At 44.3% G+C, this 131,206-nt stretch overlaps 3 protein-coding genes, 1 long non-coding RNA gene and 1 pseudogene across 8 annotated transcripts; 4 read left to right on the forward strand and 1 right to left on the reverse strand.

The window, feature by feature from the left end:
* The first annotated feature begins 22,593 nt into the window (after window positions 1–22,593).
* On the forward strand, window positions 22,594–31,422 carry LOC123740261 (glycoprotein-N-acetylgalactosamine 3-beta-galactosyltransferase 1-like). 3 transcript variants are annotated; one of them, XM_045714103.1, is made up of 4 exons: window positions 22,594–22,936; window positions 23,235–23,427; window positions 26,561–27,225; window positions 29,320–31,422. In XM_045714103.1, exons 2-4 carry the CDS (start codon window positions 23,259–23,261, stop codon window positions 29,494–29,496), a joined length of 1,011 nt encoding a protein of 336 aa, XP_045570059.1. In that variant the 5' UTR covers window positions 22,594–22,936; window positions 23,235–23,258; the 3' UTR covers window positions 29,497–31,422. The 3 variants fall into 3 exon arrangements, 2 of the variants coding, with proteins under 2 accessions (XP_045570059.1, XP_045570060.1); XM_045714104.1 differs by lacking the exon at window positions 22,594–22,936 and having other exon boundaries at window positions 23,083–23,427; XR_006768261.1 differs by lacking the exons at window positions 22,594–22,936; window positions 23,235–23,427; window positions 26,561–27,225 and adding an exon at window positions 27,758–28,159.
* An 11,274-nt stretch (window positions 31,423–42,696) lies between these two features.
* LOC123740263 (glycoprotein-N-acetylgalactosamine 3-beta-galactosyltransferase 1-like) lies at window positions 42,697–51,144 on the forward strand. 3 transcript variants are annotated; one of them, XM_045714105.1, is made up of 4 exons: window positions 42,697–43,039; window positions 43,338–43,530; window positions 46,284–46,948; window positions 49,043–51,144. In XM_045714105.1, the coding sequence occupies exons 2-4, from the start codon at window positions 43,362–43,364 to the stop codon at window positions 49,217–49,219; spliced, it is 1,011 nt and encodes a 336-aa protein (XP_045570061.1). In that variant the 5' UTR covers window positions 42,697–43,039; window positions 43,338–43,361; the 3' UTR covers window positions 49,220–51,144. The 3 variants fall into 3 exon arrangements, 2 of the variants coding, with proteins under 2 accessions (XP_045570061.1, XP_045570062.1); XM_045714106.1 differs by lacking the exon at window positions 42,697–43,039 and having other exon boundaries at window positions 43,186–43,530; XR_006768262.1 differs by lacking the exons at window positions 42,697–43,039; window positions 43,338–43,530; window positions 46,284–46,948 and adding an exon at window positions 46,980–47,881 and having other exon boundaries at window positions 49,043–49,326.
* A 13,020-nt stretch (window positions 51,145–64,164) lies between these two features.
* On the forward strand, window positions 64,165–69,029 carry LOC123740267 (glycoprotein-N-acetylgalactosamine 3-beta-galactosyltransferase 1-like). Its single transcript, XM_045714112.1, is given in 3 exon segments — window positions 64,165–64,734; window positions 64,737–64,864; window positions 68,404–69,029. Coding segments are annotated over 3 exon segments (780 nt in total). The 5' UTR covers window positions 64,165–64,259; the 3' UTR covers window positions 68,581–69,029.
* A 381-nt stretch (window positions 69,030–69,410) lies between these two features.
* On the reverse strand, window positions 69,411–85,895 carry LOC106570293 (uncharacterized). The gene is made up of 7 exons (XR_006768265.1): window positions 85,503–85,895; window positions 85,350–85,427; window positions 84,201–84,269; window positions 83,369–83,437; window positions 82,975–83,267; window positions 75,274–75,328; window positions 69,411–69,957 (listed from the first exon to the last, which is right to left on the reverse strand). It is a non-coding gene; the product is annotated as an uncharacterized lncRNA (long non-coding RNA).
* Window positions 85,896–114,868: 28,973 nt separating this feature from the next.
* On the forward strand, window positions 114,869–122,679 carry LOC123740264 (glycoprotein-N-acetylgalactosamine 3-beta-galactosyltransferase 1-like; annotated as a pseudogene).
* The last annotated feature ends 8,527 nt before the right edge of the window (window positions 122,680–131,206 follow it).

A 131,206-nucleotide genomic window follows, 5' to 3' on the forward strand; every position in this document is an offset into this window, starting at 1 on the left:
GCCTTGAATATTATTGAAGCTCTGATTGAAAAAGGCCCTAAAGATTTATGTTATACAACGTTTGACATGTTTGAACGAACGTAAATCTATTTTTTTTGCACATTCGTGACGACAAGTCCCGCGCGCTTCAGTACATTATGAGTAGCCTTCGGAACGCGCTAACAAGAAAGAGCTATTGGGACATAAATTATTAACTTTTTCGAACAAAACTACATTTGTTGTGGACCTGGGTTTCCTGAAAGTGCCTTCTGATGAAGATAATCAAAGGTAAGGGAATATTTACAATAGTATATTTGATTTTAGATGGTTCCAAGATGGCGCTAACCTGTATCGCCTAGCCTATTTTTCTGAGCATAGCACCTCGTTTATTGCAAAGTGTGATTTCCCAGTAAAGTTATTTTTAAATCTGGCAATGCGGTTGCATTCACGAGATGTTAATCTATAATTCTTTGAATGACAATATTACATTTTAACAATGTTTTCGAATAGTAATTTTGTAAATTGTAGCGCTGATTCACCGGAAGCATTTGAGGGAAAATATTTTCTGAACGTCACGCGCCAATGTAAAATGCTGTTTTTTTTTAACGATGCATGTATTGTGTAACATGATGTCCTAGGAGTGTCATCTGATGAAGATTGTCAAAGGTTAGTGCTGCAATTAGCTGTGTTTTGGGTATTTGTGAAGCATGCTAGTTGCTTTGAAAATGGCAGTGTGATTATTTTGGGCTGGGTACACTCCTAACATAATCTAATGTTTTTCTTTTGCTGTAAAGCCTTTTTGAAATCGGACAACCTGGTTCGATTCAGGAGAAGTGTATCTATAAAATGGTATAAAATAGTCATATGTTTGAGAAATTGAAGTTATAGCATTTATGAGGTATTTGTATTTCGCGACGCGATTCCACTGGCTGTTGACTAGGATCCCAGGTTCCCAGACAGGTTAAAAAAAAACTACAAAAGAGGCAAGACAAACACCTCGGTCAATGCATGAATATAAATCCTCTGCAGTGGGCTATAATCACAGGGCCTTGAGGTTTTCACAAATACTGTATATTCCCAAATAAGAAAACCAATCAGTCAGGGCCTCCCAAGTGGCGCAGCGGTCTAAGGTACTGCATCGCAATGCTATAGGCATCACTACAGACCCGGGTTCGACCCCATTGAACTGTCATTGAACCCTCTAAGATTATTTCTCTTGGAAATGCGTGTGGTTTAGTCATGCATGCTACAGTACCTCGATACCCTCCATCCCAGGCCTTCCATTGATGCCAGGTTCCCCTACAGTGACACCAGAGACCAGACGGTTAATGCATCCGTACATCCATCAACCTATGTAAAACATTCCAACAAACATCAACGTATGTAAAAACACTGCTTCTGTCACTACAGATTCATTTAGGACAAAACAAAGAATTTACACGAAATCCTTTAGGACTTGGAGTACCGTCAGATCCAGACCGGCCTGTTTTCCCCTGCAAATTACACAGGAATGGAGAAATCATTCCATCAGAGGACAGATCATTGGACAGAATATATTTTTTGGGGCCCTTTTTCATCCCTGGTTGTTCCCATAACATCCCCATGGTGTTTGTAAATGCGTGTGTAGGTGACTATGATCGTTCGGTGTGTAAATCCTCTGTCTATGCTCTTTCTGTGACCTCTGTTTATTATCAGCCTCAAACGCTGAGTAGTAGCCTATACAGTCTCAGTCAACTCAATAGTGTCAGAGGATTCTGTGCCGTAAAACCTCAGTCAACTCAATAGTGTCAGAGGATTCTGTGCCGTAAAACCTCAGTCAACTCAATAGTGTCAGAGGATTCTGTGCCGTATAACCTCAGTCAACTCAATAGTGTCAGAGGGTTCTGTGCCGTATAACCTCAGTCAACTCAATAGTGTCAGAGGCCTCTGTGCCGTATAACCTCAGTCAACTCAATAGTGTCAGAGGGCTCTGTGCCGTATAACCTCAGTCAACTCAATAGTGTCAGAGGGTTCTGTGCCGTATAACCTCAGTCAACTCAATAGTGTCAAATCAAATCTAATTTTATTGGTCACAAACACACTGTTAGCAGATGTTAAAGTGAGTGTTGTGAAATGCTTGTGCTTCTAGTTCTGACAGTGGAGTAAAATCTAACAAGTAATCTAACAATTCCCCAACAACTACCTAATACACACAAATCTAAAGGGGTGAATGAGAATATGTACATATAAATATATGGATGGCCGAGCGGCATAGGCAAGATGCAATAGATGGTATAAAATACAGTACATACCTTTGAAGTCGGAAGTTTACATAAACATAGGTTAGAGTAATTAAAACTCGTTTTTCAACCACTCCACAAAATTCTTGTTAACAAACTATAGTTTTGGCTAGTCGGTTAGGACTTTGTGCATGACACAAGTAATTTTTCCAACAATTGTTTACAGACAGATTATTTCACTTATAATTCAATGTATCACAATTCCAGTGGGTCAGAAGTTTACATACACTAAGTTGCCTGTGCCTTTAAACAGCTTGGAAAATTCCAGAAAATGTCATGTCATGGCTTCAGAACCTACTGCGAGGCTAATTGACATCATTTGAGTCAATTGGAGATGTACCTGTGGATGTATTTCAAGGCCTACCTTCAAACTCAGTGCCTCTTTGCTTGACATCATGGGAAATCAAAAGTAAACAGCCAAGACTACAGAAGAAGAATTGTAGACCTCCACAAGTCTGGTTCATCCTTGGGAGCAATTTCCAAATGCCTGAAGGTACCACGTTCATCTCTACAAACAATAGTACGCAAGTATAAACACCATGGGACCAGCCATCATACCACTCAGGAAGGAGACGCGTCCTGTCTCCTAGAGATGAACGTACTTTGGTCCAAATCAATCCCAGAACAACAGCAAAGGACCTTGTGAAGATGCTGGAGGAAACAGGTACAAAAGTATCTATATCCACAGTAAAACGAGTCCTATATCAACATAACCTGAAAGGTCACTCATGAAGGAAGAAGCCACTGCTCCAAAAGGCTTGCAAGCCAAAGAACACCATCCCAACCGTGAAGCACGGGGGTGACAGCATCATGTGGTGGGGGTGCTTTGCTGCAGGAGGGACTGGTGCACTTCACAAAATAGATGGCATCACGAGGAAGGAAAATTATGTGGATATATTGAAGCAACATCTCAAGACATCAGTCAGGAAGTTAAAGCTTGGTCGCAAATGGGTCTTCCAAATGGACAATGACCCCAAGCATACTTCCAAAGTTGTGGCAAAATGGCTTAAGGACAACAAAGTCAAGGTATTGGAGTGGCTATCACAAAGCCCTGACCTCAATCCTATAGAACATTTGTGGGCAGAACTGAAAATGCGTCTGCGAGCAAGGAGGGCTACGAACCTGACTCAGTTACACCAGCTCTGTCAGGAGGAATGGGCCAGAATTCACCCAACTTATTATGGGAAGCTTGTGGAAGGCTACCTGAAACATTTGACCCAAGTTAAACAATTTAAAGACAATGCTACCAAATAATAATTGAGTATATGTAAACTTCTGACCCACTGGAAATGTGATGAAAGAAATAAAAGCTGAAATAAATCATTCTCGCTACTATTATTCTGGCATTTCACATTCTTAAAATAAAGTGGTGATCCTAACTGACCTAAAACAGGGAATATTTACTAGGATTAAATGTTGAAATGTTTTTGGCTTCAACTGTACACATGACTTCAACTGTACACATGATATGAGTAATGTAAGATATGTAAACATTATTGAAGTGGCATTACTTAAAGTGGGATTGTTTAAAGTGACTAGTGATTCATTTATTAAAGTGGCCAGTAATTGGGTCTCAATGTAGGCAGCAGCCTCTCTGAGTTAGTGATTGCTGTTTAGCATTCTGATGGCCTTAAGATAGAAGCTGTTTTTCAGTCTCTCGCTTTGATGCACCTGTACTGACCTGGCCTTCTGGATGGTAGCGGTGTGAACAGGCAGTGGCTCGGGTGGTTGTTGTCCTTCGTGATCTTTTGGCCTTCCTGTGACATTGGGTGCTGTTGGTGTCATGGAGGGCAGGTCGTTTGCCTCCGGTGATGCGTTGTGCAGACCGCACCACCCTCTGGAGAGCTTTGCGGTTGAGGGCGGAGCAGTTGCCGTACCAGAATGTGAAACAGCCTGACAGGATGCTCTCGATTGTGCATCTGTAAAAGTTCGTCAGGGTTTTGTGTGACAAGCCAAATTTATACAGCCTCCTGAGGTTGAAGAGGCGCTGTTGTGCCTTCTTCACCACGCTGTCTTGATGATGAGCTTGGAGGGTACTATGGTGTTGAATGCTGAGCTGTAGTCAATGAACAGCATTCTTACATAGGTATTCCTTTTGTCCAGATGGAATAGGGCAGTGTGCAGTGTGATGGCGATTGCATCGTCTGTGGACCTGTTGGGCGGTCAAACTGAAGGGGTGGCCGGTAAGGTGGAGGTGATATGTTCCTTGACTCTCTCAAAGCACTACATGATGACAGATGTGAGTGCTATGGAGCGGTAGTCATTTAGTTAAGTTATCTTTGCCTTCTTGGGTAGAGGAACAATGGTGGCCATCTTGAAGCATGTGGGGATAGCAGACTGGGATAGGGAGCGACTGAACATGTCCGTCAACACACCAGCCAGCTGGTCTGCACATGCTCTGAGGACGCAGCTAGGGATGCCGTCTGGGCCAGCAGCCTTGCAAGGGTTAACTCGGAGGAGGAGAGGGGGCACAGTCCTTGTTAGCAGGCTCCGACAGTGGCACGGTATTATCCTCAAAGCTGGCAAAGAAGGTGTTTAATTTGTCTGGAAGCGTGACGTCGGTGTCTGTGACGTGGCTGGTTTTCTTTTTGTAGTCTGTGGTTTCCTGTAGACCCTGCTACAAACGTCTCGTGGCTGAGCCGATGAATTGCGACTCCACTTTTTGTCCTTGTACTGGCATTCCGCTTGTTTGATTGCCTTGCGGAGGGAATAACTACACTGTTTATATTCAGCCATATTCTCAGACCTATTTCCATGGTTAAATGCGGTGGTTCGCGCTTTCAGTTTTGAGCGAATGCCGCCATCCATCCACGGATTCTGGTTAGGGTAAGTTGTAAGTCACAGTCGGTACATCTCAAATGCACTTCCTTATAAACTCACTCACCGAGTCAACGTATTGATCAATGTTGTTCTCTGAGGCTGACCGGAACATATCCCAGTCCGCGTGATCAAAGCAATCTTGAAGCATTGATTCCGATTGGTCAGACCAGCGTTGAATGGTTCTTGTCACTGGTACATCCTGTTTGAGTTTCTGCCTATAAGACGGTAGGAGCAAGATGGCGTCGTGGTTGAATTTGCCGAAGGGAGGGCAGGGGAGGGCTTGTATGCATCGCGGAAGTTAGAGTAGCAGTGATCGAGTGTATTACCCCTGCAGGTACTGCAATCAATATGCTGATAGAATTTAGGTAGCCTTGTTCTCAAATTTGCTTTGTTCAAATTCCCAGCTACAATAAATGCAGCCTCAGGATATACAGTGGCTTGCGAAAGTATTCACCCCCTTGGCATTTTTCCTATTTTATTGCCTTACAAGCTGGAATTAAAATAGATTTTTTTGGGGGTTTGTATCATTTGATTTACAGAACATGCCTACCACTTTGAAGATGCAAAATCTTTTTATTGTGAAACAAACAAGAAATAAGACAAAAAAACGGAAAACTTGAGCGTGCGTAACTATTCACCCCCAAAATCAATACTTTGTAGAGACACTTTTTCAGCAATTACAGTTGCAAGACTCCTGTTTACATAGAGTCCAGTGAAGTTCCTTGAGGGCCGTCGTGGTGTCTGCTTGAGGGGGAATGTACACAGCTGTGACGATAACTGATGAGAATTCTCTTGGGAGGTAATATAACCGGCATTTGATTGTAAGGAATTCTAAGTCGGGTGAGCAGAAGGACTTGAGTTCCTGTATGTTGTTATGATTACATCATGAGTCGTTAATCATGAAGCATACACCCCCGCCCTTCCTCTTCCCAGAGAGGTTTTTATCTCTGTCGGCGCGATGCATGGAGTAGCCCGGTGGCTGAACCGATTCCGACAACATATCCCGAGAGAGCCATGTTTCCGTGATACAGAGAATGTTACAATCTCTGATGTCTCTCTGGAAGTCAACCTTTGCTCGAATTTCAGTCTACCTTGTTGTAAAGAGACTGGACATTGGCGAGTAGTATACTCGGGAGCGGTGGGCGATGTGCACGTCTATGGAGCCTGACCAGGTGGCCCTTCTGCCGCACTGTTGTTTTGGGTCAGCTTCTGGGAGTAGATCCATTGTCCTGAGTGGTGGTCCAAAAAGAAGATCCGCTTCTGGAAAGTCGCATTCCTGGTCGTAATGTTGGTAAGTTGACGTCACTCTTATATCCAATAGTTCTTCCCGGCTGTATGTAAAAAGACTAAAGATTTCCTGGGGTAACAATGTAAGGAATAATACATAAAAAAAACTAAATACTGCATAGTTTCCTAGGGACTCGAAGCGAGGCGACCATCTCTGTCGGCGCCATTTTGGGGCTTCTGTGCTGTATAGCCTCAGTAAACTCAATAGAGTCAGGGGCCTCTGTGCCATATAACCTCTTTCATCTCCCTAATGCCCCAACTCCCTAACGCCCCAACTCCCTAAAAGTCTCTTTAAGCCTCTCTTCAAAAGGCCTGCTAGTCAAAACACACAAATGCCCTCTACGCTATAATTTTATTTTACGTCATGGCACTTTGCCTCTCGCACAGTACAGGCCTGCTACACTTGCAGTGTGTGTGTGTGTGTGTGTGTGTGTGTGTGTGTGTGTGTGTGTGTGTGTGTGTGGGGAGACCTAACACAACAACACAGAATGGTAGCAACACAACATGACAACAACACGGTAGCAACACAACATAGCAGCAGCACAAACATGGTACAAATATTGTTGGGCACAGACAACAGCACAAAGGGCAAAAAGGTAGAGACAACAATACATCATGTGATGTAAGAGAAGCAACATTTAAATATACACCTCAGAGATAATTATCTTTGCATTCCAAATGGATGATTACAAAAAAGGCACTTACCCCTATGTTGACAAGTGCTTTCTAAAAATAATAGCTCACACTCAGTGCTCAGTAATGTATGTTTCAATTTAGCCATTTTAATCCTGTTCAGTCATCTCACTGCATGAGCTCTACTGAATTGGGATTTAGGGTTTGAGGGAAAATATAAACATCTAGAATTGTATAGGAATGTTGGTATCCTTGAGGACAGATCCCTCCCACCACTCACCAGTTCTTTAAAGAGTTTATCCTCCAGCAGGTTGTCTGGTAGGCTGAGGACGTGCTGCTGTGGTGGGGTGCTGGCGATGGAACGTAGCCTGGCATTGGTGGGCCAGTCCCTGCCTGGGTAGTCCCTACAGCCTGATGGTGAACAGACAAATGTTGTGGTTCTTGGCCTCGGCCGCATCACTGGGGCTGCGGGGATGGTCCACGCTGCCGGTCATCAGCAACTTTACCCTCAGGCAACTTCCCATGACAGACGGGACAAACATCTGGTTGGTGGTGGGCTGGCAATCAGTGTGTTGCTGGTATTAGTATCCCACTGTAGATGTAATCTTCTGCCCTTCTGCCCACAAGCAAGGCACTTAACCCTAACTGCTCTCCATCTAACGGCTCTCCATCTGCATCCTTTGACTCTCTATGAGTACTATGACGTATATACACACTAGAGGGCGCCAACACCATAATACACAACACTAAATAATGCCAGATCAATTTGGGCCAGTGTGATATCATCATTTGTTTGCAAGCAAAGGGAACAGGTTGCACATGAAGCCTCCAGTGAGGGAATAGCTGCCGGTGTAACTTAATGACTACCCAGGGAACCAAAACCACTGCTCTCTGTCAGATCCTCTGTTTCATTCACCATATAGAATAGATTCTGATGCCAAGTTATTCCCAGTTACCTTTTGCCTCTATAGCAGTAATTTGCAGGATATGGTCAAACACCATTTTTTCTTCTGAAATGTTCCCCATTTAGTTCCAAAAAAGTTTTACATTTCTTGAATTCCATTTCAATTGATTTATTTCATATCAAATATTTAAATTGTAAATATGTTATCATAAATGTATAAATCCTGAGAATTATTCTGAGAACTAGTTAATGCTCCCAAATCAATGGATTGATTAATTTAAAAGCACAAATAACCTGAACGCATCATCAAAATGACAGGGTTACCCATTATCATTTTTTTAAAATGGCATTTCAATCTGCAACACAACACGCAACACATGTGATTGTCATTGGATAGCCTACAACAAATTTCTCTCTGGAAATGACTTGATGTTCAATAGCCTACAGTCCACTTGACACAAATGTTACATAACATAGTTTCAAATCAATTAAACCGTACCTTGATTCTTATTTAAATACAATGAATCGCAGTAATAGCCAGCTAATTTGGTCTGAATTACATAGTCCGTGGGCAACCTTTTTATCCCCGGTTTAGTCCTAAAGGAGGAGAGAGCAACCGTGATCAACCTGCTCGAATCGATTCAAACCTGCACGAGGGGCTGCACTGGGAACACTGAATTTTTTATGAAGCGCACGACAATCACACTGTTGTCAAACGGATTGATGGAAAGAAATGAATGTTGGTTATTACACATTTTTGATGTTAATAACAACAATAGTTCATCCGTTTTTTTCACTCTACAATGTTGAGGTCAGACCACCTTGTTTTCTCAGTCATCATTCATACCAACTAAACCATGTTGCGGCCTATCAATGTGCAACATCCCTCCCACCCAACCTCTGTTATTAATGTGCTACAATTAAATAAATAACATTAGTTGGACTACTGATATGTTTATATTCATATCTGTACACTACGGAGTCTCATTGAACCCACGAGACAGTCACAGTGAACCTCTATTGTCCCCTGTCCCCTGTAATCCATGGCTTCTGGTTGGGGTATGTACGTACAGTCACTGTGGGGACGACGTCCTCAATGCACTTATTGATAAAGCCAGTGATTGATGTGGTGTATTCCTCAATGTCATCGGAAGAATCCCGGAACATGTTCCAGTCTGTGATAGCAAAACAGTCCTGTAGCTTAGCATCTGCTTCATCTGACCATTTTTTAATTGACCGAGTCACTGGTGCTTCCTGCTTTAATTTTTGCTTGTAAGCAGGAATCAGGAGGATAGAGTTGTGGTCGGATTTACCAAATGGAGGGCGAGGGAGAGCTTTGTACGTGTCTCTGTGTGTGGAGTAGAGGTGATCTCGATTTATTTTCCTCTGGTTGTACATTTAACATGTTGATAGAGATTTGGTAGAACTGATTTAAGTTTCCCTGCATTAAAGTCTCCAGCCACTAGGAGCGCCGCCTCTGGGTGAGTGGTTTCCTGTTCGCTTATTTCCTTATACAGCTGGCTGAGTGCGGTCTTAGTGCCGGCATCTGTCTGTGGTGGTAAATAAACAGCCACGAAAAAGTATAGCTGAAAACTCTCTAGGCAAGTAGTGTGGTCTGCAATTTATCACAATATACTCTACTTCAGGCGAGCAAAATCTAGGGACTTCCTTAGATTCCGGGCACCAGCTGTTGTTACAAATATGCACAGACCGCCCCCCTCGACTTACCGGAGTGTGCCGTTCTATCCTGCCGGTGCAGCGTGTATCCCGCTAGCTGAATATCCATGTCGTCATTCAGCCACGATTCAAGTGCACTCAAGAGTTTGAGTTATAATGTTGACTTAGGTCTGGAGTACATGTATGTCACCCAACCGCAACACTTAGAAAAAAGGGTTTCTAAAGGGTTCTTCGAATGTCCCCATCGGGACAACCCTTTTGGTTCCATGTAGAACTCTCTGTGAAAGGGTTCTATCTGGAACTAAAAAGGGTTCTTTAAAGGGTTCTCCTATGGGGACAGCCGAAGAACTCTTTTAGAATCTAGATAGCACTTTTTTCTAAGAGTGTAGGGATGTTCTGTTAAAGGAAAAGGCATAGGATGAACATATTATTGATCAATGACCATTGAGCAACATCTTGAACCCACTCCAAGCAGCAACCCCACTGTTCAGGGACTAGCAAGCACCAGACCTCATCTGGATGACTTCAATGTGAAAGAGACATCATCACTGTACCTGTCTCCTTCCTATAACTCACAGCACAGAGACATGACCGAGAGGGGTTGTCATGCCAACTCCTGAGGATGTACAGTCGTGGCCAAAAGTTTTGAGAATGACACAAAAATGCCTCAGTGTCTTTAGATATTTTTGTCAGATGTTACTATGGAATACTGAAGTATAATTACAAGCATTTTATGAGTGTCAAAGGCTTTTATTGACAATTACATGAAGTTGATGCAAAGAGTCTATATTTGCAGTGTTGACCCTTCTTTTTCAAGACCTCCGCAATCCGCCCTGGCACGCTGTCAATTAACTTCTGGGCCACATCCTGACTGATGGCAGCCCATTCTTGCATAATCAATGCTTGGAGTTTGTCAGAATTTGTGGGTTTTTGTTTGTCCACCCACCTCTTGAGGATTGACCACAAGTTCTCAATGGGATTAAGGTCTGGGGAGTTTCCTGGCCATGGACCCAAAATATCGATGTTTTGTTCCCTGAGCCACTTAGTTTCACTTTTGCCTTATGGCAAGGTGCTCCATCATATTGGAAAAGGCTTTGTTCATCACCAAACTGTTCCTGGATGGTTGGGAGAAGTTGCTCTCGGAGGATGTGTTGGTACCATTCTTTATTCATGGCTGTGTTCTTAGGCAAAATTGTGAGTGAGCCCACTACCCTTAGCTGAGAAGCAACCCCACAAATAAATGTTCTCAGGGTGCTTTACTGTTGGCATGACACAGGACTGATGGTAGCACTCACCTTGTCTTCTCTGGACAAGCTTTTTCCGGATGCCCCAAACAATCGGAAAGTGGATTCATCAGAGAAAATGACTTTACCCCAGTCCTCAGCAGTCCAATCCCTGTACCTTTTGCAGAATATCAGTCTGTCCCAGATGTTTTTCCTGGAGAGAAGTGTTTTTTTTGCCGCCCTTCTTGACACCAGGCCATCCTCCAAAAGTCTTCGCCTCACTGTGCGTGCAGATGCACTCACACCTGCCTGCTGCCATTCCTGAGCAAGCTCTGTACTGGTGGTGCCCCGATCCCGCAGCTGAATCAACTTTAGGAGATGGTCCTGGCGCTTGCTGGACTATCTTTTCTTGAACCGCTCTCCTTGAAGTTCTTGATGATCCGATAAATGGTTGATTTAGGTGCAATCTTATTGGCAGCAATATCCTTGACTGTGAAGCCCTTTTGTGCAAAAGCAATGACGACGGCACGTGTTTCCTTGTAGGTAGCCATGGATGACAGAGGAAGAACAATCATTCCAAGCACCACCCTCCTTTTGAAGCTTCCAGTCTGTTATTCGAACTCAATCAGCATTACAGAGTGATCTCCAGCCTTGTCCTCGTCAACATTCACACCTGTGTTAACGAGAGAATCACTGACATGATGCCAGTTGGTCCTTTTGTGGCAGGGGCTGAAATGCAGTGGAAATGTTTTTGGGGGATTCAGTTCATTTTGCATGGCAAAGAGGGACTTCGCAATTAATTGCAATTCATCTTATCACTCTTCATAGTATTCTGGAGTATATGCAAATTGCCATCATACAAACTGAGGCAGCAGACTTTGTGAAAATTAATATTTGTGTCATTCTCAAAACTTTTGGCCACGACTGTAAATAAAAAAATGTCTGAGAAAGAAGGGTTGCTCCAACTGAAAAGGTTAACAATCTTCTCATGGATGTATCAGGTTTGGTCCTACAGACCAGATGGCCTACAGATGTTGACGCAATATGTTTTTCTGAAGATGTAATGAAGACACCTAGTGACTTCATCAAGGTCACTCACTATCACAAGATCCCAGGTTCGCAAACTTGCTCAAATGACAAATTACCAACCTATATTGACAATAGGACACAGGTGTTGGTGGCATTAGTAGCCTCATATATTTGTCTTTCGCAGTACTTAAAATGTCACCCTGAGGAATCGGCCACAAACTTCCTTAGTTGAAGGTTGCTCATTAGCTGGAGGGGGGCAGTGATCAACATCTACACTGTGACAGGGACCATGCTGCTTCTTCTTCCAGACATTATAAAGATGTCAAACCACAGAACATGCCTGCCAAAAAGTTCTACTTCTGAGAATGTTGAAGGAACGTTACTTGATAACTGCATGGCTGGAATTGAAGTACTGTGTTGCTCTATTGGTTAGAGCAGGACACTAACAAAATCCAAGGTTGTGGGTTCAATTCCCACAGGGATTACAAAGGCCTACACAAAATGTAAGAACTTTACTATGCTGTAAAGTCGATTTGGATGAAAGTGTCTGCACAGTGGCATATAGTGTCATTATTATTCAGTGTGGTTGTTGTGAAAGCCATGCTCTGGCACTGTGAGAGTGAGTACTGTGTCGGTAACTGGGCTCAGGCTGGGTGTCTGGGCCAGGCTATGTTAAACCAACAGACCCGATGCCAGCCCTGCCACCACCGGCCAGGGAGTTTGAAGGGCGGCTTCTTGCCATCTCTTGGGGTGCAGCAACTAAACATGAGACTGAGATAACAATGAAACAAAACTATAGACAGCAGGCTCTTGATGGAGAATAGAGGAATCCAACCCAGGTTGTCTTGTCTCTCCATCACTTGGAAGTTTGTGCAGTCTGTCATCCAAGAAGCGGAAGAACACCAAATAGTGTCATTAATGATAAACATGTTGTTCAACAGGTCCAATGTTCAGAGCCTTGCTGCAGATATAAATATGTAGCGTTCTAAAGGTTCCATGTTCTATCTGCAACATTCTAAAGTCACCATTACCATCAGACACATTCCTAAGCGTCTGTGTACCATCCAGACACATTCTAAAAGGTTCCATGTTCTATCTGCAACATTCTAAAGGGTCTGTGTACCATCAGACACATTCTAAAGGTTCCATGTTCTATCAGACACATTCTAAAGGTTCCATGTTCATCTGCAACATTCTAAAGGTCTGTGTACCATCAGACACATTATAAAAGGTTCCATGTTCTATCTGCAACATTCTAAAGGTTCCATGTTCTATCTGCAACATTCTAAAAGGTCTGTGTACCATCAGACACATCCTAAAGGTTTCATGTTCTATCTGCACCATTCTAAATGTTCTACTGAATAAGACCTTGGGCAGGACTAGCAGTGGCATCCATGGTATTGCACTAAATACATTCCATAGAGCTCTTCTGCCAAGGCCCGTCATTTAGAGAGACATGAAGCTGCAGAGAATCTGGTGGGTGACCTTTTTCCTTTTTTTACAGCATTTCATTGCAGCTGTACAGCACCACAGAGGCTTGATTTAAAATGTAATATTATAAAAATAAGTGTTTAAACTGTACAAAGTGTGACTTAAAAGTGTTACATACCATTACCCAGGTGGTAAGGGTAGGTAACAACACATCCACCACACTGTTCTCAACAATGGGGACCCCTCAGGGTGCGTGCTCGTCCCCCTCCTGTACTCCCTGTTCACTCATGACTGCATGGCCAGGCATGCCTCCAACACCATCATTAAGTTTGCTGATGACACAACAGTGGTAGGCCTGATCACCGACAACGATGAGACAGCCTATAGGGAGGTCAGAGACCTGACCGTGTGGTGCCAGGACAACAAGTTCCCTCCTCAACGTGATCAAGACAAAGCGAGGCGATTGTGATACAGGAAAAGGAGGACTCGGAGCCCCATTCTCACCGACGGGGCTGTAGCGGAGCAGGTTGAGAGCTTCAAGTTCCTGGTGTCACATCACCAAACAAACTAACATGGTCCAAGCACACCAAGGCAGTCGGGAAGAGGGCAAGCGACAAAACCTATTCCCCTTAGCAGACTGGGAAGATTTGGCATGAGTCTAGATCTCGTGCAAGGTTTTACAGCTGCACCATCGAGAGCATCCAGACGGGCCGTATCACCGGCCTGGCTGGCATGGCAACTGCTCAGCCTCTGATCTGGCAAAATGCAGAGGGTAGAAAGAACCCAGACACCGTGGGGCCAAGCTCTTGCCATCCAGGACCCCTATACCAGGCGGCCAGGAGGGCGTCCTAAAAATTGTCAAAGACTCCAGCCACCCTTGTCAGACTGTGCTCTCGGGCTACCGCACGCAAGCGTACCAAAGCGCAAGTTAGGGTCAAGTGGCTTCTAAATAGCCTCTACCCCAAGCCTTAAGACACCTGAACAGCTAGAGAGGAGATGAGAAGCGAGGACAGTAGAATATCATAGAAACATAAGCAGCTCCATCCCCCATGGATCCCTATTCTCAGTCAATCAGGTGCAGTTAAGGCCACCGTGGTGACAGACAAAAGGACTACATACATCTCTTCTGCTCTGGCATCCAGCTGCCATCCTATCACCACTTAACTTGACTTATTAATGCATGGACGATGGAACTCTAATTCATCATTACACTGGAAAAACACTGGGTTCCTCACAGACAGTGTAGTATGCAATATCTGGCTTAGTTTACCCTCATATCATATAAAAGTATATTGAGCACCTGCAGAAAGCACTGAAGATAATAATCCTATCAATTATGATTATTTCATGAATAAGGATAATTCATTAACGATGACCCCTGTAATTTTTAGTTTTATTCTACCTTTATTTAACCACTAGTTGAATAAGTTAATTTGCAACTGCGACCTGGCCAAGATATAAAGCTATAGCAATTTGACACATACAACAACACAGAGTTACACATGGAACAAAAAACATACAAACAATAACATAGTAGAAAAAGAAAAATGTTATATACAGGAAAGTAAAAATGAGGTAAGATAAGAGAGTTAAGGCAATAAATAGCCATGGTGGAGAAGTAACTACAATATAGCAATTAAACACTGCAATGGTAGATGTGCAGAAGATGAATGCAAGAGAGAATATGGGGTGCAAAGGAGTGTAACGACAGCCTGTGGAAGTAGGGGACCAAAGCGCAGCGCAGGAGTGTTATTAATATTTAATTAATAGGAAACACTTTAATAAACAAAACACAAATGAACGATGTAGCCTACAGTTTGCTAGGTACAAAACTAAACAGAAAATAATCACCCACAAACCCTAAAGGTAAAACAGGTTGCCCATGTATGACTCTCAATCAGCAACAACAATCTACAGCTGTTCTGGGATTGAGAGCCACACACAAATTCAAAGAAACAAACCAATATAGAAAAATAAATATAGAATGCCCACTCATGTAAACACCCTGGCCTGTCTCAAAATAGAGAACTAAAAACCCCTCCTCATGGGCCAGGCTACAAGGAGCAAGATAAATAAATACAGTATGGGATGAGAAGATAGCACTCCTGTAAAATGTTCTTATCTTAAGTGTGACAGGTGCAGTGGATCTGTGAGCTGCTCTGACAGCTGGTGCTTAAAGTTAGAAGATATATGAGTCTCCAGCTTCCAGGTGATTTTTGCAGTTCTTTCAGTCATTGGCAGCAGAGAACTGGAAGGAAAGGGGAAGCATCAAACGAGGAATTGTTTGGGGTGACCCAGTGAGATATACCTGCTGGAGCAAGCATGGGGCTATGGTGATTGTGCGAGCTGAGATAAGTTTACCAAGCAAAGATTTCAGAAGACCTTGTACCCAGTGGGTTTGGCAACCAGTATGAAGCAGGCCAACTAACGAGGCGGTGAGCAAACGGATGGCACTGTGACAGACTGCATCCAATTTGTTGAGAAAAGTTGGAGGCTATTTTATAGATGACATCAGCCGGGTTTGAGGATGTAGGATGGCTGGGTTTTAGACGAGGGTATGTTTGGCAGCATGGAGTGAAGTGATGCTTTGTTGCGACATAGAAGCCGATTCTAGATTTAACTTTGGATTGAGAGATGCTTAATGTGAGTCTGGAAGGAGAGTTTGACAGTTAACCAGACACCTAGTATTTGTAGTTGTCATGTATTCTAAGTCAGAGCCATTTCAGAGTAGTGATGCTGGAATGCATGGGCAGGTGTGGCAGTGATGATTGAATAGCATGCATTTAGTTTTAATGCATTTAAGAGCAGTTGGAGGCCACAGAAGGAGAGTAGTATGGATTGAAGCGGTCGAGTGGAGGTTAGTTAACACAGTGTTAAAGAGGGGGCCAGAAGTATACAGAATGGTGCGACTGTAGAGGTGGATAGGAGAATCACTAGCAGCAAGAGCGAAAGATTATTGATGAGATGGCCGAGAATGAATCCGAGGGCACCCCAAGAGACTGCCAGAGGTCCGGACACAACAGGCCCTCCGATTGACACACTGAACTATCAGAGAAGTAGTTGGGGAACCAAGCGAGGCAATCATTTGAGAAAAAGGGCGAAGTCTGCCAATAAGAATGTGGTGATTGAAAGAGTGAAAGCTTGGAGTGATGAAAAGAAAATGAGAGAAGGTAGAGGGAGGTGAAGAAACCAGATTCAAGAGAAAGGGGATAAAATGTAATCGTTTGTTAATTGGTTTCAAAGACCTTAGAAAGAAGAGGTAGGATAGATATAGGTCTGTAGCAGTTTGGGTTAGAGTGTACATGACCGCGCAGCGTCAATTTTGGGAATTGAGAATTAGGAAAGAGAGGTTGAACAGGTAGTAATTGGGGTTGCAACAATTTGGTAAGATAATTTTAGAAAGAGAGGGGTTTAGATTGTTCAGCAAGTGGACTGATTTGTAGGGGTCCAGATTTTGCAGATCTTTCAGAACATCAGCTATCTGGATTTGGGTGAATGAGAAATGATGGGTGTGTGGTGGTTGCTGTGGAGGGTGTAGGGCAGTTGACCGGGTAGGGGGAGCTAGGTGGAAAGATGGCAGAAGAGAAATGATTGAAATTTAATATAGGGATTATGTAAAGGTACTCAGAACAGAGGCAGCTGGGAGGAGGTGTTGATTCTCCATGGAACTTTACAGTGTCCAGAACTTTTTGAGTTTGTACTTATAGGATGTGTAATTCCTGTTAGAAAAAGCGTAGCCTTAGCTTTCCAAACTGCCCGTGCATATTTGTTCCTAACTTCCCGAAAAAGGATATCACGGGGCTGTTTGATGCTAATGCAGAACGCCACAGGATGTTTTTGTGTGGTAGAGGGCAGACAGGTCTGGAGTGAACCAAGGACTATATCTATTCTAGTTCAACATTTTTTGAATGGGGCAGTGCTTATTTAAGATGGTGAGGAAGGCACTTTAAAGAATAACGAGGCAACTCCTCTATGAGGGAGAGGTAATGTCATTCCAGGATACCCCGCCTGGTCGACAAGGAAAGGCCTGCTCGCAGAAGTGTTTTAGGGAGCGTTTGACAGTGATGAGGGGTGGTCGTTTGATCGCAGACCCATTACGGATGCAGGCAGAGGCAGTGATCGCTGAGATCTTGATTGAAAACAGCAGAGGTGTATTTGGAGGGCGAGTTAGTTAGGATGACATCTATGAGGGTGCCCGTGTTTACGGATTTGGGGTTATACCTGGTAGGTTCATTGATAATTTGTGTGAGATTGAGGGCATCGAGCTTAGATTGTAGGATGGCCGGGGTGTTAAGCATGTCCCAGTTTAGGTCACCTAATAGCACGAGCTCGAAGATAGATGGGGGGCAGTCAATTCACATATGGTGTCGAGGGCACAGCTGGGGGCAGAGGGTGGTCTATAGCAAGCGGCAACAGTGAGAGACTTGTTTCTGGAAAGGTGAATTTTTAGAAGTAGAAGCTCGAATTGTTTGGGTACAGACCTGGATAGTAAGACAGAACGCAGGCTATCTCTGCAGTAGATTGCAACACCGCCCCTTTGGCAGTTCTATCTTGGCGGAAAATGTTATAGTTAGGGATGGAGATTTCAGGGGTTTTGGTGGTTTTCCTAAGCCAGGATTCAGCACACGGCTAAGCCATCCGGGTTGGCAGAGTGTGCTAAAGCAGTGAGTAAAACAAACTAAGGGAGTAGGCTTCTATGTTAGACATGCATGAAACCAAGGCTCTACGGTTACAGAAGTCAACAAATGAGAGCACCTGGGGAGTGGAGCTAGGCACTGCAGGGCCTGGATTAACCTCTACATCACCAGAGGAACAGAGGAGAAGCAGGATAATGGTACCGCTAAAGGCTATACAAACTGGCCGCCTGGCACGTTCGGAACAGAGAGTAAAAGGAGCAGGTTTCTGGGCACGATAGCATAGATTCAAAGGCATAGTGTACAGACAAAGGTAAGGTAGGATGTGAGTACATTGGAGGTAAAACCTAGGCATTGAGTAATGATAGAGAGATATAGTCTCTAGAGACGTTTAAACCAGGTGATGTCATCACATATGTAGGAGGTGGAACAACATGGTTGGATTAAGGCATATTGAGCAGGGCTAGAGGATCCACAGTGAAATAAGACAGTAATCACTAACCAGGACAGTAATGGACGAGGCATATTGATATTAGAGAGAGGCATGCGTGAGCCAAGTGATCATATGGGTCCAGTGAGTGGTTGAGCAGGCTAGGGAAACGGCGATTCAGACAGTTAGCAGGCCGGGGCTAGCAAGCTAGCAGTTAGCAGACCGGGCTAGCAAGCTAGCAGACCGGGGCTAGCAAGCTAGCAGTTAGCAGACCGGGGCTAGCAAGCTAGCAGTTAGCAGACCGGGGCTAGCAAGCTAGCAGTTAGCAGACCGGGGCTAGAAGTTAGCCAAAGGGCCTTTGGGGGACATCGCGATGGAGTTAAGTCTGTTTTTGCATCTTCCCGTGCGGTGACGTCGACAGACCAGTCGTGGATTAGTAGGGTTCCAAGTAGCTCTAGGTAGCTAGCAGTTAGCAGAATGGGCCTTCAGCGGACGTCACGCGAGGGGCCTGTTGGAATCCTCGGGCAGATTATGTCAGTATTCTAGTCGTAGAGGATGACAAATGAGATACATAGTTATTGGTTAGATATTTCATACATAAATTAATAAATGGTTTGCTAAACAAATCCTCGGAGGCTATCAGGACACAGGCCTATGCCATTCTGCCTGTAAGGCCATTTTAATTGCAGAATCCAGAATTCTGACTCTGAGACCCATACTGAATGTCAGAATAAGTTGTCTAGTCTCACTCCAGATACAGAGAGAGCCAGTACCTGTCACAAAATACCTGTTGGATAAGTGTGTGTGTATGTATGTGTGTGTGTCTAACATCATGCTTCATGACTGTTGTTGAGACCCAACGTCTTAGAGCAGGGGTCTCCAAACACCGGGCCGCGGACCAGTACCGGGCCGCACGGAAAGGATAAATACATTTTTAGCCAAAAGAGGAACCTGTGCTATCATTTTAGCTGTAGCCTCTCCTAAGAGTTCACGACAAATGTCCTTAGCAGCAGGTAGAATCAACTCCTCGCCAATAGTGAAAGGCTTCTTGGCCTTAGCAATACGGCTAGCCACCAAGTATGACGCTCTCAGTGCAGCCACGTTTGTTGATGTGTTGGCTTTCAAGACTTGCTTCTGTCCTTCTTGTTCACGTTTTCTTTGCTCAAAGAATTCAACAGGTTTGTCTTTAAGTGTAGGGTGATTGGATTCGATGTGCCGATGCAGTTGAGGGCTTCATTGCCTCGTTAGATAGCCTATCTCCACATACTACGCACAGGGGGCTTGGAGCACGCGAGTCACCTGTCACAATAAAGCCATATTTTAGGTAGGACATCAGATTTTCTATAGAATGAGGCTTTTTTCTTTCTGCAGTCTCTGTATTATCAACATCGTCGTTGGGCCTTTTATCTCCCATACTCCTTCCGAAGAAGCTCTCCAGCGACGTTTGTTTGTTTTTATTCATGTCAGGTAACGTAGCTAGCTAGTACAACGTTGTCAGACAACACAACTCACGAAGACTGATGAACTCGCAGCGCACGCATTACTCAAGTTCAAAGTCTGTAAACTGTTGTGGGCCTGACAGAGATATTAGAGTGGTGAGAAAGGGACCAACAGACCAACAGGCACCAACAGACACCAAGTTCAATGTAATTACTGCACAAATAGCCTATAATTGTATATAATTATTATTTTACCAATAAAAAAAGATATAATAATAATAATATTGATCCTTTCCGTGCGGCCCGGTAGCGAATGTCCGCGGCCCGGTGGTTTGGGACCGCTGCTATAGACTACAATATTATGCAAAGCTAGTGTTGATGATATTGAACATTTCTTTATTGTCGTTTACATTCTGTGCTACTGCACCCTTTAAGCCAGTGGTCACCAACTGGTCGATCGCGATTTCATGTGTCTGAAGGTACAAATCAAGTGCACTATAGGCCGACCGCTGGCTAATTGGATGGCTCAGATTACCGTGTCTGCATTAACATAGCAGGCGTAAAAGAAATTCACTGCAAAGTTGATACTGTGAGATTTCAAAACATTTAAAACCACGACTAGAGAGAGACTGTCAACGAACAGAGCAAAGAGCTTCTGTTTTTAAAAGTGAGTTTATGTTTAAGTTCTTACTCAGCACTGTCAACACCTTTTATTCAACACTTTTATAAGCCATAAAATGTGCATTCTTCCTACTTCCACTCCTGCTACAACCAGCACTGCAGCTGTAATGAAGGAGTAGAAAAGTGTATCATGAATTTGTGCATGAGGCGACTCGAGTTTCGCCATCAGCTGGAAGACGGCGTCCCTTTTTGGTCAGTGTCAGTGGAGGAAAGGGAGAGCGGAGGGACGTTGAGAGGTGGACCCTGTGACTGACCATCAGTATAATGTTTTTAAATGGTCTGAACAACAATACATGTGAGCGCTAGATCTCGGCTTGCATTTTGACTCAGAAAGTGATCTTGAGTCAGAAAAGGTTGGTGACCACTGCTTTAAGCTCACCTGAGATAAATGTCAAACTGACAAAAATGGTATGTATGTATAACAATGCAAGGTTCATTTAACAGTAAAATAAGACAAAATGTATTTCAAAATGTAAGCTGTGAATGCCTGAAATCTATTATCTTGATATAGTTAACCAAAATATGTTGCTATTGTGTGACTGTGACATACAGGCTCGACACTTAGCATGAAAAATATTTTCAATTGGTTAATAAATAGTAATTAATGCCAATGAAATGTGCTATCCTGTGCATATATCTGCACATGAACATTTTAATAGTACATGAAGTATGATCAATTATCTGAGAAGATACAAAACATGTGTGAAAAATGTGTTTATCTGGGGGTCACCTCAACACCAACGTTTTTTTACAGCTTTGAAACTGGTAACTAGTGGTTACTTACACAGCTGTCAATAACCTAATAATAAAACATCTGAATGGCTTAAAATAAAAACGGTTATGGATATAACAACCAGATAAATTGGTTGAAATCAAAGATTGAAGTGGGCTTAACGGCTACGCTACATGTACTACAATACTGATGATAGATAACATATCTTCATTGTGTGCTGTGCTAAAATCTTGAATCAGAGATGCAGAGATATTGTCCAGGCTCTGGAATTATGGTAAACACCGCCATCGTGCGGCGAGGGATTAAACGGCACATGTTCTTCTATAAAAAAGTGACCAAAGATATTAGTTAAATCTCCTGTCCCCTCAAATATCCTCTATTCAATGCAAGAAATAGCATGACCATAAGTAGAAGGACGTGCTTATCAATTTCATTTATTAGCTACACATGTATATGTATTGATCGTGCACAAGCAGTTCTGTAGTGTTGCCAACTTACCCCCCATTCCCTCATGAAGACAGTGACCTCCTCGGGCGCCGCCGTTTTGTTCCTTCTGAATTCATCTTTGACATACTGGTCTCCCAGCGCTCTCAAGTCAATGGGCAGGAACCGGTGCAACAGTAGAATCCTCTTATACAAAGACAAAACTCTTGATACGTGGGAAGGATTCGCCATGAAGTTGCTGGCAAGAGAAACACGCAAAACAAATAAATGTAGTAAGATCGCAAGCCAACTATGTATGACGGTTAGCTACTTGACCTTCCTTCAAAGACAACTCGGTGGCTGATTGTATGACTAATCTGTGACTGCTGGCTCGAACTCACAACTTTCAGGTTTCAAGCTATGCGTCACGTTCACTACTATGTAAGGCAAGTCCTTTCGTGACAAATGTCGCATGACACATTCAGATAAAAAACAAATACCTCTGTAGATGTGCAGTTTTGGCAACTTAGTCACATTAAAACAAGGACAGTTATTCAAAAAAACAGCGTTCCCTTGTTTATCCCGAAAGTAGAATTTTCTTTGACCATTCATAGACTTGGATGGGAAAACCTTTTCTTATAGGGCCCCCTAACGGTGACTTTGTATTTGGACGTAAAGTTATTAACGTGAATTGGTTACATTTATTGGAAATGACTCGCACCAAATGAAATATGCATTGCAGCACTAAGCAGTAGCCTAAACGACAAACACCAAATCAGTCAGGGGAATCTCAATGTCCATCGTAGCCTTAGACACAAGTATTATAAAGAGTGGTTATGAAAATGTTATAGAACTGTTACAAAGTTGTTATTTATAAAAACAGGACATTTCTTTTTGAGCTCCCTCTCCCAAAATAAAGAGAAAAAAATAAAGGCGACACTGACTAAATCGATGTTTGTTTCCTAGAACATTCTTGTGATTGCAGGTAAATGGATGAAAGCACGATCCGTGTACCGTTCGTTCAATATCCGAATTTAAACAACAAATACGGATACCATTTGGATCTGTGGATATGATCATGCACTGACTGAAAATGTGTCAATTATAGCCTACTAGTGTACATACATAATTTCAGTCTCATCATCAGATGTATCAGACAAGGCAAACTCAATAACTGCTTGGTAACATTCCATGCATGCGTATTGGAGGAATTAACCGGCCTATAAAACTCACTCCCACCACTATGTGTTCTTATTCTTGTCACTCCATGTTTCTACTCCGGCGTTATCCACAATCAGAGGAGAATATATTTTTTTACATTTTTGTGTGAACTGGTAAGCCCATTTTTTTCATTAAAAATGACCAACGATAATATCAAAATATTTTAATATCAAAATGTTGCTAAATGTGTTATTGTAACTTTAAAAGTAACAATGACTTTGATTGAGAGTCATTAGTACAATTCTTTATTTTAAATACATCCCCCTTGTAAACTGATCTTCAACATTATAGCACAGTCAACGTCAGTTGAATACTGTATATAGCATATTGGCAAATTATTTTTGACAGGTTGGAAGTAACAAGTGTTTGTTCACCTGCCCTAACTCACTTATTTTTTTGTATCACTCACAGGGTTTGGTCTAAAAGAGGGGAATTATGATCACTCTTTCACCTGTACCCTTTGTGTCTGGGCTGTGTATAGGATTTCTGTCTATTCAATACTTTGTTTACTTGGACACCAGCACTGCAAAACCAGCTGTTTTCTCACTGGGTTACTCCAGTGGAGTTCATTATGACAAAAGGGTTCCAAGACACATACTCTCAGGTAATTGACTTCTGAATATCCATTCACTGCATTTTATTTGTGGCTTTCTTAATCCCAATATTGTAATAGAATGTTATTAATCAAAAACGAATATAAACAAATGCGTTGAGGTTTTCTCCACTTCCTATTAATGTGTAAGGTCTAAGTCTAAGTAGAAAGCTTTTTTTGTGTGTGTGTGAGAGAGAATCTTCTAACATCTGTGATTCCTGAAAGAATTCTGGTTCCAAGAGGCCAGTGGATTAGAGCACAGTGTTGGGAACACTACTGTTAGGGGTTTGATTCCTGCATAGGCCACATGCAGTTGTTTCAATGACACAACCAAATACTTTGGATAATAGCATCTGCTAAATCAGAGTTTCCCAAACTCGGTCCTGGCCCCAACAAAAAAATGTGGGTGCTCTAGCACAACACAGCTGATTCAAATACAGTGCCTCCAGAAAGTATTCACACCCCTTGACTTTTTCCACATTTTGTTGTGCTACAGCCTGATTTAAAATTGATTAAATTGAGATTTTGTGTCACTGCCCTACACACAATACCCCATAATGTCAAAGTGGAATTATGTTTTTAGACATTTTTGCAAATGTATAAAAATGTATAAAAAATGAAAAGCTTAAATGTCTTGAAAAGTTGAAATGTGTTTAAGAAGTCACATAATAAATTCATGGACTCACTCTGTGTGCAATAAGTGTTTAACATGATTTTTGGTACCTCAGTCGAGCTGTGAAGTTCAAACATAGATTCAACCACAAAGGCCAGGGAGGTTTTCCAATGCCTAGCAAAGAAGAAAAACCCAGCTATTGGTAGATGGGTAAAAACTAAAATCATTGAATATCCCTTTGAGCATCGAGAAGTTATTAATTACACTTTGGATGGTGTATCAATACACCCAGTCACTACAAAGATACAGGCGTCCTTCCTAACTCAGTTGCCAGAGAGGAAGGAAACGGCAAAATGTTGGAATATTGCTGTGAAGACTTGCTTCCATTAAGCCACAAGAGCATTAGTGAGGTAGGGCACTGATGTTGGGCGATTAGGTCTGGTTCACAGTCAGCGTTCCAATTTATCCCGTAGGTTTTAGATAGAGTTGAGGTCAGGGCTCTGTGCAGGCCAGTCAAGTTCTTCCACACCGATCTCGACAAATATTTATTTCTGTATGGAACTCGCTTTGTTCACAGGGGCAATGTCATGCTGAAACAGGAAAGGGCCTTTCCCAAACTGTTGCCACAAAGTTGAAAGCACAGAATCATCTAGATTGTCATTGTACAGAATGTACATATGTAAGGATAAAGTGACTAGTCAACAAGATAGATAATAAACAGTAACAGCTGTAACGTTTGCTTCCAACTCACACGCTCAAACATGTAGATCCCCTGAACGCAGCGCACTTTCCAGCTCACACTCTCAACACACATAGATCCCCTGAACGCAGCTCACTCTCCAGATCCCAATCACCTGTTCACACACCTGTATGTCATTATCACACACTATTTAGTTCAGTTCTTTGCACCCCATCATTGTGAGGTATTGATTGTTTTGTGTCACACTTCTACTTGGAGTGCTGGTTTTACTGTAATTTAATCCTCCCATGTATGATAGTTTTGGCCTGCCTCACTAAAAATGCGTTTTGCCTATTACCTGCCTGTACCTAAGCCTATCGAATTTCCTGTTATCAACCTATTGCCTGATCTCCCGGATGACATTACTAGCCTTTTTCCCTGTCTGTACTGTTGCCTTTTTGGACCCCCCGTGTATGACCTTCTACCTTCCCCTGGACCCAGCTACTTGCCTCCTCCTGTGGTTGTTTACAAATAAACACCTGCTGTGCCCTGCGCATGAAACCAGCTCTCTGTCTCCCATTGTGTTCATGACAACAGCAGTATATGTGATGAGTGAAAAGAGTTGCAAAAAGGGTCAATGCATATAGTTAACCAATAGCTACCCGGACTAACTATTTAGCAGTCTTACGGGGGTAGAAGCTGTTCAGGGTCCTGTTGCTTACAGACTTGGTGCATTGGTACAGCTTTCCATGCAGTAGCAGAGGGAATAGTTCAGACCTTTTAGGGTCTTCCTCTGACACCGCCTGGTACAGAGGTCCTGGATTACATTTACATTTACATTTTAGTCATTTAGCAGACGCTCTTATCCAGAGCGACTTACAAATTGGTGCATTCACCTATAATATCCAGTGGAACAACCACTTTACAATAGTGCATCTAAATCTTTTAAGGGGGGGGTTAGAAGGATTACTTTATCCTATCCCAGGTATTACTTGAAGAGGTGGGATCTCAGGTGTCTCCGGAAGGTGGTGATTGACTCCGCTGTCCTGGCGTCGTGAGGGAGCTTGTTCCACCATTGGGGTGCCAGAGCAGCGAACAGTTTTGACTGGGCTGAGCGGGAACTGTGCTTCCTCAGAGGTAGGGAGGCGAGCAGGCCAGAGGTGGATGAACGGGGAGCTCGGCCCCAGGCCAGAGGTGGATGAACAGGGAGCTCGGCCCCAGTGATGTAATGGGCTGTACACACTACCCTCTGTAGTGCCTTGGGGTCAGATGCCAAGCAGTTGCCATACCGAGCCGTGATGCAGCCTGTCAAGATGCTCTCAATGGTGCAGCTGTATACCCTTTAGAGGATCTGAGGGCCCATGCTAAATCTTTTTAGCCTCCTGAGGGGGAAGAGGTGTTGTCATGCCCTCTTCATGAATGTGTTGGTGTGTGTGTGAACCATGATTATTCCTTAGTGATGTGGACACAGAGGAACTTGAAGCTCTCAACCTGCTCCACTACAGCCCTGTCTATGTGGATGGGTGCGTGCTTGGTCCTCTGTTTCCTGTAGTCCACGATCAGCTCCTTTGTCTTGCTGATGTTGAGGGAGAGGTTGTTGTCCTGGCACCACACTGCTAGGGCTCTGACTTCTTCTCTGTAGGCTGACTCATCGTCATCGGTGAACCGGGCCTATCACCGTCGTGTCGTCGGCAAACTTAATGATGGTGTTGAAATTGTGCAAGGCCACGTGAGACGTGGGCGAACAGGGAGTGCAGGAGGTGTCTAAGCACGCACCCCAGGACCGAGTTTGGGACACCATGTGCTAATTGACCACACTTTTTATTCATTATTTTTTAAATGATCTCTTTCAGATGAGGACAGGAGTGTTGCAGCCAACCTGTCCCAAAATGTACGACTACTATGTTGGATCATGACTGGGCCTAAGAACCTGGAGTCCAGAACCAAACACATCCGGGCCACCTGGGGCAAACGATGCAAAAAAACCCTCTACATGAGCTCAGAGGAGACAGAATTCCCCACGGTGGGGCTCAACGTAACTGAGGGACGAGACCAGCTCTACTGGAAGACCATCAGAGCCTTCCAGTACATCTACCAACACCACCGCAACGACTACGACTGGGTCCTCAAAGCCGACGATGACACGTTCGTGGTCATCGAGAACCTCCGACACACATTGTCTAAACAGGACCCGGAGAAGCCTGTATACTTTGGGCGAAGGTTCCACCCGTTCGTCCAGCAGGGTTACATGAGTGGTGGAGCCGGCTATGTCCTCAGTAAAGAAGCCGTCAGAAGGTTCATCAAGGGATTCGACACAGGGAAATGTTCCCACTTCTCCATCATAGAAGACATGGCTCTAGGGAAGTGTATGGAGACTATGGGTGTGGAGCCGGGGGACTCCAGAGATGTGAAGGGAAGGCAGACGTTTCATCCCTACCCACCAGACATGTACTTGATCAAAGAGCCGCCCAGAAAACGGCCCTGGTATCTCTTATACGACCACTACAAACCAAGAGAGGTAAGCATAGCCTAACCCTAATGAAGTGGACACTTACATCAAGTATAATCATACATACCATTCTATTCAATTATATTTTCAGCTGTGTGCGGGTGTGATACTTCCTCAATCATGTGTAATGTATATTGAGAGGTGTCATAGATGCTTTGGGTTTGGCATTCAAAGTGTTTTATGATTGAGTAACTACAGTAAATATTTACTCATGGATTTACTCATGGCATTGTACTTATTATAAGTAAGTAGCAAAGCTTGTGCGAGCCGGAAAGGCTCTTAAGACAAAAGCCTATATCTTGTTACTGTAGCGTGAGGCAGCATGATGTACAGGGCCTTATATAAACACTTGTATAATGTTTTATACAGGCTTAATACAGCAGTTGGTATACTACCTAAATAAGCCTTTCTTAAAGTATGGGTCGCGACGTGTCAGTGTAAATGTATAATTATTGATTTGGCCAAGTGCATCTGCTTCTCTGCTCAGTTTGGCAGCTGCGCGAGTTTGAGAGGAGATGCCCGTGTGCTTCGCGGTTTACCGGATCTTTTTTCTGCAGTTTTCTTGAAGATCACTCCGCGACCCACCCGATGCAGCGCTGTCGTTCAGGCAGCAGATGATCCGCGGTTAGCCATTGACTCTTCATTCCCAATCACTCACCGCTGTTATCAAATGGACTTATGCTAGTCACAAGTTCTGACTGAGCTCAATTGTCATGAAATGCATATACAGCGATGAGTTTCTCTCTTTTTCATACAAACTTATAACGAGGAGCGCCCACAATGTGTTTTGTGTGAGGAAGTGCTTAGTAATGAGTCTCTCATGACGAACAAATTAATAAAACGACACGTCCTGACCAAACATCCACAGCATGATGGTAAACCCAGTGAGTTCTTTCAGAACAGGACAGAATGCTTCAGGAAACAGTGCTTCGACAGTGGAAAAGTAAGTCAACTAGCAAGGCATTGTTGTCATTTTATAACAGGTGATGAGAAGCAGAAATAAGGGAGTACTAACTCTCATAGTAGTAGATGTGAGTTTCTCTTTCATACAATCCCCTGGCCTTGTACACTGCTAATAGCTAACATTCGCCAAAGCAAGCTAGCTACCAGTGCAACCCAGTAACAGCACAGATGATGATGAAAAATGATCAGGCCTACTGTACACCTTACTGTAGAAATGATTGTTGAAAAAACTAGTCTAGGTTGGAACTGTTGCTGTTAAAATACAATAATAATTGTTATTCTTAACTGGAATAAACTGATTGAAGCAAGATGCTTTTTGAGGCAAACACACTCAATACAGTTCTGGGTTGTTCATCAACAGCAGGAAGCGGTCTCCTGCCTGACTGAGAAAGCAGTAGATGTTCTGGTCCAGTTTGGCACCACATACCTATGCGAGTCAGGGTTCTCAACTCTGGCATACTTAAAAAACAAGTACAGAAACAGTTTGAAGGCTGAGCATGACCTCAGTGTTGTACTGTCAAAAACAGAGCCCAGAATAGACATGCTCATTAGGACTGCTGTGTGTTTTCTGGCCTACATCTGTGTGATGTGATCAATCAGTTTATTCCAGTTCAGAATAAAACATATGTATTGTATTTTAACAGCAACAGTTTCAACCTAGACTTAACAATAATTTCTACAGTAAGATGTACAGTAGGCCTGATCATTTTTTTTAATCTGTACTGTTACTTAGGGTTGCACTATCAGAAAGCCTGTGTGTGTTCTGTTATTCGTCTGTGTGATGTGATCAATCCGTTTATTCCAGTTCAGAATGAAAATTATTTATTGTATTTTAACAGCAACAGTTCCAACCTAGACAGATATGTAAGAGTGTTTTTAATGGGGGAAAATTAACATTAATATATATTTATATGGATATTTAATTTCATTGTTATTTGTTTTTGTCTATATTGCATTTGTTTTAGGCGTAAGTGCAATGAGATGTACTGATATGTATGTATAGTTGCACATTTTCCTATGCTTGGGTCCCAGGAAAACACAGAATTTCTCATTTGGGTCCCAGGCTGAAAACGTTGAAGAACCCTTGACCTAAACGACTATTTATATACTTAATCAGACTGTCGTTCTTCTTTCTCCCAGGGCCCAGAATGTTGTTCAGATCACATCGTATCATTTCACTACATCTATCCTGTAGAGATGTACACGCTGGAATACTTCACCTATCATCTACGGCCCTATGGATACAAGTACAGGTACAACCCTGATGCTGCAGCAGCTGAAATTGAGAGTAACACCACCACACCTGTCTCTGCTTAACACAGAGATATCACAGACAGACTACTGCACTGAAGAAAGAACTTATTTCTGTGTCATGTTTAAATGCCGAAACAACAGCCTGACATTGCTCAGCTTACCAAAGAAAGTGGCAATGAGACTAAGGAAATGGAACCACTATCAAATTCATTGACATGGTAGTTTTAAACATATTTTGAAGCTATACATTGTATTTGTTGTCTATGTAAACAAACATGAACAATAGAGTTACAGCTTTTTTGTGACAGGGTGAGACAGTTGTACTAAGTTGAGTTCATTCTGTTGATAGAGTTTCACATTTCCTTCTTTGCTTTTGTTATACAATGTAAAAAATATCTATTTTACAGTCGAGTGTTCATTTTTTCCAACTTACAGTTAAACAAAGGTTAACATGATATTTTGTTAAAATGAAAATAGAAGTATGTACTTAATGGGTTCTACAGATTTATGGAGGTCTAGTAAAATATTAAATTCAGATTGATAGCTAAAGATGACATTTTGACAAAGTTCAGTACACAACAGATCATTTTATGTTATGAGACTCCTGACCTGTGAGAATCTGTTCAGTTCAGTGTTTTTGGTGTGGAAGTTAAGGTGTCTTTTAATGGACAATTATTTGAAGCAACACAATGAGTAAAAACAAGGGTGTGAAAATATAAAAAATATGAACTGGTTGAATATTTGTACAGTACAGGGGGTGGTTCACAGACTACATAAAGAACACAATAGAGAAATAGAGTATACAGGTCCTCTGGAGCATCAGTGTAGCAGTGCTGTCGTTCGCCTGAGCTTTGGTCAAACTGTAACTGATATAGAGACTGTGTCCCAATTCTCCACCCTTATCCCAAAGTATGCACTTACATACTCCACATCCTTGGGAGAATTGGGATGCAGCCATAGATAGATAGGAGGCCATGTCCTCAGTGCATCCCTCTGACATCAACATTGGGAAATGTGCAGGCTTTGTATCCGGCCCAACTCTTTAAACAAAGCACCACTGTCTGTTACATGCGAGAACTGGTTGTGAGAACTGGTTTTGTAACATTATGACGTAATCTGAACAAGGAAACAGATCTGAGTCTGCCATAGACAAAACATTTATAGTGGGTGTATGGAAGTGTGAAGAAATCCATGTACAGATAAGACAAAGAGCAGCATACTCTCCAGGGCTGTGCCAAGATACACAGTTTAACAAAGACTGTCATCAACATCAAGCTAATTTCAAGCTATCAAATTATTAAATAGTCATCCAGGGAGTATCAAAATATAACTTTTCCCCAAATGTAACTTTAAACAGGCCACGCAGTGAGCATAGTTGGGATGTGATGAGACATTATCTATAACGTTTAAAGAGTTTACAATACTGCAACTATGGTGACTGCTTTACATGCAATGCATTTTCACACTGTTTAAACTCAAATACTTACATTTTAAATAATCGCTGCTCTCTCACAGACGTCATAAACCAAAGGGTTATATAAAGGTTTTTAACATCATCGAGTTAATGTCAAAGCAGTTTTGGCCCTGTTCCATGCCGATCTACAGAAATCAAGACATCCCCATCACAAACCCCTTAAGGGGCTCTTCATTTGTGTTGTTAGAATAGATCCCTTGTCTGTTCTTGCCACACTCTGATTGGGTTCACCTGTCTTTGTGCTTGTCTCCACCCCCCTCTAGGTCTTGCCCATCTTCCCCATTATCCCCTGTGCATTTATACCTGTGTTCTCTGTCTGTTTCCAGTTCGTCTTGTCAGGTCTTACCAGCATGTTTTCCCGTCTTCCTGTTTTCTCAAGTTTCTGTTAACTAGTTCTGACCAGCCTGCCTGCCGTTCTGTACCTGCCTGACTCTGACCCGATTACGAACCTCTTCCTGGCCTAGACCTGTCTTTTGCCTGCCCCCTGTTTGGGTCAATAAACATCTGTAATTCTAGCTGTCTGCATCTGGGTCTTATCCTGAGTTCTGATAGATATTTTATCAATGTATTTAGATAGGCCTATGCTATTTGCATGGATTCCATTTTGAATTGACTGCTATGAGTGTCAGTGTAAATAAAACTTAACTAGAACCATATACTAGGCAGTCTAGCATCTAGTCTTAAACTTGATCTAGAGTCTTGAACTTGATCTCGAACCACATACTGGGCAGCGTCATGAAGTCGTCTATCAGGTACACGTGCTCCTCATCTGGGCCAGAGGTGATAGCAATCATCTCAGCCTGGAATTCTGCTTACAGCGGGCCTTTCTTATTTACCACTCCGATGACAAACATCTCAATGCTGGCGGCGTCCTCAGGCTGCACTGCATCACACCGGTCTGCCTGCCCATCGGTTAGTACCACGGCGACTTTATGAACACCGGGCCGCGAGGCCTGGAACAGCTGGTTGGCTCTCAAGATGGCACTACCCATAAAGGTGCCCTCGCCCAGGTATAGCATCTTCCTCACCGCAGTCAGAGAAATTACATAGATTGACAGACAGACAGATATACCAGTGGATGAATGAATGAGTGTAATTAACATCAGACAGAAAACTATAATTTGTGTGAGATTGAGGCCATCAAGCTTAGATTGTAGGATGGCCTGGGTGTTAAGCATGGCCCAGTTTAGGTCACCTAATAGCACGAGCTCTGAAGATAGATGGGGGGCAGTCAATTCACATATGGTGTCGAGGGCACAGCTGGAGGCAGAGGGTGGTCTATAGCAAGCGGCAACAGTGAGAGACTTGTTTCTGGAAAGGTGAATTTTTAGAAGTAGAAGCTCGAATTGTTTGGGTACAGACCTGGATAGTAAGACAGAACTCTGCAGGCTATCTCTGCAGTAGATTGCAACACCGCCCCCTTTGGCAGTTCTATCTTGGCGGAAAATGTTATAGTTAGGGATGGAGATTTCAGGGTTTTTGGTGGTTTTCCTAAGCCAGGATTCAGACACGGCTAAGCCATCCGGGTTGGCAGAGTGTGCTAAAGCATTGAGTAAAACAAACTAAGGGAGTAGGCTTCTAATGTTAACCTCTTACATCTAGACGTTCCGCTAGCGGAACACCTGCTCCAATATCCAATGATAGGCGTGGCGCGAATTACAAATTCCTCAAAAATACAAAAACTTCAATTTTTCAAACATATGACTATTTCACAGCATTTTAAAGATAAGACTCTCCTTTATCTAACCACACTGTCCGATTTCAAAAAGGCTTTACAACGAAAGCAAAACATTAGATTATGTCAGCAGAGTACCAAGCCAGAAATAATCAGACACCCATTTTTCAAGCTAGCATATAAATGTCACAAAAACCCAGAAGACAGCTAAATGCAGCACTAACCTTTGATGATCTTCATCAGATGACAACCCTAGGACATTATGTTATACAATACATGCATGTTTTGTTCAATGAAGTTCATATTTATATCAAAAACCAGCTTTTTACATTAGCATGTGACGTTCAGAACTAGCATACCCCCGCAAACTTCCGCCGAATTCACTAAGAATTTACTAAATTACTCACGATAAACGTTCACAAAAAGCATAACAATTATTTTAAGAATTATAGATACAGAACTCCTCTATGCACTCGATAGGTCCGATTTTAAAATAGCTTTTTGGTGAAAGCACATTTTGCAATATTCTAAGTACATAGCCCAGGCATCACGGGCTAGCTATTTAGACACCCGGCAAGTTTAGCACTCACCAATATCAGGTTTACTATTATAAAAGTTTGATTACCTTTTGTTGTCTTCGTCAGAATGCACTCCCAGGACTGCTACTTCAATAGCAAATGTTGGTTTGGTCCAAAATAATCCATCGTTATATCCGAATAGCGGCGTTTTGTTCGTGCGTCCCAGACACTATCTGAAATGGTAAATCAGGGTCGTGCGCATGGCGCAATTCGTGACAAAAAAAATCTAAATATTCCATTACCGTATTTCGAAGCATGTCAACCGCTGTTTAAAATCCATTTTTATGCAATTTTTCTCGTAAAAAAGCGATAATATTCCGACCGGGAATCTCCTTTTAGCTAAACAGAGGAAAGTAAACAAAGCTTTCGGTCGACGCGGGCACGAGCCTGAGTCTCACAGTACTGTAACCAGCCACTACCCAAACGCGCTACTTTTTTTCAGCCAGAGCCTGCAAAGCCACGATTCAGCTTTTTACCGCCTTCTGAGACCCTATGGCAGCCGTAGGAAGTGTCACGGGACAGCTAAGATCCTCACTCTTCAATAAACAGAGACAAGAAGAACGACACCTTGTCAGACAGGCCACTTCCTGCCTGAAACCTTGTCAGGTTTTTGTCTGCCAAATGAGTTATGTTATACTCACAGACACCATTCAAACAGTTTTAGAAACTGTAGGGTGTTTTCTATCCATATGTAATAAGTATATGCATATTGTAGTTACTGGGTAGGAGTGGTAACCAGATTAAATCGGGTACGTTTTTTATCCAGCCGTGAAAATACTGCCCCCTAGCCATAACAGGTTAACATGCATGAAACCAAGGCTCTACGGTTACAGAAGTCAACAAATGAGAGCACCTGGGGAGTGGAGCTAGGCACTGCAGGGCCTGGATTAACCTCTACATCACCAGAGGAACAGAGGAGAAGTAGGATAATGGTACGGCTAAAGGCTATACAAACTGGCCGTCTAGCACGTTCGGAACAGAGAGTAAAAGGAGCAGGTTTCTGGGCACGATAGCATAGATTCAAGGCATAGTGTACAGACAAAGGTAAGGTAGGATGTGAGTACATTGGAGGTAAACCTAGGCATTGAGTAATGAAGAGAGAGATATAGTCTCTAGAGACGTTTAAACCAAGTGATGTCATCGCATATGTAGGAGGTGGAACAACATGGTTGGTTAAGGCATATTGAGCAGGGCTAGAGGATCCACAGTGAAATAAGACAGTAATCACTAACCAGGACAGTAATGGACGAGGCATATTGATATTAGAGAGAGGCATGCGTAGCCAAGTGATCATATGGGTCCAGTGAGTGGTTGAGTAGGCTGGGGACACGGCGATTCAGACAGTTAGCAGGCCGGGGCTAGCAAGCTAGCAGTTAGCAGACCGGGGCTAGCAAGCTAGCAGACCGGGGCTAGCAAGCTAGCAGTTAGCAGACCGGGGCTAGCAAGCAAGCAGTTAGCAGACCGGGGCTAGCAAGCTAGCAGTTAGCAGACCGGGGCTAGCAAGTTAGCCAAAGGGCCTTTGGGGGACATCGCGATGGAGTTAAGTCTGTTTTTGCATCTTCGTGCGGTGACGTCGACAGACCAGTCATGGATTAGTAGGGTTCCAAGTAGCTCTAGGTAGCTAGCAGTTAGCAGAATGGGCCTTCAGCGGACGTCACGCCTGAGGGGCCTGTTGGAATCCTCGGGCAGATTATGTCAGTATTCTAGTCGTAGAGGATGACAAATGAGATACATATTTATTGGTTAGATATTTCATACATAAATTAATAAATGGTTTGCTAAACAAATCCTCGGAGGCTATCAGGACACAGGCCTATGCCATTCTGCCTGTAAGGCCATTTTAATTGCAGAATCCAGAATTCTGACTCTGAGACCCATACTGAATGTCAGAATAAGGTGTCTAGTCTCACTCCAGATACAGAGAGAGCCAGTACCTGTCACAAAATACCTGTTGGATAAGTGTGTGTGTATGTATGTGTGTGTGTCTAACATCATTTACATTTACATTTAAGTCATTTAGCAGACGCTCTTATCCAGAGCGACTTACAAATTGGTGCATTCACCTTATAATATCCAGTGGAACAACCACTTTACAATAGTGCATCTAAATCTTTTAAGGGGGGGGTTAGAAGGATTACTTTATCCTATCCCAGGTATTCCTTGAAGAGGTGGGGTTTCAGGTGTCTCCGGAAGGTGGTGATTGACTCCGCTGTCCTGGCGTCGTGAGGGAGCTTGTTCCACCATTGGGGTGCCAGAGCAGCGAACAGTTTTGACTGGGCTGAGCGGGAACTGTGCTTCCTCAGAGGTAGGGAGGCGAGCAGGCCAGAGGTGGATGAACGCAGTGCCCTTGTTTGGGTGTAGGGCCTGATCAGAGCCTGAAGGTACGGAGGTGCCGTTCCCCTCACAGCTCCATAGGCAAGCACCATGGTCTTGTAGCGGATGCGAGCTTCGACTGGAAGCCAGTGGAGAGAGCGGAGGAGCGGGGTGACGTGAGAGAACTTGGGAAGGTTGAACACCAGACGGGCTGCGGCGTTCTGGATGAGTTGTAGGGGGTTTAATGGCACAAGCAGGGAGCCCAGCCAACAACGAGTTGCAGTAATCCAGACGGGAGATGACAAGTGCCTGGATTAGGACCTGCGCCGCTTCCTGTGTGAGGCAGGGTCGTACTCTGCGAATGTTGTAGAGCATGAACCTACAGGATCGGGTCACCGCCTTGATGTTAGTGGAGAACGACAGGGTGTTGTCCAGGGTCACGCCGAGGCTCTTAGCACTCTGGGAGGAGGACACAAGGGAGTTGTCAACCGTGATGGCGAGATCATGGAACGGGCAGTCCTTCCCCGGGAGGAAGAGCAGCTCAGTCTTGCCGAGGTTCAGCTTGAGGTGGTGATCCGTCATCCACACTGATATGTCTGCCAGACATGCAGAGATGCGATTCGCCACCTGGTTGTCAGAAGGGGGAAAGGAGAAGATTAATTGTGTGTCATCTGCATAGCAATGATATGAGAGACCATGTGAGGATATGACAGAGCCAGGTGACTTGGTGTATAGCGAGAATAGGAGAGGGCCTAGAACAGAGCCCTGGGGGACACCAGTGGTGAGAGCACGTGGTGCGGAGACAGATTCTCGCCACGCCACCTGGTAGGAGCGACCTGTCAGGTAGGACGCAATCCAAGCGTGGGCCGCGCCGGAGATGCCCAGGTCGGAGAGGGTGGAGAGGAGGATCTGGTGGTTCACAGTATCAAAGGCAGCAGATAGGTTTAGGAGGATGAGAGCAGAGGAGAGAGAGTTAGCTTCAGCAGTGCGGAGAGCCTCCGTGACACAGAGAAGAGCAGTCTCAGTTGAATGCCCAGTCTTGAAACCTGACTGATTAGGATCAAGAAGGTCATTCTGAGAGAGATAGCAAGAGAGCTGGCCAAGGACGGCACGTTCAAGAGTTTTGGAGAGAAAGGAAAGAAGGGATACTGGTCTGTAGTTGTTGACATCGGAGGGATCGAGTAGGTTTTTTTCAGAAGGGGTGCAACTCTCGCTCTCTTGAAGACGGAAGGGACGTAGCCAGCGGTCAAGGATGAGTTGATGAGCGAGGTGAGGTAGGGGAGAAGGTCTCCGGAAATGGTCTGGAGAAGAGAGGAGGGGATAGGGTCAAGTGGGCAGGTTGTTGGGCGGCCGGCCGGCCGTCACAAGACACGAGATTTCATCTGGAGAGAGAGGGGAGAAAGAGGTCAAAGCACAGGGTAGGGCAGTGTGAGCAGGACCAGCGGTGTCGTTTGACTTAGCAAACGAGGATCGGATGTCGTCAACCTTCTTTTCAAAATGGTTGACGAAGTCATCCGCAGAGAGGGAGGAGGGGGGAGGGGGAGGAGGATTCAGGAGGGAGGAGAAGGTAGCAAAGAGCTTCCTAGGGTTAGAGGCAGATGCTTGGAGTTTAGAGTGGTAGAAAGTGGCTTTAGCAGCAGAGACAGAAGAGGAAAATGTAGAGAGGAGGGAGTGAAAGGATGCCAGGTCCGCAGGGAGGCGAGTTTTCCTCCATTTCCGCTCGGCTGCCCGGAGCCCTGTTCTGTGAGCTCGCAGTGAGTCGTCGAGCCACGGAGCAGGAGGGGAGGACCGAGCCGGCCTGGAGGATAGGGGACAGAGGAAATCAAAGGATGCAGAGAGGGAGGAGAGGAGGGTTGAGGAGGCAGAATCAGGAGATAGGTTGGAGAAGGTTTGAGCAGAGGGAAGAGATGATAGGATGGAAGAGGAGAGAGTAGCGGGAGAGAGAGAGCGAAGGTTGGGACGGCGCAATACCATCCGAGTAGGGGCAGAGTGAGAAGTGTTGGATGAGAGCGAGAGGGAAAAGGATACAAGGTAGTGGTCAGAGACTTGGAGGGGAGTTGCAATGAGATTAGTGGAAGAACAGCATCTAGTAAAGATGAGGTCAAGCGTATTGCCTGCCTTGTGAGTAGGGGGGAAGGTGAGAGGGTGAGGTCAAAAGAGGAGAGGAGTGGAAAGAAGGAGGCAGAGAGGAATGAGTCAAAGGTAGACGTGGGGAGGTTAAAGTCACCCAGAACTGTGAGAGGTGAGCCATCCTCAGGAAAGGAACTTATCAAGGCGTCAAGCTCATTGATGAACTCTCCAAGGGAACCTGGAGGGCGATAAATGATAAGGATGTTAAGCTTGAAAGGGCTGGTAACTGTGACAGCATGGAATTCAAATGAGGAGATAGACAGATGGGTCAGGGGAGAAAGAGAGAATGTCCACTTGGGAGAGATGAGGATTCCAGTGCCACCACCCCGCTGGCTCGATGCTCTAGGGGTATGCGAGAACACGTAGGCAGACGAGGAGAGAGCAGTAGGAGTAGCAGTGTTCTCTGTGGTAATCCATGTTTCCGTCAGCGCCAGGAAGTCTAGGGACTGGAGGGTAGCATAGGCTGAGATGAACTCAGCCTTGTTGGCCGCAGACCGGCAGTTCCAGAGGCTGCAGGAGACCTGGAACTCCACGTGGGTCGTGCCCGCTGGGACCACCAGGTTAGAGTGGCAGCGGCCACGCGGTGTGGAGCGTTTGTATGGCCTGTGCAGAGTGGAGAGAACAGGGATAGACAGACACATAGTAGACAAGCTACAGAAGAGGCTACGCTAATGCAAAGGAGATTGGAATGACAAGTGGACTACACGTCTCGAATGTTCAGAAAGTTAAGCTTACGTTGCAAAAATCTTATTGACTAAAATGACGAAAATGATACAGTACTGCTGGCTGGTGGAGTAGGCTAGCTAGCAGTGGCTGCGTTGTTGACTTTGAACGTGTAGCTGGCTAGGTAACCTCGATAGTTTCAGTACTACCCCTTGTCATGATACAAAGCAACTTTGTAGCTAGCTAGCTAACATAACACTAATCAAGACGTCCTTGTAATGTATTTAGTTTCTACAATGCTGCTCGTCGGTAATAGTTGGCTGGGTTAGGAAAAATGGCGTCGCGGGGGACGGAAATAGCTGGCTAGCTGACCTCAATGGCTGGCTAGCTAACCTCGGTAATTACTAGACTACACAATTATCAAGCTATGACAAAGACAACTAAGTAGCTAGCTAGCTAACACTGCACTAGTCAAATCGTTCCGTTGTAAAGTATTAGTATCTACAGCGCTGCTAGTCGGTAACGGTTGGCTAGCTAGCAGTGGGTTAATGATGACTAGGTGTGTTGACTAAGTCTGGCGCCGCGTCGCGGCTGGCTAGCTCACCTCGATAATTACTCAAACTACACAATTATCTTAGATACAGAGACAGCAAAGACAACTATGTAGCTGGCTAACTAACACTAACACCGCACTAATCAAGTCGTTACGTTGTAATGTAATAGTTTCTGCAGTGCTGCTAGTCGGATTAAGTTGGCTAGCTAGCAGTGATGGCTAGCTAGCTAGCAGCTAGCAGTGTTGACTACGTTAGGATGACGAAGATAGCTAGCCTCGATATTTACTCTAATTACTCTAAACTACACAATTATCTTTGATACAAAGACGGCTATGTTGCTAGCTAAGAAGAATTGCTCAGATCAGACAAATCAAGCCGTTGTAATGTAGTGAAGTGTAATATTACCTGTGGAGCGAAGCGTAGTGCGACTGCTCGCTCCAAACATGCTTCATGACTGTTGTTGAGACCCAACGTCTTAGAGCAGGGGTCTCCAAACACCGGGCCGCGGACCAGTACCGGGCCGCACGGAAAGGATAAATACATTTTTAGCCAAAAGAGGAACCTGTGCTATCATTTTAGCTGTAGCCTCTCCTAAGAGTTCACGACAAATGTCCTTAGCAGCAGGTAGAATCAACTCCTCGCCAATAGTGAAAGGCTTCTTGGCCTTAGCAATACGGCTAGCCACCAAGTATGACGCTCTCAGTGCAGCCACGTTTGTTGATGTGTTGGCTTTCAAGACTTGCTTCTGTCCTTCTTGTTCACGTTTTCTTTGCTCAAAGAATTCAACAGGTTTGTCTTTAAGTGTAGGGTGATTGGATTCGATGTGCCGATGCAGTTGAGGGCTTCATTGCCTCGTTAGATAGCCTATCTCCACATACTACGCACAGGGGGCTTGGAGCACGCGAGTCACCTGTCACAATAAAGCCATATTTTAGGTAGGACATCAGATTTTCTATAGAATGAGGCTTTTTTCTTTCTGCAGTCTCTGTATTATCAACATCGTCGTTGGGCCTTTTATCTCCCATACTCCTTCCGAAGAAGCTCTCCAGCGACGTTTGTTTGTTTTTATTCATGTCAGGTAACGTAGCTAGCTAGTACAACGTTGTCAGACAACACAACTCACGAAGACTGATGAACTCGCAGCGCACGCATTACTCAAGTTCAAAGTCTGTAAACTGTTGTGGGCCTGACAGAGATATTAGAGTGGTGAGAAAGGGACCAACAGACCAACAGGCACCAACAGACACCAAGTTCAATGTAATTACTGCACAAATAGCCTATAATTGTATATAATTATTATTTTACCAATAAAAAAAGATATAATAATAATAATATTGATCCTTTCCGTGCGGCCCGGTAGCGAATGTCCGCGGCCCGGTGGTTTGGGACCGCTGCTATAGACTACAATATTATGCAAAGCTAGTGTTGATGATATTGAACATTTCTTTATTGTCGTTTACATTCTGTGCTACTGCACCCTTTAAGCCAGTGGTCACCAACTGGTCGATCGCGATTTCATGTGTCTGAAGGTACAAATCAAGTGCACTATAGGCCGACCGCTGGCTAATTGGATGGCTCAGATTACCGTGTCTGCATTAACATAGCAGGCGTAAAAGAAATTCACTGCAAAGTTGATACTGTGAGATTTCAAAACATTTAAAACCACGACTAGAGAGAGACTGTCAACGAACAGAGCAAAGAGCTTCTGTTTTTAAAAGTGAGTTTATGTTTAAGTTCTTACTCAGCACTGTCAACACCTTTTATTCAACACTTTTATAAGCCATAAAATGTGCATTCTTCCTACTTCCACTCCTGCTACAACCAGCACTGCAGCTGTAATGAAGGAGTAGAAAAGTGTATCATGAATTTGTGCATGAGGCGACTCGAGTTTCGCCATCAGCTGGAAGACGGCGTCCCTTTTTGGTCAGTGTCAGTGGAGGAAAGGGAGAGCGGAGGGACGTTGAGAGGTGGACCCTGTGACTGACCATCAGTATAATGTTTTTAAATGGTCTGAACAACAATACATGTGAGCGCTAGATCTCGGCTTGCATTTTGACTCAGAAAGTGATCTTGAGTCAGAAAAGGTTGGTGACCACTGCTTTAAGCTCACCTGAGATAAATGTCAAACTGACAAAAATGGTATGTATGTATAACAATGCAAGGTTCATTTAACAGTAAAATAAGACAAAATGTATTTCAAAATGTAAGCTGTGAATGCCTGAAATCTATTATCTTGATATAGTTAACCAAAATATGTTGCTATTGTGTGACTGTGACATACAGGCTCGACACTTAGCATGAAAAATATTTTCAATTGGTTAATAAATAGTAATTAATGCCAATGAAATGTGCTATCCTGTGCATATATCTGCACATGAACATTTTAATAGTACATGAAGTATGATCAATTATCTGAGAAGATACAAAACATGTGTGAAAAATGTGTTTATCTGGGGGTCACCTCAACACCAACGTTTTTTACAGCTTTGAAACTGGTAACTAGTGGTTACTTACACAGCTGTCAATAACCTAATAATAAAACATCTGAATGGCTTAAAATAAAAACGGTTATGGATATAACAACCAGATAAATTGGTTGAAATCAAAGATTGAAGTGGGCTTAACGGCTACGCTACATGTACTACAATACTGATGATAGATAACATATCTTCATTGTGTGCTGTGCTAAAATCTTGAATCAGAGATGCAGAGATATTGTCCAGGCTCTGGAATTATGGTAAACACCGCCATCGTGCGGCGAGGGATTAAACGGCACATGTTCTTCTATAAAAAAGTGACCAAAGATATTAGTTAAATCTCCTGTCCCCTCAAATATCCTCTATTCAATGCAAGAAATAGCATGACCATAAGTAGAAGGACGTGCTTATCAATTTCATTTATTAGCTACACATGTATATGTATTGATCGTGCACAAGCAGTTCTGTAGTGTTGCCAACTTACCCCCATTCCCTCATGAAGACAGTGACCTCCTCGGGCGCCGCCGTTTTGTTCCTTCTGAATTCATCTTTGACATACTGGTCTCCCAGCGCTCTCAAGTCAATGGGCAGGAACCGGTGCAACAGTAGAATCCTCTTATACAAAGACAAAACTCTTGATACGTGGGAAGGATTCGCCATGAAGTTGCTGGCAAGAGAAACACGCAAAACAAATAAATGTAGTAAGATCGCAAGCCAACTATGTATGACGGTTAGCTACTTGACCTTCCTTCAAAGACAACTCGGTGGCTGATTGTATGACTAATCTGTGACTGCTGGCTCGAACTCACAACTTTCAGGTTTCAAGCTATGCGTCACGTTCACTACTATGTAAGGCAAGTCCTTTCGTGACAAATGTCGCATGACACATTCAGATAAAAAACAAATACCTCTGTAGATGTGCAGTTTTGGCAACTTAGTCACATTAAAACAAGGACAGTTATTCAAAAAAACAGCGTTCCCTTGTTTATCCCGAAAGTAGAATTTTCTTTGACCATTCATAGACTTGGATGGGAAAACCTTTTCTTATAGGGCCCCCTAACGGTGACTTTGTATTTGGACGTAAAGTTATTAACGTGAATTGGTTACATTTATTGGAAATGACTCGCACCAAATGAAATATGCATTGCAGCACTAAGCAGTAGCCTAAACGACAAACACCAAATCAGTCAGGGGAATCTCAATGTCCATCGTAGCCTTAGACACAAGTATTATAAAGAGTGGTTATGAAAATGTTATAGAACTGTTACAAAGTTGTTATTTATAAAAACAGGACATTTCTTTTTGAGCTCCCTCTCCCAAAATAAAGAGAAAAAAATAAAGGCGACACTGACTAAATCGATGTTTGTTTCCTAGAACATTCTTGTGATTGCAGGTAAATGGATGAAAGCACGATCCGTGTACCGTTCGTTCAATATCCGAATTTAAACAACAAATACGGATACCATTTGGATCTGTGGATATGATCATGCACTGACTGAAAATGTGTCAATTATAGCCTACTAGTGTACATACATAATTTCAGTCTCATCATCAGATGTATCAGACAAGGCAAACTCAATAACTGCTTGGTAACATTCCATGCATGCGTATTGGAGGAATTAACCGGCCTATAAAACTCACTCCCACCACTATGTGTTCTTATTCTTGTCACTCCATGTTTCTACTCCGGCGTTATCCACAATCAGAGGAGAATATATTTTTTTACATTTTTGTGTGAACTGGTAAGCCCATTTTTTTCATTAAAAATGACCAACGATAATATCAAAATATTTTAATATCAAAATGTTGCTAAATGTGTTATTGTAACTTTAAAAGTAACAATGACTTTGATTGAGAGTCATTAGTACAATTCTTTATTTTAAATACATCCCCCTTGTAAACTGATCTTCAACATTATAGCACAGTCAACGTCAGTTGAATACTGTATATAGCATATTGGCAAATTATTTTTGACAGGTTGGAAGTAACAAGTGTTTGTTCACCTGCCCTAACTCACTTATTTTTTTGTATCACTCACAGGGTTTGGTCTAAAAGAGGGGAATTATGATCACTCTTTCACCTGTACCCTTTGTGTCTGGGCTGTGTATAGGATTTCTGTCTATTCAATACTTTGTTTACTTGGACACCAGCACTGCAAAACCAGCTGTTTTCTCACTGGGTTACTCCAGTGGAGTTCATTATGACAAAAGGGTTCCAAGACACATACTCTCAGGTAATTGACTTCTGAATATCCATTCACTGCATTTTATTTGTGGCTTTCTTAATCCCAATATTGTAATAGAATGTTATTAATCAAAAACGAATATAAACAAATGCGTTGAGGTTTTCTCCACTTCCTATTAATGTGTAAGGTCTAAGTCTAAGTAGAAAGCTTTTTTGTGTGTGTGTGAGAGAGAATCTTCTAACATCTGTGATTCCTGAAAGAATTCTGGTTCCAAGAGGCCAGTGGATTAGAGCACAGTGTTGGGAACACTACTGTTAGGGGTTTGATTCCTGCATAGGCCACATGCAGTTGTTTCAATGACACAACCAAATACTTTGGATAATAGCATCTGCTAAATCAGAGTTTCCCAAACTCGGTCCTGGCCCCAACAAAAAAATGTGGGTGCTCTAGCACAACACAGCTGATTCAAATACAGTGCCTCCAGAAAGTATTCACACCCCTTGACTTTTTCCACATTTTGTTGTGCTACAGCCTGATTTAAAATTGATTAAATTGAGATTTTGTGTCACTGCCCTACACACAATACCCCATAATGTCAAAGTGGAATTATGTTTTTAGACATTTTTGCAAATGTATAAAAATGTATAAAAAATGAAAAGCTTAAATGTCTTGAAAAGTTGAAATGTGTTTAAGAAGTCACATAATAAATTCATGGACTCACTCTGTGTGCAATAAGTGTTTAACATGATTTTTGGTACCTCAGTCGAGCTGTGAAGTTCAAACATAGATTCAACCACAAAGGCCAGGGAGGTTTTCCAATGCCTAGCAAAGAAGAAAAACCCAGCTATTGGTAGATGGGTAAAAACTAAAATCATTGAATATCCCTTTGAGCATCGAGAAGTTATTAATTACACTTTGGATGGTGTATCAATACACCCAGTCACTACAAAGATACAGGCGTCCTTCCTAACTCAGTTGCCAGAGAGGAAGGAAACGGCAAAATGTTGGAATATTGCTGTGAAGACTTGCTTCCATTAAGCCACAAGAGCATTAGTGAGGTAGGGCACTGATGTTGGGCGATTAGGTCTGGTTCACAGTCAGCGTTCCAATTTATCCCGTAGGTTTTAGATAGAGTTGAGGTCAGGGCTCTGTGCAGGCCAGTCAAGTTCTTCCACACCGATCTCGACAAATATTTATTTCTGTATGGAACTCGCTTTGTTCACAGGGGCAATGTCATGCTGAAACAGGAAAGGGCCTTTCCCAAACTGTTGCCACAAAGTTGAAAGCACAGAATCATCTAGATTGTCATTGTACAGAATGTACATATGTAAGGATAAAGTGACTAGTCAACAAGATAGATAATAAACAGTAACAGCTGTAACGTTTGCTTCCAACTCACACGCTCAAACATGTAGATCCCCTGAACGCAGCGCACTTTCCAGCTCACACTCTCAACACACATAGATCCCCTGAACGCAGCTCACTCTCCAGATCCCAATCACCTGTTCACACACCTGTATGTCATTATCACACACTATTTAGTTCAGTTCTTTGCACCCCATCATTGTGAGGTATTGATTGTTTTGTGTCACACTTCTACTTGGAGTGCTGGTTTTACTGTAATTTAATCCTCCCATGTATGATAGTTTTGGCCTGCCTCACTAAAAATGCGTTTTGCCTATTACCTGCCTGTACCTAAGCCTATCGAATTTCCTGTTATCAACCTATTGCCTGATCTCCCGGATGACATTACTAGCCTTTTTCCCTGTCTGTACTGTTGCCTTTTTGGACCCCCCGTGTATGACCTTCTACCTTCCCCTGGACCCAGCTACTTGCCTCCTCCTGTGGTTGTTTACAAATAAACACCTGCTGTGCCCTGCGCATGAAACCAGCTCTCTGTCTCCCATTGTGTTCATGACAACAGCAGTATATGTGATGAGTGAAAAGAGTTGCAAAAAGGGTCAATTCATATAGTTAACCAATAGCTACCCGGACTAACTATTTAGCAGTCTTACGGGGGTAGAAGCTGTTCAGTGTCCTGTTGCTTACAGACTTGGTGCATTGGTACAGCTTTCCATGCAGTAGCAGAGGGAATAGTTCAGACCTTTTAGGGTCTTCCTCTGACACCGCCTGGTACAGAGGTCCTGGATGGCAGGGAGCTCGGCCCCAGTGATGTAATGGGCTGTACACACTACCCTCTGTAGTGCCTTGGGGTCAGATGCCAAGCAGTTGCCATACCGAGCCGTGATGCAGCCTGTCAAGATGCTCTCAATGGTGCAGCTGTATACCCTTTAGAGGATCTGAGGGCCCATGCTAAATCTTTTTAGCCTCCTGAGGGGGAAGAGGTGTTGTCATGCCCTCTTCATGAATGTGTTGGTGTGTGTGTGAACCATGATTATTCCTTAGTGATGTGGACACAGAGGAACTTGAAGCTCTCAACCTGCTCCACTACAGCCCTGTCTATGTGGATGGGTGCGTGCTTGGTCCTCTGTTTCCTGTAGTCCACGATCAGCTCCTTTGTCTTGCTGATGTTGAGGGAGAGGTTGTTGTCCTGGCACCACACTGCTAGGGCTCTGACTTCTTCTCTGTAGGCTGACTCATCGTCATCGGTGAACCGGGCCTATCACCGTCGTGTCGTCGGCAAACTTAATGATGGTGTTGAAATTGTGCAAGGCCACGTAGACGTGGGCGAACAGGGAGTGCAGGAAGTGTCTAAGCACGCACCCCAGGACCGAGTTTGGGACACCATGTGCTAATTGACCACACTTTTTATTCATTATTTTTTAAATGATCTCTTTCAGATGAGGACAGGAGTGTTGCAGCCAACCTGTCCCAAAATGTACGACTACTATGTTGGATCATGACTGGGCCTAAGAACCTGGAGTCCAGAACCAAACACATCCGGGCCACCTGGGGCAAACGATGCAAAAAAACCCTCTACATGAGCTCAGAGGAGACAGAATTCCCCACGGTGGGGCTCAACGTAACTGAGGGACGAGACCAGCTCTACTGGAAGACCATCAGAGCCTTCCAGTACATCTACCAACACCACCGCAACGACTACGACTGGGTCCTCAAAGCCGACGATGACACGTTCGTGGTCATCGAGAACCTCCGACACACATTGTCTAAACAGGACCCGGAGAAGCCTGTATACTTTGGGCGAAGGTTCCACCCGTTCGTCCAGCAGGGTTACATGAGTGGTGGAGCCGGCTATGTCCTCAGTAAAGAAGCCGTCAGAAGGTTCATCAAGGGATTCGACACAGGGAAATGTTCCCACTTCTCCATCATAGAAGACATGGCTCTAGGGAAGTGTATGGAGACTATGGGTGTGGAGCCGGGGGACTCCAGAGATGTGAAGGGAAGGCAGACGTTTCATCCCTACCCACCAGACATGTACTTGATCAAAGAGCCGCCCAGAAAACGGCCCTGGTATCTCTTATACGACCACTACAAACCAAGAGAGGTAAGCATAGCCTAACCCTAATGAAGTGGACACTTACATCAAGTATAATCATACATACCATTCTATTCAATTATATTTTCAGCTGTGTGCGGGTGTGATACTTCCTCAATCATGTGTAATGTATATTGAGAGGTGTCATAGATGCTTTGGGTTTGGCATTCAAAGTGTTTTATGATTGAGTAACTACAGTAAATATTTACTCATGGATTTACTCATGGCATTGTACTTATTATAAGTAAGTAGCAAAGCTTGTGCGAGCCGGAAAGGCTCTTAAGACAAAAGCCTATATCTTGTTACTGTAGCGTGAGGCAGCATGATGTACAGGGCCTTATATAAACACTTGTATAATGTTTTATACAGGCTTAATACAGCAGTTGGTATACTACCTAAATAAGCCTTTCTTAAAGTATGGGTCGCGACGTGTCAGTGTAAATGTATAATTATTGATTTGGCCAAGTGCATCTGCTTCTCTGCTCAGTTTGGCAGCTGCGCGAGTTTGAGGGAGATGCCCGTGTGCTTCGCGGTTTACCGGATCTTTTTTCTGCAGTTTTCTTGAAGATCACTCCGCGACCCACCCGATGCAGCGCTGTCGTTCAGGCAGCAGATGATCCGCGGTTAGCCATTGACTCTTCATTCCCAATCACTCACCGCTGTTATCAAATGGACTTATGCTAGTCACAAGTTCTGACTGAGCTCAATTGTCATGAAATGCATATACAGCGATGAGTTTCTCTCTCTTTCATACAAACTTATAACGAGGAGCGCCCACAATGTGTTTTGTGTGAGGAAGTGCTTAGTAATGAGTCTCTCATGACGAACAAATTAATAAAACGACACGTCCTGACCAAACATCCACAGCATGATGGTAAACCCAGTGAGTTCTTTCAGAACAGGACAGAATGCTTCAGGAAACAGTGCTTCGACAGTGGAAAAGTAAGTCAACTAGCAAGGCATTGTTGTCATTTTATAACAGGTGATGAGAAGCAGAAATAAGGGAGTACTAACTCTCATAGTAGTAGATGTGAGTTTCTCTTTCATACAATCCCCTGGCCTTGTACACTGCTAATAGCTAACATTCGCCAAAGCAAGCTAGCTACCAGTGCAACCCAGTAACAGCACAGATGATGATGAAAAATGATCAGGCCTACTGTACACCTTACTGTAGAAATGATTGTTGAAAAAACTAGTCTAGGTTGGAACTGTTGCTGTTAAAATACAATAATAATTGTTATTCTTAACTGGAATAAACTGATTGAAGCAAGATGCTTTTTGAGGCAAACACACTCAATACAGTTCTGGGTTGTTCATCAACAGCAGGAAGCGGTCTCCTGCCTGACTGAGAAAGCAGTAGATGTTCTGGTCCAGTTTGGCACCACATACCTATGCGAGTCAGGGTTCTCAACTCTGGCATACTTAAAAAACAAGTACAGAAACAGTTTGAAGGCTGAGCATGACCTCAGTGTTGTACTGTCAAAAACAGAGCCCAGAATAGACATGCTCATTAGGACTGCTGTGTGTTTTCTGGCCTACATCTGTGTGATGTGATCAATCAGTTTATTCCAGTTCAGAATAAAACATATGTATTGTATTTTAACAGCAACAGTTTCAACCTAGACTTAACAATAATTTCTACAGTAAGATGTACAGTAGGCCTGATCATTTTTTTTTATCTGTACTGTTACTTAGGGTTGCACTATCAGAAAGCCTGTGTGTGTTCTGTTATTCGTCTGTGTGATGTGATCAATCCGTTTATTCCAGTTCAGAATGAAAATTATTTATTGTATTTTAACAGCAACAGTTCCAACCTAGACAGATATGTAAGAGTGTTTTTAATGGGGGGAAAATTAACATTAATATATATTTATATGGATATTTAATTTCATTGTTATTTGTTTTTGTCTATATTGCATTTGTTTTAGGCGTAAGTGCAATGAGATGTACTGATATGTATGTATAGTTGCACATTTTCCTATGCTTGGGTCCCAGGAAAACACAGAATTTCTCATTTGGGTCCCAGGCTGAAAACGTTGAAGAACCCTTGACCTAAACGACTATTTATATACTTAATCAGACTGTCGTTCTTCTTTCTCCCAGGGCCCAGAATGTTGTTCAGATCACATCGTATCATTTCACTACATCTATCCTGTAGAGATGTACACGCTGGAATACTTCACCTATCATCTACGGCCCTATGGATACAAGTACAGGTACAACCCTGATGCTGCAGCAGCTGAAATTGAGAGTAACACCACCACACCTGTCTCTGCTTAACACAGAGATATCACAGACAGACTACTGCACTGAAGAAAGAACTTATTTCTGTGTCATGTTTAAATGCCGAAACAACAGCCTGACATTGCTCAGCTTACCAAAGAAAGTGGCAATGAGACTAAGGAAATGGAACCACTATCAAATTCATTGACATGGTAGTTTTAAACATATTTTGAAGCTATACATTGTATTTGTTGTCTATGTAAACAAACATGAACAATAGAGTTACAGTTTTTTGTGACAGGGTGAGACAGTTGTACTAAGTTGAGTTCATTCTGTTGATAGAGTTTCACATTTCCTTCTTTGCTTTTGTTATACAATGTAAAAAAATATCTATTTTACAGTCGAGTGTTCATTTTTTCCAACTTACAGTTAAACAAAGGTTAACATGATATTTTGTTAAAATGAAAATAGAAGTATGTACTTAATGGGTTCTACAGATTTATGGAGGTCTAGTAAAATATTAAATTCAGATTGATAGCTAAAGATGACATTTTGACAAAGTTCAGTACACAACAGATCATTTTATGTTATGAGACTCCTGACCTGTGAGAATCTGTTCAGTTCAGTGTTTTTGGTGTGGAAGTTAAGGTGTCTTTTAATGGACAATTATTTGAAGCAACACAATGAGTAAAAACAAGGGTGTGAAAATATAAAAATATGAACTGGTTGAATATTTGTACAGTACAGGGGGTGGTTCACAGACTACATAAAGAACACAATAGAGAAATAGAGTATACAGGTCCTCTGGAGCATCAGTGTAGCAGTGCTGTCGTTCGCCTGAGCTTTGGTCAAACTGTAACTGATATAGAGACTGTGTCCCAATTCTCCACCCTTATCCCAAAGTATGCACTTACATACTCCACATCCTTGGGAGAATTGGGATGCAGCCATAGATAGATAGGAGGCCATGTCCTCAGTGCATCCCTCTGACATCAACATTGGGAAATGTGCAGGCTTTGTATCCGGCCCAACTCTTTAAACAAAGCACCACTGTCTGTTACATGCGAGAACTGGTTGTGAGAACTGGTTTTGTAACATTATGACGTAATCTGAACAAGGAAACAGATCTGAGTCTGCCATAGACAAAACATTTATAGTGGGTGTATGGAAGTGTGAAGAAATCCATGTACAGATAAGACAAAGAGCAGCATACTCTCCAGGGCTGTGCCAAGATACACAGTTTAACAAAGACTGTCATCAACATCAAGCTAATTTCAAGCTATCAAATTATTAAATAGTCATCCAGGGAGTATCAAAATATAACTTTTCCCCAAATGTAACTTTAAACAGGCCACGCAGTGAGCATAGTTGGGATGTGATGAGACATTATCTATAACGTTTAAAGAGTTTACAATACTGCAACTATGGTGACTGCTTTACATGCAATGCATTTTCACACTGTTTAAACTCAAATACTTACATTTTAAATAATCGCTGCTCTCTCACAGACGTCATAAACCAAAGGGTTATATAAAGGTTTTTAACATCATCGAGTTAATGTCAAAGCAGTTTTGGCCCTGTTCCATGCCGATCTACAGAAATCAAGACATCCCCATCACAAACCCCTTAAGGGGCTCTTCATTTGTGTTGTTAGAATAGATCCCTTGTCTGTTCTTGCCACACTCTGATTGGGTTCACCTGTCTTTGTGCTTGTCTCCACCCCCCTCTAGGTCTTGCCCATCTTCCCCATTATCCCCTGTGCATTTATACCTGTGTTCTCTGTCTGTTTCCAGTTCGTCTTGTCAGGTCTTACCAGCATGTTTTCCCGTCTTCCTGTTTTCTCAAGTTTCTGTTAACTAGTTCTGACCAGCCTGCCTGCCGTTCTGTACCTGCCTGACTCTGACCCGATTACGAACCTCTTCCTGGCCTAGACCTGTCTTTTGCCTGCCCCCTGTTTGGGTCAATAAACATCTGTAATTCTAGCTGTCTGCATCTGGGTCTTATCCTGAGTTCTGATAGATATTTTATCAATGTATTTAGATAGGCCTATGCTATTTGCATGGATTCCATTTTGAATTGACTGCTATGAGTGTCAGTGTAAATAAAACTTAACTAGAACCATATACTAGGCAGTCTAGCATCTAGTCTTAAACTTGATCTAGAGTCTTGAACTTGATCTCGAACCACATACTGGGCAGCGTCATGAAGTCGTCTATCAGGTACACGTGCTCCTCATCTGGGCCAGAGGTGATAGCAATCATCTCAGCCTGGAATTCTGCTTACAGCGGGCCTTTCTTATTTACCACTCCGATGACAAACATCTCAATGCTGGCGGCGTCCTCAGGCTGCACTGCATCACACCGGTCTGCCTGCCCATCGGTTAGTACCACGGCGACTTTATGAACACCGGGCCGCGAGGCCTGGAACAGCTGGTTGGCTCTCAAGATGGCACTACCCATAAAGGTGCCCTCGCCCAGGTATAGCATCTTCCTCACCGCAGTCAGAGAAATTACATAGATTGACAGACAGACAGATATACCAGTGGATGAATGAATGAGTGTAATTAACATCAGACAGAAAACTATAATTTGTGTGAGATTGAGGCCATCAAGCTTAGATTGTAGGATGGCCTGGGTGTTAAGCATGGCCCAGTTTAGGTCACCTAATAGCACGAGCTCTGAAGATAGATGGGGGGCAGTCAATTCACATATGGTGTCGAGGGCACAGCTGGAGGCAGAGGGTGGTCTATAGCAAGCGGCAACAGTGAGAGACTTGTTTCTGGAAAGGTGAATTTTTAGAAGTAGAAGCTCGAATTGTTTGGGTACAGACCTGGATAGTAAGACAGAACTCTGCAGGCTATCTCTGCAGTAGATTGCAACACCGCCCCCTTTGGCAGTTCTATCTTGGCGGAAAATGTTATAGTTAGGGATGGAGATTTCAGGGTTTTTGGTGGTTTTCCTAAGCCAGGATTCAGACACGGCTAAGCCATCCGGGTTGGCAGAGTGTGCTAAAGCAGTGAGTAAAACAAACTAAGGGAGTAGGCTTCTAATGTTAACCTCTTACATCTAGACGTTCCGCTAGCGGAACACCTGCTCCAATATCCAATGATAGGCGTGGCGCGAATTACAAATTCCTCAAAAATACAAAAACTTCAATTTTTCAAACATATGACTATTTCACAGCATTTTAAAGATAAGACTCTCCTTTATCTAACCACACTGTCCGATTTCAAAAAGGCTTTACAACGAAAGCAAAACATTAGATTATGTCAGCAGAGTACCAAGCCAGAAATAATCAGACACCCATTTTTCAAGCTAGCATATAAATGTCACAAAAACCCAGAAGACAGCTAAATGCAGCACTAACCTTTGATGATCTTCATCAGATGACAACCCTAGGACATTATGTTATACAATACATGCATGTTTTGTTCAATGAAGTTCATATTTATATCAAAAACCAGCTTTTTACATTAGCATGTGACGTTCAGAACTAGCATACCCCCGCAAACTTCCGCCGAATTCACTAAGAATTTACTAAATTACTCACGATAAACGTTCACAAAAAGCATAACAATTATTTTAAGAATTATAGATACAGAACTCCTCTATGCACTCGATAGGTCCGATTTTAAAATAGCTTTTTGGTGAAAGCACATTTTGCAATATTCTAAGTACATAGCCCAGGCATCACGGGCTAGCTATTTAGACACCCGGCAAGTTTAGCACTCACCAATATCAGGTTTACTATTATAAAAGTTTGATTACCTTTTGTTGTCTTCGTCAGAATGCACTCCCAGGACTGCTACTTCAATAGCAAATGTTGGTTTGGTCCAAAATAATCCATCGTTATATCCGAATAGCGGCGTTTTGTTCGTGCGTCCCAGACACTATCTGAAATGGTAAATCAGGGTCGTGCGCATGGCGCAATTCGTGACAAAAAAATCTAAATATTCCATTACCGTATTTCGAAGCATGTCAACCGCTGTTTAAAATCCATTTTTATGCAATTTTTCTCGTAAAAAAGCGATAATATTCCGACCGGGAATCTCCTTTTAGCTAAACAGAGGAAAGTAAACAAAGCTTTCGGTCGACGCGGGCACGAGCCTGAGTCTCACAGTACTGTAACCAGCCACTACCCAAACGCGCTACTTTTTTTCAGCCAGAGCCTGCAAAGCCACGATTCAGCTTTTTACCGCCTTCTGAGACCCTATGGCAGCCGTAGGAAGTGTCACGGGACAGCTAAGATCCTCACTCTTCAATAAACAGAGACAAGAAGAACGACACCTTGTCAGACAGGCCACTTCCTGCCTGAAACCTTGTCAGGTTTTTGTCTGCCAAATGAGTTATGTTATACTCACAGACACCATTCAAACAGTTTTAGAAACTGTAGGGTGTTTTCTATCCATATGTAATAAGTATATGCATATTGTAGTTACTGGGTAGGAGTGGTAACCAGATTAAATCGGGTACGTTTTTTATCCAGCCGTGAAAATACTGCCCCCTAGCCATAACAGGTTAACATGCATGAAACCAAGGCTCTACGGTTACAGAAGTCAACAAATGAGAGCACCTGGGGAGTGGAGCTAGGCACTGCAGGGCCTGGATTAACCTCTACATCACCAGAGGAACAGAGGAGAAGTAGGATAATGGTACGGCTAAAGGCTATACAAACTGGCCGTCTAGCACGTTCGGAACAGAGAGTAAAAGGAGCAGGTTTCTGGGCACGATAGCATAGATTCAAGGCATAGTGTACAGACAAAGGTAAGGTAGGATGTGAGTACATTGGAGGTAAACCTAGGCATTGAGTAATGAAGAGAGAGATATAGTCTCTAGAGACGTTTAAACCAAGTGATGTCATCGCATATGTAGGAGGTGGAACAACATGGTTGGTTAAGGCATATTGAGCAGGGCTAGAGGATCCACAGTGAAATAAGACAGTAATCACTAACCAGGACAGTAATGGACGAGGCATATTGATATTAGAGAGAGGCATGCGTAGCCAAGTGATCATATGGGTCCAGTGAGTGGTTGAGTAGGCTGGGGACACGGCGATTCAGACAGTTAGCAGGCCGGGGCTAGCAAGCTAGCAGTTAGCAGACCGGGGCTAGCAAGCTAGCAGACCGGGGCTAGCAAGCTAGCAGTTAGCAGACCGGGGCTAGCAAGCAAGCAGTTAGCAGACCGGGGCTAGCAAGCTAGCAGTTAGCAGACCGGGGCTAGCAAGTTAGCCAAAGGGCCTTTGGGGGACATCGCGATGGAGTTAAGTCTGTTTTTGCATCTTCGTGCGGTGACGTCGACAGACCAGTCATGGATTAGTAGGGTTCCAAGTAGCTCTAGGTAGCTAGCAGTTAGCAGAATGGGCCTTCAGCGGACGTCACGCCTGAGGGGCCTGTTGGAATCCTCGGGCAGATTATGTCAGTATTCTAGTCGTAGAGGATGACAAATGAGATACATATTTATTGGTTAGATATTTCATACATAAATTAATAAATGGTTTGCTAAACAAATCCTCGGAGGCTATCAGGACACAGGCCTATGCCATTCTGCCTGTAAGGCCATTTTAATTGCAGAATCCAGAATTCTGACTCTGAGACCCATACTGAATGTCAGAATAAGGTGTCTAGTCTCACTCCAGATACAGAGAGAGCCAGTACCTGTCACAAAATACCTGTTGGATAAGTGTGTGTGTATGTATGTGTGTGTGTCTAACATCATTTACATTTACATTTAAGTCATTTAGCAGACGCTCTTATCCAGAGCGACTTACAAATTGGTGCATTCACCTTATAATATCCAGTGGAACAACCACTTTACAATAGTGCATCTAAATCTTTTAAGGGGGGGTTAGAAGGATTACTTTATCCTATCCCAGGTATTCCTTGAAGAGGTGGGGTTTCAGGTGTCTCCGGAAGGTGGTGATTGACTCCGCTGTCCTGGCGTCGTGAGGGAGCTTGTTCCACCATTGGGGTGCCAGAGCAGCGAACAGTTTTGACTGGGCTGAGCGGGAACTGTGCTTCCTCAGAGGTAGGGAGGCGAGCAGGCCAGAGGTGGATGAACGCAGTGCCCTTGTTTGGGTGTAGGGCCTGATCAGAGCCTGAAGGTACGGAGGTGCCGTTCCCCTCACAGCTCCATAGGCAAGCACCATGGTCTTGTAGCGGATGCGAGCTTCGACTGGAAGCCAGTGGAGAGAGCGGAGGAGCGGGGTGACGTGAGAGAACTTGGGAAGGTTGAACACCAGACGGGCTGCGGCGTTCTGGATGAGTTGTAGGGGGTTTAATGGCACAAGCAGGGAGCCCAGCCAACAACGAGTTGCAGTAATCCAGACGGGAGATGACAAGTGCCTGGATTAGGACCTGCGCCGCTTCCTGTGTGAGGCAGGGTCGTACTCTGCGAATGTTGTAGAGCATGAACCTACAGGATCGGGTCACCGCCTTGATGTTAGTGGAGAACGACAGGGTGTTGTCCAGGGTCACGCCGAGGCTCTTAGCACTCTGGGAGGAGGACACAAGGGAGTTGTCAACCGTGATGGCGAGATCATGGAACGGGCAGTCCTTCCCCGGGAGGAAGAGCAGCTCCGTCTTGCCGAGAGTTCAGCTTGAGGTGGTGATCCGTCATCCACACTGATATGTCTGCCAGACATGCAGAGATGCGATTCGCCACCTGGTTGTCAGAAGGGGGAAAGGAGAAGATTAATTGTGTGTCATCTGCATAGCAATGATATGAGAGACCATGTGAGGATATGACAGAGCCAGGTGACTTGGTGTATAGCGAGAATAGGAGAGGGCCTAGAACAGAGCCCTGGGGGACACCAGTGGTGAGAGCACGTGGTGCGGAGACAGATTCTCGCCACGCCACCTGGTAGGAGCGACCTGTCAGGTAGGACGCAATCCAAGCGTGGGCCGCGCCGGAGATGCCCAGGTCGGAGAGGGTGGAGAGGAGGATCTGGTGGTTCACAGTATCAAAGGCAGCAGATAGGTTTAGGAGGATGAGAGCAGAGGAGAGAGAGTTAGCTTCAGCAGTGCGGAGAGCCTCCGTGACACAGAGAAGAGCAGTCTCAGTTGAATGCCCAGTCTTGAAACCTGACTGATTAGGATCAAGAAGGTCATTCTGAGAGAGATAGCAAGAGAGCTGGCCAAGGACGGCACGTTCAAGAGTTTTGGAGAGAAAGGAAAGAAGGGATACTGGTCTGTAGTTGTTGACATCGGAGGGATCGAGTAGGTTTTTTCAGAAGGGGTGCAACTCTCGCTCTCTTGAAGACGGAAGGGACGTAGCCAGCGGTCAAGGATGAGTTGATGAGCGAGGTGAGGTAGGGGAGAAGGTCTCCGGAAATGGTCTGGAGAAGAGAGGAGGGGATAGGGTCAAGTGGGCAGGTTGTTGGGCGGCCGGCCGGCCGTCACAAGACACGAGATTTCATCTGGAGAGAGAGGGGAGAAAGAGGTCAAAGCACAGGGTAGGGCAGTGTGAGCAGGACCAGCGGTGTCGTTTGACTTAGCAAACGAGGATCGGATGTCGTCAACCTTCTTTTCAAAATGGTTGACGAAGTCATCCGCAGAGAGGGAGGAGGGGGGGCGGGGGAGGAGGATTCAGGAGGGAGGAGAAGGTAGCAAAGAGCTTCCTAGGGTTAGAGGCAGATGCTTGGAGTTTAGAGTGGTAGAAAGTGGCTTTAGCAGCAGAGACAGAAGAGGAAAATGTAGAGAGGAGGGAGTGAAAGGATGCCAGGTCCGCAGGGGAGGCGAGTTTTCCTCCATTTCCGCTCGGCTGCCCGGAGCCCTGTTCTGTGAGCTCGCAGTGAGTCGTCGAGCCACGGAGCAGGAGGGGAGGACCGAGCCGGCCTGGAGGATAGGGGACAGAGGAAATCAAAGGATGCAGAGAGGGAGGAGAGGAGGGTTGAGGAGGCAGAATCAGGAGATAGGTTGGAGAAGGTTTGAGCAGAGGGAAGAGATGATAGGATGGAAGAGGAGAGAGTAGCGGGAGAGAGAGAGCGAAGGTTGGGACGGCGCAATACCATCCGAGTAGGGGCAGAGTGAGAAGTGTTGGATGAGAGCGAGAGGGAAAAGGATACAAGGTAGTGGTCAGAGACTTGGAGGGGAGTTGCAATGAGATTAGTGGAAGAACAGCATCTAGTAAAGATGAGGTCAAGCGTATTGCCTGCCTTGTGAGTAGGGGGGGAAGGTGAGAGGGTGAGGTCAAAAGAGGAGAGGAGTGGAAAGAAGGAGGCAGAGAGGAATGAGTCAAAGGTAGACGTGGGGAGGTTAAAGTCACCCAGAACTGTGAGAGGTGAGCCATCCTCAGGAAAGGAACTTATCAAGGCGTCAAGCTCATTGATGAACTCTCCAAGGGAACCTGGAGGGCGATAAATGATAAGGATGTTAAGCTTGAAAGGGCTGGTAACTGTGACAGCATGGAATTCAAATGAGGAGATAGACAGATGGGTCAGGGGAGAAAGAGAGAATGTCCACTTGGGAGAGATGAGGATTCCAGTGCCACCACCCCGCTGGCTCGATGCTCTAGGGGTATGCGAGAACACGTAGGCAGACGAGGAGAGAGCAGTAGGAGTAGCAGTGTTCTCTGTGGTAATCCATGTTTCCGTCAGCGCCAGGAAGTCTAGGGACTGGAGGGTAGCATAGGCTGAGATGAACTCAGCCTTGTTGGCCGCAGACCGGCAGTTCCAGAGGCTGCAGGAGACCTGGAACTCCACGTGGGTCGTGCCCGCTGGGACCACCAGGTTAGAGTGGCAGCGGCCACGCGGTGTGGAGCGTTTGTATGGCCTGTGCAGAGTGGAGAGAACAGGGATAGACAGACACATAGTAGACAAGCTACAGAAGAGGCTACGCTAATGCAAAGGAGATTGGAATGACAAGTGGACTACACGTCTCGAATGTTCAGAAAGTTAAGCTTACGTTGCAAAAATCTTATTGACTAAAATGACGAAAATGATACAGTACTGCTGGCTGGTGGAGTAGGCTAGCTAGCAGTGGCTGCGTTGTTGACTTTGAACGTGTAGCTGGCTAGGTAACCTCGATAGTTTCAGTACTACCCCTTGTCATGATACAAAGCAACTTTGTAGCTAGGTAGCTAACATAACACGAATCAAGACGTCCTTGTAATGTATTTAGTTTCTACAATGCTGCTCGTCGGTAATAGTTGGCTGGGTTAGGAAAAATGGCGTCGCGGGGGACGGAAATAGCTGGCTAGCTGACCTCAATGGCTGGCTAGCTAACCTCGGTAATTACTAGACTACACAATTATCAAGCTATGACAAAGACAACTAAGTAGCTAGCTAGCTAACACTGCACTAGTCAAATCGTTCCGTTGTAAAGTATTAGTATCTACAGCGCTGCTAGTCGGTAACGGTTGGCTAGCTAGCAGTGGGTTAATGATGACTAGGTGTGTTGACTAAGTCTGGCGCCGCGTCGCGCTGGCTAGCTCACCTCGATAATTACTCAAACTACACAATTATCTTAGATACAGAGACAGCAAAGACAACTATGTAGCTGGCTAACTAACACTAACACCGCACTAATCAAGTCGTTACGTTGTAATGTAATAGTTTCTGCAGTGCTGCTAGTCGGATTAAGTTGGCTAGCTAGCAGTGATGGCTAGCTAGCTAGCAGCTAGCAGTGTTGACTACGTTAGGATGACGAAGATAGCTAGCCTCGATATTTACTCTAATTACTCTAAACTACACAATTATCTTTGATACAAAGACGGCTATGTTGCTAGCTAAGAAGAATTGCTCAGATCAGACAAATCAAGCCGTTGTAATGTAGTGAAGTGTAATATTACCTGTGGAGCGAAGCGTAGTGCGACTGCTCGCTCCAAATAACGCCCTGATCTGTTTCACCTGTCGTTGTGATTGTCTCCACCCCTCCAGGTGTCGTTGATTTTCCCCAGTGTATTCATCCCTGTTTCCGGTCTCTCTGTGCCAGTTGGTCTTGTATGTTTCCAAGTCAACCAGCATTTCTCCTTTTCTAGTCCTCCCCGTTTTGACCCTTGCCTGTTTCTGGACTTTGTACCCGCCTGCCTGACCATTCTACCTGCCTTGACCACGAGCCTGTCTGCCACTCTGTACCTCCTGGACTCTGATCTGGTTTTGACCTTTTGCCTGTCCATGACCAGTCTCTTGCTTACTCCTTTTGGATTAATAAACACTGTAAGACTCCAACAATCTGCCTCTTGTGTCTGCATCTGGATCTCACCTTGTGTCATGATACGCTCACACACATAGATCCCCTGAACGCAGCTCACTCCCCATCACCTGAATTCTGATCATCTGTTCACACACCTGTATGTCATTATCACACTATTTAGTTCAGTTCTTTGCACCCCATCTTTGTGAGGTATTGTTTGTTTTGTGACACACTTCTATTCGGAGCTCTGTTTTTCCCCGTAATTTAATCCTCCCATGTATGATAGTTTTTGCCTGCCTCACTAAAAACGCATTTTGCCTATTCTCTGCCTGTACCTTAGCCTATCGGATATTTAGCAGTCTTACTTCCGGTGCCGACAGAGATGGCCGCCTCGCATTGCGTTCCTAGGAAACTATGCAGTATTTTGTTTTTTGTGTTATTTCTTACATTGTTACCCCAGGAAATATTAGGTTTTATTACATATAGTCGGGAGTAACTATTGGATATAAGAGCAAAGTCAACTCACCAACATTACGACCAGGAATACGACTTTCCCGAAGCGGATCCTCTGTTTGGTCCACCACCCAGGACAATGGATCAGATCCCAGCCGGCGACCCAAAACAACGACGCCGCAGAAGGGGCAGACTGAGCGGTCTTCTGGTCAGGCTCCGTAGACGGGCACATCGCGCACTGCTCCCGAGCATACTACTTGCCGATGTCCAGTCTCTTGACAACAAGGTAGACGAAATCCGAGCAAGGATTACCTTCCAAGAGACATCAGAGATTGTAACGTTCTCTGTTTCACGGAAACATGGCTCACTCGGGATACGTCAGAGTCAGTACAGCCACCCGGCTTCTTCACGCATCGCGCCGACAGAAACAGACATCTCTCTGGTAAGAAGGGCGGGGGTGTATGCCTTACGATTAAAGAGACGTGGTGTGATCATAACATACAGGAACTCAAGTCCTTTTGTTCACCTGACCTAGAATTCTTTACAATCAAATGCCGACTGCATTATCTACCAAGAGAATTCTCTTTGATCATAATCACAGTCATGTATATCCTGCCCCAATCAGACACAGACGGCCCTGAAAGAACTACATTTGACTCTATGTAAACTGGAAACCACATATCCTGAAGCTGCATTTATTGTAGCTGGGGATTTTAACAAGGCTAATCTGAAAACAAGGCTCCCTAAATTTTATCAGCATATCGAATGCGCGACCCGGGCTGGCAAAACCCTGGATCATTGTTATTTTAACTTCCGCGATGCATATAAAGCCCTCCCCGCCCTCCTTTCGGAAAATCTGACCACGACTCCATTTTGTTGCTCCCAGCCTATAGACAGAAACTAAAACAGGTAGCGCCCGTGCTCAGGTCTGTTCAATGCTGGTCCGAACAATCGGATTCCACGCTTCAAGATTGCTTCGATCACGTGGACTGGGATATGTTCCACAATATGCTGATTCGGTGAGCGAGTTTATTAGCAAGTGCATCGGTGATGTTGTACCCACAGCGTCTATCAAAACATTCCCCAACCATAAACCGTGGACTGATGGCAGCATTCAAACAAAACTGAAAGCGCGAACCACTGCTTTTAATCAGGGCAAGGTGACCGGAAACATGACCGAATACAAACGGTGTAGCTATTCCCTCCGCAAGGCAATCAAACAAGCTAAGCGTCAGTATAGAGACAAAGTAGAGTCGCAATTCAACGGCTCAGACACAAGAGGTATGTGGCAGGGTCTACAGTCAATCACGGACTACAAAAGGAAAACCAGCCCCGTCGCGGACCACGATGTCTTGCTCCCAGACAAACTAAACAACTTCTTTGCTCGCTTTGAGGACAACTTAGTGCCACTGACACGACCCGCTACAAAAACCTGCGGGCTCTCCTTCACTGCAGCCAACGTGAGTCAAACATTTAAACGTGTTAACCCTTGCGAGGCTGCCAGCCCAGACGGCATTCCCCAGCCGCGTCCTCAGAGCATGCGCAGACCAGCTGGCTGGTGTGTTTACGGACATATTCAATCAATCCTTATCCCAGTCTGCTTTTCCCACATGCTTCAAGAGGGCCACCATTGTTCCTGTTCCCAAGAAAGAGAAGGTAACTGAGCTAAATGACTATCGCCCTGTAGCACTCACTTCCGTCATCATGAAGTGCTTGAGAGACTAGTAAAGGACCATATCACCTCCACTCTACCTGACACCCTAGACCCACTCCAATTTGCTTACCGCCCCAATAGGTCCACATACGATGCAATCGTAATCACACTGCACACTGCCCTAACCCATCTGGACAAGAGGAATACCTATGTAAAAATGCTGTTCATCGACTACAGCTCAGCATTTATCACCATAGTAGCCTCCAAACTCGTCATTAGTCCCGTGTGGCTCAGTTGGTAGAGCATGGTGTTTGCAACACCAGGGTTGTGGGTTCGATTCCCACGGGGGACCAGTACGGAACAAAACATTTATGAAATGTATGCATTCACTACTGTAAGTCGCTCTGGATAAGAGCGTCTGCTAAATGACGTAAAATGTTTTTAAAAATTAAGCTCCAGACCCTGGGTCTCGACTCTGCCCTGTGCAACTGGGTCCTGGACTTCCTGACGGGCCGCCCCAGGTGGTGAAGGGTAGGAAACAACATCAACACCCCGCTGATCCTCAACACTGGGGCCCCACAAGGGTGTGTTCTCAGCCCTCTCCTGTACTCCCTGTTCACCCATGACTGCGTGGCCATGCACGCCTCCAACTCAATCATCAAGTTTGCAGACGACACTACAGTGGTAGGCTTGATTACCAACAAAGACGTGATGGCCTACAGGGAGGAGGTGAGGGCCCTCAGAGTGTGGTGTCAGGAAAATAACCTCACACTCAATGTCAACAAAACAAAGGAGATGATCGTGGACTTCAGGAAACAGCAGAGGGAGCAGGCCCCTATCCACATCGACGGGACAGTAGTGGAGAAGGTGGAGAGTTTTTAGTTCCTCGGCGTACACATCACGGACAAACTGAAATGGTCCACCCACACAGCACAGTGTGGTGAAGAAGGCGCAGCAGCTCCTCTTCAACCTCAGGAGGCTGAAGAAATTCGGCTTGTCACCAAAAACACTCACAAAATTTTACAGATGCACAATCGGAGCATCCTGTCGGGCTGCATCACCGCCTGGTACAGCAACTGCTCCGCCCACAACCGTAAGGCTCTCCAGAGGGTAGTGAGGTCTGCACAACGCATCACCGGGGCAAACTACCTGCCCTCCAGGACACCTACACCACCCGATGTCACAGGAAGGCCAAAAAGATCATCAAGGACAACAACCACCCGAGCCACTGCCTGTTCACCCCGCTATCATCCAGAAGGCGAGGTCAGTACAGGAGCATCAAAGTGGGGACCGAGAGACTGAAAAACAGCTTCTATCTCAAGGCCATCAAACTGTTAAACAGCCATCACTAACATTGAGTGGCTGCTGCCAACATACTGACTCATCTCTAGCCACTTTAATAATGAAAAATTGATGTAATAAATGTATCACTAGCCACTTTAAACAATGCCACTTTATATAATGTTTACATACCCTACATTACTCATCTCATATGTATATACTGTACTCTATACCATCTACTGCATCTTGCCTATGCCGTTCGGCCATCGCTCATTCATATATTTTTTATGTACATATTCTTATTCATTCCTTTACACTCGTGTGTGTGTATAAGGTAGTTGTTGTGAAATTGTTAGGTTAGATTACTTGTTAGATATTACTGCATGGTCGGAACTAGAAGCACAAGCATTTCGCTACACTTGCATTAACATCTGCTAACCTTGTGTATGTGACAAATAACATTTGATTTGATTTGAAAAGCTGTTCAGGGTCCTGTTGCTTTCAGACTTGGTGCATCTGTACAGCTTGCCATGCAGTAGCAGAGAGAACAGTTGAAACTTTTTAGGGCCTTCCTCTGACACCGCCTGGTACAGAGGTCCTGGATGGCAGGGAGCTCGGCCTCAGTGATGTAATGGGCCGTACACACTACCCTCTGTAGTGCCTTGGGGTCAGATGCCAAGCAGTTGCCATGCCAAGCAGTTGCCATACCAAGCCGTGACGCAGCCAGTCAAGATGCTCTCAATGGTGCAGCTGTATACCTTTTGAGGATCTGAGGGCCCATGCCAAATCTTTTCAGCCTCCTGAGGTGGAAGAGGTGTTTTCATGCTCTCTTCATGACTTTGTTGGTGTGTGTGTGTGTGAATCATGATAATTCCATAGTGATGTGAACACAGAGGAACTTGAAGCTCTCGACCTGCTCCACTACAGCCCTGTCGATGTGAAAGGCTGCGTGCTTGGTCCTCCATTTCCTGTAGTCCACGATCAGCTCCTTTGTCTTGCTGATGTTAAGGGAGAAATTGTTGTCCTGGCACAACTAAAAAACGCACCTGTATAAAAGACACCTGGGAGCCAGAAATCTTTCTGATTGAGAGGGGGTCAAATACGTATTTCCCTCATTAAAATGCAAATCATTTTATAACATTTTTGACATGCGTTTTCTGGATTTTGTTGTTATTCTGTCTCTCACTGTTCAAATAAACCTACCATTAAAATTATAGACTGATCATTTCTTTGTAAGTGGGCAAACGTACAAAATCAGCAGGGGATCAAATACTTTTTTCCCTCACTGTTGGTCTCTAACCTCTTCCCTGTCGGCTGACTCATCGTCATCGGTGATCCGGCCTACCACCGTTGTGTCGCCGGCAAACTTAATGATGGTGTTGAAATTGTGCAAGGCCACGCAGACGTGGGCAAACAGGGAGTACAGGAGGTGTCTAAGCACGCACCCCAGGACCGAGTTTGGGACACCATGTGCTAATTGACCACACTTTTTATTCATTATTTTTAAATGATCTCTTTCAGATGAGGACAGGAGTGTTGCAGCCAACCTGTCCCAAAATGTACGACTACTATGTTGGATCATGACTGGGCCTAAGAACCTGGAGTCCAGAACCAAACACATCCGGGCCACCTGGGCCAAACGATGCAATAAAATCCTCTACATGAGCTCAGTGGAGACCGAATTCCCCACGGTGGGGCTCAACGTAAGCGAGGGACGAGACCAGCTCTACTGGAAGACCATCAGAGCCTTCCAGTACATCTACCAACACCACCGCAACGACTACGACTGGGTCCTCAAAGCCGACGATGACACGTTCGTGGTCATCGAGAACCTCCGATACACATTGTCTAAACAGGACCCGGAGAAGCCTGTATACTTTGGGCGAAGGTTCCGCCCGTTCGTCCAGCAGGGTTACATGAGTGGTGGAGCCGGCTATGTCCTCAGTAAAGAAGCCGTCAGAAGGTTCATCAAGGGATTCGACACAGGGAAATGTTCCCACTTCTCCATCATAGAAGACATGGCTCTAGGGAAGTGTATGGAGACTATGGGTGTGGAGCCGGGGACTCCAGAGATGTGAAGGGAAGGCAGACGTTTCATCCCTACCCACCACACAAGCACCTGATCAAAAAGCCACCCAGAAAACTGCCCTTGCATCTCTTATACGACCACTACAAACTAAGAGAGGTAAGCATAGCCTAACCCTAATGAAGTGGACACTTACATGAAGTATAATCATACATACCATTCTATTCAATTATATTTTCAGGTCTGTATGTGGGTGTGATGCTGTCTCCATGTGTAATCAAATTTTATTAGTCACATGTGCCGAATACAACAGGTGTAGACCTTACAGTGAATTGCTTACTTACGAGCCCCTAACCGACAGTGCAGTTTAAAAAAAATACAGATAAAAATAAAAGATAAAAGTAACAAGTAATTAAAGAGGAGCAGTAAAAAATAACATATACAGGGGGGTGCCGGTACACCCCCTGTAGGCCTTCCTGTAGCTCAGTTGGTAGAGCATGGTGTTTGCAACGCCAGGGTTGGGGTTCGATTCCCACGGGTGGCCAGCACAGGAAAAAAAATTGAATAGTCTGGGTAGCCATTTGATTAGCTGTTCAGGAGTCTTATGGCTTGGGGGTAGAAGCTGTTTAGAAGCCTCTTGAACCTAGACTTGGCACTCCGGTACCACTTGCCGTGTGGTAACAGAGACTAGGGTGGCTGGAGTCTTTGACAATTTTCAGGGCCTTCCTCTAATACCGCCTGGTATAGAGGTCCTGGATGGCAGGAAGCTTGGCCCCAGTGATGTACTGGGCCGTTCGCACTACCCTCTGTAGTGCCTTGCGGTCGGAGGCTGAGCAGTTGCATTACCAGGCAGTGATGCAACCATTCAGGATTCTCTCGATGGTGCAGCTGTAGAACCGAGGACCCATGCCAAATCTTTTCAGTCTCCTGAGGGGGAATAGGTTTTGTCGTGCCCGCTTTACGACTGTCATGGTGTGCTTGGACCAGTTTGGTAGTGATGTGGACACCAAGGAACTTGAAGCTCTCAACCTGCTCCACTGCAGCCCCGTCAATGAGAATGGGGGCGTGCTCTGTCCTCTTTTTCCTGTAGTCCACAATCATCTCCTTTCACTTGATCATGTTGAGGGAGAGGTTGTTGTCCTGGCACCACACGGCCAGGTCTCTGACCTCCTCCCTATAGGCTGTCTTGTTGTTGTCTGTGATCAGGCTGTTGTGTCATCGGCACTGTTGTGTCATCGGCAAATTTAATGACGGTGTTGGAGTCGTGCCTGGCCGTGAAATCATGAGTGAACATGGAGTACAGGAGGGGGCTAAGCACGCACCCCTGAGGGGCCCCTGTGTTGATCAACGTGGAGGATGTGTTGTTACCTACCCTTACCACCTGGGGGCAGCCCGTCAGGAAATCCAAGATCCAGTTGCAGAGGGAGGTGTTTAGTCCCAGGGTCCTTAGCTTATTGATGAGCTTTGAGGGCACTATGGTGTTGAATGCTGAGCTGTAGTCAATGAATAGCATTCTTGTCAAAATAATTTTCTATCCTAATGAAAATAATTAACAATCAATAAGCCTTGATTAATTCCCAAGGTTTGTAAGACAATGGGTTAATAATTAGGCAAGGACTCAGCTTTCTGCAAAAGGTTCGTACAGTTTATTCAGAGAAAGTTCTGCCCAACATTATCAAAGATGTTCATTTTATCCTCTCTCTCCGCTTATGGCCACACCTCCACACAAACAGTATATTACCAACACACACACATACACACAAACAGTAGGTGAACAGTATCTCCCCCTTGACTTCCCACCACTGTTAATCACTATCCAGCGCTGCCTGTTCCTTTCCTCCGAGATTAGGAGAACCTTGAAGGCTACTCGCGGTATCTCACACACACGTCTACTGCTCCCTTGGGCCCACTAAATACACACACACTTTTTTCTCCCTCTCCAGCCTCTACTAGACTTTATGGGACTAACGTTCAGTACATTGATTATGCATTATCCATGCTACATAACTACTAATTAATAATGGATTATTGATTCATTTACCTTTATTAGATCATTCTCTTATCAATTCTCACATAGGTGTTCCTTTTATCCAGGTGGGAAAGGGCAGTGTGTAGCGCAATAGAGACTGCATCATCTGTGGATCTGTTGTGGCGGTATGCAAATTGGAGTGGGTCTCGGGTTTCTGGGATGATGGTGTTGATGTGAGCCATGACCAGCCTTTCAAAGCACTTGATGGCTACAGACGTGAGTGTTATGGGTCGGTAGTCATTTAGGCAGGTTACCTTAGTGTTTTTGGGCATAGGCACTATGGTGGTCTGCTTAAAACATGTTGGTATTACAGACTCGGACAGAGGTTGAAAATGTCAGTGAAGACACTTGCCAGTTGGTCAGCGCATGCTCGCAGTACACGTTCTGGTAATCCGTCTGGCGCTGCGGCCCTGTGAATGTTGACCTGTCTAAAAGTCTTACTCACATCGGCTCCGCAGAGCGTGATCAGTCTTCGGTACAGCTGGTGCTCTCATGCATGTTTCAGTGTTATTTGCCTCGAAGCTAGCATAAAGTAGTTTAGCTCGTCCGGTTGGCTCATGTCACCGGGCAGCTCTCGGTTGTGCTTCCTTTTGTAGTCTAATGGTTTGCAGGCCCTGCCACATCCGACAAGCGTCATAGCCAGTGTAGTACGACTTAATCTTAGTCCTGTATTGATGCTTTGCCTGTTTGATGGTTAGTCGGAGGGCATAGCGGGATTTCTTATAAGCTTCCGGGTTAGAGTCCCACTTCTTGAAAGCGGCAGCTCTAGCCTTTAGCTCAGTGCGGATGTTGCCTGTAATCCATGGTTTCTGGTTGGGGTATGTAGGTACGGTCACTGTGGGGACGACGTCATCGATGCACTTACTGATGAAGCCAATGACTGATGTGGTGTACTCCTCAATGCCATTGGAGGAATCCCGGAACATATTCCAGTCTGTGCTAGCAAAACAGTCCTGTAGCTTAGCATCTGCTTCATCTGACCACTTTTTTATTGATCTAGTCACTGGTGCTTCCTGCTTTATTTTTTGCTTGTAAGCAGGAATCAGGAGGATAGAATTATGGTCAGATTTGCCAAATGGAGGGCGAGCTTTGTATGCATCTCTGTGTGGAGTAAAGGTGGTCTAGAGTTCTTTTCACTCTGGTTGCACATTTAATATGTTGATAGAAATTAGGTAAAACTGATTTAAGTTTCCCTGCATTAAAGTCCCTGGGTACTAGGAGCGCCGTCTCTGGGTGAGCGTTTTCTTGTTTGCTTATGACAGAATACAGCTCATTCAATGCCATCTCGGTGCCAGCCTCTGACTGTACTGGTATCTAAACAGCTACAAAGAAATGTATTGCGTGAAATGTATTGTGAGAGGTGTCATAGATGCTTTGGGATTGACATTCAGTGTGTTATGATTATGGCTTATGAGTAGCTAAAGTAAATATTTACTCATGGCTTTGTACTTATAAGTAAGTAGCCAAGGTTTGTGCGAGCCGGAAAGGCTCGTAAGACAAGAGCCTCTATCTTGTTTCTGTAGCGTGAGGCAGCTTGATGTACAAGTCTATTGCAGGGCCTTATTTAAACAGTTGTATAATGTTCTATACAGGCTTAATAAAGCATTTGGTATACTACCTAAACAACTATTAATATACTTAATCAGACTGTCGTTCTTCTTTCTCCCAGGGCCCAGAATGTTGTTCAGATCACATCGTATCATTTCACTACATCTACCCTGTAGAGATGTACACACTGGAATACTTCACCTATCATCTACGGCCCTATGGATACAAGTACAGGTACAACCCTGATGCTGCAGCAGCTGAAATTGAGAGTAACACCACCACACCTGTCTCTGCTTAACACAGAGATATCACAGACAGACTACTGCACTGAAGAAAGAACTTATTTCTGTGTCATGTTTAAATGCCGAAACAACAGCCTGACATTGCCACTTTCTTTGGTAAGCTGAGCAATGAGACTAAGGAAATGGAACCACTATCAAATTCATTGACATGGTAGTTTTAAACATATTTTGAAGCTATACATTGTATTTGTTGTCTATGTAAACGAACATGAACAATAGAGTAACATAGTTTTTTTGTGACAGGGTGAGACAGTTGAACTAAGCTCATAAGGCATTTGCTATTAATTGTATATCATTAATCAAATTTGCATTGAGAAGCAAGGAATCTTTCAGACTTTGCCTTTAACTGTAGGCTTGCACTATCGACCACAACTGTTAATCGTATCATCTGTTTAGGTCTTATCTGTACATATGATATTTATTAAAGATTCTTATGATTCGGGCATTCTATATTTTGTGTATATTTTATTATATATTTATTCAAACAAACAGCTAAGTTCATTCTGTTTGAGTTTCACATTTCCTTCTTTGCTTTTGTTGTACAATATATATATTTTACAACTTACAGTAAAAAAGGTTAACATGATATTTTGTTAAAATGAAAATAGAAGTATGTACTTAATGTGTTCTACAGATTTATGGAGGTCTAGTAAAATATTAAATTCAGATTGTTAGCTAAAAATGTGTATTGAATTTAGAAATATAATTTTATGTTGAAATCTTGACTATGTCATGAGACTCCTGACCTGTGAAAATCTGTTCAGTGTTTTTGGTTTGGAAGTTAAGGTGTCTTCTAATGGACAATTATTTGAAGCAACACAATGAGTAAAAACAAGGGTGTGAAAATATAAAAAATATGAACTGGTTGAATATTTGTACAGTACAGGGGGTGGTTCACAGACTACATAAAGAACACAATAGAGAAATAGAGTATACAGGTCCTCTCTGGAGCATCAGTGTAGCAGTGCTGTCGTTCGCCTGAGCTTTGGTCAAACTGTAACTGATATAGAGTATGTGTCCCGATTCTCCACCCTTATCCCAAAGTATGCACTTACATACTCCACATCCTTGGGAGAATTGGGATGCAGCCATAGATAGATAGGAGCCCATGTCTTCAGTGCATCCCTCTGACATCAACACTGGGAAAGGTGCAGGCTTTGCACACGGCCCTTCTCTCTTTAAACAAAGCACCACTGTCTGTTACGTGCAGTCGCAGGTGCTCCTGCACACAGCTTCCGACTCAAACTGATTTCCGTTGCCCTGGCAACCTCCGTACCAGAACTGGGCACAGGCGTTGACTTCCGGGTCGTAGTACCACCCGACCACATACTGACGACATGGCCCAGGGTCCAACGGCTGTCTGCACCCCACCACTGGAACAGACAAGAGGTTTTTGTAAGACTTTATAAAGTCTTCTACATCATTATAACAAGTTATAAAGCATTACACTTGTTTTATAAATGCTTATATTATAGGACTTTCTATTTTAACAGACTAACAGAGAGACAAATGGGTTAATACCGTCTGTTTGTTGAAGATGTGACAACTGGTGTTGTAACATAAGCTGAACAAGGAAACAGATCTGAGTCTACCATAGACAAAACATTTATAGTGGGTGTATGCAAACGTGTGAAGAAATCCATGTACAGATAAGACAACTTAGCTTGATAAGCCACACAAAGACAAACAAGAGTTGGGAGAGGCCCTGCAAAACACACAAACATTAGTTCAAATCAAATTTATTTTTATATAGCCCTTCGTACATCAGCTGATATTCTCAAAGTGCTGTACAGAAACCCAGCCTAAAACCCCAAACAGCAAGCAAAGCATGTGAAAGAAGCACGGTGGCTAGGAAAAACTCCCTAGGAAAAACTCCCTAGAAAGGCCAAAAACCTAGGAAGAAACCTAGAGAGGAACCAGGCTATGAGGGGTGGCCAGTCCTCTTCTGGCTGTGCAGGGTGGATATTATAACAGAACATGGTCAAAATGTTAAAATGTTCATAAATGACCAGCATGGTCAAATAATAATAATCATAGTAGTTGTCGAGGGTGCAACAAGCACGTCCGGTGAACAGGTCAGGGTTCCATAGCCGCAGGCAGAACAGTTGAAACTGGAGCAGCAGCACGGCCAGGTGGACTGGGGACAGCAAGGAGTCATCATACCAGGTAGTCCTGAGGCATGGTCCTAGGGCTCAGGTCCTCCGAGAGAAAGACAGAAAGGAGAGAATTAGAGAGAGCATATTTAAATACACACAGGACACCGGATAAGACAAGAGAAATACTCCAGATGTAACAGACTGACCCTAGCCCCCCGACACATAAACTACTGCAGCATAAATACTGGAGGCTGAGACAGGAGGGATCAGAAGACACTGTGGCCCCATCCGATGATACCCCGGACAGGGCCAAACAGGAAGGATATAACCCCACCCACTTTGCCAAAGCACAGCCCCCACACCACTAGAGGGATGTCTCCAACCACCAACTTACCGTCCTAAGACAAGGCCGAGTATAGCCCACAACGATCTCCGCCATGGCACAACCCAAGGGGGGGGGCGCCAACCCAGACAGGAAGACCACGTCAGTGACTCAACCCACTCAAGTGACGCACCCCTCCCATGGACGGCATGGAAGAACACCAGTAGGCCAGTGACTCAGCCCCTGTAAAAGGGTTAGAGGCAGAGAATCCCAGTGGAAAGAGGGGAACCGGCAAGGCAGAGACAGCAAGGGCGGTTCGTTGCTCCAGCCTTTCCGTTGCTCCAGCCTTTCACACTCCTGGGCCAGACTATACTTAATCATAGGACCTACTGTTTTTTTTTTTGTAAATTGAAATTTGCTATCGTAAATGTTAGCAACACCTCCGCCTTTGCCGGATGCACGGGGGGTATGGTCACTAATGTAACCAGGGGGTGAGGCCTCATTTAACACAGTAAATTCATCAGGCTTAAGCCATGTTTCAGTCAGGCCAATCACATCAAGATTATTATCAGTGATTAGTTCATTGACTATAACTGCCTTGGAAGTGAGGGATCTAACATTAAGTAACCCAATTTTGAGATGTGAGGTATCACAATCTCTTTCAATAATGGCAGGAATGGAGGAGGTCTTTATACTAGTGAGATTGCTAAAGCGAACACCGCCATTTTTTATTTTGCCCAACCTAGATCGAGGCCTCAGACACGGTCTCAATGGGGAAAGCTGAGCTGACTACGCTGACTGTGCTAGTGGCAGACTCCACTAAGCTGGCAAGCTGGCTAACAGCCTGCTGCCTGGCCTGCACCCTATTTCATTGTGGAGCTAGAGGAGTTAGAGCCCTGTCTATGTTCGTAGATAAGATGAGAGCACCCCTCCAGCTAGGATGGAGTCCGTCACTCCTCAACAGGCCAGGCTTGGTCCTGTTTGTGGGTGAGTCCCAGAAAGAGGGCCAATTGTCTACAAATTCTATCTTTTGGGAGGGGCAGAAAACAGTTTTCAACCAGCGATTGAGTTGTGAGACTCTGCTGTAGAGCTCATCACTCCCCCTAACTGGGAGGGGGCCAGAGACAATTAATCGATGCCGACACATCTTTCTAGCTGATTTACACGCTGAAGCTATGTTGCGCTTGGTGACCTCTGACTGTTTCATCCTAACATCGTTGGTGCCGACGTGGATAACAATATCTCTATACTCTCTACACTCGCCAGTTTTAGCTTTAGCCAGCACCGTCTTTAGATTAGCCTTAACGTCGGTAGCCCTGCCCCCTGGTAAACAGTGTATGATCGCTGGATGATTCGTTTTAAGTCTAATACTGCGGGTAATGGAGGGTTTTCATCAGCCAATGACTAGGGTTTTCAATTTGTCAGAGCTAATGGTGGGAGCCGTCGGCGTCTCAGACCCCACAACGGGAGGAGTAGAGACCAGAGAAGTCTCGGCCTCCGACTCCGACTCGCTTAATGGGGAGAACCGGTTGAAAGTTTCTGTCGGCTGAATAAGCGACACCGGTTGAGCATTCCTACAGCGTTTCCCTCCAGAAGCCATGAGAAAGATGTCCGGCTGCGGGGACCGTGCGAGGGGGTTTATACTAACGTTACTATCTGTACTGACTGGTGGCACAGACGCTGTTTCATCCTTTCCTACACTGAAATTATCCTTGCCTAACGATCGCGTCTGAAGCTGGGCTTGCAGCACAGCTATCCTTGCCGTAAGGCGATCGTTCTCCTGTATATTATAAGTACAACGACTGCAATTAGAAGACATCATGTTAATGTTACTTAGCTTCGGCTGTTTGAAGTCCTGACGAACCATGTCCAGATAAAACCTCCGGGGTGAAAAAGTTGAATGAAAAAAGTTGAGTGAGGGAAAAAGTAAAAATATACGGTAATGAAAAAGTAAAAAACCGTCAGGTATCAAAGTAAGATCGGCAACAAAAACGCACAGCAGCGTAAACAAGTCTGCAAGTTGTGACAATTTTCAAAAAGAAAAACATTTGAACTTTTTAAAAAGGACACTGGTATTGAAAAGAAACAAGAGATGTTGACAATATGTGTCTGCAAACAGATCTACAGCAAATGAAGGGTCTATGCCAGGGGGTAGGAGCTAGAGGTAGGAGCTAGGAGCCAGCGGTAGGGGCTAGGGAAGGGGTGGGCAAACTTTTTAGCTCGAGGGCCACATCGGGATTTTGCAATTCAACGGAGGGACACATTTTTTGGGGGACCAATTGTTTGTTAAAATCAATTTGCGGGGGCCTCCTGAGTGGCGCAGTGGTCTAAGGCACTGCATCGATCCCAGGTTGTATCACAGCTGGCCGTGACTGGGAGACCAATGAGGCGGTGCACAATTTGCCCAGCCTCCGGGTTAGGAGAGGGTTTGGCAGGCCGAGATTTGAAGACGATTATATTATCAACAGGAGAGTATAGTCTCTCTCTCTCTATGAAGACTATTATATTATCAACAGGAGAGTATAGTCTCTCTCTCTCTCCCCATGAAGACTATTATATTATAAACAGGAGAGTATAGTCTCTCTCCTATGAAGAATATTATATTATCAACAGGAGAGTATAGTCTCTCTCTCTCCCCATGAAGACTATTATATTATAAACAGGAGAGTATAGTCTCTACCTATGAAGAATATTATATTATCAACAGGAGAGTATAGTCTCTCTCTCCCTATGAAGAATATTATATTATCAACAGGAGAGTATAGTCTCTCTCTCTACCCATGAAGACTATTATATTATCAACAGGAGAGTATAGTCTCTCTCTCCTATGAAGACTATTATATTATCAACAGGAGAGTATAGTCTCTCTCTCTCTATGAAGACTATTATATTATCAACAGGAGAGTATAGTCTCTCTCTCTCCCTATGAAGACTATTATATTATCAACAGGAGAGTATAGTCGCTCTCTCCCTATGAAGACTATTATATTATAAACAGGAGAGTATAGCTCTCTCTCTCCCTATGAAGACTTTTATATTATCAACAGGAGAGTATAGTCTCTCTCTCTCTCCCTATGAAGACTATTATATTATCAACAGGAGAGTATAGTCTCTCTTTCTCTCCCTATGAAGACTATTATATTATCAACAGGAGAGAATAGTCCCCTGTGGTTGCCGGGCGCATGCACGCTGACACCATTGCCAGGTGAACGGTGTTTCTTCAGACACATTGGTGCGGCTGGCTTCCAGGTTAAGCGGGCATTGTGTCAAGAAGCAGTGTGGCTTGGCTGGGTCGTGTTTCGGAGGTTGCACAGCTCTCGACCTTCGCCTCTCCCAAGTCCGTACGGGAGTTGCAGCGATGGGACAAGACTAACTACCAATTGGATACCACGAAATAGGGGTAGAAGCTAGGGAGTAGGGGCTAGGGGTAGGGGAGGAGTGAGAGGGTAGGGGATAGGAGTAGGGTCTACGTGTAGGAGCTAGGGAGTAGGGGCCACAGGGTAGGCGCTAGGGGGTAGGAGATAGGAGTTAGGGGGTACAGGGGAATGGGGTAGAGGCTATTGGGTAGGGGCTATGAGTAGGGGTTACGGATACAGGGTAGGGTCTATGGGGTAGGGCTACGGGATAGGAGATAGGGGGTAGGGACTAGGAGTAGGAGTGAGGAGGTAGGGGGTAGGGGGTAGGGGTAGCAGCTAGGGGGTAGGATCTAGGGGTAGGGAAAAGGCTTAGGAGGTAGGAGCTAGGGAGTAGGGGCTATGCATTAGGGGCTACAGGGTAGGCGCTAGGGGGTAGAGGCTACAGGGTAGGGTACACGGGATAGAGGATACAGGGGAATGGGGTAGGGCCTAGGGGTAGGAGGTATGTGGTAGGATCTAGAAGTAGGGGCTAGGACTAGGGGGTAGGGACTAGGGGAAGGAGCTAGGGGATAGGGACTAGGGGTAAGAGATAGGGGCTAGGGAGTAGGCGGTACAGGTTAGGAGTTAGGTTGGTAGGGGATAGGGATAGGGGCTATGGGGTAGGGACTACGGGGTAGGGATGGGGGGGTAGCCGAACAGGGTTAGGGATTAACGGGGGAAGGAGCTAGGGGGTAGGGGACAGTGGCTAGGTAGGAGATATGGGGTAGGGTCGACGGGGTAGAGGTTAAGGGATACAGGCTGTTTCTGGATTGCTGTGTGTGTGTGTGTGTGTGTGTGTGTGTGTGTGTGTGTGTGTGTGTGTGTGTGTGTGTGTGTGTGCAGCTGTTTGCATGCACCTGTGTGTATACCACTTACCTTTGACCCAGGTAGACCCCTGCCAGGAGGACCTGGTAGACCCATCATTACAAAACTGCCAAGCAGAAGAACAGAGACGTGAGATACGCAACATCATGAACCTCGAATGACAGACCAACAATAACCAGGCAAATACAGCAAACACACACAACCTGTTCCACTGATATGTTGAACCAGCTGTCAAAAGCCACATTTCATATTATGAGCCAAATCTACTGTAAAAGAGCGTAATGGGAGTTTACTGCTATTGTCATAAACATATAGTTAAGAAATACCTCTCATAGGATCAACAACTCTAAAAGAGATGTAAAATACAATCATGGGTGGGAGAGCTTACTGGTATTGTTAAAGCATATTGTTCATCTGTCTTTATCCCTAATCAAACAACCTCATGTCACACAATAGTCAAATAGTTTGTAAAGTAATAGAAGCAATACTTATGTCTTTTGAAATCTGAGGATTATGGTAAGAAGGAAAATACTGATAGTAAAAACAAACATTGCATTGTAGTGAAGTAATTTGAGAGGAATTGATCACACTAAAATGCAACCTGGATTCAGAGCATTTCGTATTATAGTGTATTTAAATCTGTGACAATCCATTTAGTGTGATATGTTAGGTTTTGTATGGTATGTATTCATTTGTGGATGTCCATCATGCATTTTGAATGATATGTTACGAATTACAATTTGTATATGTTACAAATTAGAAAAATGTACAATATGTTATGAATTTGCAAACCGTACAATATGTAGCAAATTTGATAAAATGTATGCAGTTACGAATTCCAATTTGTTGTGGTTAACATTAGCTGGGTGGCTAACACTAACTTTAACTAGCTGACTAACAATAGCTGGGTTAGGGATAAAGGTTAGGAATTTGTATAAAAGGTTAAGTTAGGGTTAGTTAAATGGGTTAAGTTTAGGGTTAGGGGAAGGGTTAGATAACATGCCAAGTAGTTGCAAAATAGCAAGTAGTTTAAAAATGGGTAATTAGCTAAAATGCTAAATGAGATTTGAACACGCAACCTTTGGGTTGTTAGATGTTCGTGTTATATAGCCAAGCCAACCACCCCAACCAACCACCCTGCCTTAAGTAACTTTCTGTCTCATGAAACCATACCAAATGTAACATGTCACACTAATTTGAGTGTCCAGGATTTAGATTTGCTATGTTATGTCCAGTGGTGACCCGTATTTCAGTGCAGGTGGGGCCCCAAAAACATTTTGGGGGGAGCTTTTCTGTTTTGCATGTTATTTTGGCATTAATACGTGTCACATATCAGTTTGCAAACAATGTAAAATAATATATATAATTGAGATAATAAAGCCGCATAGAAACGTGCTCTCTTTTCTGTTTTCTTGAGTAAGGCAGCTCCAAAATGCAGGTGTTTCAGCCTAGCTAAGTGTTTTCTGTGGTGGTGTTGTGCCGTGATCGTCTCAGTGTTCTGTCACTCATGAGGACACTTCGTCATCGCCAAGTCTAAGGGTAGAGCTAGAAAATTCTAGCCCCTTGGGTGCTGCCATAGAGTTACAATAGAAGTGCCCATCCAAGAAGGCTCAAGGTCATTGGCCACTGATAAAATGATGTCAAATCACATTACATCTACAATAGCTTTGATTGCACTGACCATGTCAACATCATACATCTTAGCTAACCGTCATCATCATGAATCAAGTCGACAAATCTACTGGCAAATCATTTTTAATCCTTGTCATAATGAAGAGAAATAATGAAGAGAAATGATAGATAAAACTTATCGGTGCTCATCGGCCATTGGACATAAACAATACACAATAAGTTGGAAATTGCAAATTCAACAATGAGTGGTTAGGAAGGAATCAGTGTGGATAACAATCAATCAGTGTGGCTAGCAATCACTAGCCTGCTATTCAGTGGAGTGGATGTGTGGTCCAAAGTCTAAGATTAAGAGTCTCTTTTCCTAGTTTAAAACTATAAACATTAAAAATTGGCCATGCTGTCAATGAAGCATGATTTGTGCCGTGCTCAAAACAACTTAACTTGGAACTGCAAAATCTGACTTTAGTGAGTTCAAGACAACTGCGAACTCGGGAAAAACGAGCTATGACTGGGAAAATACATTTTGAACTTTCATCCAACTTGGAATTGTAAATTCGGAACACGGGCCTCTTTCAAAAGCTACGACCTGAAGATCACTGACGTCATCATGATTCAACCCCCCAGGGTTCCCAGTTGTCTTGAAAGCACCCTAAATCCAGAGAATGACAGACTTTGATGACAAAGTTTGATGACAAAGTTTTCCCACGAAGGACCGCCGCGCCACCTTCCTGTTCAAGTGAGTACAACAAGGTGTGTCCAAAAAATGTATTGTACGCTGCTGCATAAATTATGTAATATGCCAGGGAGATACAGTTGAAGTTGGAAGTTTACATACACATAGGTCGGAGTCATTAAAACTCGTTTTTCAACCACTCTACACATTTCTTGTTAAAAAACTATAGTCTTGGAAAGTCGGTTAGGACATCTACTTTCTGCATGACACAAATATTTTTTACAACAATTGTTTACAGACAGATTATTTAACTTATAATTCACTGTATCACAATTCCAGTGGGTCAGAAGTTTATATACACTAAGTTGACTGTACCTTTAAACAGCTTGGAAAATTCCAGAAAATGATGTCATGGCTTTAGAAGCTTCTGATAGGCTAATTGACATAATTTGAGTCAATTGGAGGTGTACCTGGGGATGTATTTCAAGGCCTACCTTCAAACTCAGTGCCTCTTTGCTTGACATCATGGGAAAATCAAGGAAGAAGCCAATGCTCCAAAACCGCCATAAAAAAGGCAGACTACGGTTTGCAACTTTACATGGGGACAAAGATTGTACTTTTTGGAGAAATGTCCTCTGGTCTGATGAAACAAAAATAGAACTGTTTGGCCATAATGACCATCGTTATGTTTGGAGGAAAAAGGGGAAGGCTTTCAAGCCGAAGAACACCATCCCAACTGTGAAGCACGGGGTTGGCACCATCATGTTGTGGGGGTGCGTTGCTGCAGGAGGGACTAGTGCACTTCACAAAATAGATGGCATCATGAGAAAGGAAAATTATGTGGATACATTGAAGCAACATCTCAAGACATCAGTCAGGAAGTTAAAGCTTGGTCGCAAATGTACAATGTCCCCAAGCATACTTCCAAAGTTGTGGCAAAATGGCTTAAGGACAACAAAGTCAAGGTATTGGAGTGGCCATCACAAAGCTCTGACCTCAATCCTATAGAAAATTTGTGGGCAGAACTGAAAAATTGTGTGCGAGCAAGGAGGCCTACAAACCTGACTCAGTTACACCAGCTCTGACAGGAGGAATGGGACAAAATTCACCCAACTTATTGTGGGAAGCTTGTGGAAGGCTACCCGAAACGTTTGACCCAAGTTAAACAATTTAAAGGCAATGCTACCAAATACTAATTGAGTGTATGTAAACTTCTGACCCACTGGGAACATGATGAAAGAAATAAAAGCTGAAATAAATCATTCTCTCTACTATTATTCTGACATTTCACATTCTTAAAATAAAGTGGTGATGCTAACTGACCTAAGACAGGGAATTTTTACTAGGATTAAATGTCAGGAATTGTGAAAAACTGAGTTTAAATGTATTTGGCTAAGGTGTATGCAAACTTCCGACTGCAACTGTATCTCTCTCCACTCTTACCTTGGTTAAGGGGACAACAATGATAGGTAGCAGTCACCCATGCAGGCAGAAATCCATAGCCTTCACATGAGAAAGCCTGGAGAAAACCTGCTTTAAAAGATTGATACTAAGAAATCACACATTATTTTGTTTCTTTTTTATTTAGTTGTTTTTGAAGTCTTTTTGAAATTAGGTGAAGAATGCTGAAGGGAGGGAGTACATAAATATTGTTTACAGTGAAAGCCTACAAAAGATTCAGTGTCCCTTTCAAATCGCTTAATGAACAAATGGTATGGAATATTTTTATTATATTGTACATCTTTGCTTGGCACCATGGTTACCACAAACACAGACTGTGGATTTAATCAAACACTCATTAATGAAACATATATTCTGCCCTCAAATCAATTTTTGTTGACCTAACCCCCCAACAGGTGTATGTAAACTTCTGACTTCAACTGTATGTATACTGTAGCTAAGAAAGTAATACAAAGTGTATGTTGTGTAGTAAGCTGTTAGTAGCCCATGTGCCTCACCCTAATAATTTGGTCTATTTACCCCTCTTAATGTCTGCTTATATGCCCCCTTTATTTATCCTACGGTTCTGACTTCTGTCACTGTACATTTCAAAAGTGCTGAACAAATAGTTATATTGACTACGTCCTCCTAGCTCTCTCATTAATGTCTTAATCGAAATTATGGATTGCCTCTTATCCGCTTGTCGTCCTCTTCTGCCTTAGTTTGTACATCTCAACTGTCAGTAGAAACCACATTTGTTTAAGCAAATCAGCCATATCAGCTATGTTTTTTTAAAGGCAGTAAATGAGGCTGAATGAACTGTTTCGCTGCCAGACAAGGCTCCGCTGATAGCCAGGTGTAGCGGTGGTAAGGTGTTGGGACTGCTCAAATCAAATAACATTTTATTGGTCACATACACGTGTTTAGCAGATGTTATTGCGGGTGTAGCAAAATGTTTGTGTTTCTAGCTCCAACAGTGCAGCAATATCTAACAAGTAATATCTAACAATTTCACAACATATACCCAATGCACACAAATCTATATAGAGGAATGGAATTCAGAATATATAAATATGTGGACGAGCAATCTCAGAGGGGCATAGACTAACATACAGTAGAATAGTATAGAATGCAGCATATACTGTACATGAGGAGTAATGCAAGAAATGTAAACATTATTAAAGTGACATTACTAAAGTGACTAGTTTTCCATTTATTAAAATGGCCAATGATTTCAAATCTGTGTATATAGGCAGCAGCATCTCTGTGCTAGTGATGGCTATTTAACAGTCTGATGGCCTTGAGATAGAAGCTGTCAGTCTCTCTGTCCCCGGGGTGAACAGGCAGTGGCTCGGGTGGTTGCTGTCCTTAATTATCTTTTTGGCCTTCCTGTGACATCGGGTGCTGTAGGTGTCCTGGAGGGCAGGTAGTTTGCCCCCGGTGATACGTTGCGCAGACCGCACCACCCTCTGGAGAGCTCTGTGGTTGTGGGCGGTGCAGTTGCCGTACCAGGCGGTAATACAGCCCAACAGGATGCTCTCAATTGTGCATCTGTAAAAGTTTGTGAGGGTTTTGGATGACAAGCCAAATTTCTTCAGCCTCCTGAGGTTGAAGCGGCGCTGTTGCGCCTTCTTCACCACACTGTCTGTGTGGGTGGAGCATTTCAGTTTGTCAGTGATGTGTACGCTGAGGAACATAAAACTTTCCACCTTCTCCACTGCTGTTTCGTCGATGTGGATGGGGGGTGCTCCCTCTGCGTTTTCCTGAAGTCCACGATCATCTGCTTTGTTTTGTTAACGTTGAGAAGAGAGGTTATTTTACTGGCCCCATACTCCCAGAGCCCTCACCTCCTCCCTGTCGGCTGTCTCATCATTGTTGGTAATCAATGCTGATGGGACTCTGCTGTTGGGACAGCTTTATGTAGGCCCTAACCAGTTTGTGGGCACCGTTTGTCACCGTTATCGTGCAATTAATGTATTTTTTTGTGTTGTGTAGTGGCTTTGCTGGCATGCATCCCAGCATAGATTTGTTTCCCCCACCAAGATTTACATGCTAAAATCACCACTGGTTATGTCTAGTCTATGATACCAGGCTGTAAAATGCAGTGAAGCAAAACAGCGGTTGCTGGCTTCTTGTTAATGCTTCTGGGAACCCTTGGGGAAACAGCGCACATATTTGGAATATTGGGCAGGCATTTGCATAGAGGGCCTGATTCAAAATGTAAATAGGCAAAACTCAGACTTCCTTGATGTCAATGGGACACTTTCTTAAAAATGTTGTGTGAAGATCTCAAGACCGAAAAGCACCCAGACTGAAAAAGTTGAAGAATTCCAAGTGGCATTCCACACATGTAACTTGACTGAGAACCTCAGATGACACTCATAACACACATATTTATTTTTGTATTTTACTTTTATTTAACTAGGCAAGTCAGTAAAGAACAAATTCTTATTTTCAATGACGGCCTAGGAACAGTGGGTTAACTGCCTTGTTCAGGGGCAGAACGACAGATTTGTACCTTGTCAGCTCGGAGATTTGATCTTGCAACCTTTCGGTTACTAGTCCAACGCTCTAACCACTAGGCTACGCTGCCTAATCGAACCGTAAAGTTAGCCCCTAGAATTCCCTTCAAAAAACACTTCAAACCAAACCCAGCCATAAATCCTAATGCCTCCTCTATTAAAGATGACCCGCCTTAAACCCTAACATTCTCTAACATCTACAGCAGGGATGGGCAACTTTGATGGGGGCCACTAAAAAAGCGAACTCATAAGGGGCCCCAGTGGCTTGTGGGTCTGTGTACCCATATCCATACCTCTCCACCTTGTGAGCAAAACATTTTAGCGGCCCCCTCCTAATAACGAAAGGGGAAAAAAATCGGTTTTAAAGTTAATTTACACATTTTGCACATTTTGCCATGGGGCATAGAGAAAATGTTGCAGTTTTAAAGCAAGTTTGCTACATTTCTAATCATCTTGCCATGGAGCGGAGATAAAAATGTACAGTTTTACAGCTAATTTCCTGCAATTCTACACAATTTGCCATAGGTTGAAGGCAAATGTTTGCAGTTTTTAACATGATAGCTGATGATCAATGGGCCCCCACCCGGTCGGTAATTCGACCATGCTTACTACAAGTTTAGATAGCTGGCCACCAGACAAAAAAAAAAAAAATGACTGGGCTAATGAGTGACTGGTGATGCACAACCAAATTTCGAAATTGCACCTTGTGTATTCTATTAACTTAACTATCAACAGTAAGTTGAGACTGAGGTTTTTTGGTGGGGGAATTGGTAACCCTAACATTGTTAACCCTAACATTTCCCATATTACCTGCTCAGGTAGCTAGCCTATAACTAGGACCTGGACAAATTCTTGACCATTTTGGTCGTCATTGTCAAAGGTTTCACTGCAGAAGTCATAGAAAGGACCCAGTTCCACGAGAGTGCAGTGGACCACACTTTAAGGGTATAAGATGCTATTTGGGACACCCAACCCTGTCTGGATTCTCTGAAAGCACCACTACTGTGTTTAAGCTTCCGTTATCAATACAGGTACCATTCATACCTTATCATATTTCATTAGGCAATATAATATTGCTTGGAACTGCCTTTTAAAGGTGAAGCACCAGTCAGGGAGTCTAGTTGTAGTTGATATATATTGACTTTGTGTTCAGGAAATGTTTATTCAGCCAGCCTGACGTATAGGGCATGTTCAATATTTTGTCACCCAGGAGAGGGTGACTGGTAAACTCACTCAATTAAGTTTTATAAGACACAGCACAATATTTGTCCATCCTGTACTTCAAAGGTTGACTATTCAGGATATCCTCTCTTGTATTGCTTAAGTTGAGTTAATCAGTATGACTCTTATACTGGAAGCAGACAATGCTGTGTTTAACGTAGGTGTATGCAGGTAGGCCAGAACTACTAAAGGTTTCTATAGGACTCTGGGTGGTTGTCTGGGTAAACATTCTAGATCCCTAAACCTTCAAAAATAAAACTCTACCTTTTCTCCAGGAATTCCTTTCCCAGGCGCACCCTCTATCCCTCGTAGTCCTGGCAAACCAATCTCACCATGTTTCAAGACAAAGAAAATGAAGACAATAAACAAGTTAAAAAGTGATGTAATAACTATTTCAAATGTCTGTGCTCTTTATACTGTGTAGTAGATGTACAATGGGGCCCAATGAACTTTGACCTCTAAATGAACTTCAACACCTTGCTTACCTTAGGTTGGACCGCTCCATCTTCCCCAAGTATACCAGGTATCCCAGAGGATCCGTCATGTCCTGGTTCACCCTGGAGACGACCACAGATCAGACACTCACCTCCACATTCAACACCTGCTCATCTCAGCTGTATATTGTATGCTGCATTGGAGACCTTTGCCATCCACTCACCTTCGGCCCTGGCTCCACAACTCCTCTCTCTCCCTGTGGTCCGTGCTGCCCTGGGAAGCCCTGGTCACCCTGTGGAGAAGACAACTGAATCAGTCCCTGATTAGAGGACCTGGACCCTCTCTAAAATTATCTGCCACAATTGTAGCAACCCCTATTACTAGCCTGTTCAACCTCTCTTTCGTATCGTCCGAGATTCCTAAAGATTGGAAAGCTGCCGCGGTCATCCCCCTCTTCAAAGGGGGAGGCACTCTAGATCAAACTGTTACAGACCTATACCTATCCTACCTCACTAACTTTAAACATCAGCTGTCAGAGTAGCTCACAGATCATTGCACCTGTACATAGCCCGTCTGTAAATAGCCCATCCAACAACCTCATCCCCATATTGTTATTTATTTTTTTGCTCCTTTGCACCCCAGTATCTCTACTTGCACATTAATCTTCTGCACATCTATCACTCCAGTGTTTAATTGCTAAATTGTAATTACTTCGCCACTACGGCCTATTTATTGCCTTACCTCCCTAATCTTACCTCATTTGCACACACTGTATATAGATGTTTATTTCTATTGTGTTATTGATTGTACGTTTGTTTATCCCATGTGTAACTCTGTGTTGTTTGTGTTGCACTGCTTTGCTTTATCTTGGCCAGGTCGCAGTTGTAAATGAGCACTTGTTCTCAACTAGCCTACCTGGTTAAATAAAGGTGAAATAAAATTAAAATAAATAGAGGTGAAGAATGAAAACCAGCAGTACTAAGCACCTCGAAGTCTGGATTTGAGTAAGGGGGCAATGTACCATATCACCCACTCCCATATTTAGTTCTACTCACCTTCGGGCCGACTATTCCCAGCCCTGGTGGCCGACGAGGGCTGAAAGACCCAGGTGGACCATGGTCTCCCTGCAGGGAGAGAGAGGGACATAGATTACTCAGTTCAGTTATAAGTGAGTGATAGAACAAACCAGAATGGCAGTGGGATACAAATCAAAATAATGGAACACAGTGGAAAAAATTGAATCATTTGATAGGCCTGCCATTTCTCCTAGAAAACCCATCAATCCTGACAACCCTGGGGCTCCTGTGTTTCCCTGGAGGTCAGAAGTTAGAGGATCAGGGGATAAGAGGTAATCCCTTAGTGCAGGGGTTCCCAAACATTTTTTTTGCGTCGGGACCCCATTTATGATAGCAACCTCATCAAGGACCCTGTCATAATATCAGAACACAACTCCTACTACAGTGTGATAAAAATGGCATACAAGAGGTTTTACTATGACTTCTGCAGTGCATGGCTGGACTCAAGTCTTGGCCCCAGGGACTGAACATTTAAAAGGCCCCCCTCTTGGCATCAGAGAGACAATTTTCCAGTTTTAAAGCACCTTTCCTGCTATTCTACAAATTTAGACTTGGGGCAGAGAGACAATTCTGTCGCCGGACCCCCTGCCTTACTGTACGCCATGTTTTCATGACCATCATCACCATAGACACACAGCACTTCAATACCTCCCATCTTGAGGTGGTTTAGGTTAAGGTCAGGGTCAACAATCACCAGTCCAACCCTCCCCATCCCAGTCCCCCTATCCCAGTCCAGTCCAACCCCCCATCCCAGTCCAACCCCCCCATCCCAGTCCCAAACCCCCATCCCAGTCCCACCCCCCCATCCCAGTCCCATCCGGAGACACCTGAAACCCCACCTCTTTAATGAATACCTGGGATAGGATAAAGTAATCCTTCTAACCCCCCTTCTGGGAACCCTTGTGTTCCCTGAAGCCCTGGACGACCAATCAGACACTAGTAGACATACTAAAGAAGATAGAAATTATTTTTATCCATCAGCAAAGAGCAAAGCTCAATTATTTACAATATGTCTCACCCTAGTGGATATCCTGACACATTGCAGGGTAATTCTACAAGAGGGCTATGTCAAGCATTGACGTAAGAAAGATATCTCGTCATAAAACCTAAGGAACACTGTGAACTTACCGGCAGTCCTGGTTCACTCATACCCATGGGACTGGTGGGTCCAGGTCTTCCCTGGTTTCCTTTATCACCCTAGGTGTTCTGACACAGGATAAATTAGGATTAGAGTCAGAGATGACTAGAGAGATCGTATGACAGAAAAGAGGTAGAAGTCACCTCTAACAACAGATTTCAACTGGCCTTAGGTGTAGGAAACCTGATGCCAGTATCCCCAGGAGGTTCCGTCACTCCACTAGGTCACCCTGGGAAAGAGGGGCATCATTCACCTTTCCCCAACTTTCTCTGTACATTTTAGCTGTATCTTTATCTAGAACATTTCTGGAGGTATAGGAAGTTTAGCATAATCCTTACTTTGGGTCCTTCAGGGCCCTGGTCCCCAAGACCTCCACTAACTGGTGCAGCGGTCTAAGGCACTGCATCTCAGTGCTAGAGGCGTCACTACAGACCCTGGTTCGATTCCAGGCTGTATCACAATCAGCCGTGATTGGGAGTCCCATAAGGCGGCGCACAATTGGCATAGCGTCGTTAGGGTTTGGCCGGGGTAGGCAGTAAATGCAAATAATATTTTTTGCTTAACTGACTTGCCTAGTTAAATAAAAATGTATTAATTAAAACCTGTTGGGGCTAGGGGGCAGTATTTGCACGGCCGGATAAAAAACGTACCCGATTTAATCTGGTTACTACTCCTGCCCAGTAACTAGAATATGCATATAATTAGTAGATTTGAATAGAAAACACTCTAAAGTTTCTAAAACTGTTTGAATTGTGTCTGTGAGTATAACAGAACTCATATGGCAGGCCAAAACCTGAGAAGATTCCATGCAGGAAGTGGAAATCTGATTTGTGGAATCACCTTCAACACTTTGCCTATGAAACGCACCGTGAGTTAGGATTCATTTAGCACTTCCTAAGGCTTCCACTAGATGTCAACAGTCTTTACAAAGTGGTTTGAGTCTTCTCTGGTAGAAACTGACCGAACGAGAGGCCTGGAAAGTTGATCATAGAGGGAGGGCCATTACTACTATGACGCGGGCGCCCGTGGGTACCCTTTCGTTCGAAACGTTTAGTAAGACAATGCAATCGTCCGCCTTGAATATTATTGAAGCTCTGATTGAAAAAGGCCCTAAAGATTTATGTTATACAACGTTTGACATGTTTGAACGAACGTAAATCTATTTTTTTGCACATTCGTGACGACAAGTCCCGCGCTTCAGTACATTATGAGTAGCCTTCGAACGCGCTAACAAGAAGGAGCTATTGGGACATAAATTATTAACTTTTTCAAACAAAACTACATTTGTTGTGGACCTGGGATTCCTGAAAGTGCCTTCTGATGAAGATAATCAAAGGTAAGGGAATATTTACAATAGTATATTTGATTTTAGATGGTTCCAAGATGGCGCTAACCTGTATCGCCTAGCCTATTTTTCTGAGCATAGCACCTCGTTTATTGCAAAGTGTGATTTCCCAGTAAAGTTATTTTTAAATCTGGCAATGCGGTTGCATTCACGAGATGTTAATCTATAATTCTTTGAATGACAATATTACATTTTAACAATGTTTTCGAATAGTAATTTTGTAAATTGTAGCGCTGATTCACCGGAAGCATTTGAGGGAAAATATTTTCTGAACGTCACGCGCCAATGTAAAATGCTGTTTTTATATAAATATGAGCACTATCTAGAAAAAAAATGCATGTATTGTGTAACATGATGTCCTAGGAGTGTCATCTGATGAAGATTGTCAAAGGTTAGTGCTGCATTTAGCTGTGTTTTGGGTATTTGTGAAGCATGCTAGTGGCTTTGAAAATGGCAGTGTGATTATTTTGGGCTGGGTACACTCCTAACATAATCTAATGTTTTGCTTTTGCTGTATAGCCTTTTTGAAATCGGACAACCTGGTTCGATTCAGGAGAAGTGTATCTATAAAATGGTATAAAATAGTCATATGTTTGAGAAATTGAAGTTATAGCATTTATGAGGTATTTGTATTTCGCGACGCGATTCCACTGGCTGTTGACTAGGGTGGGACGCAAGCGTCCCAGGTTCCCAGACAGGTAAAAAAAAACTACAAAAGAGGCAAGACAAACACCTCGGTCAATGCATGAATATAAATCCTCTGCAGTGGGCTATAATCACAGGGCCTTGAGGTTTTCACAAATACTGTATATTCCCAAATAAGAAAACCAATCAGTCAGGGCCTCCCAAGTGGCGCAGCGGTCTAAGGTACTGCATCGCAATGCTATAGGCATCACTACAGACCCGGGTTCGACCCCATTGAACTGTCATTGAACCCTCTAAGATTATTTCTCTTGGAAATGCGTGTGGTTTAGTCATGCATGCTACAGTACCTCGATACCCTCCATTCCAGGCCTTCCATTGATGCCAGGTTCCCCCTACAGTGACACCAGAGACCAGACGGTTAATGCATCCGTACATCCATCAACCTATGTAAAAACATTCCAACAAACATCAACGTATGTAAAAACACTGCTTCTGTCACTATAGATTCATTTAGGACAAAACAAAGAATTTACACGAAATCCTTTAGGACTTGGAGTACCGTCAGATCCAGACCGGCCTGTTTTCCCCTGCAAATTACACAGGAATGGAGATATCATTCCATCAGAGGACAGATCATTGGACAGAATATATTTTTGGGGCCCTTTTTCATCCCTGGTTGTTCCCATAACATCCCCATGGTGTTTGTAAATGCGTGTGTAGGTGACTATGATCGTTCGGTGTGTAAATCCTCTGTCTATGCTCTTTCTGTGACCTCTGTTTATTATCAGCCTCAAACCCTGAGTAGTAGCCTATACAGTCTCAGTCAACTCAATAGTGTCAGGGGCCTCTGTGCCGTAAAACCTCAGTCAACTCAATAGTGTCAGAGGGTTCTGTGCCGTATAACCTCAGTCAACTCAATAGTGTCAGAGGGCTCTGTGCCGTATAACCTCAGTCAACTCTATAGTGTCAGAGGGTTCTGTGCCGTATAACCTCAGTCAACTCAATAGTGTCAGAGGGCTCTGTGCCGTATAACCTCAGTCAACTCAATAGTGTCAGAGGGTTCTGTGCCGTATAACCTCATTCAACTCAATAGTGTCAGAGGGCTCTGTGCCGTATAACCTCAGTCAACTCAATAGTGTCAGAGGCCTCTGTGCCGTATAACCTCAGTCAACTCAATAGTGTCAGAGGGTTCTGTGCCGTATAACCTCAGTCAACTCAATAGTGTCAGAGGCCTCTGTGCCGTATAACCTCAGTCAACTCAATAGTGTCAGAGGGTTCTGTGCCGTATAACCTCAGTCAACTCAATAGTGTCAGAGGGCTCTGTGCCGTATAACCTCAGTCAACTCAATAGTGTCAGAGGGTTCTGTGCCGTATAACCTCAGTCAACTCAATAGTGTCAAATCAAATCTAATTTTATTGGTCACAAACACACTGTTAGCAGATGTTAAAGTGAGTGTTGTGAAATGCTTGTGCTTCTAGTTCTGACAGTGGAGTAAAATCTAACAATTCCCCAACAACTACCTAATACACACAAATCTAAAGGGGTGAATGAGAATATGTACATATAAATATATGGATGGCCGAGCGGCATAGGCAAGATGCAATAGATGGTATAAAATACAGTACATACCTTTGAAGTCGGAAGTTTACATAAACATAGGTTAGAGTAATTAAAACTCGTTTTTCAACCACTCCACAAAATTCTTGTTAACAAACTATAGTTTTGGCTAGTCGGTTAGGACTTTGTGCATGACACAAGTAATTTTTCCAACAATTGTTTACAGACAGATTATTTCACTTATAATTCAATGTATCACAATTCCAGTGGGTCAGAAGTTTACATACACTAAGTTGCCTGTGCCTTTAAACAGCTTGGAAAATTCCAGAAAATGTCATGTCATGGCTTCAGAACCTACTGCGAGGCTAATTGACATCATTTGAGTCAATTGGAGATGTACCTGTGGATGTATTTCAAGGCCTACCTTCAAACTCAGTGCCTCTTTGCTTGACATCATGGGAAATCAAAAGTAAACAGCCAAGACTACAGAAGAAGAATTGTAGACCTCCACAAGTCTGGTTCATCCTTGGGAGCAATTTCCAAATGCCTGAAGGTACCACGTTCATCTCTACAAACAATAGTACGCAAGTATAAACACCATGGGACCAGCCATCATACCACTCAGGAAGGAGACGCGTCCTGTCTCCTAGAGATGAACGTACTTTGGTCCAAATCAATCCCAGAACAACAGCAAAGGACCTTGTGAAGATGCTGGAGGAAACAGGTACAAAAGTATCTATATCCACAGTAAAACGAGTCCTATATCAACATAACCTGAAAGGTCACTCATGAAGGAAGAAGCCACTGCTCCAAAAGGCTTGCAAGCCAAAGAACACCATCCCAACCGTGAAGCACGGGGGTGACAGCATCATGTGGTGGGGGTGCTTTGCTGCAGGAGGGACTGGTGCACTTCACAAAATAGATGGCATCACGGTGAAGGAAAATTATGTGGATATATTGAAGCAACATCTCAAGACATCAGTCAGGAAGTTAAAGCTTGGTCGCAAATGGGTCTTCCAAATGGACAATGACCCCAAGCATACTTCCAAAGTTGTGGCAAAATGGCTTAAGGACAACAAAGTCAAGGTATTGGAGTGGCTATCACAAAGCCCTGACCTCAATCCTATAGAACATTTGTGGGCAGAACTGAAAATGCGTCTGCGAGCAAGGAGGGCTACGAACCTGACTCAGTTACACCAGCTCTGTCAGGAGGAATGGGCCAGAATTCACCCAACTTATTATGGGAAGCTTGTGGAAGGCTACCTGAAACATTTGACCCAAGTTAAACAATTTAAAGACAATGCTACCAAATAATAATTGAGTGTATGTAAACTTCTGACCCACTGGAAATGTGATGAAAGAAATAAAAGCTGAAATAAATCATTCTCGCTACTATTATTCTGGCATTTCACATTCTTAAAATAAAGTGGTGATCCTAACTGACCTAAAACAGGGAATATTTACTAGGATTAAATGTTTAAATGTTTTTGGCTTCAACTGTACACATGACTTCAACTGTACACATGACTTCAACTGTACACATGATATGAGTAATGTAAGATATGTAAACATTATTGAAGTGGCATTACTTAAAGTGGGATTGTTTAAAGTGACTAGTGATTCATTTATTAAAGTGGCCAGTAATTGGGTCTCAATGTAGGCAGCAGCCTCTCTGAGTTAGTGATTGCTGTTTAGCAGTCTGATGGCCTTAAGATAGAAGCTGTTTTTCAGTCTCTCGGTCCCTTTGATGCACCTGTACTGACCTGGCCTTCTGGATGGTAGTGGGGTGAACAGGCAGTGGCTCGGGTGGTTGTTGTCCTTCGTGATCTTTTTGGCCTTCCTGTGACATTGGGTGCTGTTGGTGTCATGGAGGGCAGGTCGTTTGCCTCCGGTGATGCGTTGTGCAGACCGCACCACCCTCTGGAGAGCTTTGCGGTTGAGGGCGGAGCAGTTGCCATACCAGAATGTGAAACAGCCTGACAGGATGCTCTCGATTGTGCATCTGTAAAAGTTCGTCAGGGTTTTGTGTGACAAGCCAAATTTATACAGCCTCCTGAGGTTGAAGAGGCGCTGTTGTGCCTTCTTCACCACGCTGTCTTGATGATGAGCTTGGAGGGTACTATGGTGTTGAATGCTGAGCTGTAGTCAATGAACAGCATTCTTACATAGGTATTCCTTTTGTCCAGATGGAATAGGGCAGTGTGCAGTGTGATGGCGATTGCATCGTCTGTGGACCTGTTGGGGCGGTATGCAAACTGAAGTGGGTCTAGGGTGGCCGGTAAGGTGGAGGTGATATGTTCCTTGACTCTCTCAAAGCACTACATGATGACAGATGTGAGTGCTATGGAGCGGTAGTCATTTAGTTAAGTTATCTTTGCCTTCTTGGGTAGAGGAACAATGGTGGCCATCTTGAAGCATGTGGGGATAGCAGACTGGGATAGGGAGCGACTGAACATGTCCGTCAACACACCAGCCAGCTGGTCTGCACATGCTCTGAGGACGCAGCTAGGGATGCCGTCTGGGCCAGCAGCCTTGCAAGGGTTAACTCGGAGGAGGAGAGGGGGCACAGTCCTTGTTAGCAGGCTCCGACAGTGGCACGGTATTATCCTCAAAGCGGGAAAAGAAGGTGTTTAATTTGTCTGGAAGCGTGACGTCGGTGTCTGTGACGTGGCTGGTTTTCTTTTTGTAGTCTGTGGTTTCCTGTAGACCCTGCTACAAACGTCTCGTGTCTGAGCCGATGAATTGCGACTCCACTTTTTGTCCTTGTACTGGCATTCCGCTTGTTTGATTGCCTTGCGGAGGGAATAACTACACTGTTTATATTCAGCCATATTCTCAGACCTATTTCCATGGTTAAATGAGGTGGTTCGCGCTTTCAGTTTTGCGCGAATGCCGCCATCCATCCACGGATTCTGGTTAGGGTAAGTTGTAAGTCACAGTCGGTACATCTCAAATGCACTTCCTTATAAACTCACTCACCGAGTCAACGTATTGATCAATGTTGTTCTCTGAGGCTGACCGGAACATATCCCAGTCCGCGTGATCAAAGCAATCTTGAAGCATTGATTCCGATTGGTCAGACCAGCGTTGAATGGTTCTAGTCACTGGTACATCCTGTTTGAGTTTCTGCCTATAAGACGGTAGGAGCAAGATGGCGTCGTGGTTGAATTTGCCGAAGGGAGGGCAGGGGAGGGCTTGTATGCATCGCGGAAGTTAGAGTAGCAGTGATCGAGTGTATTACCCCTGCAGGTACTGCAATCAATATGCTGATAGAATTTAGGTAGCCTTGTTCTCAAATTTGCTTTGTTCAAATCCCCAGCTACAATAAATGCAGCCTCAGGATATACAGTGGCTTGCGAAAGTATTCACCCCCCTTGGCATTTTTCCTATTTTATTGCCTTACAAGCTGGAATTAAAATAGATTTTTTGGGGGGTTTGTATCATTTGATTTACAGAACATGCCTACCACTTTGAAGATGCAAAATCTTTTTTATTGTGAAACAAACAAGAAATAAGACAAAAAAACGGAAAACTTGAGCGTGCGTAACTATTCACCCCCCCAAAATCAATACTTTGTAGAGACACTTTTTCAGCAATTACAGTTGCAAGACTCCTGTTTACATAGAGTCCAGTGAAGTTCCTTGAGGGCCGTCGTGGTGTCTGCTTGAGGGGGAATGTACACAGCTGTGACGATAACTGATGAGAATTCTCTTGGGAGGTAATATAACCGGCATTTGATTGTAAGGAATTCTAAGTCGGGTGAGCAGAAGGACTTGAGTTCCTGTATGTTGTTATGATTACATCATGAGTCGTTAATCATGAAGCATACACCCCCGCCCTTCCTCTTCCCAGAGAGGTTTTTATCTCTGTCGGCGCGATGCATGGAGTAGCCCGGTGGCTGAACCGATTCCGACAACATATCCCGAGAGAGCCATGTTTCCGTGATACAGAGAATGTTACAATCTCTGATGTCTCTCTGGAAGTCAACCTTTGCTCGAATTTCATCTACCTTGTTGTAAAGAGACTGGACATTGGCGAGTAGTATACTCGGGAGCGGTGGGCGATGTGCACGTCTATGGAGCCTGACCAGGTGGCCCTTCTGCCGCACTGTTGTTTTGGGTCAGCTTCTGGGAGTAGATCCATTGTCCTGAGTGGTGGTCCAAAAAGAAGATCCGCTTCTGGAAAGTCGCATTCCTGGTCGTAATGTTGGTAAGTTGACGTCACTCTTATATCCAATAGTTCTTCCCGGCTGTATGTAAAAAGACTAAAGATTTCCTGGGGTAACAATGTAAGGAATAATACATAAAAAAAACGAAATACTGCATAGTTTCCTAAGGACTCGAAGCGAGACGACCATCTCTGTCGGCGCCATTTTGGGGCTTCTGTGCTGTATAGCCTCAGTAAACTCAATAGTCAGGGGCCTCTGTGCCATATAACCTCTTTCATCTCCCTAATGCCCCAACTCCCTAACGCCCCAACTCCCTAAAAGTCTCTTTAAGCCTCTCTTCAAAAGGCCTGCTAGTCAAAACACACAAATGCCCTCTACGCTATAATTTTATTTTACGTCATGACACTTTGCCTCTCGCACAGTACAGGCCTGCTACACTTGCAGTGTCTGTGTGTGTGTGTGTGTGTGTGTGTGTGTGTGTGGGGGGGGTAGAAATGGGGTGCTAACCCTGGGAGAGCCCCTGGTTGCATACAGAGGGGTGTGTAGGGGGATTATAGCAAATGGTTGTCCAACTGGTGAACTTTCCAGCAATAACACAGACCTGTCTGAGGATTACTGCTCCTCTGTACTGCAGAGTAAACCACTGTCAACCTGGACACTTCAGACACACCAGATCTGACACACAGACACAACACTGGGAAATATGAAGGGCGGGTTTGAGGTCAATTTCATGTAAATTCAGTCAAACCAGTCATTGCTTTTCAATAGGAAAATTGGAATTGAAATTCAGTGTACTTCCTGAACTGATAGTTATAGTGTATGACGTTTACTGGCTACTAGAGGAAGCTTTTGATTAATTAAGGTCACTAATTTGTAAATAACTCCTTTCACCTGGTCTTAATTGAAAGGAGGAAACAAAAACCAGCAGACACTGGGATTTATGTGGAATGAGTTTGACACTATCTAGGTTAGCTGATGAGACAGATAAGGAAGTGGACTCACTAGGCTTCCAGGGGGATCTCTCTCTCCTATATCACACAGACAAGACTTTGGCTGTGGGCACTGAAACCAAGATAATTTGTCAATTTATTTTTGATTTAACCTTTATTTAACTAGTCAGTTAAAAACAAATTCTTATTTAAAATGACAGCCTACCAAGAGGTAAAAGGCCTCCTGCGTGGACAGGGGCTGGGATTGTAAGCATTTCACTGTAAGGTCTACACCTGTTGTATTCGGCGCATGTGACAAATACAATTTGATTTGATTAAAAATACAAATGTAGGACAAAACACACATCACGGCAGGAGAGACACCCCAACACTACATAAAGAGAGACCTAACACAGCAACACAGAATGGTAGCAACACAACATGACAACAACACAGTACCAACACAACATAGCAGCAGCACAAACATGGTACAAATATTGTTGGGCACAGACAACAGCACAAAGGGCAAAAAGGTAGAGACAACAATACATCATGTGATGTAAGAGAAGCAACATTTAAATATACACCTCAGAGATAATTATCTTTGCATTCCAAATGGATGATTATAAAAAAAGGCACTTACCCCTATGTTGACAAGTGCTTTCTAAAAAATAATAGCTCACACTCAGTGCTCAGTAATGTATGTTTCAATTTAGCCATTTTAATCCTGTTCAGTCATCTCACTGCATGAACTCTACTGAATTGGGATTTAGGGTTTGAGGGAAAATATAAACATCTAGAATTGTATAGGAATGTTGGTATCCTTGAGGACAGATCCCTCCCACCACTCACCAGTTCTTTAAAGAGTTTATCCTCCAGCAGGTTGTCTGTGAGGCTGAGGACGTGCTGCTGTGGTGGGGTGCTGGCGATGGAACGTAGCCTGGCATTGGTGGGCCAGTCCCTGCCTGGGTAGTCCCTACAGCCTGATGGTGAACAGACAAATGTTGTGGTTCTTGGCCTCGGCCGCATCACTGGGGCTGCGGGGATGGTCCACGCTGTCGGTCATCAGCAACTTCACCCTCAGGCAACTTCCCATGACAGACGGGACAAACATCTGGTTGGTGGTGGGCTGGCAATCAGTGTGTTGCTGGTATTAGTATCCCACTGTAGATGTAATCTTCTGCCCTTCTGCCCACAAGCAAGGCACTTAACCCTAACTGCTCTCCATCTGCATCCTTTGACTCTCTATGAGTACTATGACGTATATACACACACTAGAGGGCGCCAACACCATAATACACAACACTAAATAATGACAGATCAATTTGGGCCAGTGTGATATCATAATTTGTTTGCAAGCAAAGGGAACAGGTTGCACATGAAGCCTCCAGTGAGGGAATAGCTGCCGGTGTAACTTAATGACTACCCAGGGAACCAAAACCACTGCTCTCTGTCAGATCCTCTGTTTCATTCACCATATAGAATAGATTCTGATGCCAAGTTATTCCCAGTTACCTTTTGCCTCTATAGCAGTAATTTGCAGGATATGGTCAAACACCATTTTTTCTTCTGAAATGTTCCCCATTTAGTTCCAAAAAAGTTTTACATTTCTTGAATTCCATTTCAATTGATTTATTTCATATCAAATATTTAATTGTAAATATGTTATCATAAATGTATAAATCCTGAGAATTATTCTGAGAACTAGTTAATGCTCCCAAATCAATGGATTGATTAATTTAAAAGCACAAATAACCCTGAACCCATCATCAAAATGACAGGGTTACCCATTATCATTTTTTAAAATGGCATTTCAATCTGCAACACAACACGCAACACATGTGATTGTCATTGGATAGCCTACAACAAATTTCTCTCTGGAAATGACTTGATGTTCAATAGCCTACAGTCCACTTGACACAAATGTTACATAACATAGTTTCAAATCAATTAAACCGTACCTTGATTCTTATTTAAATACAATGAATCACATTAATAGTCAGCTAATTTGGTCTGAATTACATAGTCCGGTGGGCAACCTTTTTATCCCCGGTTTAGTCCTAAAGGAGGAGAGAGCAACCGTGATCAACCTGCTCGAATCGATTCAAACCTGCACGAGGGGGCTGCACTGGGAACACTGAATTTTTATGAAGCGCACCGACAATCACACTGTTGTCAAACGGATTGATGGAAAGAAATGAATGTTGGTTATTACACATTTTTGATGTTGATAACAACAATAGTTAATCCGTTTTTTTTTCACTCTACAATGTTGAGGTCAGACCACCTTGTTTTCTTAGTCATCATTCATACCAACTAAACCATGTTGCGGCCTATAAATGTGCAACATCCCTCCCACCCAACCTCTGTTATTAATGTGCTACAATTAAATAAATAACATTAGTTGGACTACTGTATATGTTTATATTCATATCTGTACACTACGGAGTCTCATTGAACCCACAGACAGTCACGGTGAACCTCTATTGTCCCCTGTCCCCTGTAATCCATGGCTTCTGGTTGGGGTATGTACGTACAGTCACTGTGGGGACGACGTCCTCAATGCACTTATTGATAAAGCCAGTGATTGATGTGGTGTATTCCTCAATGTCATCGGAAGAATCCCGGAACATGTTCCAGTCTGTGATAGCAAAACAGTCCTGTAGTTTAGCATCTGCTTCATCTGACCATTTTTTTAATTGACCGAGTCACTGGTGCTTCCTGCTTTAATTTTTGCTTGTAAGCAGGAATCAGGAGGATAGAGTTGTGGTCGGATTTACCAAATGGAGGGCGAGGGGAGAGCTTTGTACGTGTCTCTGTGTGTGGAGTAGAGGTGATCTCGATTTATTTTCCCTCTGGTTGTACATTTAACATGTTGATAGAGATTTGGTAGAACTGATTTAAGTTTCCCTGCATTAAAGTCTCCAGCCACTAGGAGCGCCGCCTCTGGGTGAGTGGTTTCCTGTTCGCTTATTTCCTTATACAGCTGGCTGAGTGCGGTCTTAGTGCCGGCATCTGTCTGTGGTGGTAAATAAACAGCCACGAAAAGTATAGCTGAAAACTCTCTAGGCAAGTAGTGTGGTCTGCAATTTATCACAATATACTCTACTTCAGGCGAGCAAAATCTAGGGACTTCCTTAGATTCCGTGCACCAGCTGTTGCTTACAAATATGCACAGACCGCCCCCCCTCGACTTACCGGAGTGTGCCGTTCTATCCTGCCGGTGCAGCGTGTATCCCGCTAGCTGAATATCCATGTCGTCATTCAGCCACGATTCAAGTGCACCTCAAGAGTTTGAGTTATAATGTTGACTTAGGTCTGGAGTACATGTATGTCACCCAACTGCAACACTTAGAAAAAAGGGTTTCTAAAGGGTTCTTCGAATGTCCCCACGGGACAACCCTTTTTGGTTCCATGTAGAACTCTCTGTGGAAAGGGTTCTATCTGGAACTAAAAGGGTTCTTTAAAGGGTTCTCCTATGGGGACAGCCGAAGAACTCTTTTAGAATCTAGATAGCACTTTTTTTCTAAGAGTGTAGGGATGTTCTGTTAAAGGAAAGGCATAGGATGAACATATTATTGATCAATGACCATTGAGCAACATCTTGAACCCACTCCAAGCAGCAACCCCACTGTTCAGGGACTAGCAAGCACCAGACCTCATCTGGATGACTTCAATGTGAAAGAGACATCATCACTGTACCTGTCTCCTTCCTATAACTCACAGCACAGAGACATGACCGAGAGGGTTGTCATGCCAACTCCTGAGGATGTACAGTCGTGGCCAAAAGTTTTGAGAATGACACAAAAATGCCTCAGTGTCTTTAGATATTTTTGTCAGATGTTACTATGGAATACTGAAGTATAATTACAAGCATTTTATGAGTGTCAAAGGCTTTTATTGACAATTACATGAAGTTGATGCAAAGAGTCTATATTTGCAGTGTTGACCCTTCTTTTTCAAGACCTCCGCAATCCGCCCTGGCACGCTGTCAATTAACTTCTGGGCCACATCCTGACTGATGGCAGCCCATTCTTGCATAATCAATGCTTGGAGTTTGTCAGAATTTGTGGGTTTTTGTTTGTCCACCCACCTCTTGAGGATTGACCACAAGTTCTCAATGGGATTAAGGTCTGGGGAGTTTCCTGGCCATGGACCCAAAATATCGATGTTTTGTTCCCTGAGCCACTTAGTTTCACTTTTGCCTTATGGCAAGGTGCTCCATCATATTGGAAAAGGCTTTGTTCATCACCAAACTGTTCCTGGATGGTTGGGAGAAGTTGCTCTCGGAGGATGTGTTGGTACCATTCTTTATTCATGGCTGTGTTCTTAGGCAAAATTGTGAGTGAGCCCACTACCTTAGCTGAGAAGCAACCCCACAAATAAATGTTCTCAGGGTGCTTTACTGTTGGCATGACACAGGACTGATGGTAGCACTCACCTTGTCTTCTCTGGACAAGCTTTTTTCCGGATGCCCCAAACAATCGGAAAGTGGATTCATCAGAGAAAATGACTTTACCCCAGTCCTCAGCAGTCCAATCCCTGTACCTTTTGCAGAATATCAGTCTGTCCCAGATGTTTTTCCTGGAGAGAAGTGTTTTTTTGCTGCCCTTCTTGACACCAGGCCATCCTCCAAAAGTCTTCGCCTCACTGTGCGTGCAGATGCACTCACACCTGCCTGCTGCCATTCCTGAGCAAGCTCTGTACTGGTGGTGCCCCGATCCCGCAGCTGAATCAACTTTAGGAGATGGTCCTGGCGCTTGCTGGACTATCTTTTCTTGAACCGCTCTCCTTGAAGTTCTTGATGATCCGATAAATGGTTGATTTAGGTGCAATCTTATTGGCAGCAATATCCTTGACTGTGAAGCCCTTTTTGTGCAAAGCAATGACGACGGCACGTGTTTCCTTGCAGGTAGCCATGGATGACAGAGGAAGAACAATCATTCCAAGCACCACCCTCCTTTTGAAGCTTCCAGTCTGTTATTCGAACTCAATCAGCATTATAGAGTGATCTCCAGCCTTGTCCTCGTCAACATTCACACCTGTGTTAACGAGAGAATCACTGACATGATGCCAGTTGGTCCTTTTGTGGCAGGGCTGAAATGCAGTGGAAATGTTTTTGGGGATTCAGTTCATTTGCATGGCAAAGAGGGACTTCGCAATTAATTGCAATTCATCTTATCACTCTTCATAGTATTCTGGAGTATATGCAAATTGCCATCATACAAACTGAGGCAGCAGACTTTGTGAAAATTAATATTTGTGTCATTCTCAAAACTTTTGGCCACGACTGTAAATAAAAAATGTCTGAGAAAGAAGGGTTGCTCCAACTGAAAAGGTTAACAATCTTCTCATGAGATGTATCAGGTTTGGTCCTACAGACCAGATGGCCTACAGATGTTGACGCAATATGTTTTTCTGAAGATGTAATGAAGACACCTAGTGACTTCATCAAGGTCACTCACTATCACAAGATCCCAGGTTCGCAAACTTGCTCAAATGACAAATTACCAACCTATATTGACAATAGGACACAGGTGTTGGTGGCATTAGTAGCCTCATATATTTGTCTTTCGCAGTACTTAAAATGTCACCCTGAGGAATCGGCCATAAACTTCCTTAGTTGAAGGTTGCTCATTAGCTGGAGGGGGGCAGTGATCAACATCTACACTGTGACAGGGACCATGCTGCTTCTTCTTCCAGACATTATAAAGATGTCAAACCACAGAACATGCCTGCCAAAAAGTTCTACTTCTGAGAATGTTGAAGGAACGTTACTTGATAACTGCATGGCTGGAATTGAAGTACTGTGTTGCTCTATTGGTTAGAGCAGGACACTAACAAAATCCAAGGTTGTGGGTTCAATTCCCACAGGGATTACAAAGGCCTACACAAAATGTAAGAACTTTACTATGCTGTAAGTCGATTTGGATGAAAGTGTCTGCACAGTGGCATATAGTGTCATTATTATTCAGTGTGGTTGTTGTGAAAGCCATGCTCTGGCACTGTGAGAGTGAGTACTGTGTCGGTAACTGGGCTCAGGCTGGGTGTCTGGGCCAGGCTATGTTAAACCAACAGACCGATGCCAGCCCTGCCACCACCGGCCAGGGAGTTTGAAGGGCGGCTTCTTGCCATCTCTTGGGGTGCAGCAACTAAACATGAGACTGAGATAACAATGAAACAAAACTATAGACAGCAGGCTCTGATGGAGAATAGAGGAATCCAACCCAGGTTGTCTTGTCTCTCCATCACTTGGAAGTTTGTACAGTCTGTCATCCAAGAGGCAAGAACACCAAATAGTGTCATGACCAGACATGTTGTTCAACAGAGTCCAATGTTCAGAGCCTTGCTGCAGATATAAATATGGCAACGTTCTAAAGGTTCCATGTTCTATCTGCAACATTCTAAAGGTCTGTGTACCATCAGACACATTCTAAACGTCTGTGTACCATCAGACACATTCTAAAAGGTTCCATGTTCTATCTGCAACATTCTAAAGGTTCCATGTTCTATCAGACACATTCTAAAGGTCTGTGTACCATCAGACACATTCTAAAAGGTTCCATGTTCTATCTGCAACATTCTAAAGGTCTGTGTACCATCAGACACATTCTAAAAGGTTCCATGTTCTATCAGACACATTCTAAAGGTTTCATGTTCTATCTGCAACATTCTAAAGGTCTGTGTACCATCAGACACATTATAAAGGTTCCATGTTCTATCTGCAACATTCTAAAGGTTCCATGTTCTATCTGCAACATTCTAAAAGGTCTGTGTACCATCAGACACATCCTAAAGGTTTCATGTTCTATCTGCACCATTCTAAATGTTCTACTGAATAAGACCTTGGGCAGGACTAGCAGTGGCATCCATGGTATTGCACTAAATACATTCCATAGAGCTCTTCTGCCAAGGCCCGTCATTTAGAGAGACATGAAGCTGCAGAGAATCTGGTGGGTGACCTTTTTCCTTTTTTTACAGCATTTCCATTGCAGCTTGTGTACAAGCACCACAGAGGCTTGGATTTAAAATGTAATATTATAAAAAAATAAGTGTTTAAACTGTACAAAGTGTGACTTAAAAGTGTTACATACCATTACCCAGGTGGTAAGGGTAGGTAACAACACATCCACCACACTGTTCCTCAACAATGGGACCCCTCAGGGGTGCGTGCTCGTCCCCCTCCTGTACTCCCTGTTCACTCATGACTGCATGGCCAGGCATGCCTCCAACACCATCATTAAGTTTGCTGATGACACAACAGTGGTAGGCCTGATCACCGACAACGATGAGACAGCCTATAGGGAGGTCAGAGACCTGACCGTGTGGTGCCAGGACAACAACCTCTCCCTCAACGTGATCAAGACAAAGGAGATGATTGTGGACTACAGGAAAAGGAGGACCGAGCACGCCCCATTCTCATCGACGGGGCTGTAGCGGAGCAGGTTGAGAGCTTCAAGTTCCTTGGTGTCCACATCACCAACAAACTAACATGGTCCAAGCACACCAAGGCAGTCGTGAAGAGGGCATGACAAAACCTATTCCCCCTTAGCAGACTGAAAAGATTTGGCATGAGTCCTCAGATCCTCAAAAGGTTTTACAGCTGCACCATCGAGAGCATCCAGACGGGTTGCATCACTGCCTGGTATGGCAACTGCTCAGCCTCTGACCGCAAGGCACTACAGAGGGTAGTGCGTACGGCCCAGTACATCACCGGGGCCAAGCTTCTTGCCATCCAGGACCTCTATACCAGGCGGTGTCAGAGGAAGGCCCTAAAGATAGTCAAGGCATAAGCCACCCTTCTCAGAGGCCGGGCCCGCCCCGCGCAGGGTCCACCCCGATTCCATCATTTTATCCACACCTGAACAGCTAAGAGGAGGAGAAGAGAAGCGAGGAGAAGAGAATATCACAGAAACATAAGCAGCAGCTCCATCCCCCATGGATCCCTATTCTCAGTCAATCAGGCAGTTAAGGCCACCGTGGTGACAGACAAAAGGACACATACATTCTCTCTGCTCTGGCATCCAGCTGCCATCCTATCACCACTTCATTTGACTCATTAATGCAGGACGATGGACTCCCTTCCTCTCTAATTCATCATTACACTGGAAAAACACTCTGTTGGTTCCTCACAGACAGTCATTGTAGTACTGGGCAATATCTGGCTTCAGTTTACCCCCATATCATATAAAGCATATTGAGCACCTGGTAGAAAGCACTAGGCTAAATCAATCCTATCAATTATGATTATTTCATGAATAAGGATAATTCATTAATGATGACCCCTGTATTTTTTATTTTTATTTCACCTTTATTTAACCAGGTAGGCTAGTTGAGAATAAGTTCTCATTTGCAACTGCGACCTGGCCAAGATAAAGCATAGCAATTTGACACATACAACAACACAGAGTTACACATGGAATAAACAAAACATACAGTCAATAATACAGTAGAAAAAGAAAAAAAGTCTATATACAGTGAGTGCAAATGAGGTAAGATAAGAGAGTTAAGGCAATAAATAGGCCATGGTGGAGAAGTAACTACAATATAGCAATTAAACACTGCAATGGTAGATGTGCAGAAGATGAATGTGCAAGTAGAGATACTGGGGTGCAAAGGAGTGTAACGACCGTCGTCTGTGGAAGTAGGGGACCAAAGCGCAGCGTGGTGAGTGTTCATATTCAATATTTAATTAATAGAAACACTTTAATAAACAAAACACGAAAATGAACGACAGCCTACAGTTCTGCTAGGTACAAAACTAAACAGAAAATAATCACCCACAAACCCCAAAGGAAAAACAGGCTGCCCATGTATGACTCTCAATCAGCAACAACAATCTACAGCTGTTCCTGATTGAGAGCCACACATGGCCAACCAAAGAAACAAACCAACATAGAAAAATAAACATAGAATGCCCACCCATGTAACACCCTGGCCTAACCAAAATAGAGAACTAAAAACCCTCTCTATGGCCAGGGCGTTACAAGGAGCAAGATAAATAAATACAGTATGGGGATGAGGTAGATAGCACATCTGTAAACAGCCCATCTATGTACAGGTGCAGTGATCTGTGAGCTGCTCTGACAGCTGGTGCTTAAAGCTAGTGAGGGAGATATGAGTCTCCAGCTTCAGTGATTTTTGCAGTTCGTTCCAGTCATTGGCAGCAGAGAACTGGAAGGAAAGGCGACCAAACGAGGAATTGGCTTTGGGGGTGACCAGTGAGATATACCTGCTGGAGCGCGTGCTACGAGTGGGTGCTGCTATGGTGACCAGTGAGCTGAGATAAGGCGGGGCTTTACCAAGCAGAGACTTGTAGATGACCTGTACCCAGTGGGTTTGGCAACCAGTATGAAGCAAGGGCCAACCAACGAGAGCTTTGGTGACAAAACGGATGGCACTGTGATAGACTGCATCCAATTTGTTGAGTAGTGTTGGAGGCTATTTTATAGATGACATCGTCGAAGTCGAGGATCGGTAGGATGGTCAGTTTTACGAGGGTATGTTTGGCAGCATGAGTGAAGGATGCTTTGTTGCGATATAGGAAGCCGATTCTAGATTTAACTTTGGATTGGAGATGCTTAATGTGAGTCTGGAAGGAGAGTTTACAGTCTAACCAGACACCTAGGTATTTGTAGTTGTCCATGTATTCTAAGTCAGAGCCGTCCAGAGTAGTGATGCTGGATGGGCGGGCAGGTGCGGGCAGTGATCGATTGAATAGCATGCATTTAGTTTTACATGCATTTAAGAGCAGTTGGAGGCCACAGAAGGAGAGTTGTATGGCATTGAAGCTCGTCTGGAGGTTAGTTAACACAGTGTCCAAAGAGGGGGCCAGAAGTATACAGAATGGTGTCGTCTGCGTAGAGGTGGATCAGAGAATCACTAGCAGCAAGAGCGACATCATTGATGTATACAGAGAAGAGAGTCGGCCCGAGAATTGAATCCTGTGGCACCCCCATAGAGACTGCCAGAGGTCCGGACAACAGGCCCTCCGATTTGACACACTGAACTCTATCAGAGAAGTAGTTGGTGAACCAGGCGAGGCAATCATTTGAGAAACCAAGGCTGTCGAGTCTGCCAATAAGAATGTGGTGATTGACAGAGTCGAAAGCCTTGGCCAGGTCGATGAATACGACTGCACAGTAATGTCTCTTATCGATGGCCGTTATGATGCCGTTTAGGACCTTGAGCGTGGCTGAGGTGCACCCATGACCTGCTCTGAAACCAGATTGCATAGTGGAGAAGGTACGGTGGGATTCGAAATGGTCGGTAATCTGTTTGTTAACTTGGCTTTCAAAGACCTTAGAAAGACAGGGTAGGATAGATATAGGTCTGTAGCAGTTTGGGTCTAGAGTGTCACATGACCGCGGCAGCTGTCCAATCTTTGGGAATCTCAGACGATACGAAAGAGAGATTGAACAGGCTAGTAATTGGGGTTGCAACAATTTCGGCAGATAATTTTAGAAAGAGAGGGTTCAGATTGTCTAGCCAGGCTGATTTGTAGGGGTCCAGATTTTGCAGATCTTTCAGAACATCAGCTATCTGGATTTGGGTGAATGAGAAATGATGGGTGCTTTGCGGGTTGCTGTGGAGGGTGCAGGGCAGTTGACCAGGGTAGGGGGAGCCAGGTGGAAAGCATGGCCAGCCATAGAGAAATGCTTATTGAAATTCTCAATTATAGTGGATTTATCGGTGGTAACAGTGTTTCCTAGCCTCAGAACAGTAGGCAGCTGGGAGGAGGTGTTCTTATTCTCCATGGACTTTACAGTGTCCCAGAACTTTTTTTGAGTTTGTACTACAGGATGCAAATTTCTGTTTGAAAAAGCTAGCCTTAGCTTTCCAAACTGCCTGTGCATATTTGTTCCTAACTTCCCTGAAAAGTTGCATATCACGGGGGCTGTTTGATGCTAATGCAGAACGCCACAGGATGTTTTTGTGCTGGTCAAGGGCAGACAGGTCTGGAGTGAACCAAGGACTATATCTATTGCTAGTTCAACATTTTTTGAATGGGGCATGCTTATTTAAGATGGTGAGGAAGGCACTTTTAAAGAATAACGAGGCATCCTCTACTGACGGGATGAGGTCAATGTCATTCCAGGATACCCCGGCCTGGTCGATTAGAAAGGCCTGCTCGCAGAAGTGTTTTAGGGAGCGTTTGACAGTGATGAGGGGTGGTCGTTTGATCGCAGACCCATTACGGATGCAGGCAGAGGCAGTGATCGCTGAGATCTTGATTGAAAACAGCAGAGGTGTATTTGGAGGGCGAGTTAGTTAGGATGACATCTATGAGGGTGCCCGTGTTTACGGATTTGGGGTTGTACCTGGTAGGTTCATTGATAATTTGTGTGAGATTGAGGGCATCAAGCTTAGATTGTAGGATGGCCGGGGTGTTAAGCATGTCCCAGTTTAGGTCACCTAATAGCACGAGCTCTGAAGATAGATGGGGGGCAGTCAATTCACATATGGTGTCGAGGGCACAGCTGGGGGCAGAGGGTGGTCTATAGCAAGCGGCAACAGTGAGAGACTTGTTTCTGGAAAGGTGAATTTTTAGAAGTAGAAGCTCGAATTGTTTGGGTACAGACCTGGATAGTAAGACAGAACTCTGCAGGCTATCTCTGCAGTAGATTGCAACACCGCCCCTTTTGGCAGTTCTATCTTGGCGGAAAATGTTATAGTTAGGGATGGAGATTTCAGGGGTTTTGGTGGTTTTCCTAAGCCAGGATTCAGACACGGCTAAGCCATCCGGGTTGGCAGAGTGTGCTAAAGCAGTGAGTAAAACAAACTAAGGGAGTAGGCTTCTAATGTTAACATGCATGAAACCAAGGCTCACGGTTACAGAAGTCAACAAATGAGAGCACCTGGGGAGTGGAGCTAGGCACTGCAGGGCCTGGATTAACCTCTACATCACCAGAGGAACAGAGGAGAAGTAGGATAATGGTACGGCTAAAGGCTATACAAACTGGCCGTCTAGCACGTTCGGAACAGAGAGTAAAAGGAGCAGGTTTCTGGGCACGATAGCATAGATTCAAGGCATAGTGTACAGACAAAGGTAAGGTAGGATGTGAGTACATTGGAGGTAAACCTAGGCATTGAGTAATGATGAGAGAGATATAGTCTCTAGAGACGTTTAAACCAGGTGATGTCATCACATATGTAGGAGGTGGAACAACATGGTTGGTTAAGGCATATTGAGCAGGGCTAGAGGATCCACAGTGAAATAAGACAGTAATTTACATTTACATTTTAGTCATTTAGCAGACGCTCTTATCCAGAGCGACTTACAAATTGGTGCATTCACCTTATAATATCCAGTGGAACAACCACTTTACAATAGTGCATCTAAATCTTTTAAGGGGGGGGTTAGAAGGATTACTTTATCCTATCCCAGGTATTCCTTGAAGAGGTGGGGTTTCAGGTGTCTCCGGAAGGTGGTGATTGAGTCCGCTGTCCTGGCGTCGTGAGGGAGCTTGTTCCACCATTGGGGTGCCAGAGCAGCGAACAGTTTTGACTGGGCTGAGCGGGAACTGTGCTTCCTCAGAGGTAGGGAGGCGAGCAGGCCAGAGGTGGATGAACGGAGTGCCCTTGTTTGGGTGTAGGGCCTGATCAGAGCCTGAAGGTACGGAGGTGCCGTTCCCCTCACAGCTCCGTAGGCAAGCACCATGGTCTTGTAGCGGATGCGAGCTTCGACTGGAAGCCAGTGGAGAGAGCGGAGGAGCGAGGTGACGTGAGAGAACTTGGGAAGGTTGAACACCAGACGGGCTGCGGCGTTCTGGATGAGTTGTAGGGGTTTAATGGCACAGGCAGGGAGCCCAGCCAACAGCGAGTTGCAGTAATCCAGACGGGAGATGACAAGTGCCTGGATTAGGACCTGCGCCGCTTCCTGTGTGAGGCAGGGTCGTACTCTGCGAATGTTGTAGAGCATGAACCTACAGGATCGGGTCACCGCCTTGATGTTGGTGGAGAACGACAGGGTGTTGTCCAGGGTCACGCCAAGGCTCTTAGCACTCTGGGAGGAGGACACAAGGGAGTTGTCAACCGTGATGGAGAGATCATGGAACGGGCAGTCCTTCCCCGGGAGGAAGAGCAGCTCCGTCTTGCCGAGGTTCAGCTTGAGGTGGTGATCCGTTATCCACACTGATATGTCTGCCAGACATGCAGAGATGCGATTCGCCACCTGGTTGTCAGGAGAAGATAAGGAGAAGATTAATTGTGTGTCATCTGCATAGCAATGATATGAGAGACCATGTGAGGATATGACAGAGCCAAGTGACTTGGTGTATAGCGAGAATAGGAGTGGGCCAAGAACAGAGCCCTGGGGGACACCAGTGGTGAGAGCACGTGGTGCGGAGACAGATTCTCGCCACGCCACCTGGTAGGAGCGACCTGTCAGGTAGGACGCAATCCAAGCGTGCGCGGTGCCGGAGATGCCCAGCTCGGAGAGGGTGGAGAGGAGGATCTGATGGTTCACGGTATCAAAGGCAGCAGATAGGTCTAGAAGGATGAGAGCAGAGGAGAGAGAGTTAGCTTTAGCAGTGCGGAGAGCCTCCGTGACACAGAGAAGAGCAGTCTCAGTTGAATGCCCAGTCTTGAAACCTGACTGATTAGGATCAAGAAGGTCATTCTGAGAGAGATAGCAAGAGAGCTGGCCAAGCACGGCGCGTTCAAGAGTTTTGGAGAGAAAGGAAAGAAGGGATACTGGCCTGTAGTTGTTGACATCGGAGGGATCGAGTGTAGGTTTTTTCAGAAGGGGTGCAACTCTCGCTCTCTTGAAGACGGAAGGGACGTAGCCAGCGGTCAAGGATGCGTTGATGAGCGAGGTGAGGTAGGGGAGAAGGTCTCCGGAAATGGTCTGGAGAAGAGAGGAGGGGATAGGGTCAAGTGGGCAGGTTGTTGGGCGGCCGGCCGTCACAAGACGCGAGATTTCATCTGGAGAGAGAGGGGAGAAAGAGGTCAAAGCACAGGGTAGGGCAGTGTGAGCAGGACCAGCAGTGTCGTTTGACTTAGCAACGAGGATCGGATGTCGTCAACCTTCTTTTCAAAATGGTTGACGAAGTCATCCGCAGAGAGGGAGGAGGGGGGGGGGGGGAGGAGGATTCAGGAGGGAGGAGAAGGTAGCAAAGAGCTTCCCTAGGGTTAGAGGCAGATGCTTGGAGTTTAGAGTGGTAGAAAGTGGCTTTAGCAGCAGAGACAGAAGAGGAAAATGTAGAGAGGAGGGAGTGAAAGGATGCCAGGTCCGCAGGGAGGCGGGTTTTCCTCCATTTCCGCTCGGCTGCCCGGAGCCCTGTTCTGTGAGCTCGCAGTGAGTCGTCGAGCCACGGAGCAGGAGGGGAGGACCGAGCCGGCCTGGAGGATAGGGGACAGAGGAAATCAAAGGATGCAGAGAGGGAGGAGAGGAGGGTTGAGGAGGCAGAATCAGGAGATAGGTTGGAGAAGGTTTGAGCAGAGGGAAGAGATGATAGGATGGAAGAGGAGAGAGTAGCGGGAGAGAGAGAGCGAAGGTTGGGACGGCGCAATACCATCCGAGTAGGGGAGAGTGAGAAGTGTTGGATGAGAGCGAGAGGGAAAAGGATACAAGGTAGTGGTCGGAGACTTGGAGGGGAGTTGCAATGAGATTAGTGGAAGAACAGCATCTAGTAAAGATGAGGTCAAGCGTATTGCCTGCCTTGTGAGTAGGGGGGAAGGTGAGAGGGTGAGGTCGAAAGAGGAGAGGAGTGGAAAGAAGGAGGCAGAGAGGAATGAGTCGAAGGTAGACGTGGGGAGGTTAAAGTCACCCAGAACTGTGAGAGGTGAGCCATCCTCAGGAAAGGAACTTATCAAGGCGTCAAGCTCATTGATGAACTCTCCAAGGGAACCTGGAGGGCGATAAATGATAAGGATGTTAAGCTTGAAAGGGCTGGTAACTGTGACAGCATGGAATTCAAATGAGGAGATAGACAGATGGGTCAGGGGAGAAAGAGAGAATGTCCACTTGGGAGAGATGAGGATTCCAGTGCCACCACCCCGCTGGCTCGATGCTCTAGGGGTATGCGAGAACACGTAGTCAGACGAGGAGAGAGCAGTAGGAGTAGCAGTGTTATCTGTGGTGATCCATGTTTCCGTCAGCGCCAGGAAGTCTAGGGACTGGAGGGTAGCATAGGCTGAGATGAACTCAGCCTTGTTGGCGCAGACCGGCAGTTCCAGAGGCTGCCGGAGACCTGGAACTCCACGTGGGTCGTGCGCGCTGGGACCACCAGGTTAGAGCGGCAGCGGCCACGCGGTGTGGAGCGTTTGTATGGCCTGTGCAGAGGAGAGAGAACAGGGATAGGCAGACACATAGTAGACAAGCTACAGAAGAGGCTACGCTAATGCAAATGAGATTGGAGTGACAAGTGGACTACACGTCTCGAATGTTCAGGAAGTTAAGCTTACGTTGCAAAAATGTTATTGACTAAAATGATACAGTACTGCTGGCTGGTGGAGTAGGCTAGCTAGCAGTGGCTGCGTTGTTGACTTTGAACGTGTAGCTGGCTAGGTAACCTCGGTAGTTTCAGTACTACACCTTGTCATGATACAAAGCAACTTTGTAGCTAGCTAGCTAACATAACACTAATCAAGACGTTCCTTGTAGTGTATTTAGTTTCAACAATGCTGCTCGTCAGTAATAGTTGGCTAGGTTAGGAAAAATGGCGTCGCGGGGGGACGGAAATAGCTGGCTAGCTAACCTCGATGGCTGGCTAGCTAACAATTATCAATTAACAATTATCAAACTATGACAAAGACAACTAGGTAGCTAGCTAGGTAACACTGCACTAGTCAAATCGTTCCGTTGTGAAGTATTAGTAACTACAGCGCTGCTAGTCGGTAACGGATGGCTATCTGGCAGTGGGTTAATGATGACTAGGTGTGTTGAGTAAGTCTGGCGCCCGCGTCGCGCTGGCTAGCACACCTCGATAATACTCAAACTCAAACTACACAATTATCTTAGATACAGAGACAGCACAGACAACTATGTAGCTGGCTAACTAACACTAACACCACACTAATCAAGTCGTTGCGTTGTAATGTAATAGTTTCTGCGGTGCTGCTAGTCGGTAGAAGTTGGCTAGCTAACAGTGATGACTAGCTAGCTAGCAGCTAGCAGTGTTGACTACGTTAGGAGGACGAAGATAGCTAGCCTCGATAATTACTCAGTTACTCTAAACTACACAATTATCTTTGATACAAAGACGGCTATGTAGCTAGCTAAGAAGAATTGCTCAGATCAAACAAATCAAGCCGTTGTAATGTAGCGAAGTGGAATATTACCTGTGGAGCGAAGCGTGGTGCGACTGCTCGCTCCAAACCGGAAGTTTAAGTAATCACTAACCAGGACAGTAATGGACGAGGCATATTGATATTAGAGAGAGGCATGCGTAGCCAAGTGATCATATGGGTCCAGTGAGTGGTTGAGCAGGCTGGGGAAACGGCGATTCAGACAGTTAGCAGGCCGGGGCTAGCAAGCTAGCAGTTAGCAGACCGGGGCTAGCAAGCTAGCAGACCGGGGCTAGCAAGCTAGCAGTTAGCAGACCGGGGCTAGCAAGCTAGCAGTTAGCAGACCGGGGCTAGCAAGCTAGCAGTTAGCAGACCGGGGCTAGCAAGTTAGCCAAAGGGCCTTTGGGGGACATCGCGATGGAGTTAAGTCTGTTTTTGCATCTTCGTGCGGTGACGTCGACAGACCAGTCGTGGATTAGTAGGGTTCCAAGTAGCTCTAGGTAGCTAGCAGTTAGCAGAATAGGCCTTCAGCGGACGTCACGCCTGAGGGGCCTGTTGGAATCCTCGGGCAGATTATGTCAGTATTCTAGTCGTAGAGGATGACAAATGAGATACATAGTTATTGGTTAGATATTTCATACATAAATTAATAAATGGTTTGCTAAACAAATCCTCGGAGGCTATCAGGACACAGGCCTATGCCATTCTGCCTGTAAGGCCATTTTAATTGCAGAATCCAGAATTCTGAATCTGAGACCCATACTGAATGTCAGAATAAGTTGTCTAGTCTCACTCCAGATACAGAGAGAGCCAGTACCTGTCACAAAATACCTGTTGGATAAGTGTGTGTGTATGTATGTGTGTGTGTCTAACATCATGCTTCATGACTGTTGTTGAGACCCAACGTCTTAGAGCAGGGGTCCCCAAACACCGGGCCGCGGACCAGTACCGGGCCGCACGGAAAGGATAAATACATTTTTAGCCAAAAGAGGAACCTGTGCTATCATTTTAGCTGTAGCCTCTCCTAAGAGTTCACGACAAATGTCCTTAGCAGCAGGTAGAATCAACTCCTCGCCAATAGTGAAAGGCTTCTTGGCCTTAGCAATACGGCTAGCCACCAAGTATGACGCTCTCAGTGCAGCCACGTTTGTTGATGTGTTGGCTTTCAAGACTTGCTTCTGTCCTTCTTGTTCACGTTTTCTTCGCTCAAAGAATTCAACAGGTTTGTCTTTAAGTGTAGGGTGATTGGATTCGATGTGCCGATGCAGTTGAGGGCTTCATTGCCTCGTTAGATAGCCTATCTCCACATACTACGCACAGGGGGCTTGGAGCACGCGAGTCACCTGTCACAATAAAGCCATATTTTAGGTAGGACATCAGATTTTCTATAGAATGAGGCTTTTTTCTTTCTGCAGTCTCTGTATTATCAACATCGTCGTTGGGCCTTTTATCTCCCATACTCCTTCCGAAGAAGCTCTCCAGCGACGTTTGTTTGTTTTTATTCATGTCAGGTAACGTAGCTAGCTAGTACAACGTTGTCAGACAACACAACTCACGAAGACTGATGAACTCGCAGCGCACGCATTACTCAAGTTCAAAGTCTGTAAACTGTTGTGGGCCTGACAGAGATATTAGAGTGGTGAGAAAGGGACCAACAGACCAACAGGCACCAACAGACACCAAGTTCAATGTAATTACTGCACAAATAGCCTATAATTGTATATAATTATTATTTTACCAATAAAAAGATATAATAATAATAATATTGATCCTTTCCGTGCGGCCCGGTAGCGAATGTCCGCGGCCCGGTGGTTTGGGACCGCTGCTATAGACTACAATATTATGCAAAGCTAGTGTTGATGATATTGAACATTTCTTTATTGTCGTTTACATTCTGTGCTACTGCACCCTTTAAGCCAGTGGTCACCAACTGGTCGATCGCGATTTCATGTGTCTGAAGGTACAAATCAAGTGCACTATAGGCCGACCGCTGGCTAATTGGATGGCTCAGATTACCGTGTCTGCATTAACATAGCAGGCGTAAAAGAAATTCACTGCAAAGTTGATACTGTGAGATTTCAAAACATTTAAAACCACGACTAGAGAGAGACTGTCAACGAACAGAGCAAAGAGCTTCTGTTTTTAAAAGTGAGTTTATGTTTAAGTTCTTACTCAGCACTGTCAACACCTTTTATTCAACACTTTTATAAGCCATAAAATGTGCATTCTTCCTACTTCCACTCCTGCTACAACCAGCACTGCAGCTGTAATGAAGGAGTAGAAAAGTGTATCATGAATTTGTGCATGAGGCGACTCGAGTTTCGCCATCAGCTGGAAGACGGCGTCCCTTTTTGGTCAGTGTCAGTGGAGGAAAGGGAGAGCGGAGGGACGTTGAGAGGTGGACCCTGTGACTGACCATCAGTATAATGTTTTTAAATGGTCTGAACAACAATACATGTGAGCGGTAGATCTCGGCTTGCATTTTGACTCAGAAAGTGATCTTGAGTCAGAAAAGGTTGGTGACCACTGCTTTAAGCTCACCTGAGATAAATGTCAAACTGACAAAAAATGGTATGTATGTATAACAATGCAAGGTTCATTTAACAGTAAAATAAGACAAAATGTATTTCAAAATGTAAGCTGTGAATGCCTGAAATCTATTATCTTGATATAGTTAACCAAAATATGTTGCTATTGTGTGACTGTGACATACAGGCTCGACACTTAGCATGAAAAATATTTTCAATTGGTTAATAAATAGTAATTAATGCCAATGAAATGTGCTATCCTGTGCATATATCTGCACATGAACATTTTAATAGTACATGAAGTATGATCAATTATCTGAGAAGATACAAAACATGTGTGAAAAATGTGTTTATCTGGGGGTCACCTCAACACCAACGTTTTTTTACAGCTTTGAAACTGGTAACTAGTGGTTACTTACACAGCTGTCAATAACCTAATAATAAAACATCTGAATGGCTTAAAATAAAAACGGTTATGGATATAACAACCAGATAAATTGGTTGAAATCAAAGATTGAAGTGGGCTTAACGGCTACGCTACATGTACTACAATACTGATGATAGATAACATATCTTCATTGTGTGCTGTGCTAAAATCTTGAATCAGAGATGCAGAGATATTGTCCAGGCTCTGGAATTATGGTAAACACCGCCATCGTGCGGCGAGGGATTAAACGGCACATGTTCTTCTATAAAAAAGTGACCAAAGATATTAGTTAAATCTCCTGTCCCCTCAAATATCCTCTATTCAATGCAAGAAATAGCATGACCATAAGTAGAAGGACGTGCTTATCAATTTCATTTATTAGCTACACATGTATATGTATTGATCGTGCACATGCACAAGCAGTTCTGTAGTGTTGCCAACTTACCCCCATTCCCTCATGAAGACAGTGACCTCCTCGGGCGCCGCCGTTTTGTTCCTTCTGAATTCATCTTTGACATACTGGTCTCCCAGCGCTCTCAAGTCAATGGGCAGGAACCGGTGCAACAGTAGAATCCTCTTATACAAAGACAAAACTCTTGATACGTGGGAAGGATTCGCCATGAAGTTGCTGGCAAGAGAAACACGCAAAACAAATAAATGTAGTAAGATCGCAAGCCAACTATGTATGACGGTTAGCTACTTGACCTTCCTTCAAAGACAACTCGGTGGCTGATTGTATGACTAATCTGTGACTGCTGGCTCGAACTCACAACTTTCAGGTTTCAAGCTATGCGTCACGTTCACTACTATGTAAGGCAAGTCCTTTCGTGACAAATGTCGCATGACACATTCAGATAAAAAACAAATACCTCTGTAGATGTGCAGTTTTGGCAACTTAGTCACATTAAAACAAGGACAGTTATTCAAAAAAACAGCGTTCCCTTGTTTATCCCGGAAGTAGAATTTTCTTTGACCATTCATAGACATGGATGGGAAAACCTTTTCTTATAGGGCCCCCTAGCGGTGACTTTGTATTTGGACGTAAAGTTATTAACGTGAATTGGTTACATTTATTGGAAATGACTCGCACCAAATGAAATATGCATTGCAGCACTAAGCAGTAGCCTAAACGACAAACACCAAATCAGTCAGGGGAATCTCAATGTCCATCGTAACCTTAGACACAAGTATTATAAAGAGTGGTTATGAAAATGTTATAGAACTGTTACAAAGTTGTTATTTATAAAAACAGGACATTTCTTTTTGAGCTCCCTCTCCCAAAATAAAGAGAAAAAAATAAAGGCGACACTGACTAAATCGATTTGTTGTTTCCTAGAACATTCTTGTGATTGCAGGTAAATGGATGAAAGCACGATCCGTGTACCGTTCGTTCAATATCCGAATTTAAACAACAAATACGGATACCATTTGGATCTGTGGATATGATCATGCACTGACTGAAAATGTGTCAATTATAGCCTACTAGTGTACATACATAATTTCAGTCTCATCATCAGATGTATCAGACAAGGCAAACTCAATAACTGCTTGGTAACATTCCATGCATGCGTATTGGAGGAATTAACCGGCCTATAAAACTCACTCCCACCACTATGTGTTCTTATTCTTGTCACTCCATGTTTCTACTCCGGCGTTATCCACAATCAGAGGAGAATATATTTTTTACATTTTTGTGTGAACTGGTAAGCCCATTTTTTCATTAAAAATGACCAACGATAATATCAAAATATTTTAATATCAAAATGTTGCTAAATGTGTTATTGTAACTTTAAAAGTAACAATGACTTTGATTGAGAGTCATTAGTACAATTCTTTATTTTAAATACATCCCCCTTGTAAACTGATCTTCAACATTATAGCACAGTCAACGTCAGTTGAATACTGTATATAGCATATTGGCAAATTATTTTTGACAGGTTGGAAGTAACAAGTGTTTGTTCACCTGCCCTAACTCACTTATTTTTTTGTATCACTCACAGGGTTTGGTCTAAAAGAGGGGAATTATGATCACTCTTTCACCTGTACCCTTTGTGTCTGGGCTGTGTATAGGATTTCTGTCTATTCAATACTTTGTTTACTTGGACACCAGCACTGCAAAACCAGCTGTTTTCTCACTGGGTTACTCCAGTGGAGTTCATTATGACAAAAGGGTTCCAAGACACATACTCTCAGGTAATTGACTTCTGAATATCCATTCACTGCATTTTATTTGTGGCTTTCTTAATCCCAATATTGTAATAGAATGTTATTAATCAAAAACGAATATAAACAAATGCGTTGAGGTTTTCTCCACTTCCTATTAATGTGTAAGGTCTAAGTCTAAGTAGAAAGCTTTTTTTGTGTGTGTGTGAGAGAGAATCTTCTAACATCTGTGATTCCTGAAAGAATTCTGGTTCCAAGAGGCCAGTGGATTAGAGCACAGTGCTGGGAACACTACTGTTAGGGGTTTGATTCCTGCATAGGCCACATGCAGTTGTTTCAATGACACAACCAAATACTTTGGATAATAGCATCTGCTAAATCAGAGTTTCCCAAACTCGGTCCTGGCCCCAACAAAAAAATGTGGGTGCTCTAGCACAACACAGCTGATTCAAATACAGTGCCTCCAGAAAGTATTCACACCCCTTGACTTTTTCCACATTTTGTTGTGCTACAGCCTGATTTAAAATTGATTAAATTGAGATTTTGTGTCACTGCCCTACACACAATACCCCATAATGTCAAAGTGGAATTATGTTTTTAGACATTTTTGCAAATGTATAAAAATGTATAAAAAATGAAAAGCTTAAATGTCTTGAAAAGTTGAAATGTGTTTAAGAAGTCACATAATAAATTCATGGACTCACTCTGTGTGCAATAAGTGTTTAACATGATTTTTGGTACCTCAGTCGAGCTGTGAAGTTCAAACATAGATTCAACCACAAAGGCCAGGGAGGTTTTCCAATGCCTAGCAAAGAAGAAAAACCCAGCTATTGGTAGATGGGTAAAAACTAAAATCATTGAATATCCCTTTGAGCATCGAGAAGTTATTAATTACACTTTGGATGGTGTATCAATACACCCAGTCACTACAAAGATACAGGCGTCCTTCCTAACTCAGTTGCCAGAGAGGAAGGAAACGGCAAAATGTTGGAATATTGCTGTGAAGACTTGCTTCCATTAAGCCACAAGAGCATTAGTGAGGTAGGGCACTGATGTTGGGCGATTAGGTCTGGTTCACAGTCAGCGTTCCAATTTATCCTGTAGGTTTTAGATAGAGTTGAGGTCAGGGCTCTGTGCAGGCCAGTCAAGTTCTTCCACACCGATCTCGACAAATATTTATTTCTGTATGGAACTCGCTTTGTTCACAGGGGCAATGTCATGCTGAAACAGGAAAGGGCCTTTCCCAAACTGTTGCCACAAAGTTGAAAGCACAGAATCATCTAGATTGTCATTGTACAGAATGTACATATGTAAGGATAAAGTGACTAGTCAACAAGATAGATAATAAACAGTAACAGCTGTAACGTTTGCTTCCAACTCACACGCTCAAACATGTAGATCCCCTGAACGCAGCGCACTTTCCAGCTCACACTCTCAACACACATAGATCCCCTGAACGCAGCTCACTCTCCAGATCCCAATCACCTGTTCACACACCTGTATGTCATTATCACACACTATTTAGTTCAGTTCTTTGCACCCCATCATTGTGAGGTATTGATTGTTTTGTGTCACACTTCTACTTGGAGTGCTGGTTTTACTGTAATTTAATCCTCCCATGTATGATAGTTTTGGCCTGCCTCACTAAAAATGCGTTTTGCCTATTACCTGCCTGTACCTAAGCCTATCGAATTTCCTGTTATCAACCTATTGCCTGATCTCCCGGATGACATTACTAGCCTTTTTCCCTGTCTGTACTGTTGCCTTTTTGGACCCCCGTGTATGACCTTCTACCTTCCCCTGGACCCAGCTACTTGCCTCCTCCTGTGGTTGTTTACAAATAAACACCTGCTGTGCCCTGCGCATGAAACCAGCTCTCTGTCTCCCATTGTGTTCATGACAACAGCAGTATATGTGATGAGTGAAAAGAGTTGCAAAAAGGGTCAATGCATATAGTTAACCAATAGCTACCCGGACTAACTATTTAGCAGTCTTACGGGGGTAGAAGCTGTTCAGGGTCCTGTTGCTTACAGACTTGGTGCATTGGTACAGCTTTCCATGCAGTAGCAGAGGGAATAGTTCAGACCTTTTAGGGTCTTCCTCTGACACCGCCTGGTACAGAGGTCCTGGATTACATTTACATTTACATTTTAGTCATTTAGCAGACGCTCTTATCCAGAGCGACTTACAAATTGGTGCATTCACCTATAATATCCAGTGGAACAACCACTTTACAATAGTGCATCTAAATCTTTTAAGGGGGGGGTTAGAAGGATTACTTTATCCTATCCCAGGTATTACTTGAAGAGGTGGGATCTCAGGTGTCTCCGGAAGGTGGTGATTGACTCCGCTGTCCTGGCGTCGTGAGGGGAGCTTGTTCCACCATTGGGGTGCCAGAGCAGCGAACAGTTTTGACTGGGCTGAGCGGGAACTGTGCTTCCTCAGAGGTAGGGAGGCGAGCAGGCCAGAGGTGGATGAACGGGGAGCTCGGCCCCAGGCCAGAGGTGGATGAACAGGGAGCTCGGCCCCAGTGATGTAATGGGCTGTACACACTACCCTCTGTAGTGCCTTGGGGTCAGATGCCAAGCAGTTGCCATACCGAGCCGTGATGCAGCCTGTCAAGATGCTCTCAATGGTGCAGCTGTATACCCTTTAGAGGATCTGAGGGCCCATGCTAAATCTTTTTAGCCTCCTGAGGGGGAAGAGGTGTTGTCATGCCCTCTTCATGAATGTGTTGGTGTGTGTGTGAACCATGATTATTCCTTAGTGATGTGGACACAGAGGAACTTGAAGCTCTCAACCTGCTCCACTACAGCCCTGTCTATGTGGATGGGTGCGTGCTTGGTCCTCTGTTTCCTGTAGTCCACGATCAGCTCCTTTGTCTTGCTGATGTTGAGGGAGAGGTTGTTGTCCTGGCACCACACTGCTAGGGCTCTGACTTCTTCTCTGTAGGCTGACTCATCGTCATCGGTGAACCGGGCCTATCACCGTCGTGTCGTCGGCAAACTTAATGATGGTGTTGAAATTGTGCAAGGCCACGTAGACGTGGGCGAACAGGGGAGTGCAGGAGGTGTCTAAGCACGCACCCCAGGACCGAGTTTGGGACACCATGTGCTAATTGACCACACTTTTTATTCATTATTTTTAAATGATCTCTTTCAGATGAGGACAGGAGTGTTGCAGCCAACCTGTCCCAAAATGTACGACTACTATGTTGGATCATGACTGGGCCTAAGAACCTGGAGTCCAGAACCAAACACATCCGGGCCACCTGGGGCAAACGATGCAAAAAAACCCTCTACATGAGCTCAGAGGAGACAGAATTCCCCACGGTGGGGCTCAACGTAACTGAGGGACGAGACCAGCTCTACTGGAAGACCATCAGAGCCTTCCAGTACATCTACCAACACCACCGCAACGACTACGACTGGGTCCTCAAAGCCGACGATGACACGTTCGTGGTCATCGAGAACCTCCGACACACATTGTCTAAACAGGACCCGGAGAAGCCTGTATACTTTGGGCGAAGGTTCCACCCGTTCGTCCAGCAGGGTTACATGAGTGGTGGAGCCGGCTATGTCCTCAGTAAAGAAGCCGTCAGAAGGTTCATCAAGGGATTCGACACAGGGAAATGTTCCAACTTCTCCATCATAGAAGACATGGCTCTAGGGAAGTGTATGGAGACTATGGGTGTGGAGCCGGGGACTCCAGAGATGTGAAGGGAAGGCAGACGTTTCATCCCTACCCACCAGACATGTACTTGATCAAAGAGCCGCCCAGAAAACGGCCCTGGTATCTCTTATACGACCACTACAAACCAAGAGAGGTAAGCATAGCCTAACCCTAATGAAGTGGACACTTACATCAAGTATAATCATACATACCATTCTATTCAATTATATTTTCAGCTGTGCGGGTGTGATACTTCCTCAATCATGTGTAATGTATATTGAGAGGTGTCATAGATGCTTTGGGTTTGGCATTCAAAGTGTTTTATGATTGAGTAACTACAGTAAATATTTACTCATGGATTTACTCATGGCATTGTACTTATTATAAGTAAGTAGCAAAGCTTGTGCGAGCCGGAAAGGCTCTTAAGACAAAAGCCTATATCTTGTTACTGTAGCGTGAGGCAGCATGATGTACAGGGCCTTATATAAACACTTGTATAATGTTTTATACAGGCTTAATACAGCAGTTGGTATACTACCTAAATAAGCCTTTCTTAAAGTATGGGTCGCGACGTGTCAGTGTAAATGTATAATTATTGATTTGGCCAAGTGCATCTGCTTCTCTGCTCAGTTTGGCAGCTGCGCGAGTTTGAGGGAGATGCCCGTGTGCTTCGCGGTTTACCGGATCTTTTTTCTGCAGTTTTCTTGAAGATCACTCCGCGACCCACCCGATGCAGCGCTGTCGTTCAGGCAGCAGATGATCCGCGGTTAGCCATTGACTCTTCATTCCCAATCACTCACCGCTGTTATCAAATGGACTTATGCTAGTCACAAGTTCTGACTGAGCTCAATTGTCATGAAACGCATATACAGCGATGAGTTTCTCTCTCTTTCATACAAACTTATAACGAGGAGCGCCCACAATGTGTTTTGTGTGAGGAAGTGCTTAGTAATGAGTCTCTCATGACGAACAAATTAATAAAACGACACGTCCTGACCAAACATCCACAGCATGATGGTAAACCCAGTGAGTTCTTTCAGAACAGGACAGAATGCTTCAGGAAACAGTGCTTCGACAGTGGAAAAGTAAGTCAGCTAGCAAGGCATTGTTGTCATTTTATAACAGGTGATGAGAAGCAGAAATAAGGGAGTACTAACTCTCATAGTAGTAGATGTGAGTTTCTCTTTCATACAATCCCCTGGCCTTGTACACTGCTAATAGCTAACATTCGCCAAAGCAAGCTAGCTACCAGTGCAACCCAGTAACAGCACAGATGATGATGAAAAATGATCAGGCCTACTGTACATCTTACTGTAGAAATGATTGTTGAAAAAACTAGTCTAGGTTGGAACTGTTGCTGTTAAAATACAATAATAATTGTTATTCTTAACTGGAATAAACTGATTGAAGCAAGATGCTTTTTGAGGCAAACACACTCAATACAGTTCTGGGTTGTTCATCAACAGCAGGAAGCGGTCTCCTGCCTGACTGAGAAAGCAGTAGATGTTCTGGTCCAGTTTGGCACCACATACCTATGCGAGTCAGGGTTCTCAACTCTGGCATACTTAAAAAACAAGTACAGAAACAGTTTGAAGGCTGAGCATGACCTCAGTGTTGTACTGTCAAAAACAGAGCCCAGAATAGACATGCTCATTAGGACTGCTGTGTGTTTTCTGGCCTACATCTGTGTGATGTGATCAATCAGTTTATTCCAGTTCAGAATAAAACATATGTATTGTATTTTAACAGCAACAGTTCCAACCTAGACTTAACAATAATTTCTACAGTAAGATGTACAGTAGGCCTGATCATTTTTTTTAATCTGTACTGTTACTTAGGGTTGCACTATCAGAAAGCCTGTGTGTGTTCTGTTATTCGTCTGTGTGATGTGATCAAATCCGTTTATTCCAGTTCAGAATGAAAATTATTTATTGTATTTTAACAGCAACAGTTCCAACCTAGACAGATATGTAAGAGTGTTTTTAATGGGGGAAAATTAACATTAATATATATTTATATGGATATTTAATTTCATTGTTATTTGTTTTTGTCTATATTGCATTTGTTTTAGGCGTAAGTGCAATGAGATGTACTGATATGTATGTATAGTTGCACATTTTCCTATGCTTGGGTCCCAGGAAAACACAGAATTTCTCATTTGGGTCCCAGGCTGAAAACGTTGAAGAACCCTTGACCTAAACGACTATTTATATACTTAATCAGACTGTCGTTCTTCTTTCTCCCAGGGCCCAGAATGTTGTTCAGATCACATCGTATCATTTCACTACATCTATCCTGTAGAGATGTACACGCTGGAATACTTCACCTATCATCTACGGCCCTATGGATACAAGTACAGGTACAACCCTGATGCTGCAGCAGCTGAAATTGAGAGTAACACCACCACACCTGTCTCTGCTTAACACAGAGATATCACAGACAGACTACTGCACTGAAGAAAGAACTTATTTCTGTGTCATGTTTAAATGCCGAAACAACAGCCTGACATTGCTCAGCTTACCAAAGAAAGTGGCAATGAGACTAAGGAAATGGAACCACTATCAAATTCATTGACATGGTAGTTTTAAACATATTTTGAAGCTATACATTGTATTTGTTGTCTATGTAAACAAACATGAACAATAGAGTTACAGCTTTTTTGTGACAGGGTGAGACAGTTGTACTAAGTTGAGTTCATTCTGTTGATAGAGTTTCACATTTCCTTCTTTGCTTTTGTTATACAATGTAAAAAATATCTATTTTACAGTCGAGTGTTCATTTTTTCCAACTTACAGTTAAACAAAGGTTAACATGATATTTTGTTAAAATGAAAATAGAAGTATGTACTTAATGGGTTCTACAGATTTATGGAGGTCTAGTAAAATATTAAATTCAGATTGATAGCTAAAGATGACATTTTGACAAAGTTCAGTACACAACAGATCATTTTATGTTATGAGACTCCTGACCTGTGAGAATCTGTTCAGTTCAGTGTTTTTGGTGTGGAAGTTAAGGTGTCTTTTAATGGACAATTATTTGAAGCAACACAATGAGTAAAAACAAGGGTGTGAAAATATAAAAAATATGAACTGGTTGAATATTTGTACAGTACAGGGGGTGGTTCACAGACTACATAAAGAACACAATAGAGAAATAGAGTATACAGGTCCTCTGGAGCATCAGTGTAGCAGTGCTGTCGTTCGCCTGAGCTTTGGTCAAACTGTAACTGATATAGAGACTGTGTCCCAATTCTCCACCCTTATCCCAAAGTATGCACTTACATACTCCACATCCTTGGGAGAATTGGGATGCAGCCATAGATAGATAGGAGGCCATGTCCTCAGTGCATCCCTCTGACATCAACATTGGGAAATGTGCAGGCTTTGTATCCGGCCCAACTCTTTAAACAAAGCACCACTGTCTGTTACATGCGAGAACTGGTTGTGAGAACTGGTTTTGTAACATTATGACGTAATCTGAACAAGGAAACAGATCTGAGTCTGCCATAGACAAAACATTTATAGTGGGTGTATGGAAGTGTGAAGAAATCCATGTACAGATAAGACAAAGAGCAGCATACTCTCCAGGGCTGTGCCAAGATACACAGTTTAACAAAGACTGTCATCAACATCAAGCTAATTTCAAGCTATCAAATTATTAAATAGTCATCCAGGGAGTATCAAAATATAACTTTTCCCCAAATGTAACTTTAAACAGGCCACGCAGTGAGCATAGTTGGGATGTGATGAGACATTATCTATAACGTTTAAAGAGTTTACAATACTGCAACTATGGTGACTGCTTTACATGCAATGCATTTTCACACTGTTTAAACTCAAATACTTACATTTTAAATAATCGCTGCTCTCTCACAGACGTCATAAACCAAAGGGTTATATAAAGGTTTTTAACATCATCGAGTTAATGTCAAAGCAGTTTTGGCCCTGTTCCATGCCGATCTACAGAAATCAAGACATCCCCATCACAAACCCCTTAAGGGGCTCTTCATTTGTGTTGTTAGAATAGATCCCTTGTCTGTTCTTGCCACACTCTGATTGGGTTCACCTGTCTTTGTGCTTGTCTCCACCCCCCTCTAGGTCTTGCCCATCTTCCCCATTATCCCCTGTGCATTTATACCTGTGTTCTCTGTCTGTTTCCAGTTCGTCTTGTCAGGTCTTACCAGCATGTTTTCCCGTCTTCCTGTTTTCTCAAGTTTCTGTTAACTAGTTCTGACCAGCCTGCCTGCCGTTCTGTACCTGCCTGACTCTGACCCGATTACGAACCTCTTCCTGGCCTAGACCTGTCTTTTTGCCTGCCCCCTGTTTGGGTCAATAAACATCTGTAATTCTAGCTGTCTGCATCTGGGTCTTATCCTGAGTTCTGATAGATATTTTATCAATGTATTTAGATAGGCCTATGCTATTTGCATGGATTCCATTTTGAATTGACTGCTATGAGTGTCAGTGTAAATAAAACTTAACTAGAACCATATACTAGGCAGTCTAGCATCTAGTCTTAAACTTGATCTAGAGTCTTGAACTTGATCTCGAACCACATACTGGGCAGCGTCATGAAGTCGTCTATCAGGTACACGTGCTCCTCATCTGGGCCAGAGGTGATAGCAATCATCTCAGCCTGGAATTCTGCTTACAGCGGGCCTTTCTTATTTACCACTCCGATGACAAACATCTCAATGCTGGCGGCGTCCTCAGGCTGCACTGCATCACACCGGTCTGCCTGCCCATCGGTTAGTACCACGGCGACTTTATGAACACCGGGCCGCGAGGCCTGGAACAGCTGGTTGGCTCTCAAGATGGCACTACCCATAAAGGTGCCCCTCGCCCAGGTATAGCATCTTCCTCACCGCAGTCAGAGAAATTACATAGATTGACAGACAGACAGATATACCAGTGGATGAATGAATGAGTGTAATTAACATCAGACAGAAAACTATAATTTGTGTGAGATTGAGGCCATCAAGCTTAGATTGTAGGATGGCCTGGGTGTTAAGCATGGCCCAGTTTAGGTCACCTAATAGCACGAGCTCTGAAGATAGATGGGGGGCAGTCAATTCACATATGGTGTCGAGGGCACAGCTGGAGGCAGAGGGTGGTCTATAGCAAGCGGCAACAGTGAGAGACTTGTTTCTGGAAAGGTGAATTTTTAGAAGTAGAAGCTCGAATTGTTTGGGTACAGACCTGGATAGTAAGACAGAACTCTGCAGGCTATCTCTGCAGTAGATTGCAACACCGCCCCCCTTTGGCAGTTCTATCTTGGCGGAAAATGTTATAGTTAGGGATGGAGATTTCAGGGTTTTTGGTGGTTTTCCTAAGCCAGGATTCAGACACGGCTAAGCCATCCGGGTTGGCAGAGTGTGCTAAAGCAGTGAGTAAAACAAACTAAGGGAGTAGGCTTCTAATGTTAACCTCTTACATCTAGACGTTCCGCTAGCGGAACACCTGCTCCAATATCCAATGATAGGCGTGGCGCGAATTACAAATTCCTCAAAAATACAAAAACTTCAATTTTTCAAACATATGACTATTTCACAGCATTTTAAAGATAAGACTCTCCTTTATCTAACCACACTGTCCGATTTCAAAAAGGCTTTACAACGAAAGCAAAACATTAGATTATGTCAGCAGAGTACCAAGCCAGAAATAATCAGACACCCATTTTTCAAGCTAGCATATAAATGTCACAAAAACCCAGAAGACAGCTAAATGCAGCACTAACCTTTGATGATCTTCATCAGATGACAACCCTAGGACATTATGTTATACAATACATGCATGTTTTGTTCAATGAAGTTCATATTTATATCAAAAACCAGCTTTTTACATTAGCATGTGACGTTCAGAACTAGCATACCCCCGCAAACTTCCGCCGAATTCACTAAGAATTTACTAAATTACTCACGATAAACGTTCACAAAAAGCATAACAATTATTTTAAGAATTATAGATACAGAACTCCTCTATGCACTCGATAGGTCCGATTTTAAAATAGCTTTTTGGTGAAAGCACATTTTGCAATATTCTAAGTACATAGCCCAGGCATCACGGGCTAGCTATTTAGACACCCGGCAAGTTTAGCACTCACCAATATCAGGTTTACTATTATAAAAGTTTGATTACCTTTTGTTGTCTTCGTCAGAATGCACTCCCAGGACTGCTACTTCAATAGCAAATGTTGGTTTGGTCCAAAATAATCCATCGTTATATCCGAATAGCGGCGTTTTGTTCGTGCGTCCCAGACACTATCTGAAATGGTAAATCAGGGTCGTGGCGCATGGCGCAATTCGTGACAAAAAAAATCTAAATATTCCATTACCGTATTTCGAAGCATGTCAACCGCTGTTTAAAATCCATTTTTATGCAATTTTTCTCGTAAAAAAGCGATAATATTCCGACCGGGAATCTCCTTTTAGCTAAACAGAGGAAAGTAAACAAAGCTTTCGGTCGACGCGGGCACGAGCCTGAGTCTCACAGTACTGTAACCAGCCACTACCCAAACGCGCTACTTTTTTTTCAGCCAGAGCCTGCAAAGCCACGATTCAGCTTTTTACCGCCTTCTGAGACCCTATGGCAGCCGTAGGAAGTGTCACGGGACAGCTAAGATCCTCACTCTTCAATAAACAGAGACAAGAAGAACGACACCTTGTCAGACAGGCCACTTCCTGCCTGAAACCTTGTCAGGTTTTTGCCTGCCAAATGAGTTATGTTATACTCACAGACACCATTCAAACAGTTTTAGAAACTGTAGGGTGTTTTCTATCCATATGTAATAAGTATATGCATATTGTAGTTACTGGGTAGGAGTGGTAACCAGATTAAATCGGGTACGTTTTTTATCCAGCCGTGAAAATACTGCCCCCTAGCCATAACAGGTTAACATGCATGAAACCAAGGCTCTACGGTTACAGAAGTCAACAAATGAGAGCACCTGGGGAGTGGAGCTAGGCACTGCAGGGCCTGGATTAACCTCTACATCACCAGAGGAACAGAGGAGAAGTAGGATAATGGTACGGCTAAAGGCTATACAAACTGGCCGTCTAGCACGTTCGGAACAGAGAGTAAAAGGAGCAGGTTTCTGGGCACGATAGCATAGATTCAAGGCATAGTGTACAGACAAAGGTAAGGTAGGATGTGAGTACATTGGAGGTAAACCTAGGCATTGAGTAATGAAGAGAGAGATATAGTCTCTAGAGACGTTTAAACCAAGTGATGTCATCGCATATGTAGGAGGTGGAACAACATGGTTGGTTAAGGCATATTGAGCAGGGCTAGAGGATCCACAGTGAAATAAGACAGTAATCACTAACCAGGACAGTAATGGACGAGGCATATTGATATTAGAGAGAGGCATGCGTAGCCAAGTGATCATATGGGTCCAGTGAGTGGTTGAGTAGGCTGGGGACACGGCGATTCAGACAGTTAGCAGGCCGGGGCTAGCAAGCTAGCAGTTAGCAGACCGGGGCGCTAGCAGACCGGGGCTAGCAAGCTAGCAGTTAGCAGACCCGGGGCTAGCAAGCAAGCAGTTAGCAGACCGGGGCTAGCAAGCTAGCAGTTAGCAGACCGGGGCTAGCAAGTTAGCCAAAGGGCCTTTGGGGGACATCGCGATGGAGTTAAGTCTGTTTTTGCATCTTCGTGCGGTGACGTCGACAGACCAGTCATGGATTAGTAGGGTTCCAAGTAGCTCTAGGTAGCTAGCAGTTAGCAGAATGGGCCTTCAGCGGACGTCACGCCTGAGGGGCCTGTTGGAATCCTCGGGCAGATTATGTCAGTATTCTAGTCGTAGAGGATGACAAATGAGATACATATTTATTGGTTAGATATTTCATACATAAATTAATAAATGGTTTGCTAAACAAATCCTCGGAGGCTATCAGGACACAGGCCTATGCCATTCTGCCTGTAAGGCCATTTTAATTGCAGAATCCAGAATTCTGACTCTGAGACCCATACTGAATGTCAGAATAAGGTGTCTAGTCTCACTCCAGATACAGAGAGAGCCAGTACCTGTCACAAAATACCTGTTGGATAAGTGTGTGTGTATGTATGTGTGTGTGTCTAACATCATTTACATTTACATTTAAGTCATTTAGCAGACGCTCTTATCCAGAGCGACTTACAAATTGGTGCATTCACCTTATAATATCCAGTGGAACAACCACTTTACAATAGTGCATCTAAATCTTTTAAGGGGGGTTAGAAGGATTACTTTATCCTATCCCAGGTATTCCTTGAAGAGGTGGGGTTTCAGGTGTCTCCGGAAGGTGGTGATTGACTCCGCTGTCCTGGCGTCGTGAGGGAGCTTGTTCCACCATTGGGGTGCCAGAGCAGCGAACAGTTTTGACTGGGCTGAGCGGGAACTGTGCTTCCTCAGAGGTAGGGAGGCGAGCAGGCCAGAGGTGGATGAACGCAGTGCCCTTGTTTGGGTGTAGGGCCTAATCAGAGCCTGAAGGTACGGAGGTGCCGTTCCCCTCACAGCTCCATAGGCAAGCACCATGGTCTTGTAGCGGATGCGAGATTCGACTGGAAGCCAGTGGAGAGAGCGGAGGAGCGGGGTGACGTGAGAGAACTTGGGAAGGTTGAACACCAGACGGGCTGCGGCGTTCTGGATGAGTTGTAGGGGGTTTAATGGCACAAGCAGGGAGCCCAGCCAACAACGAGTTGCAGTAATCCAGACGGGAGATGACAAGTGCCTGGATTAGGACCTGCGCCGCTTCCTGTGTGAGGCAGGGTCGTACTCTGCGAATGTTGTAGAGCATGAACCTACAGGATCGGGTCACCGCCTTGATGTTAGTGGAGAACGACAGGGTGTTGTCCAGGGTCACGCCGAGGCTCTTAGCACTCTGGGAGGAGGACACAAGGGAGTTGTCAACCGTGATGGCGAGATCATGGAACGGGCAGTCCTTCCCCGGGAGGAAGAGCAGCTCCGTCTTGCCGAGGTTCAGCTTGAGGTGGTGATCCGTCATCCACACTGATATGTCTGCCAGACATGCAGAGATGCGATTCGCCACCTGGTTGTCAGAAGGGGAAAGGAGAAGATTAATTGTGTGTCATCTGCATAGCAATGATATGAGAGACCATGTGAGGATATGACAGAGCCAGGTGACTTGGTGTATAGCGAGAATAGGAGAGGGCCTAGAACAGAGCCCTGGGGGACACCAGTGGTGAGAGCACGTGGTGCGGAGACAGATTCTCGCCACGCCACCTGGTAGGAGCGACCTGTCAGGTAGGACGCAATCCAAGCGTGGGCCGCGCCGGAGATGCCCAGGTCGGAGAGGGTGGAGAGGAGGATCTGGTGGTTCACAGTATCAAAGGCAGCAGATAGGTTTAGGAGGATGAGAGCAGAGGAGAGAGAGTTAGCTTCAGCAGTGCGGAGAGCCTCCGTGACACAGAGAAGAGCAGTCTCAGTTGAATGCCCAGTCTTGAAACCTGACTGATTAGGATCAAGAAGGTCATTCTGAGAGAGATAGCAAGAGAGCTGGCCAAGGACGGCACGTTCAAGAGTTTTGGAGAGAAAGGAAAGAAGGGATACTGGTCTGTAGTTGTTGACATCGGAGGGATCGAGTAGGTTTTTTTCAGAAGGGGTGCAACTCTCGCTCTCTTGAAGACGGAAGGGACGTAGCCAGCGGTCAAGGATGAGTTGATGAGCGAGGTGAGGTAGGGGAGAAGGTCTCCGGAAATGGTCTGGAGAAGAGAGGAGGGGATAGGGTCAAGTGGGCAGGTTGTTGGGCGGCCGGCCGGACGTCACAAGACACGAGATTTCATCTGGAGAGAGAGGGGAGAAAGAGGTCAAAGCACAGGGTAGGGCAGTGTGAGCAGGACCAGCGGTGTCGTTTGACTTAGCAACGAGGATCGGATGTCGTCAACCTTCTTTTCAAAATGGTTGACGAAGTCATCCGCAGAGAGGGAGGAGGGGGGGAGGGGGGAGGATTCAGGAGGGGAGGAGAAGGTAGCAAAGAGCTTCCCTAGGGTTAGAGGCAGATGCTTGGAGTTTAGAGTGGTAGAAAGTGGCTTTAGCAGCAGAGACAGAAGAGGAAAATGTAGAGAGGAGGGAGTGAAAGGATGCCAGGTCCGCAGGGGAGGCGAAGTTTTCCTCCATTTCCGCTCGGCTGCCCGGAGCCCCTGTTCTGTGAGCTCGCAGTGAGTCGTCGAGCCACGGAGCAGGAGGGGAGGACCGAGCCGGCCTGGAGGATAGGGGACAGAGGAAATCAAAGGATGCAGAGAGGGGAGGAGAGGAGGGTTGAGGAGGCAGAATCAGGAGATAGGTTGGAGAAGGTTTGAGCAGAGGGAAGAGATGATAGGATGGAAGAGGAGAGAGTAGCGGGAGAGAGAGAGCGAAGGTTGGGACGGCGCAATACCATCCGAGTAGGGGCAGAGTGAGAAGTGTTGGATGAGAGCGAGAGGGAAAAGGATACAAGGTAGTGGTCAGAGACTTGGAGGGGAGTTGCAATGAGATTAGTGGAAGAACAGCATCTAGTAAAGATGAGGTCAAGCGTATTGCCTGCCTTGTGAGTAGGGGGGGAAGGTGAGAGGGTGAGGTCAAAAGAGGAGAGGAGTGGAAAGGAGGCAGAGAGGAATGAGTCAAAGGTAGACGTGGGGAGGTTAAAGTCACCCAGAACTGTGAGAGGTGAGCCATCCTCAGGAAAGGAACTTATCAAGGCGCAAGCTCATTGATGAACTCTCCAAGGGAACCTGGAGGCGATAAATGATAAGGATGTTAAGCTTGAAAGGGCTGGTAACTGTGACAGCATGGAATTCAAATGAGGAGATAGACAGATGGGTCAGGGGAGAAAGAGAGAATGTCCACTTGGGAGAGATGAGGATTCCAGTGCCACCACCCCGCTTGGCTCGATGCTCTAGGGGTATGCGAGAACACGTAGGCAGACGAGGAGAGAGCAGTAGGAGTAGCAGTGTTCTCTGTGGTAATCCATGTTTCCGTCAGCGCCAGGAAGTCTAGGGACTGGAGGGTAGCATAGGCTGAGATGAACTCAGCCTTGTTGGCACGAGACCGGCAGTTCCAGAGGCTGCAGGAGACCTGGAACTCCACGTGGGTCGTGCCCGCTGGGACCACCAGGTTAGAGTGGCAGCGGCCACGCGGTGTGGAGCGTTTGTATGGCCTGTGCAGAGTGGAGAGAACAGGGATAGACAGACACATAGTAGACAAGCTACAGAAGAGGCTACGCTAATGCAAAGGAGATTGGAATGACAAGTGGACTACACGTCTCGAATGTTCAGAAAGTTAAGCTTACGTTGCAAAAATCTTATTGACTAAAATGACCAAAATGATACAGTACTGCTGGCTGGTGGAGTAGGCTAGCTAGTGGCTGCGTTGTTGAACTTTGAACGAGTAGCTGGCTAGGTAACCTCGATAGTTTCAGTACTACCCCTTGTCATGATACAAAGCAACTTTGTAGCTAGCTAGCTAACATAACACTAATCAAGACGTCCTTGTAATGTATTTAGTTTCTACAATGCTGCTCGTCGGTAATAGTTGGCTGGGTTAGGAAAAATGGCGTCGCGGGGACGGAAATAGCTGGCTAGCTGACCTCAATGGCTGGCTAGCTAACCTCGGTAATTACTAGACTACACAATTATCAAGCTATGACAAAGACAACTAAGTAGCTAGCTAGCTAACACTGCACTAGTCAAATCGTTCCGTTGTAAAGTATTAGTATCTACAGCGCTGCTGAGTCGGTAACGGTTGGCTAGCTAGCAGTGGGTTAATGATGACTAGGTGTGTTGACTAAGTCTGGCGCCCGCGTCGCGCTGGCTAGCTCACCTCGATAATTACTCAAACTACACAATTATCTTAGATACAGAGACAGCAAAGACAACTATGTAGCTGGCTAACCAACACTAACACCGCACTAATCAAGTCGTTACGTTGTAATGTAATAGTTTCTGCAGTTGCTAGTCGGATTAAGTTGGCTAGCTAGCAGTGATGGCTTAGCTAGCTAGCAGCTAGCAGTGTTGACTACGTTAGGATGACGAAGATAGCTAGCCTCGATATTTACTCTAATTACTCTAAACTACACAATTATCTTTGATACAAAGACGACTATGTAGCTAGCTAAGAAGAATTGCTCAGATCAGACAAATCAAGCCGTTGTAATGGTGAAGTGTAATATTACCTGTGGAGCGGGCGTAGTCGCGACTGCTCGCTCCAAA

Source organism: Salmo salar, unplaced genomic scaffold, assembly GCF_905237065.1.
Source record: "Salmo salar unplaced genomic scaffold, Ssal_v3.1, whole genome shotgun sequence".
NCBI lineage: Eukaryota > Metazoa > Chordata > Actinopteri > Salmoniformes > Salmonidae > Salmo > Salmo salar.

Coding starts and splice junctions, on each gene's coding strand:
- LOC123740261 (XM_045714103.1), top strand. CDS start 23,259: ATGATCACTCTTTCACCTGTACCCTTTGTGTCTGGGCTGTGTATAGGA. Junction 23,428..26,560: donor TCCAAGACACATACTCTCAG/GTAATTGACTTC, acceptor GATCTCTTTCAG/ATGAGGACAGGAGTGTTGCA. Junction 27,226..29,319: donor ACCACTACAAACCAAGAGAG/GTAAGCATAGCC, acceptor TCTTTCTCCCAG/GGCCCAGAATGTTGTTCAGA.
- LOC123740263 (XM_045714105.1), top strand. CDS start 43,362: ATGATCACTCTTTCACCTGTACCCTTTGTGTCTGGGCTGTGTATAGGA. Junction 43,531..46,283: donor TCCAAGACACATACTCTCAG/GTAATTGACTTC, acceptor GATCTCTTTCAG/ATGAGGACAGGAGTGTTGCA. Junction 46,949..49,042: donor ACCACTACAAACCAAGAGAG/GTAAGCATAGCC, acceptor TCTTTCTCCCAG/GGCCCAGAATGTTGTTCAGA.